Source organism: Scleropages formosus, chromosome 3, assembly GCF_900964775.1.
Source record: "Scleropages formosus chromosome 3, fSclFor1.1, whole genome shotgun sequence".
Classification (NCBI taxonomy): Eukaryota; Metazoa; Chordata; class Actinopteri; order Osteoglossiformes; family Osteoglossidae; genus Scleropages; species Scleropages formosus.
In genome coordinates, this window is record NC_041808.1 from 12280372 (window position 1) to 12424550 (window position 144179).

Consider the following 144179-nt stretch of genomic DNA (forward strand, 5'->3'; position numbering starts at 1 on the left):
TGTGCAAATATCTACAGGTACAAGCCCCAAGGCTGTGAACTGCCTGCTTCACTTCACCTGTAATTCTTTCTGAACGTCAGTTTTTATCATACACTTATATATTAATTTAGCTGACACTTTTCTCTGAAGCAGCTTACAATGTTCAGACATTCTAGCCAGTCCCTACATTTGTACAGCTGGGTAATTGTTCCAGTACAAATTTTAGGGTCACTACCTTGCTCAAAGGTTCTACAATTGAAGGTGGAATTTGAACCTGCAACCTTTTGGTCCAAAGGTGCCAACTCTAACCACTATGCTACCAGCTGCCCTGTTTCATATACATATGACAACTAGTATAGGACAGCCACAAAGTGAGTAAACCTGCTACAGATATTTAATGATCAAATTGTCATATAGTTACAAGAGTAATGCAGTGACGTATCGGCAATACCTGCACTGTGAATGTCAAAGCCCATATACATCCCTAACCCATTAGCAACTTCAGTTTTGAGGTTTGTATTAGGTCTGCAAGGTTTTATTTTTCCCCTGTTGATGAAAAGGTTCTAGATGTATTTTAAACCTTTTCCCTTCCCCACATTTTAGCAAAGCAGTGAAATCATTAGAATGATGGAGAGACCATCGTACAACGCAGCAGCTGGTGTACCTGAGATTAAGGATTACTTAAAAAGACTTCAAGGTAAATGACTAATCTCAATTTTCACTGCTTTGTGTGCCTAAATGTCTAGGTGAAAGATTCACAAAAATCCGAAAGATTCACAAAAGTGTACAGGTCTGAAAATGCCCTGTAAAAATGTTGGAGAGTCAAGTAACTGTACAAGATGAAAAGTGATCAAACTGCAGTCTGACTTCTAATGTTGGACTCCCATCTTATATCAAACAAAAAATACTTAATACCTGTTAGAGTATCATTACTTCGTGATTTAATTTGTTGCACTCAGCCTGATCCCTTTTCGATAGGAAGGGAAGCTAAAGGAAAAAATCTATTGCAGTTCTTGCGCAGGACTTGTCCATTGTTAAATGTATTGAACTTGTTGGAGAACAGTAAAACATTGGTATTTCTCCCCAATTTTAGACTTCGTCTTGCCATTGCAGACTGCTATAGAGCAAGAGAAGTTGGCAAAGATCTCATTAAGAAAGAAAAGCACCTGAGACAAAGTACTTGTCTGGTTTCAGTTTGATAAATGTGACATTTGTCCCCTTTGTATTTCATTATAAACATTTCTGATTTTTTTTTCCATTGTACATATCTGCATATCTAAATGTACTAAAAGACATTCTAGCCAGTCACTACATAGCAAAACTGAAAGCACAGAATATAGCAGACCTTTGTAAATGTTATAATAAAGTAATAAAGTTTTTGTAAATATAAAATGTACTACATTGGCTTTTTTGCAGTAATTTGTCGAACCAAACTGATTAAATGTTTTAACCGTTAAATGCTGTGGGAGTCTTTATTTAAATAAGGTCAGACTTGTAAGTCTCCATCTGTTTTTGCACTCATTCGAGAGTTCTGTCGTAACGTGACGTCAGCACGGACAGCTGGGACTGCATGTGCGTCTGCGCGCATGAAACCTGCTCGCTCGCTTGCCCACCCACCCACCAACTTTGCCTTCTGTGTGGGGTCTTATGCCCTGCGGAGCTGCCTGCGCCCAAACGCTCTCCTAAACACGGGGCCAACCGCTGTATACACGTAGGCTGCGCGTGAAGGAGCTGACACATGACGAATCAAAGCCCTAATAAACAGCTCGCACACGCTGTTCTCTTCACCCCCCACCAAAGGATAAAAATAAACAGATTCCGCCAGCAACTGGGTGGCCCCTATATCTCGGTGTGAGGCCTCGCAGCACAACGGTTTCCTATGAGAGCAGCCCAGGCCCCAGTCACAGTGGGTGGTATGCCCTTGAGCGGAGCAGCACCCCTCCCCCCTGCCAGCCGCCGCCGATTCTCAGAGTGGAGCCCACAGCTACCCTCCCTTGCCAACAACCCCTCTTCTCCGCTTCTTCCCGCCACCGTGTCAATAACTACCTGGAGTCGCATCTGGCTGCTGCTTGTCCCTAAGACGCGTAGAATTATATCGGAAACTTCTAGTGCGATGAGGAGTAAAGGCCTCGAGTGCTCACAACCCCGTTGTATACAGAATATTGAGCAATGATGGCAGAGCACACTTCAGTGTTACCGAAGGACGTTTTTACGGGGCAGGAGACGCTAAAGAGAGTTTTCCCGCCAAAACGCTTACGTTGAATGTAGAGCTTTGTTCGTGTCATTTCCCACCATTGCTCGAAATCCTACAGAATTTCCCATCGAGACTCGTCCGTTGTACGTAACATTCTGAGAAATGATGGGAGAGCACAGTTAAAGTTTACAGCATAACGTCTTTATTTATCGGGACGGACGCTTTTTGGCGGGGAATACTCCCTAAACTGAAGAAAGATTTCCCGCCAAAATGCGTCCTTCCCGAAAAATAGAGACGTCTTTCGCTAAACTTTGTGTGCTCTCATTATTGCTCGGAAATCTTTAAGAGCCCATTTACTGCTCATTTGAACAAGTGTGTGCGCTTCCACTGAGTTTTACTCGAGTTAAACTCGCTATGAGGGAATATGGGCTCCTGGATGGAGTCGCGGTAAATCCAGAGTATTGCCAGAAAATCCCACACTGTCAATGGAGAAATCAAATGTGTCAATTTAAGCTTCGAAAGAGCGTAACACAAGATAACATTTCAGGGCAGTACAAAACACGGTAGAGTCAAAAAGTATCTGTAATATTTGTTTGAAAAAAGTTATTAAACATTGTTGCGGACACTTTGATATACCCTGGGATGTAAGTGCTTTAACAGAATGCGTCGTGTGGGTCACACTTTCTGAACATGGTTTCACTAAATCTTCGCCCCCCTGTCAAGACTTACCGCAGCATTAGAATAAAAACCTGCATTTAATTTCTGCGTGAATTTAAAACAACGTGATGTACTTTGAAAGTTCGACTCTTGCCACTTGTAGCGTTTGAAATGTGTCTTTTATTCCCTTTCCCCCATTAAGTGTTTGTGGAAACTTAAGCAACTGCAAGAACAGAAGTCAATAAAAAGTCGCATTTTCGGGGCTTCATTATTTTATATCTGTTTACAAGGAGGAAGGGAGGGAACTTCAAATGCAGAATAATTTGTTTTCCTGACTTCGAGCGGCTTCGACAGGGTCCCTTTGCTTAGCACAGTGTACATGTCATCCTATAATTTAATTTAGATCAGGGTTTCTTAACCGTTTTTATAGCATGGAGCCCTTCTCATAATTAATTTTTAAATGCATAAAAATAGAATACATGGGATTGCAGTGGTATTGAATTAAACTTAAGCCATCGAAAATATTCACATTTGAAGGAAATGCTGCATTTCAATTACAGCTTGATGAAGATGGTTTCTCCCATTTTCAAGCTGACCGACCCCAGGTGAAGAACCCTGACTTGGATGGTCCCCTGGAGCGCAGTTTTTACCACGTTTTCCCCAAAAAGGTGAGGAAATAATGCGGACAGGAGATGCTGAGCCTCAGGTTTCAGTAGTGACCGACACAAACACACTCTCCATTCCCGTTCTCCTCCGAACCCTTTATATCTCGTGGATTCGCACGCGGGAAAACTAGAGGGAAGGAGGAGCGCACTCCGCGTTTCACGCGCGTCGTCGGTGTTGTCTCTGTATCTGTTGGCCACGGCGCTGTTTTACTCTTGTTTTACTCTGCTCCCAGGGTTCCAGCTGTCCGCGTGAATATTTTCTCAGCGTACAGAAAATTGGCAGCGGCCGCGGTTCAGCTCCCATCACCTCCCGTAGACTAAATAAACGGACAAGCCACCCAGCGAGCTGATTGGGAGAGTGGCGCGAGAGCCGCTCTTCTTTCTTTTTTTCTTTCTTTTTTCTTTCTTCTTTCCCCACTTCTCAAGTCTTCTGTCAGCAACCCCGCCCCCAACACAGATGCTAACCAACCTGCTTCTCTTTCCATCATGAGCGCCCCGGACCGCAGCACCAAAGCCCGAAGAGTGTCACGGGTTCGAGCGCTACAAATCCCGCCCTCCACGCCAAATTATGCGTCACATGTTTTCGATGAGCTCTGTGAAAGAGCGGCAAGTGGTCTGAAATACAGTATTTAATAACTGCCCCACAAGCGCAGTCTTGTTCCCAGCTGTGATACGTCATAATTACGATGACGAGAAAATGCGAAGTTTCTCTCCTATGTGCTCTGTAGCCTTTGTCTGTGAAACAGGCTTCAGGGTCGTCTTAAATATCTTCTTTGTGTCCGAAATAACTTAATTTGCGCGGGAAAGAGCTGCAGCGAATTTCTTCGCTTTTGCGGTTGTTCGGGTTGGATTCCGCCGCTAGAGGGCAGTGTAACTGCACAGCACTTACACCTATTGCAGGTTTGCGTACCATCATTTACTGATTTCTCCGCATCGTTTCAGGAGTTCAAGTTCAAAGGCCGCAGCTCTAACCTCCGCTCTGCCTGTATTGATACGAACAGCTTATCCCACAAGAGAGCAAACCACAGAACCACAGGTAGCCTACTGTGTGACACATTTTATATATATGTGCAGTATATAGAAATATGTATATATGCAATGTGTGTATATATGTAAGTAGAAATATATACAGTTTTTTTCTGTGTTTTGCACTTCAGATGTCAAATTACTCAATATCCTGTGATGGACTGGCATCCTGTCCAGGGTGTACTCCTCTTAGCCTTGTGCCCAGTGATTCCAGGATAGGCTCTGGACCACCACGACCCTGACAAAGATAAGGGGTTAATGGAAGTAAGTGAGTGAGTGAGTGAGTGAGTGTGTGAATTACTCCATTTTTACATTTTCCCTGAAACGTGACACTAACGCCAATTCGAGGTGGGTGAAGACAGGTGCCCCCGCCATGTGCATGAATAGTAATTGTGGGATAAATTTCCCTGGCAGTGTGTTTTATGTCCGATTCAGTGCTCGTTCAGCAGAGGAGCTCCAGGCCGCGTGTTTTCCCTCGGTGTACGAGCAGGAGTAGAAGGCGCCCCGGAGCTGCGCGGCACGCCTGGCCCTTGCCGCCCCGCGTTTCCCGTTCCAGCTCTTTGAGAGCAGGAGCCTGAATTTTCACAGCTGCCTGCTGTTTTTTTTCCTGGGCTCCCGCAGCAGCGCACGTTCCCAGGGTGGCAAGTCAACACAAGCGCGACCGCGGCGGCTAGCTGGGGGAGAGCAGGCACAGCCATGCAAACCGAGACCCGTCGCCTCAGAGGTTTCGAAACGCTGAGCAAACATTCATACACGGTTTGCGTTCGTTTTGTTTCGGTCGCACGGGGACGGGATTCGTCCCACCGGAGCTCCGCGTGTGTTACCGCTCTTACTCGGCGGTCCTGTTCACCCTGAGGACGACGGTCCGTACTGACACAATTTAGTGTCCTCACTCCGTTGCTGGCTGCCGACCTGCCCGGCCCCGGCGCAGGGCTCCGGCATGAGGTACATTTCAGTCCTTCACTTCTTCAGGGTCAAGGATTCTTGGGGGCAATTATCGTATCCCCTCCAATAATTTTCCTCCTTGCCCTTGTCTGTAATTATTTCACAGATTTTTTTTCTCTCTGTACAACACGATCCTCCTTTCATGCTTTTCCAGTAAATACCACACTGTTGTTTTTCTCTTATAATGACATTTAATTGAACCCACATCCCAGAAGGGCCCAGGGTCTAGCATGTGGTGCCCTTTCTGTAACCACGGCCCCGTCCCGGCGGAGCGGCTCCCCAAACTGCGCGTGGTCTTGCAGCGCGTGCACTTTTTTCCCGCCAGGTTTCTTGGAGGACGTCCTCTCGTGACCAGGTGCTGTCCTGTCCGGTAGCCCTGTATTGTACACGTTACGTTATAATACAACTACATACAGTTGGTTATTGTGATATTCGCTGACAACTTGCGACTGAATTTGGGATTATTGCCTTTCTGCACCTGAACAATTTGAGGTTCGGAAAGTGTGCTTGGGGGAAGATCATTTTAAAAATAGGCAGAAATCCATCTTTTCTCTTAGCGCACACACCACCTTCTGCTGAGCGCTAATCTTTATGCGTGTTTAAATTCTTTCGGAAGGTGATCGGATTAATTATGATGCGTAGTTACATCGACGGTGATTAGTGATGTTGCGCAATTTAAAATGATCTGTAATAAAAATGTGCGCATGTCCTTTTGTTCGTTAAATGGAAATGAGAAGTATTTCGCTGACCGGTTTTCCATTTTAGAAAACGTTCCGCAAGACCCCCGTTTGTCGCAAAACTGATTGCGAACTTCATTCAGACTGCTTGTGGTCGGTATAAAAAGAGAATATTTGAACCTGCATTTTTCACACCATGGTCAGGCTGTTTGTTTAACATAAGTGAAAGAAGTTTTCATTTAATATCCACATTGTCACTCTGTAGTTTATACCCCCCCCCCCACACACACACATACACACACACACACACACGTCATAAATTCAGCATATTTTAGATGTTTCAACGATAGCTGTCATGCTTAAGAAGATCTCGGTCCGATCTGACTTCTGTAATGTTCGTGGAGAATTGCACATCTTGATTCTGCTCCCACACGTGTAGCACACCATAGTACCGTACCGCTGGGCTCTGTCACTAGTCAGCACCATGGCCCGAAACATGGACTTGTTCCCGGGGAGAGGCCCGGTCGGCCCTGATAGATTGAAGCGATGAAAGTCGATTCATTTGGGTCCCCCGGCCCTGCCTCTGCCGGGTCAGACCCTTCACGCTGCCATATAATTGTTAACATCTCCGCGCCTGTGTGAGGTCGCGGAGCAGGGGGTTCGAGCGAGCGAGCGAGTGAGTGTGCGAACAGTTAGAAGCAATTAGACTTTCCGATCAAGTTTGTTGACAATTAAAAATTAAAGTGGACAGAATGGCTGTGTGTGTGAGCGACAGAGAAACTGTGTGTGCACACACTTGTGTCTCCTTTGGTTACCTTTCCAGTGGAAGCACAATGTAGTATATGCTGGTAAAACAGCACCTACCACCTTGTTATATATAAAGTAATGTAATATAATATATTAAGCGTGTCACCATCACCACCGTCGATTTGCACCTAATGCTGCTGGTAAACCCCTCATTTGCATATGCATAAAATCACGTGTATGTGTCAGTGCATCTATGTATATCAGTAATAATAATGCGTAATCTGTGCTCCAGTAAAGGATGGTGCGGAATGTAAAATTAGCTGCCGCTGCCGCGTTCCCGTCTGAGCAGAGAATGCCTCCGGAGGTTTCGGCTGAGCAGGATGTCATTCGTTTCTACATGTGGTTCCTGGCCGTGGGGAACCTTCCTCCCTCCGACTGCCGGCGCTCGGCCTCCTACGGCCTCCACGGCTCCACCTAGCGAGCAGAAGCTCTTCTTGCACGTACGAGCGAGGGAAAGAGGCTGAAAGCGCGAGGCAGAGATCGGACTCGGAGCCGCCCGAATGCGAGCGGTTGTGAGATTAAATACCTAATACCCTCTTGATTGCTTCTCGATAAGAGGCGTTTACACACGATCCGTCGGCCGAGCCCTCGAGGGTGTTCCCCTCTCTATTTTTGGACGGAGCAAAAAGCAGGAGGATGCAGGAGAGCATATGGTGCCGCTTTCAGCGCCATTCACGATGTCCTGCTCGCCACATGAGATGGGCCTGCCAGTCTTCAGCAGGCCTTCATTACCGTTTACTGCCAGTCGCATGCGTTTAATTATAGCGTGCCGTGCTTTTTCCTTCCACGTTTCTGCACAATGCGCCGCACCTTACGAGCGTGCTCCGCGGCGACTTCCAAACGGGGCCTGTTTCGCGCAAAAAAGGTGCGGTATGTAATTTGCGGAGGGCAGCCGGCGGGATCCGCGTCCCCGTACGGAGCCCCGTACGATGCGCCCCCGATGTGGCTGGCATTCAAACTGTTATTGTTTTAACCAAACAAACCGCTTCTAAACACTGGGTTTGCATTACGAGCTCATATTTAGACCCTTCTGTAAACATCGCAGGCCAGAATGAATCAATTAAAAGGGCATTAAGTTGGTTCCTGTTTATTTAAAACATGTTTACACTGCGCCCAGCCTGCCTGAAAAATCCATATTGTTCCTCTAGCTCAGAATGAGCTTATAAATTCTGAACACATTTGTTAGTTTGAAGTGTATTTTATAAATATTGACTTCCAGTCCCCGCGATGGAGCAAGGTCGGAGCATTGATTAAAACGACTCGCTGCTCTATGTAACTGTCTGCATGGATATATAGCGATATATACAATGTCTTACGTGTCACAAAGCATTACCATGTGCAGTCCTGTAATATACGTTTAGCTCAGCGGACGACTAAATAAACTTTCTGAGCAGCCCCCCCCAGGAAATGTTGTTCTCTAAATACGAAGTTGATTATTCAAAACAAGGAAGCCACCTGCAGTAACAGCCGTGAAATATGAACTTTCGAAAGCATCGTTTTCAGTTAGGACAGATTATATACTGAATTATTAGCGTGGGGGGGTGCGGTGGCGCAGTGGGTTGGACCACAGTCCTGCTCTCCGGTGGGTCTGGGGTTCGAATCCCGCTTGGCGTGCCTTGCGGCGGACTGGCGTCCCGTCCTGGGTGTGTCCCCTTCCCCCTCCCACCTTACGCCCTGTGTTACCGGGTAGGCTCCGGTTCCCCGTGACCCCGTATGGGACAAGCGGTTCTGAAAATGTGTGTGTATGTGATTAGCGTGGTGAGAAAGCACCCCTTTTTCTAGAGGTTCGGCATAGATATTTTTTTTACAAAAATGTGTAGCTTGTAATTAATAATGTCTGAACAGCTCTCATTACCAGGGAAGTCTTGACATGTAAAATTGTATTCGTAAGGTTTTGCCAGTATTATGTATACAAGATGCTGCAGAAGAACATATTTACATCTGGACTTACAAAAAAGATGGGATACTTTTATCGTGGGGCGTAAAAAGGTTTCGATAATTACAGTAGAATGATTGAATGGGGAACAATGCTTATTTTGTATGTCTTCACATGAATGCAATAAGTACAGTACTACGTGCTGTTGGACACGTTATGTGTACCTTTACTCATAATTGCAACAAGAATAATCTTAATTTATTTAAATTAGTGTGGCACCTGGGGAGACTATTCATAATACTTCATTATACTTTTCATCCAGAAGCCTGCTTTGATACTGAATTAATTATCACTCATTTTGGTATGTGATTGCACGCCTCATAAGTGCCCTGGATCCACTTAACTCGAAATAAATTCTTTATCACAAGCCTTGGCCTGACACCTCTAGTGTCTTTTGAGCAAAGCCATAGTCAACTGAGGACAAGAGCCGCTACAGGTAATTTCCACCTTTAATAGGTTGTTTAGCAACTTGGTTGAGAGCAGAAAAGTTAGACAAAGATACCGAACAATATTTTGCGCTACTCAGCAAGTATCAGAATAGTCAGCTTAATCGCATTTGTTTCATTTACATGTATTAATTTAGCTGACGCTTTTCTCCAAAGCAACTTACAGTTTCATGACAATGTTCTCTACTGTTCTCTTCTGTTCTCTACTGTTTACTCATTCTTAACTTGGTTTAAAATCACTTGGTCCAAGGCAATTTAAAGTATTTGAGTCCTTTATGCAGCAGGGTATTCTTATTCTGTCGGTTCAGTGTAAGTACCTTATTCAAGGCTAGTGCAGCAAGAGTGGGCTTCAAACCCCAAACCTTCAGGTTAGAGATCCCTCTACTTAACTGTTAAACTTCCTACTATGGTATCGGGGGATTTTTCTACTTTGAGAATTTTTTTAAAGCGAGTCAACAAGATTATTGGACCGAATTTTAATTGCACTGTGGCCAGAAGTCACTGCAGGGTGGAACCGGTGCTTCAGTCCTCTGGGTGCGAGAACCAGCATTTTCGAGCTCTGCCTATGATGTCCTCAAAAGATGCCGGTCGCCTTGCAGATGCGACACGTCCAAACTCTCCGCTCTGCATCTGGTTTGCCGTCCAGATAAATGTGTTAATGATTAAATTGTATTCGGGACTGGGGAAGGGAAACGGTCGGTGGCAGATGCCTCCCTCCCGTTTTCATCGTTATTTTCACTGTATTTCCTTTCTTGTTTTTCCTGGAGAGACTTGAATGAACCACATTACATAAAGGTAATTACGGTCGACAAGGCCCTTCTCCCCTGCTTTCCTAAAACATACAGTCTGATTCACACGGTATCCGAACTATGAGAGGAAGGTGGTTTTTTTGCAGTGATGTTACCTTAATGTACTTTAAATGTACTCTATTATTTTCTCATACAAGATTTGGTTGTCAGTCCTATGCTCCAGTGAGACAATAATTACTTTAATGGGACATACAGCTATTATTTTCTACACTACTACCCGATTGTTTTATACATACAGCCATTATTTTAATGTGGCATATAATCCAGGGTCCATTTGGAGAAGTCTGGCAGCATCATGTATAAGGTTACAATTCCCTCCAGTTTGGTCATTTTAAAAATGCGACAAGTGTTGTTCATCGGCAACTGTTCATATGTGCCGAGGCGACCTTTTTTTGTTTCTGCATATGTTCATTCCAGCAGGTCCCCTGTAAGTGAGAGACAATGTAACGCGTTGCCATTTGTTCGTGGCGCCAAAAAAGGCACATATTTTTTTTCAAGCGCGAACACTTACTAATCAGCTCTATTGAATTCTCGCCACAATAGCCGCCCGTCCGCCGGCCACCCAAGTTGATGGCACAGAGGATCATGTGTTGGCTCCATTGTGACCCCCCCCCCCCCCGACCCACACCCACATCCACATCCACACCCACGCCCCTGCCTTTCCCTCGCACCCATCCTTTAAAAAGAGTTGCTCTGCCTTGACGTATACCACCTAGATGAGCTGTCTGCTGTTCCACATGTCAGCTGTTATCTCACCCACACATCGCTCGCAATTTAAGAAGGGGATAAGGTCTTTCAGTGAGGGCCAGCTGCTGTCTTTCGTCCCATACACACATACACACACACATGCATGCACGCACACACACGTTGCCTCGCTTCTCTCTCTTCATGCCCCCCCCCGTCACTCTTTCCTCTTTCAAGAACCTCACCCCCTAATCGGTTGATAAAGTTCTCTGTTGATAAAGTTTACAGAAACGGACAGGATAAGGGGGCGGGCAGACGTGGAGGCGGGGTTAAGGCCTGCCGAATAGACCCCCCATTTTGCTCGACAAAGTGGCATTCTGATCTTTGGCACCATCGCTCAGAGCGCTGCCAAAAACAGACATGAATAAGGCACAGCCCTATCGCTTCCTCCATCAGATTCGTTTCCGTGGATGCACATGTCATAGAGCGCCAAAGGAAGGGGTGCCAAGTTTACTTTTTTTTTTTTTTTTTTTGTGCATGCTTTCCAGCGGAAACTGATAAACCTGTCTTGTAGACCTCCAGTGAAGTCCAGTATATATGCAGTTACGTATTTATGTTGTTTTTCATGGTTATGGTCATTTATGACTCAATAATGGCGCACGAATGTGTCCCCTCGTAATGGAAAGTTTAAATTCAGCAATGCCATCCGTGTTGATTGCTGGTAGTGGGTGTTTTCATCCTCGTTTATAATAGAGAAAAGTGTCCAGCTGGTCATCAGGTGGCCTCCTGAGGCCTTATGATTATCTTTTTCAATCCTTCAGACAACCCCCTTAAATGTGTCCCCAAATTATTTGTCTCCATTTCTGGTATCAGCAAAGTAAGAATGTGACAGCAGGTGGCGTCGTGGTTAAAGCTTTTGCCTTGTAATCAAAGAACTCGGGTTTAAATCCCACATCCTGGTATAGAACCCTTAACTGAGGTACCCTGAATTGGTCCAGTGGAAAAAAAAATTGAAATTATGAAAAATAACCTTCCACTGCTCTCAAGATGGGTAAATAATGGTAAGTAAATTTGTATATAACCATAACACTGTATGCTACTTTGGCAAGAAGTGTCACTGAAATGAATAACTAATGTACGTAAGGCATATTATGAAACCTTAGCTATGCTTTGACATATTTTAGACATTTGCTATGCAGCAGTATTTCTGCTCAGAGTTCTACTTTTTATATTTTTTTGTCTTTTAACTGAAGATGTTATATTTGTCTTAATGTAGGTGGTCTCATCCTGGGCTACATGGATTGCAGGGGTCCTGGAAGCTGTCTGAATAAATAAAAGTTAAAAAAAATAAAATAAAAATGTTGCTGCGCTGTTACTGTCTGTGACATAATCCTAGGTGAAAGTGATCAATTTTACTGGAAGTGCAATATTTTTCTTCAAATTTTTAAGAGAAATTTTCTATAAAATGCTCAAGACTTTTAAAGGGGTTCACGGCATAGAAAAACTCACAGACATCTGGTGTAAGGTGTCTCTGGGTCAGCACAGTTAGTAGCGCTGCTGTCTCACAGCGCCTGGGTGGTGCGAGAAGGTGTGGGTTTGATCCCCATTCAGCCTGTGTGGGATACCGCTGTGTGCTCTGGTTTCCTCCCACACTCCAAAGACTGTTCAGGTTCCCCCACAGTGTGTGAGTGACAGAGAGAGTGTGTTGCACTGATGTATGGATGAGTGACCCAGTGTAAGTAGTGTATCTAGCAGTGTAAGTCACCACGGTGGATAAGGTGTGTGGGCTGATAACACTACATAGGGTTCATTGGAAGTCGCTTTGGAGAAAAGTGTCTGCTAAATGATGTAATGTATCTATATTGCAAGGGTGAAATAAAAATTGAGAAACAAAACACTAGTCACTGTATTTCCACATCTTGTTGTTGTGTTGCAGCAATGACACTGAAATAACAATACGGTGATAATAGTAGTAGTCCTAATCCGACGAGAATTTCCGCACGAGAAACCTGAGATTTGTGTCATGCATCGGCGCTGAGCAAAGTTGAGAGGTGAGTGATCTTCTCACCCACCTGCCCGCCCCCCCCCCCCCACCAACCCTCATCGCGACCCCACGCTCGCACCGCCGCGTTGTTTTGTGGGGGTACGCCGCTGACTTCAAAAGGTCTGGCCGTATCAGATTCAGACAGATCCAAGGTAACCGACACCTGAGATGCTGCTCTTGGAAGCGCTGGAATTTACAGTGCAACTTTTATCTTTCTAGGTGGGCCCGGCCACAGAGGAGCGGCGGCCCGCGAGTCATAACAACGCGGCAGGAAGCGCGGGGGCTTGTCCCTGTGCTTCCCTGTGTGCGTCTCGCCAGTGCTCTCGCTCTCCCTCTGGGCTCCCTGGCCAGCCTTTTTTTTTTTTTTTCCCCACACCAAACACATACAACTGGGCTGCAAAGCGGTGGAGCAGGATCCTCTGCTGTGCTGGGTTTCGGGAGCGTTCCATCCGAGGGCAGTCAGGGCAAAGGGCCATGTGTAGCCGCAGCTTCGTGAGTCACCAGCAGGTGGTGTAGCGGTTGGGGATATTGGTTCGTTATCTGGTGGTTATTGATTTGACGACCACTCGTTCCACTGCTGTTGTGCCCCACGAGCAAGGTACTTCCTCTGCATTACCCCAGTAAAAATGTCCAGTTGTATAATTGGGTAGTCATTCACTTTGGATAAAGGAGTTAGTTGAATGACAACTTAATAATAATAATAATCAAATCTTGGCAAAGTTGAGGTTTCCTATGACGATGTAAATATTTTGATTACGTATTTACATTTTTACAGATGAATGTTGGATAATTTGTTAAAGGGATTTATGATGAGATCAGCGTGCGCTGCAGACGTTGGAGGAAAAGGGCGACAGAGTCAAGTTCATTTTTTTTTCTCAATTTATTTTGTTAGTTCAATTCCTATAAATGGTGAAGGAAAGTGATGGTCACACAAGGCTTTTCTTGAACAGAGCTGGCTGAAGTCACAGTGTTTCAGACTGACAGGAGAAAAAAAAATATCAAACGAATGCAGGAAGAGGGAAAGGCAAAGGCCATTAATCCACGTGAATGGTTTCAGCCATACCTCTCCTCCATATTCCAAGCGTAGTTTAATCATTTTTTCTCAGAAAAAAGGGTGCCAACTCCAACAGCAACAACTGAAACAATCCCATGCCAATAACCCCCCCCCCCAAACCTTTTTAAAAAAAAAAAATCAGCAACAAATAGATATAATTAGATATAATATATATTTACTCTTTAAAAATAAAACTTCAGTCTGGTGGCTACATCTGTACAAACTACAAAAATAAAAATTTTATATAAATAATTTATATGGCATGACAAACATTTGAAATAAAACTACAAACCCCAATGCAGAATTCCCCCCTCCCCGAAAAAAGTACCCCCACCTTTTCCTTCCTGCTAACAGTTACACACTGTTGTTATGTCACGGATGTAGGTTGCTTTCTTGTATCGTTTCTATAATTTACAGTAGCTACATCATTACTCTTCGCACCTAGCATGGCATACATAAGGAACAGAAGCTGCCATTTAAATCAAATAAAGGTTCCCTGCATTTAAACTGGCAGTGATGTGACCAATACTGTATGATGTCTCTCTCTCTCGCTCTCTCTCTCTCTCAATCTCTCTCTCCAGGCTTCAATACAAGAGAAGCAGAACACAAAGAAATACTGGCTTGCACAAGAAGAGCATACGCTCAGCGGGCAGAGGGTAAACAGAAAGCGACCTCGGAGACGTCCCAAGTCCTTGCACTAGCTTGTCCACAATTGCACAGGGATGCAGAAATGGTTTTCGCAACCCCAAAGCAGCCGACAAAAATTGTTGTCTTCAAAAATGAAAACCTCCCTTTATGTTTTAATTCCCTTTGAACGCAAAACCGGTTAAACACTGCACCGATCACTGACAACCCGCCTCCCCCCCCCACCCCAGGCGTGGGTGACCACCTATGACTTCACCTAACGTGCAGTTCTGACAAACTTAATGGCAAAAAAAAAAAAAAAAAAAAAAAAAAATCTCATCTCATCGCTTCTTCAAGTAATACAAAATGCAGGCAGATACTGAACAGGAAGAGCCTGACAAACAGAATGGACTGCGACGATGAGCAGAGGCCCTACGGATCCCTCGCGACCGAGCCGTAGGAAAAGAACCTCCGCGAACAGGTCGGACGAGTGGTGTTACGCGGCTCCAAGGTGAACAAAATAAAAACGAATAACAAAACATAAAACATAAAAGGAGATGGCGTGCGATCCAAGACACCGTGGCGAGACGAGATGAAGTCCAGGCGAAGGTGAGACGAAAACCATTGAGGACGGGTCGTTTCGTTTCGGGCCGAGGTCCCGGCGTCTGCGAGTTTAGGGTAAGGCGACGTCTTTGAATCCATAGAGGCGCCTCCTACTGGCTGCAGTGTCGTAGTATCAGTCTAGTTCAAGGTTATATCTTAATTCATGGCGGGGGGAGGAGGGTACTGCATATTTTCAAGGCAAATAATTTCAGTTTTTTTTTCTTTTCCCCAAAACAGTAGCAGCGAAAACACAAACACTGACCTTTCTTCAATAAACTATTATCATTACACCAATCCTTTTTTCTTACTGTTCCTTTTTTACATATAGCACATCTTTTAATCTTTACAAGGGAGGCGTCCTCCGAGACCTTATACATTATTTGACCTTTACATAACATGATACACAAGTTATACAGTACACTTTTAAATAGCTCTTCCCTCTTATTTAGTATTAAAATATATATTTATACATTTATATATTCTTAGAACAAAAAACTTTTTTAATATTTTTAAAATAAATCCTCTCGTCTGCGTGAGGTCTATTTACAGTTCGTAAAGAAAGGGTCAGGGGTTAAAAAGTCCAGGAGGGCAGCCGGAGATGGGTTCCAGACGAGACTGTCCACGGCTCCCCGGCTGCTGCGTTCCGTGGGCCACCTTCAACACAACAAGCACAGGAGAAGTCGGTCAGAACCGCCGAAAGCCGAGAACGTGTTTACACTGGCCAGTTAAGAGCTGACAAGTTGAGGTAGTGCGGAGCTGCTGAGATATTATCAATGTTTTAAAGTATTTACACCCCCCCGCCCAGCACCGAGTCAACCGCTGCTCATTCAGTGCTATTTTGCTTGGACTGCACGCTGGCGAATGGTCAGTATAGAGAATTTATCTTGCACTGCTAGGTATTACACTGATTTCATTAAGTACTGAAAGGACCCCGTGCTTTCCGAATCGCAGGCCGCAACCCCGTCAGCGCTACGTCTTGACAAAACCGTAAACGAGGCCAAGGCTGTGAAAGAAGTCCGTCTCACCTAGTGCCTGTTTGTAGCTTCATGCTGGTTCTTTGCTTCATATTCCAAGTCTTGGAGCTGCAAGGTGTCGCCCAGGGAGGGTTCGGTAGCTTTCTGACACGCCTGCGCCATTTCCCGCGTGCCCTCGAAGCAGTCCGATTCGCCGTCTTCGAACCCCTCGTGCATATACCCGCTGTAAGCCCCCGGCAAGCTCGGGTGGACGGCAACCGTCACGGAGGCGGTGGCAGTAACCATAGTGACAGCGTTGCTGGGCGGCCGCACCCCTCCTGCCTTGTAGATGGGCACTGTAGTCCGGTTAGGATGCGGCCTACCGCTATGCTGAGGCCGAGGGCCACAGCCTTTAGTCCTGCCTGGGCCCTGGGGTCTGTCGCTGGGCAAATGTTGCCTCCTGGCTCCCTGGTCCTTCACGCAGTCCTCTTTGCTGTCCTGTCTGGCGATCTGGGAGCTGACCGAGGTGACGGTGGACTGGACCGGCCCGTTGAGGTGCTCCTTCCAGGTGTTAGAATCCAGGCTTTCGCTGTACGGTTTTACCACCTACAAAGAACGAATGAAAATGCTTTAAGAGACTGAGAACATCTAAAGATATTTACTTTCCTCATATAATCACTCTTCTTGAAATAGTTACTCATTTACTCATTTGCTTGATGCTTTTCTCTAGAGCGACTTACAATGATTCACACATTTATGCAGCAGTGTATTCTTACTCTGTCGACTGAAGGTTAGTACCTTGATCAAGCGTATTACAGTAGGAGGTGGGATTCAATCCCAGGTCCTTCAAGTGCACGATGACCACCGTAACCCCTGCACCACCTGCTGCCCCCATTAACTGGGGACTACAGTTGTGAAGTACTTGTGCAACGCAAACAGTTTGGTGTTGTTCACGCAAAATGATCAAACAAATGGCCATGATGGCGTGTGGAGGATGGTATACCGTGAGCTTGGGGAAGCTGGGGTTCTTGCTGGCCTCCAGCAGGATGTGGGATGTCGGGGCGAGGGTCGGGGGGGAGATGTAGGCCCCGCGGCTGCAGTACTTGTACTCGTCATCCTGCATGCCCGAGGTGCTTGTGCTGGTCTCGGAGTAGTATTCGGAGTCCGAGGGCTCGGAGAAGGCGTGGTGCGGTGGGGCCGCCGGGGGCCGTCCAGCGTAGTAGCCATGGTGGCTCACCGGGGGTGGCGGACCCTCCGACGACAGCGTGGGCAGGTGGCTGCGGTTGTCTGCTGATGCGACCTCGGCCGGCGGGCCCATGAGGGACAGTAGCACGGGCAGTAGCACCAGGCCATTCAAGATCCCCAGGATGGTTAAGATGGTGAGCACGGCAAAGAAATACCTGGGAAGAACAACAGGAGCAGTCGGTTAAGAGGTGCGGTGGACCACCACGCGGGCGTCTCCTTTGACCCTAAGAAACATAAAGAGCAGACCGTGGTCATCGCTCCGTCTCTCGCTCCCGCCCAGCCTCTCCTCCCCTCCCTGCCCTGCCATTTCCTCTCCTTGTGTCCTCTGCACTGGCAGTCTGACAAGCTGGAGAAATTCCTGAGCTCCAGCTCTGCCGCGCTTGGCCTCCCCCGGGGAGCCCTCATCTATCACCGCAGGGCCGCCACTTCCTGAAAATATGTGTTTACATTAGCGAGCAGATCCTACACGGCAGAAACGCCGGGCCCCTCCCCTGTCTACAGCTCCAAAAAAGAATCCACCTTCCGTCTCCCGGCCTGGCTAATGTAATGTTCCCCTCAACAGCTTAATATCCCGGCTGAGCTGGATCCTGTTTCAGTGTGCGTCGCCTGAGAGCCGCTTTGTTTACGCTGGGCTAGCGAGGGCTTCTTTCTGCCCGCGTTCTCAAGGAGAAGGGCTTAAGGCCCGCTTTGGGCTTCGGCTCTGATCCTGCCGAGTGCCGACACTTTAGCCCCGCACCCCGAGCGTGGAAGGAAGAGGTGCGCGTGCGTCGGGGAGCAAACGCCGCTGCGTGCTCATCCCTCCGATTCAGCCCGCGCCGTCTCCCGTAGCGCCGCGGCCCGGGAAAGGCCCGGCCAAGCGGTGCATTACGGCGAGGTGTCTCTCAGAAATAATCCCTTTTTTCTTAAGAGTGCTGGCATATTTAAAGCGTGTGACAGGAATTCAGGCAAAGGTTTTATCTGACATTTCAGTTACCAGTGCTGCGGTATGTAGTATTTTGTATTCCGTGTTATAATGCGGCCATGTTTTTAAGTGTTCCACTTTATTTAATTCAAGAAAACGGGTAGCCAACCCCTGACCTGAGCGGAGCAGCGCAGGGTGGGAGAGTACACTTTAGCACAACACACCTTTTTTCCTGCTCAAACAAAAACAGAATGGTCTGGCGAAGGCTCCGGTTTCCCTCCACGCGCATGTGAGCAGCGTTAAAAAACAAACCCAAAAATCGTACAGTTGCAGCTCATTTTCTTTCATGACTCTTTCCTTTGTCACACTGGTAGTTTTCTTCCCCAGACTAATAATCTTTCAGTTCCTGAATGACACTCGACCCCGCGCTCACGGGTGTTAACAGCTCGCTCTCAAGCTGCAGGGGATGTGACCCTAGTCTGTACTGTTCGAAGCAACAAAGGGGCTGCGGACAGTAAGCTGCTATATAATTTTTTGCTAATACCCCTGAGTCACCCCCCCGCCCCCCTTCTTGTCTTCCAACTGGGGCACTTAGACGATGGACACGATCGTGGGTATTTAAGTCTCCGTGGACAACGGCTTTCTCCGCTAACAGAGAAAGGTCAAGGAAACGTGTCTCCTCAGTCCACAAGGGAGCGGTGGATAGGAAGGTGTCCTTGCTGCCGTTTGTGCCATTCTTCAAACACGTAATGCATCATTTGCGGAAGGTATGCTTTGTGCATTCCTCAAGATGTCCGTTTTTGGATTTCGCCAACTGTAACAAGCCAGTTCGGCTCTTCGCCTTACGATGAAAAGCTGAGCGGAACTTTTTGTCTGTGCTGTGCTACAGAGCGGGACTTCACTGAGCGCGCACACACATACACACACACAGCGGACTGGGATCGGACCACTGCTGTCACAAGACAAAGTGCCTGTGAGAGCTAGTGCGGCCTCTTCTCGAAACAAGAAGATGAAACATAGCACCCAAGACTTCCAGTGGCGGGTCAGACAGCGAGAGTAAAAAAAAAAAAAAAAACCCAACAACAGGGAATTTGGAAAAACGGGGACAGGGAGGTGAGCGTGTCGCTCCCGTGAAGTTCTCGACGCTCCGTTTCCTCGAAAGAGCCCTTTTTGTCACACGCCGCATGGACGAGGATGCCAGGGGCTGCATATTGTACACATCTGCTTGTAACATTTCCCCCTGCCGACGTAATGGAAACTGCCGTCTGTCTCCTCGCACAATGAGGCTATCTGTTTACTCGAGAAAAGCTGGGTATTTACCCATCCCGCGCTAATGAGAAGCGAATAATGAGGAAGTAGTTAAATTAAATAAAAATAAGCACACATGGGGGCAATAACACAAAATAAGAGGTGCAAGCAGCGCCCGTCCAGGTTGGGCTCTGCAGCGGATGCTGTATTCCCATGCAGTTCCCATCACCTCTCTGGTGTAACAAGACGTGACCCTGAGTTTACCATTTTTCCCTCGAAGCACCGTTTTATTCTAATCCTCATCCTGCTCCCATTTTTTGAGTAGCTCTGTCATTCAGCCCAAACTTCAGCCCCCTCTGTCGTGCCGCGGTATAAATTTAAGCCGAGAGCCAAGATAAGCAGGAGGAGTAGAGCCTGGATTTCCCTGCAAGGAGGAGGAGGGGGGGCGGGTAGGACGTAACACAATTGAGGTACAAGGTCTAGAGCCGTTGAGTAACAGCTCTCCCGTTCCCTCCTTCCCTCCTTCCCTCCCTCCTTCTCGCAGTCTCTCTCACTCGCAAAGACCGCGGCAATTCCGGCACGCGGTCCTTTCATGTGACCGTTTCCCACTCGCGGTCTTGCAATGCCACCCTGGAAGTCTGTCACATCAGAGCAGTCTAATTTTCAGCAAAGAAAAAAAAAAAAAAAAATCCCCGAAGTCGTTCCAAAGCGCGCCGCAACCACAATAGCTGAGGCCTGCAGCCATGAGGCTCACACACAGCCCTTTTCTACTGAGCATTTCATGAAACGAAGGGCATAAAGCAATAGCAAAAACAGATTAAAAAAAAAAAAAAAACAACACCTCTGGCTTCCAGCTTTTTACTTCCCTTTTATTAAGATAGAGGGACCCTTATTTTCAAAATTCGGCGTTTGTTAAAAAAAAAAAAAAAAAAAAAGGACGAAAAAGTCACTTGTTTATTTTACTAAGTCAACATTCCAAAAGTGGAGAGTGATTTATTTAACGAGAGAGAGAGGGAAAAAAGTCCAAACTGTCCGTTAGCCCTGGCTGGATTAGACCTCCAGAGAAGACAGAGTGTTAGGAATTCTGTTGTTTATATAAACTGTAATCTTTTCCATTTGGAATGGGGGGTTGGAATGGGGTGGGGGGGTTGATCTCGTTTTGGAGTGGGGGGCTCCCGAGCTTGTTCAGCTGTTTATTCAATGTGCCACAGCGAGGAGATGTTTACAGCAACGTATTTATGCTTCTCCCTCTGCTAGGGGGACTGTTTCCCTCCATCCAAACAGGACCTCCCAGCGTGAACGCACTGGCACAAGGCCACCTTTTCAGCCCCCCCACCCCACCCCACCCCACACACCCACCCACCCTTCCATGGCCCTCCAGTCTCTAAGCGGCGTTCCTTCACCAGCCTCCCTCGCCTAAATGCCCTTTCCGCAAAAAAAAAAGAAGAAAAAGAATTCAGAGGCAGTCATTCTACTCCTTTTTCTTTGTCTCTTCCTCTCCGGCTGCAGAAATGAACTTATCATTCCACCATCTAACTTGACTCATTCATTCAAAGACGGCTTCACAGATCTGCCAAGAAGCCACCCTCACTGTATTTGTTTTTTCAAGGCAGCTCTCTCTAAAGCCAGCTTTTTTTTTTTTTTTTTTTTTTTAACGTGACAGGCTCATTTTAGGCTGCACTCAAGGTTGCGGTCAGGTCCGGGCTTAGCGAGAGTTTGTCCGAAACACACTGTGCTTGGCTTTTTTTTCCCTCCCTCTTTCCAAGAAAGCAAAAAACTGCTAAAATAATGTTGCTGGCTAGGATGAGAAGACTGCTGAGGGGGTGCAGCTCACCCCTCTGATCCACAGGTTCTGGGCTATGCACGGTCAAACAGTGACAGATCTATTTTTTCACAGAGGTGGAGCCTCTCTGTGTGCGAGTACGTGTTTATGTGTGTCGCTGTCCAGTGGGTAGAGCATTTGTATGTTTACGAGCAGCTGTTACGCACCCCTAATGTTCTTCCCATTTGTGATGCATTAAGTGTGTGTATCGGGAAGGACTGACAGGGACAGGTGGCGTGGGCACATTCCCACCTGAAAACACTACCCCCATTTTCCCGGATTCTTATCCTCCCAGTTTAAACCAGCAACTGCCACAACGCCACAGTTTCCGCATATCCGGCGCATGCTTACGATACATGTAAACACACGCGCGCGCGCACAGCGCCAGGGAGGTTACTGTCCTGAGACCTCACCTCATTATGAAGTCAAACTCGGAGCCAGCCAGCATGAGCACGCCCAGCAGTGTGGAGATGGCGCCATCCATGACTGGGGCAAACATGTGCTCCAGAGCTACCGCCGACCGCCGATTCCTGCTTCCGATGGCCGTTAGGAAGCCCTGTGGGGTGTTGAAGGGGCCGCCGTTTAGTGATGCAAAAACCCACAGACCATCCCAAGACAACGTCTTCAAATTATCATTAGATCAATTGCAAAAAAGAGGATCACATGGATGATATTCCCCAGGAGGAAGAGTTAATAGGCTGATGATTCATATTTTCATCTCACCAGCGCCACATGGACGGTGAACTCCACACCAATTCCCACCGAGGCGATGAGGATGACCACGGGGATGGCGCTCAGCTTAACGCCGATCAAGCCCATGATCCCAAACAGCTCCACTGTCATCATGGCCAAGATGAAAACCTGAGGAACACGAGACACAGCTCAGGCACACAGTCCTCAGGATGTACACGCATTCACATCAATGGGGTCACTGCTTTGTCCATTTTATCAGCATTTGACTGAGACAAAGTAACGTATTTCCTTCTCTACTTGCTATTTCTCATTCGTGTACTTTACTTAAAATACATCTCTTGACTCTTCATCAGCCACTTTCATCCACTGCGACTCGCAATACATGCCTTACAATTTTATACTTTTGACAGTTCGAGAAATTTGGATGACTGAGGTAATAAGCACCCTTGGGAAGAGTACAGTAGTTCCATTTGGGAAATTTGACCCCGTCACCCTTCGGTCATAAACTGAGCCCTTTAAACTCTGAACCGCGTAAAGGAGCTCTGTCTATGAATAGTTTGTGTTAAAATGTATGTGTGTGAGATGTGAACGGAGCAACAGAGAAAGAGAGGGGTAGGCACATCTTCTCAAAGAGTGACTGGAGAAGGAGATCGTGAAGCTGAAAGACATACTTTGGACAGGCTTTTTACTGGCCTTCCACAGACCCTTTATTTCTGCCTCTCCAGGCCTATTTACATGGAAATGGCCTTAGCTCTGATGGAAATGGTGTCGGGCCAATACAAAAATCTCACACAAACACACTCGCACGCATACATACTCACACGCACGCACACACACAGCCACACAAAAACACACAGGGGCTGTGGCCAAACTTTCAGGATGCCACTGTCATCTGCGCGGCATCAAGTTACATCCTGTGCCCCCCAGGGCCTCGCCCCACTCCCTTGTGACTTTCAGGCCTGAGGGAAATGACTGACGGTGTCAAACAAAAGACATTATGAGCTCTCCTTGCTCCCCTGCAATCTGTTGACGTTCCCCCTGACGTTTCTTTCTACACTAACGTACTTAAAGGAAACCCTTCTCCATTTGCTTCTGCAAAACAGAGCGGTACTTATACAATCCCAAGGCACCGCAGGCCTTTGATGTCTCCAGGGGTCCCAATTCGGTCACGCTTAAATTGGAAATGTTAAAACCCATTTTATTGCGGCCACATATAGACTACGAAACTACCGGGGACACGGCTTAGAATGACAAAGTGACAATGCGCATTTAGACTGGAACGGATCTGTCTCCATTTGCAGAAGGTGCTTTTTTGCCGTCTTACTCAGAATCGCGTCTTTGGAGGCGAATAACCAGATTGGCGGTTTTTCGAGACTTTCTCATCTGCGTCTGGGAGTCACCCTAAGTTCCACAGTGACACCCCCCCCCCAACACCCCTCCATCCCCTAACGTAAGCCCTGCCCCCACCACTTGGACCCTCCCGTGACTGGGCACAGTCCCCACCAGTCTGTGTGAAACGTTTCCCAGCCGCTAGGCTTACAAGGTGCCGCCCTCCTCCTGCAACTCCCCCACCGCCACCACCCCTGATGGATGGGTTTGGCAGGCCAAGGTCGCAACTGGGCAGATCCGTCCTGTCCCCAATTTTTGACAAAGGAAGGCAGAGGTAAAGCCTCCGGGAAAGCTTTGCCGCTCCTTTGCATTTCCTTTTCTAAACCCCGGCAGCCTGGATTAAAATGACAAAGGAGTTGGGGTGTGTGGGGGGGGGCAAGCAGCGCCCTCTGACCAACCCGTTGCAGCCCTCCCCAGAGAGAGGGCCTCCGTGGTTGGGTTATTGAGCTGTGTTGGGTGGGGAGGGGAGCGGATGCTTACAATGCATGCGTGCGGGTGTGTGAGTGTGGGTGGTGGGGGAATGGAGGGGGTGGTACTCACAATGATGCCGGCGGTCCAGGGGTTGAGCAGGATGACCGCGCACACCAAGAAGGTGCAGGCCAGCACCACACTGACAGCCAGTAGAAACCAATGCCGCAGTCCGATGTACTGCTCCCAGAATAGGAAAGGGTAGCCGCTGGGGTAATTCAGGATGCCCTTGCGAGAGAACTCTTCGCAGATGGCGCGGACACTCTCGATGGCCTCGATGAAGTCTGACGTCTGGCGCAGGCCATTCAGGTAGAAAGGGAACTGGGCAAATTCCAGGGGCTCAGCAGCAGGGACTGCAAGAAGGGTGCCAAGTGAAAACAGTCAAAGGACAGTCTTGTGCAACACATCTGAATATTGCTTTATTGAGGACAACATGGACGAGGTTGAAACTATTCAATCATATGTCAGCTAATCACTTAGGAGCCCAGTGTGAGACTGGCTACTCACTGCGCAGATTCTCTCCTGTTGCATCGTATTTGTCATGGATCCACTCATGGGGGTGTGGGTAGAAGTTAGCCTGCGAGGCGGCGTAGCCCAGAGGATCGTTGCTCACCCACACCGTCAGATAGATGTAGAAGACTTCGGGGTTGATCAGTCCCTCCTCATCCATGAGGCGCCTGGTGGTCAGCTGAGCAGGAGGAGAGTGGATGTTGATTAGAGAAGATGGAATGGTGCTGAATATTACTATCACGCCAGCTGAAGGAGTTACGTACAAAGCCGAAAGAACATGGACCCACAGAAGCAGTCAAAAAGGTGAGTACACTTGTTGGATACTGGTTTTTCCGGGAGGCATTTGGTCAACAAATTTAATCAGGAAATGTGATGCCACGTCTTCACAGCTCTTCTGCAGCAGTTCACAAACATGTGGGAACACTTTTGGGTTGTTTTGCTTTAACTCTTTTGCCCAGTTCATCCCGTAAGAACAGCCCAGATTGAACAAGTGTACTTAAACTTTTGACTGGTACAGTATGTATTTTGTGACATTTATGGAATAGATGGGCACTCGTTCTGAAAGAAATCTGTACAGTTCAGCATCAAGAAATTGTCTTTCGTTTTGTAGAACTGACAAATATTGTAATAGTACATTCTATACGATTTGTTTTTGGCAACACTGAACACTTTCAGCCAACATGTGGAATGGTGTTTCCTCACTTTGAAGGTAAAGATCCCGCACCTGGTTGTAGTCAAAGGGATCCTTTTTAGCTCCTGTTTGGATGAGGAGCTTGTAGGCTAGCACACCGTCTTCAGTGCCATTGCGGTAGCTGTCCCAGGTGATCCGGCCGGCCGCCCAGTCAGCATCAAATGCAGCTTGAAGTCCTGGGAAAATCATAATTCCACATTAGCCCTCCACGGAGAACTCATACAGGGATTCTGCAGAGTGAAGCTTCTGAGAGTGTAGAACGATCCGGTAACCCTTCAGAGGCTAGCGAAGCAGCATTTTGTGTGAAAGCTGGAACAGTTTCAAGTTAACTTCAAACCAACTGTCCAACTGCAAAGCAAAAAGGCACAGACACAAACACGCACACACAGACATATTCACATGCCATCTTGGAGCTTGTTACTGAACATGCGTGTGGGCTGAAGAAACAAGCCAGCAAAGCTTTTCTTCTTCTCCAAATTACAAAGTCTAGCAGCAGCTGAAAAACAGCTTCCACTGCCATTCCATAATTACAGGGATCCCTTGGAGAACAAAATGAAATCAAAGTGGGCTGTGTGGGGGCTTTGTAAGTCATGCCATTTGCCCCATCAGTTGAAAAATTCCCCTGGCCTTTTCTCCAGGTTTCAGTCCTAGCTCTAAACTCACCCTTCCTCCTTCTCCAATAGCACATTTCACTTTTTTCTGCTCATTACCTGAGGGTAGAGGCCAAGAGGTAATAGAGACAACCTGTAGGCCACCTTAATCAACCTCTCCAGGCCTGGGTAGCCATAACCAGAGCGAACTTTCACCAGCACCTCTCCCCCTCACCCATGTTGAGGTTACTGTGAACAATCAGCATGACTGCTCATAGGCAGATAACCAAAAACACAGCTCAGAAAGTAACTGGCCCATGTCCACAAATGATGGAAATCAGACCCTTTTCGATCTAAAAATAAAGTAGCCCATATTTTTCCAACTGATTTTCAATTTTGTGGTTGGGACCTGCAAGGTATTTGTATATATTTTAATAGCAAATGAAATTGTCTTTCACAAGCAGTGTGAAATTGGAGATGATGGCCAGTATTAACAGACCCAATCTGAAATGAAACAAACTCCAAAAAAGACACCTCACCTCTTAGCCAGTCTTGGAAGTAGTGCAGCCACATCCGAGGCAGTTGCTGATCGTCGTTCCGGACCACGTACTTAATAGAGTTGAAGGCATTGTGTAGCTGCAGTAGCTGGCGCTGGGAGCGGGCATAGTCAAACCCACCCATGGTGACCAGGTACATGTTGTAGAAGGAAAAATACTCAAACTGTGCAGAAATGAAGTCATACTCCTTGGTGTCACGAGGCACGATGTCCGTCAGGTATAGGCCGTCATGGACCATAGTGGTGCCATAGAGGCTCAGCCCCAGCAGGGCCACGAAAAGGACGACTACCACAGCCTTTGCTTCAGGTTTGAGCAGCAGCGGAGCATACTTGTCACGGGCAAAGTCCGATAGGCTCCACCGGAAAAAGGGAAGCGGTACACATTCGCGGCCCTCTTTGGGCTCGTCCACCTGGGCCAGGAGGTCCCGTGTGGAACTTGAGGGTGTGAACAGCTGGGAGTCATAAGCCTCATGGGAGGCGGTGGCAGGGGGAGTAGCCGGGGCCACCAGCACGGCTGGTGGGCTTGTAGAGATCTGGGAGGTGGGTGGCAGGATGGTGACAATGTGCTGGCCAGCCGCATCACATTGGGTGAAGGCCTGCACTGTGGTTGTGATTTGGGTACTGGTGGTGATGGTGGGACCACCATAGGAAGGTGATGGAGGTGCGTAGCTTTGGTTGTCGTTGGCGTCAGAGAACTCCTGCGGTTGGATCTGGATCACTCGTGACGAGCAGGGGCTGTCAACAGAATAAGAAACTCAGTGTCCATCCATCACCTTAAATACTCCTCGTTCAATGGATGTAAGAGGTACGCTGCATGAGACTCTGGCAAACAAAACAAAACACGCTTATGTATTTGCTCTGGGTGTTCAGTTTTCACACAAATAAAGCAGGGTGAAGAACAAAATCCACTGAGAATCTTGCACCAATTAAACAGTAGCAGTTTTTGTAGCGTTTAAATTCATTGCCTTAAAATCACTGAACCTGGATTTGAATCCCCACTCCTGCTGTAGTACTTTGAATTACTCCAGTAAAAATGACTCAGCTCCACAAATAAGTAAATAATTGCAAGTAGAGCTTTGTGTATAAAGATAATGTCATAAGTTGCCTTGGACAAAAGCATCAGCTAAAAGAATAAAGAATAATATAATAATAGTAATTGATAATACTGCAGTTTGGGTTGCCCTTACCTGTAGAAACAGCACAATATGTCCAGCCTCTTGTCTTGGCGCCGGTGGAGGTCTAAGCTCAGGATGGCAGGAAAGATAAGCAGCACCATGGCAAAGTTGAACACCACAACGATGGCAGCCTGGCAGAGAAGGAGGAAAACACTGTGAGGGTGAAGCTCAAACCATGAAGGCTGGTCCTCCCTGCCTGTGAGAAGTTTATGCTGGCATCTGATCTACACCCCTCCCAGCACTCAGCTGCAGAATGAACTTGACAATGAACAGACCGACATTCATTTTTCTGTACTGTTTCAGTGCTTCGGGTAGAATCCCAGAAAGGCAAACCGTGGTCCAAAATCACCAGAACCCCCCATCCGCAAACAATCAACAGAAACAGTCAGGAGAAAAGGGACGAGCCTGTGCAAGACCGACAAACTGCCTGCCATCCCCTCTGGCAGACATTGTTCTGTGTCATCAGACAAGAGACCACCCAAGCACTGGGGCAAGGAGATCAGAGAGCTATGAAGTATTGCATGGTTATTTCTTCCCCTTCCTACCTGAGTCCTGGCTGCGGAACCCTCTTCCCAGCAATGGGAAGAGGCAGCAAAAATTAAAAAAGGGAGAGAAGAACTAGGCCATGCTTCGGATTAGCAGTCCTTGCCAAAGAGTCCTGCTGACCCCTCCCGACCCCTCCCTACACCTCCTGCCCACCAGAATGGCCAGGCGAGGCTCCAGTACCTGAAGTGAGAACGCACGCAGGGCGGGGATCGGCACAAGCGCAGCCATGAAAAAGGCGACCATGTTGTTCATGGAGGTGAGGGCCACACTGGTGCCGGTGCGCCTTAGGCAGTCACCCGTCCTCTCCTGCAAACAGAGAAGCACCAATGTGCCCATCTTCAGCATAATGAGGCCAGCACCTTGCAGCAGAATGTTTCAAGCGGGTTGTCAGGAATTTTGGACGTGTGATACAGCGGTTATGGAACGAAACCCCGTCCATGTGGAAAGTACGCAGCTGTGTGAGAGAACTTCCAGGTGTAATTACAGACACAAAAGCTAACAAAGCCAAAGCACATAAATAATGTCGTTTACCGTTATAATATGAATCGACAAGAATATCTGTCAAGCCTCTTGGGTTATGTGTAATAATCTATGAGGCCCACTGGGTTATCTGCCTAAGGCTTTGTGCAACATGGGGTGAGATTGAGGTTACTCGCCTTGAAAGGGATGTTGGAGCCAGTTTCTGTGAAGGAGTGGGCCAGCAGGAACATGTCGTCCACCCCGATCCCCAAGGCAAGGAAAGGAAGCACCTGAAAGAGGAACCGGCGTGACAGGAAAGGAAAGTTAGCGTGGTGGCCATCGGAAGACAAGGGGGAAGCATGGAGTAGGAGTAGACGGTCACAGGTGTACCTGAGTGGTGGCTGCGTTGAAAGAGATGCCTAGCAGTGAACACAAGCCCAGGCCAGCAGCCACAGAAAGCGCCACCAGCAGGACGCCTGCCAGGCCCACGGCCCCCTGGGACTTGGCACAATCCCACCGCAGCATGGTTACACAGGCATATGCCAACTGCGCAGAGGAGAAGACGGGGGTTAAAGGCAAAAATAAGACTGAGCAGTAAATTATCATGAAGCCAACTACATAGCTGGACTGAACAGGATTGCGAACAGGGTCTTGTTCCGTGTTCCTCACCATGAGAAGGTATCCGCCCGCTACTCTGATGACGCTGACGTCTGAGAATGACTTCATGATGTCGTTGAGGCTTGTGGTGGAAAAGGCATGGATGCTCTGCGAGGAGTTTGGAGGAACGCTCTTGTGGACCGCCTGAGAGCAAAACAACGGGACACCTCATGAAACCGGGATTCTTCTGAAATAATGGATGTGCCTGTGTCTCTGGAGAGCTCTTAACCTGTTGCTCCTCTCCGTGTTTTACACTAGTCAGAATTGGACATGCAGATCTTAATAGAAAATCACACAGTCAGGATGTTCTTCGGCTGGGCACGTTCTCTCGCGTTTTGTGTATATATTTTTGGCACGTCACACACAAACAAGGTAGCCTGAGCCCCCATGAAGCCTGACAACTGAAAAATAATGACCACAGATGCCAAAGGTTAAAGGGCAGGGGGATCAAATGAGATCACATGGTCTCTCGGGCCACTCCATCAGCACTGTGAATGGCCAACAACCTTAGGGGAATGAAACACCCTCCACTATGTTATTCCAGCACTCCCCTCCCCCACCCAGTTGGTGAGGGGGCATTGCTGGAGGCACAGCGCAAACCCCCACCCACCCACAGTCAGCAGGCCGGGTGTCAGCTATCACAAAAACAGCTTGTTCCTATAACTGGGGGTCTGTCAGTGGCCTCCTTGGTGGACTCCGTTTACAAGGCAGCTGAGGATTGAAGGAATTCAGGCAGACGCTCGATCGGCGGCCTCCCGCAACAGGGCCGCTCGGCGTGCTCCGAGCCAGCCGGGTGTAGCAAGCTTGTGACGGGCAGCAAGGCGACATTATGATCTGGGGACTACGACTCATACCTCCACCAACGCTCTCTGCCACGACTCCAGGATGGCGGTGGCCTTTTCCTCATTCCAGTTGATGTCATGGATCTCGTAGTCGTCTTTAAAGTGCTGGTACAGCTGCTTCGGGCTCATGAGGAGGTACATGGTCTGCAGAGCCTCGGCACTGTATGGGGGACAACAGCCGCTCAGCACATGCCACACCGACATCTCCCTCCCTCTCGTGTGCCGCGTGGTTGCAGAACTGCACTGTTCCATAAACCCACACAAGCCAGATACAAGAACGCGTCCTGATCTAAGGCACAGGAAATATGCAGAAATTCAACTGGTTCATTCGGTCTTAATGCGTCAGGCAAAATTAAACGTTTTATCTCAGAGTCACGCAGCTATCGGCGCAGTGCACACACGCGCACGTGCACCCACACACATGCACACAAGCATGGGTCTGAGGGTTAAAGCAGGTGTTCCAGTCGCAGTATGTGTCAACAGATGGCTCATTTGGAGTTTGGCAGTCCGCAGGGGAAAAGGAAAAAACGTGAATGAGATTATAATAAATCATATCGCAAAGTAATGTTTGTGGCTTTTCATGGCCTGTTGTAAAGGATTGTATCACTTCCACTGAGATTTGCCAGGGTCAACATCTGGGCAAAGTCCCAACTTTGTCACTCTATTCCTTTTTCGTGGTGGTTTTAAATGAAACGAAGAATCCAAAATACTTAGGAAAGCCTAGAGATTAGGTTACATTGCCATATTTTTCTAGAGGTGTCTTTCAGGCATCCAAATTACAATTTATTTCAGATTGTGCCATTCCTATGCACACTGTGTTTAAACCCTTCTTTGTAATTTTTTCATTCAGAAGGAGAAGATACTTTTCCTTTCACTCGCCTTCCAAATCAAAACAAGCTGGTTTACGAGTTTGTGTGACTGTTCATTGTGCTTAATTGGCCAATGCGGAAGTCAGAGGTGTACGCTGATCCCACCGTATCTTAGGAATTCCTTGGATGTATGAGGTCATTAAGAGTCAGAGGAAGCCTTTTTTGCCCCAGCTTACATGCACTGAATCTCCCACCCTCTCTCACCTCAGTAATGCATCCTGGGAGTTCTTAACCCTCCCACCCAAGATCAGCTCCTCTTGCCAGTGCATGAACTTCTTAGAGAAACCGTGGCAGCCCCCCTTCAGCTCTTGGGCGATGTTGGGACTCTGGGGAGAACAGAATGCAGCCTGTGATTAATGTCATAATTGCGAACGGTGAAGGAGAGAATGGATGGAGATGTTTGACGGTTTAGTCACCTCAAGCAGGTCTTTGTTAGGCGCACTCTGAGGGCACTCTGGGTCATTCGGGTCCAGACAGGGCCGGTTCATGTAAGCGTGGCCCACCTGGGCCTTCTCAAGCATCTCGCGGAAACCCTCCAGTGAGGCAAACTGGCTCAGCTCCTCCATCAGGGTCAGCGGGTCCAGGTTCATCCACTGGATATCCGGCATCCCTCTGCAGACACGGCATGACAGCAAAGCTTTACTCAACGGCCTGCAGGATCCCCGGACTACCAGGTTTTACCCATCAACACCCCAGCCACATGCAGATCAAGCTTTGCAAACAATTCCTTAAGTGTGCCCCCTCCCTCACCTCCCAGCATGGCCACCCCCCCCCCAACCACAAGCACACAGGCTTGTTTCGGTGCCCTAGCTCGACACTCTCGCAAGTGTAAGTGCAGAAGTAAAGTACCGTTTATTATCCTGTTACACGGGGCTACAAAGCAGGAGGAGCCCCATCAGCCGGCCCGCTCGCTCCCATTTCTTCACCTCTATGCATGGAGTCATAACAATTACCTCTGCCTCTCAAACATCTTGATAGGGCTCCGCTGGATCAGGGGGTACGTGTTTGCGGCCAGAGTGACGCCCACAACTGAGCCCCATGGACTTTACAGCCTTATTCATAGCGCTGACATCCAGCAGACTTCTCTTCAGCCATGCTTATATCTCATCCGATCCAGCCCGATTTTGTCAGTACGTGTAAGCTCCTCCCATGCTCACGGCCCATGCCGAAGGCTGCTTTCTTTACACAATACACACAGTTTACAGTGCCACAAAAAGCAATGTACTATTCCCTTCCTCCTACAGTGTCACAGTGCCAGAGATGTTCCACTGATGCAAAGATCCTGAGAACAATGAGGTTTAGCTGGAGCCTTACACGGTGCACAAGGAGCTTTACAAGGATGCCTCAAAATGATACCTACGGAACGTCAAGGGCTGCATAACTGAGCTCTGACACTTAATCTGGAAAAGCAAAACTGGCATTCTGCTGCAGGGCAGCAGGTGGTGTGGTGATTAGAGCTGTTGTCCGCCCTTCCAATGAAAGGTCTAGACTCCAAATCCCCACCACTGCTGTACTACTATTGAAGAAGGCACTCTTCCTGAATCGGTACAGTAAAAATTACCCAGCTGTATACATGGGAGAATCATTGTAAAGTTGCTTAGTGTACAAACTGTAAATTTCCTTGGATCAAGGTGTTACCTAAATAAACAATTGTAACTGTAAAAACATACTGGATTAGTTTTTTTAATTAGCCATTTTTAGATTTTTATTTTTCAACTGAGGATGCCTTCGGACCTTTACCGAGTTCGATCGTTTCTTTTTTATGGTATGCTCTCCCTTCCTCCTCTCCCTCCCGTCTGGGTACTTACAGCTGTCAGTTAGAGCTGTACTGTGGGGACGTTAAACCGTATATCTTCCTGGCTGCGATTCTTTTGAAGTTTCTTCACACAATAAAAATGTACATTGTTCCTTCCCACAATATTTTTTACATTATCTCCTGCCTTTTCATTCTCTCTCCGTATTATTTTTATGGCCTTTAGGCTTTTCAGGTCTCCTTGTGTGTGCACGGAGCCCAACAGCTAAGCATGACTTGCGGCGCAGTGCAAACCCTGCCCCCAGCCCCCCACCCCCCACCCCTCAAACAGGACAAGATGTTTGACCTCCCCTTGCCCCCAGGGCCCGCTGCAGGGGTGGGAAGATAAGAATGGGACGAGGTGTTGCATCCCAGCAGGTCCCCACACACAGCCAACCTCCAGCCCAGATGGTTCCGCTGCGACCGCTAACACGCCGCAGCGACGGCGCTCCTTCCCAGCCCGACTTTGCGTCGCTGTTCCGGCAGCTCTGCCTGCGTCGCAGCGCATTGTTCTGCCATTTCCCACCGCGACGTCTCATCGCGTGCGCCGATTGGCGGCAACAACGGGCAGAAAATTCACGCGTGTGTATGTAAAAAGGGGCCACTTTGGCACCGGGAGGTAGCTTAAAAAAGGTCTGAGAGACAGAGGGGGGAAAAAAGAAACATAGAGAAAGCGTCCCTACTCTGGGCAGAATCTCACTCCAATAATTCATGAAGAGTGGCTTCAAATAAAGCTGCGTCTCTCTCTTTCCCACATACCAAGCGCCTTTGCTCCTGCTAGCAAAGAGAGGCTCCTTTATCTGCTATTTTTTGCTTGAGTGAGCCAGCCTAGGCCCTTTTGTTTTTCCATAGATTGCTGCTCTTTGTTCTCCGAAGTTTTTCTCTCTCTCGCTCTCCCTCTCTCTCTCTCTTTCTCTGTTTCTCCCTCTCTCTTTCTCGCTCTCTTTTCCTCTTTTTTTTGCATTTAAAAACACAAAACTGGGCTGAACTGAAGCGGAAGTGAGAGGGGACATTAGCTTCAGTGGCCGTCCCTCAGCTCTCTTTGGGGCTACAGAAAAGAAGGGGGACGAGTAAGTAACAACACGGGCGTTGAAAAGGGTATGCGGAAGCGTCCTCCGAAGAACCGACTGCGCGGCACAAAGTCACGTAAAGCGCGTTACATCCAGGCTCCTTCGAATGATCTAAGCAAACATTTTGCCAAAGATGTTTCTACATCAAAGAGCTGATTGTGTCTGCGTGGGAAGCATTTGAGTGTGACGAGGAACATTTATGTAATGATATTTACTCTGGCCAGTACCTTGAAGGATGGGGTATGCTTGGTGTTGCTGGCAACTTGCATAACCAGCTCTAAATTTCTTGTGTTCTCTATAGGCCTGGAGACTTGAATAATGCCCATTTTATTTGTTGGGCAACTTAAAGCTCAGAGCTGTGGCTATTACCATGAGAATGCGCTGGTGTTGCTCAGTGCTGACAAAGCTGCGAACCCCCCCAGCACCACCACCACCACCCCGCGGGCCCCCTCACTGATGGACACTCACTCGTAAACTGAAAGAATGCTTGCCATTGTCTGAACCAAATAACCCCCCCCCCCCCCTCCCTTACTCACCCACCAGTAGCCACTGCTTCCCTCCCTCTCTTAGTCTCTTCTCTATTAGGGCCTTCCCTTGACTGGGACCCACGGCTGCAGGATGGGATGGTGATATGCGTGTGCGTTTGAGTGACTGTGTGCGTCGACATGTAGGGGGTTGCATTAAGCCTACAAAGCTCCTTCATTGGCCTGCTGACAGATACAAGGTCAGCTGCAGCCGAGGAAAGCCCCATTCTGTGTCAAAAATACTAACGTATCAACAAGCAAAAACTGTGCCTCAAAATGTCACACTACTGGAAATAAGACCGTGTGTTACAGAAGCGGACCGCACGAGGAGGCCAAACAAGGCCCTTAACTATCAGGGCACCCTTCCTACCCAGTGTTAAATCCTGTAAATTTACAGCTGAAAGGTACAGCCCATTCCAGGTATGGATGGGCAGACAAGAGGACTAGAAACCCAAAATGGGTTTGGATGTCTAACAGTTGAAGCAGCATCGAAAGCATGCTCTGCATTTGCAATTTTAGAACAAAATAGCATCTGTACACCATTGGAAATGGACATGAATTTCCAGTTGTCCTGCTGCTGGGGCATTTTGCGGTACATGTCCCTCAGACCCTGGGGCAAAGCACGCCTGAGACCGCTGTGCCAGACAACTGGGAAGCTTACGGTAAGTAGGCGGAGCCTCCTTGAAGCTTTGCACCCTCCCAGAAGCAGTCTAGTGGTGTCACAATCATGCATGGGAAAAGCTTGTCAATCATCTGGGGAAAAAAAGGAGAGATGATTGGGTTCAGGTTTCACCTTTAAGTAACAAAGCTTCAATTTAAAAAAGGAGCATAGTGTAGTAAAAAAGATTAGTCATTCCTATGCGATTAAGAGCAGGGTGAGAATCTAGCGCCGTCTTGAGGTGCAGTGCTTCGGTGGCTGCTGGCAAGCAGCAACCTGCAGGCGCCCAACAAGTCCCTAGGAGACCGCCGTCCACTCAGCCTGAGGCTGACGCACACCCTCGCCAGTGGAACAAAGCCAATTATGTTCCATCGGAAGGGAATTCCTACTCAAAGTGAGCAGATGACATAACCCACACTGAGCCTGGGCTCAGCCAGCTCTTGGGATGAACACCTTTTCATTCTGTAAAATTCATCGGGCAGGGCTATGCGCAAATGCAAAGTAATAATAAACACACTCACCCTTTCAATCATAACATTCTCGATGATTGGAACTCCTGATTTATAACATATTTTGTTAAGATCCCACGACCTGAAAGTAAGAACAAGAAAAGCATTCATTTCTTTCACTGCCATACACCTGTCACGTGAAAGTGAGCTGTCACTTAACACGGGCAAACTCAATGTTACACAGGGCAGGTTGCTTACTTTCCATAGAGCGACACCTGGACCTTGCTGGCAGCCAGAGCAGCCTCCAGGTGCTGTAGCAAGGCCTCTTGGGAAAGGATGTTAGTGCCTTTCTCCTTGGAAGTCTGGATGAGCATCTGCGAGGTGAAAACAGCCTCTTCCCCTTGCTTCTCCTTGGTGTACCGCAGCTCGCGACTTACTCGGCTACCAGCTGCGGACAAAAGACAGAGAGGGCCATATGTTTAATTCTTTGGAAGAGCAGCACCCAAGCCACAAAATGTGACCTTCAGTTGAGATACAAAAAAAAAAAATTAACAAAAGCTTTTCAATCTGGACAGGCTAACTGTTGTGTTAATAGCTTAGCACTTAGCAGTCTAGTTTAGCCCCTTAGTGCCAAGTTATTGCTAATGCTATTTTCAGTGCTAACTGGAGGTCCAATTCTCCAAAGACTAGCAGAGTGTCTCTGTCATTGCCCAGTGTTTCCTGCATGCTGGCATCCCTTCCCAGAACGGGGTGGGCCCTTACTAGGGTAAGAGGAGTTAGTCAATGAACAAGCCTTTCCACCTGATTGTCATTTAGCAGTGGTTTCGAATTCCCAAACAGTCCTGATGGAAGCAGCAGTTAGAAATACCCCTGGCACGGACATTGTTTGAATTTACAGCTTAGCATTTAGGCTTTGCTGGATTACGGCAATCAGGGCACTAATTACAAACAAGGTTGAGTCCTACAAAGCTGCAGCTAGGTAATTTCTAATTTCGGTCCTCGCCAGTTCACATTCTTTCCCTCGTCCTCCACCGACTCTCAAACTTCCTACATAGCTGTGCAGCACAGACCGCAGCGCCTGGCTGCCGTCCAGGGAGCCGGAGACCCACAGCGGAGAGCGAGAGATTCAGCGCGGTCCAGCCAGCTGGATCATTACAAGATCTACACCCATGCGCAGCTGGGCTCTGGTGCGCCCACTCGCGAACACGCGCGTACCAAGTTGCCTGCGGGGAGGCCTTCTCTTCTTGCATACGCACATACCCTACGCCAGCCCTGCCAACTCGGGGTTTTGAAGGCACTTCAGATAGAAAAAAAAAAAAAAAAGTCTGGCCAAGGGGAATTAGTCAAAGCTACTCATTGGCTTCCTCCTGCGAAACAGATGTGTCTTGTATGGGAAGCTCTCTGCCGACCATGGGGAGCCACATCCCTTCAGTCCTGTCCCGAGGACCCCGGGGTCATGGATGGGCACCCAGCATCACTTACTTACTCTCTAACTCATAACTTGGGGGAGGAAGCTCTCAACGGAGGCAACCTCCCCGTTCTCGGCTTCCTCCGCGAAGGGGATGGGGAGGCTGTGCGGCCGGCCAACAATAGCTGCAGACTTTTAAACCTCTTCCTCCGAACTGAGCTGTCTTAAAAAAGGAACAAGCAGAGAGGGTGCGAGGGGAGCGGTGCTGGTTCGGGTTGGGGGGAGCTTGCGTGGCGTTGATGTGGTATACAGGGTCTGGCATAAAAGGCATCAAAGCACTGAGAGGAAGCCCGCTAGAGCCCAGGCCCCTAATTACTGAGAGACGTGGCCTGGAGAATGAGAGCAGGGGTACCCGCGGACACCCCCCCCCCGCCCCCAACTCCACCGACACCGCCTGGCACCAGAACACATGTGCCCCCCTCTCCCCCTCGCCCGAACTGACTAAACTGCAGGGGACCGGGCTCGGGCTCTCCGCAGAGCTCTGGGGGACACGCCACACAGACGCACCGCGTGACAACGCTGAAACCGCAACGCGAAGCGCTCTCGAAAGCAGGATCCCAGTTCCGGAAAAACAATATCATATATGTACAGCTGAAGGTTTGAGTAAAGCCTATAACTTTCACGTCCTGCGAAGAAATTCAGAACATGTGGGTGTAAACGCCGTAACTTCTCACCCCTCACCCCAATTCCCACACAAAGCATAGAATACATGTACACATATGATCTGATGTGTGCGCACGCTGGCAGATAAAATAAATACATCCAGGCGTATCGTACACTACTTCTCTTCCACTTTAAGCATTGTGTCCGTATTTAATGCATTTGGGCATCTGCAGGAACTGAGCCTCAATCTCTGGGCCTGTAATTACAGGGCTCCTGAAGTAAATTATAGCTATTTGTGTCTCGTTCCGCCCATCTGGACCACCCAGACAGGGCCCCGGCTGGGCCCCGCCACTCAGTCACAGCTCAGCCACTCACCAGATGGGAGCTCAGAGGCCCGCGCCCTCCGTGGTCACACCCCTCTCGCGTTTAAAGACACAGGCACCCAAAAATGCCGGACGAAATTGCTCAATTACTGAAAACACAGCTCCGCAAACGAATAAAGAGGCAAACTATATATTCCTCGCTTCATTCGACTTGTGAACAGAACGTGTTTTTTTTTTTCCGGCGTATTAATAGGTGGAATTCCTCGTGTCGCGTGTTAAATTGCAGAATAAGTACTAGTAAAAAGACCTGTTCCCCGCCCTCATCCTTACCTTAGACCCTTCGTTATCTTGAAAAAAAACGCAGTATTAGAACACCTCACTAGTCCGCGATTGATCTATCGTACAGAGGACGCTACGGAAAGCAAGAGAGCGTGAGGCCTCGATTCACACCATTGTTCCGGGCAATCATCTGGGCAGCTGCTGCTGTAAGGCCCTCTCTTCGGCAAAGGGCCCCCTCCCACCGTGCCCCTTTGACCTCTTCCACAACCGTAGTGATGACATCACCAGCTCAGGCTAATTAACCATGATGTAGGTCCAGTCCACATTCCTGGCAGTACAGGGGTAAAGTGAATGGAAGTTTTTAAAGTGGTGCAGAGATGTGCGCTGCATGCAGGGATGCACACGAGAAACACGTGTTTACTTTTACTTTCCCCACGGAAGTCACGTGAACATTAAATCCTTAAGTTGCTGAACGTCCGAGCTGTGCGGGACTAGGCCGGCTTGGGAGACAATAGTAACGGGTTTCAGAAGGAGGGGACACCCAGGGACTCCCACCCAGCGACAGGCAGGCTTTCCTGGCCAGATCGAGGGAGCTGGTGCTCTGGGCAGTATGGAAAGTGACATGTAATTAACCATGGAGACAGAGCCCCCCGCTTCCCGGTGTCAGCCCACCGCTGAACCCTGTCAGCCCCAATCTTTCTCATATCCACCCTACTGCCCCCACGCCCCTCTGCCTATAAAGGTTATCCATACCCCTCAGGACCCCTTGCGTTGTGTAACTGGCAAAGCAGACCACCTGTTCGGCTCTACCTCTCCACTTCCTGAAGCCATATCGCTGTATATTTTTCAAAAGGTTCATTTTTGAGACCAACGGAATCCAGTTAGAGAACAAATGAATCTTTAGTGTATATGATTAAGGGAAGCTTCCCAGCTGTATTACTGTGGGGTGTGAAATTCTTTGGGGTACAATTCATTATCATTTTAAGCAGTCCCAAAATAGAGACTGCATACATACTGTAATACATATACCCTACAGTCTCGGTGCTTCCCTCGCCGAGCACAAAATTCATTACGACTATTTGTGCTTCTTTGGCAGAATCCTATGAAATTAGTCCAGCATTTGCAACTAATTACAATCTGCTCCAAGCCGATTTCCCCTATACCGTTTCTAATCAATTCCAACCAACGGTCAATTTAATTTCAAGAAGTATTAGAGAAAAGCAGCCTAAATCGGTCCCAGGTTCGCTCTGTGATGCTGATCAAAGCGAACCAGTCGACGCACCCATTGCCATGCAGCTCTGCGCCAGTGTTCATCGGGCAGGTTAGACACAACCATTAAAGGCACCTACCAGTACACACCTAACTATCTTAACAAAGCAAGGGAGCTGGAGTTGTCAAGATCATGGATCACGGATAATCTTTCCCATTCTCTACTTAAAGCACACTTTGAGATCATATGTAGAGGTAAAAAAAAAATTTTAAAGGTCATATTTATGTCTGAAGTCAGCGTTCACCACTGGGCTGGGGTAGAGTCCACTGACCTGGGACACCTTCAAAATGCTGTGGGCCAGATTAGCTGGATTAGGAGGTCTGTGAAAGGACCCATGCTGCTTTGGAGGAAGTCACACTAGCACAAGTAGTGAAAGACATTTCTGATACCTGATCTAGAGATCCACAGGGAGACATACATGCACATATGAACATTTAATGACCAAAAAATCTCCAGTTGTGTTAGAGGTCTTTTCAGGCCCACATCGTCTTCCTTCTACCTCCCTGTGTCACGCTTTAAGGAAATGAGACTTTGCTTTGTAACACTTGTGAGAATTTGGAAAAAAGGGAGGGGGAGAGTTGGCTTTTGTACAGCAAAGTGTTTTAGAAATAAATCTTTATCTCCGCTTCTATTTGCACCCCCCCCCCCCCCCAATCTCTGCCAGCCAACACCCGCACTTCCCTTCCCTAAAAAAAAAAAAAAAAAAAAAATCCTCAATTTCAACAGCAGATGGGAACGGCACCTCGACAGACCATAGAAAGAGCTTTGACTCTGAGGAATGAATACAATCCTTTGTCATTTTCCCCTTTAAGATGTTTCCCAACAAACAGAAAAAAATGAAGAGAAACATTCACAACAACAACAACAAAAAAACCAAAGAGCCCAGTCTTTCCTTGCAAAGGAAACTTTGCAAAAGATGGGGACGGTGGTGAGGAGGGTGGTCTTGCCTCCACTAGAGAACAACAGCGTGCGGGTGTGTGCGTGCCTGAGTGTGTGTGTGTGTGTGTGTGTGTGTGTGTGTGTGTGTGTGTGTGTGTGTGAGAGAGAGAGAGAGAGAGAGAGCACCTAAATCAGAGAGAAGGGCAGAGGGAGACGGAGACAGCAATGAAAGAAAAAGGCTCAATTACTGTTGTGGGTCGAGGCGGGTGATGGTCACTTAAGAGAAAAATAACAAGTTTTATGAAACTGGAGGTCTACAATCAGAAGATGTAAGGTAAAAAATAAACTTAAAATAAGATTCAGCCAGGATCTATTCAGACCTGAAACCTCTGTCAGCGCTGACATAAATTTCCACTGGTGTTGGCATTTAGGCACATCCTATTTCCATATGTATAGCCTTGCCTGTACTAATTATGCTAATCATCCCCACTGTTGGCTGCTGTGAAAAATGGTCACATTAGGCACTCCACTGGCCGCTAATGCAGCTTAATGTGTGGTTGAAACATACATTCATCCTGTCCTGAAAGGCAAAATTTTTCCACATTGCTGGTTTCATTCAGGCCAGAAATGAATTTATTGAGCCCAAGGACCGTTTTTTCCCCCTGAGTACCAAGAAAATGTTTTTCTTCCTTCTTATTTTCTAGAAGGGGCAAATGGTGTAGAGATGAAAGCAGGCGAGAAAAAAAAATCTTCCCAAAAGGTGACTGGTGTTACTTTATTTGACACAAACCAAAGAGAACTATCTTTCTTCGCAGGAAATAAAAACTGTCAAAATCAGTGAAATCCGGAGCTACGCAGGAGGCGTGGGCAAAGCTCTCGGACCGAGCAGCAGCACCTCGATTGTGGGAAGCACCGGTGTCCTTTTTTGACAATGGGTCAATATCTAATCAACAAGACTAGAAAAGAGAGTGCACATGTCCCTCTGTCATGATCGCATTGAGCGTGAAGAACGAAACCGAATAAATCTAAGTAAAACGGAGGTCTAGAACCCAAGCTCAGCACCCACACGCATGCATTTCCCATGGTTTAATCCAGTGCCTGGCTACTACTGCTTGCCCCTGTGATTCTCAAAGGGTTAATTCACATACAACAAGACCACTTGGAAGAGTGAGAAAAAACCAAAGCCCAGCAATTTGTAAATCGAACCACCTCACATTTGGGCAACATGAAAAAAAAACTGTTAATTTAGAATGTATTATTTTTCCCCCCATTAGGCTTATATGCCTGCCTTTCTGTTGTTATGGGGGCTGGGGGCACTGAGCAGGGTGGAAAGGATGGGGGGGTTTGAAATAAACATTTTCAACTGACCCGGGTCTTGTTTGTTCTTTCTACTGGTGAGGTCTGAAGCTCACAGCGGTTAGTTTATTTATGTAGCCAGAGCCCTATGCCATACCATTCACCTCCGATAATGCCTCATAGAGTGTTCTTTCTCTTGTACCAGGCCCCAACCTGGAAGAGTGTGTATTTTCTAATGAATTATTGCATTTACCTCACTTTTTTTGTTTAGATAAGTGCTCCAGATGCAGAGGTATCTGCTGGCCTCCCTGCGAAAGCCAGGTTTGTTGCAGTTGCCTTGGAAGGTGCCTACAGTTCCCCCAGATGGGCCGGCCCATTCATGCTGTGTGTGTATAAGTGTGAAAGGAGAGAGGCCCACATCTCGCTTTCTTCTACGACACAGTCTCATTATAAGACACACAGAGGCCTACTACCAGGATACCACAGCTCACTTTTTTGCCATATTTACACAGCTTGTTCGTGTGTACATTTCAGCCCCGAGTTCACCTCACGCAACCAAACAAAATAAGCCAGCGAGGGAAAGAAAAAATATACTTCTAAAGTAAGCACAGAGCAACACATAAGCATTCAGATTTTCTGTTCTGGTAGTGCATTATCCAGACAGAATTTTGCAGAACGATTACAGCAGCATTTTTTTTTTTTTTTTTTCGTTTGAGGCAACCTAATAGCACATCCATAGCACAGTCATTGAGACATGAACTTGAAAGGCAACATTTCAGCGTAGGCGTGCAAGGAAACTCCATCCAAAGGTTGAAGAAATGTTTCACTCCTCACGTCCTCATACTTTCTCAAGCCTGCGACTCTTCAAATTCTCCCGGTCCAACAGCCCCGAGAGACGGATCGAGTCCGAAGCTGCGTCTTTCTGTCCTCTTTCGATTGAAACGTTGTCAACAGGACACAGACTCTTTTCCACCTCCTTTTCTCGGACAGAGGTGTAAAGAAAATTCTCATGTGGGATCTTAATCGTCCCGAAGCAAGATGACAGCTAGCCTGCTGTTATGGTTTGAAGCTTCCAGGAAATGTTTGCCAGTCTCAATAAAAATGTCAACAGTTCTTCTCACTTCATTTGATGTCCTTTCTTCTTAAACTATGGTGCCAACACAGTAGGCTGCAGGTATTTAACATTCCCCAGCAAAGGCTCTAGGCCCCCTCAAAGCTTTATTGATACCTTAGCTGATTTCCACACACTTTTCCCAAGGGTTCTCCATGAGCTCTATATGACTTCATCAGTGTTAGTAGGAAAGGTAAGACACACATCCAAGATTCGGTGACTACTTTGGGTGATTTTAACATCCAAATGTGGATGTGCAGACCTTGCAATTTCTTCCTGGAAGCCCCCCCCCCCCCCAAACCCCAACACTTCTCTTTATTATTCCCTTTTCTTCCTCTAGACAATACACCCAGAGTCCCATTCTCTCCAGCCTCTGCCCATTCATTCCTATAGCCTGCCACTTCTTACTCCTTATCCTTGATTTTAACCCTTGTTTGTGATAATGTTTCACCATAACCTTCTCTGCGCTAGCGTATGCTACCACCTTAATGTTCACATCAAGAGTTTAAAAACAGGATCTCCTACAAACAATAAAAGGCCCATATAAAAGGTGGAATTTGCTACACCAAGCTGTGTTCAATTAGACAAGATATGTTGAGTCCACAGTATTGGCTGCAAAGAGCAGTCGACCCAACCTACAGCACAGAGGCCAGGAGCGGGCTTGCGTGAGGACAGGGGGCTGTTTACAGCCCATACGACCAACCCCCTAGGGCCAAAGAGGGAGCTGAACGATGGGCCGAGGGTGTGACGGGGAGGTCAGAACTCAAAGGAGTCCACCAGGGTGGCCAAGTGAAGAAGCCAGCATATTCAAGTGTACCATCCTGCCTTTAACACCTGGCAGCAGAGAGGTAAAGAGGAACCATCAAGCACATCATGGTGGTACAGTGGTGTGGCCACTCGCTGGCTGGTCTTGGCTGTGGTGATGACTACTGAGTGTGTGTCTTCTGTGTTGGTTTGCCAGAGTTTATAAGCCTCTAGAACAAACAGCTGGACAAATGTCACCAGCAGCGCTTTCAGTTCCTGCCACTTCAGAGAAATGGCACCACAACTCAGCAGCAGGCGAGACAGAAAAATGTGGGCAATGAGAAGAGGGAGAAAAACAGCAACGAAATAAAAAAAGGAGCCTGACACCTCCAACATGTTGAGAAACACAAACCAAAGGACATTTGGGTCTGGTTAGACTTTGTGTGGTCTGACAGTGTTACAATGCAGCCAGATCGTGTCTAATACTTTAATTGGCTCAACTAAATCTATCTATGCGTAATCGCCGCCCAGTATTTCTCCACAATAAACTAAATTAAAGCATTCGGAAAAGGGTGCCCGCCGACCTTAAATCGTAAAGGAACAAACGGGACGTCTACAGCCGAACGTCACGGTCAGCTAGGTTAAAAACAGGAGGCACTGTGAATTTCTGCACCGGGACCCAGCAGAGAATATTACCGATTTGTTTATTTATGACTTGAACCGACTCTCATGTGACCGCAGAATAGTGGAGCTCAGTCCCAGTTTTACGTTTTAAAACCCTGGCAGGGAATCTTGACCACTTTTCAAATATTTCTAACACCTTCCAGTAAGCACATCTCCCTCAGAAACACAGCACATTCCCAAAATCCATAATAACTTGCTGTACAAAACTTCAAAGGAGCCGCCGGTTCAGGAGAACCTGAAAAGTGTGCATATTTGACCTGTCCCTACACACCTGCAGAAGTAACGGCGGTCAAAGTTCCAGTCTGCTCTTGCTGGAATATATCTCTCCACTGTGGTGTGTGTGAGAGAGAACCAACCTCTTCTTGTTACCAAACCACTTACTCTCCATTCAGTTGTGAGCAGCTTTGTCAATGGGCTATTGGGGGAAACAAGGCAGGCAGAAACTTTAGACACACACACACACACACACACACACACACACACACACACACACACACACACACACACACACACACACACACTTGGCTTCTTAAAGGCACAGTGTGCCTTTTTTGGCATTTGTGTAATTCCACCTCCAGTTTCCACAGCAAAACCGCTGATTTAAAACAACATGCAGCCCGTGTGGTCACACACAAAAAACCAGTTCTTGGAAGTGCAGGACCACCAGTCTTGGAGAAGAAACAGAAAATGTGTATACATTCTTATTTTTTAGCCTTTGTAAAGTGAAAGGAGATAAAACAGAATCCAGTTTTAACTGAGTCCCCCAGCAGCAAAGTAATGTTTCACTATTAATATGATGAAGACGCTCTTTCTTAAAATACACTTTTTCCTTGAAATTTAGGGACAAAAATGGAAATTGGCAAAATGCACTGACTTAGTCAAGCAACAGATCTCTTTGAACACATCCGTTTCGAATTCCTTTACAAACGAAATAACACCCAAAAATGAAGTAGGTAAAACTTTCTAAAAAATTTGGCTCTTCATGTTACAACTGCCTTGACTTAGTGTGAGAAACAGGTGGGTAAACTTCTGTGGTATTCACTTCTTTTTGTTGTTGTTGTTGTTAAGAAAGAGGGTGCCTTTATTGTTGAATGGAATCCAAGAATAGTTAAGGACCACACAGGGAGCCCTGGGGGTGTGTGTGTGTATGTGTGTGTGTGTGTGTGTGTGTGTGAGGGGGGGGTGGAGGGTCAGAGCCTCAAAGATGGCTAACGATTCACACAGCCCATCTGCTCCTGGGATCAGGAGCATGGCGAAAGCCTGGGGGGGCTTAGGAGGAATTCCGCAGTGTGAAAACCAAATAAAAACCCGGGTGCTCCGAATGTTCGCAGATAAGGGGAAGCACGCAGAAAGGATGTCAAAAAAAAAGAAGGGGGGGAAAAAAAGAACGGAGTGTGGAGCCACCACAAACAATACAGGCTGACGGAGAGAACAAGAGAAGGCATGCATGCGCAAGAGGAAAGAACGCAGCTTGCGTGCGACAAAGATAGGGAATGCCGGAGCCGCCGCCGTAGGGCGGAGCTGGCCACTGCGTTAATGCCTGAAACCAAACAGCCACGCTCCACAATGGAGTCCACATACTACTCTGATGGTCACTGGTAGGTCTTGTGACTATGGGGACTCATTTATTGCCGCTTCGGTGTTGACTGTCAGTGCATTGCCGAATGGTAACTGGACAACTCTGGGCATAAAGACGACCAAAGGAATCTAAAGGATAAGTCAGGTTTGCATGGCCACCGTTCTTTAACCACCCCTTGGTTTTGACAGCTTAGATGTGCACTGGTTTGGGTGACAAATACATTGCAACTTGTTGTAAAGACTTCGCAGGACTCACCTTCCACCCACAGCTGCTCGATGTCGGTCTCGATGGCTGCCACCCGCAGTCCGACCGACAAGGCTCCGAACACCAGGAGCCCAATGAAGAGGACCTTCCCACAGTGCCGCTGGATCTGACAGCCCAGGGAGAACAGCAGAGCCTGGAATCGGGCCCGAATCCACAAGGGAGCCCTGTGGCCCACAGCTTTCCCCTGTGACACACGTGGACAGCAGAAGAGAACGGAGAACACACACACACGTGCCCCAGTGTTAGTACATGCATAGATATACCCTCTCAAATCACACTGAAGGTGAACACAGAAGCCCCACGAGTCAAGTGCCTTTGCCCTCTCGGAAGCCCTTACCTACTGTTTTATGTTCAAAATACTGTATAACTACAGTTGCAGACTTTGTCCAAAGTGACACAGAGCCACTTGGAAAAAGAGTCATCTGTCACTCCCAGACATGACTTCTGTCACTGTGTCAGTACGTTGGACAGCAACTCAGCACATCTGCGTGTGACCATTAGCTTTATTAAATCCAATCGGACACACGTCACTACCGCCTGCAGTCTATGAGTGCTGTCAATATTTACAGAAAGAAGTGCGAGATTCAGAAACACAAGCTGACCACTTTGTGACAGTAACAACATGCTAATGTCATTCAAGTGGCAGCAGACTGTAGTTTGCATGACATGGGACATTCCTTATGAAAAAGTTAGGAGAACTAACTAGAATCATTGCAAAAGTCATTTTTCCTAGAGAATTCTCTTACTTTAACAGAGCAGAGGAAACAACGTTTTTAAAACTACTGTGAATTTTAACCTGAACCCCTTTGCACCAGAACACCTTCGGCTAAATTTGGAGTGATTCAAAAAAATGTGAAAAACTCCAGATATTTTAGGGTTACGCTATTAAATGAAGTGCCTCTGAGAATCTGCTGCTTTGATGATCTCCCTTCCTTGCCTTCATAATGTCACAGCATCACTCACATAGTGAGGACAGGAAGTCTTAAGTTACCAAATGTGTTCTCTCCAAGAGTTCACCACCAATCATTTTATTACTGCTACAAGTGATCCGTTGGCCTTTTCTCATTTAATCTTTTTCTGTGGTATGTTCTCCCGAGATGCATCTGTCAGCACCTCATACCGATTGGCTTTTCCGCTCTCTGAATGCACCGCTGAAGATACACCTTCCCAAAAGATGATGAATGTAAAAGAACCTAAATGACCCATATGAGCGAAATAAACTTTCCCAGGCAACTGGGTTAAGCTCTGTACCTGTTTCTCTTCCTCACACACCACCAGATCCAGGCGTTAGTCAAGTTCTACTAATAACGGAGAACTCACAGCATTCACCAAAGTTCTTTTTGATACAAGCGAGCTTTAGTTTGGGCTTCAAAATCTAACCATGCCACCACCTTTAGCGTACAACAGAAATGAACCGTCATATTTTCAGAAATCACATGTACTCAGTAAGCCAATTAAACGTCCAGTCATTACTTTTCAATCAGTTTCTCTTCACTCTTTTCCAGTTTCGGTGAATGGAAACGGAGCCTAATTCCCACTATTGAGAAGCTATTAAAATTGAGCAATGCATTAAACATCAAGAGCAATTATTCAACAATTGCACAAACTGTCACAACAGCACTTCATAAGTCACATACTGTCAGAATCTCGCAGCTGATTTTCTACAGAAGCGCCATTAAATGGACTGCAAGCGGGAGGTGCGGAACCAATTTCCACCTGCAGCACTTTTCTAGGGTGGTCTACAGTTTGATATCTGTTTATATTATTGCATACTTTTCTCATCTGAGTTACATATAACATGAACTAGTGAGCAATATATGGTTATGTTAAAGGCATTAAAACACTAAGAAAACTGTGTCTGGATCAACTGACAGAACAATTACATGATGTGTTTTATGACAGCCGAGCATAGTTTTGATTTCACACATTGGTTTTGATATTTCTCCAACCCTCAGTTTGTCAGAGAAAACTTAAATCAGTGCATTCTGCAGAATGACCTACCACAGCTTTTAAAAAAAACTAAAAAAAAGAAAAAAGTTCACTGGAAAATTTCATTCCCTTATTATGAAAATTGACCATACAAACACGCGCAGCTAAAACGGATGTTTGCAAAGATCAACATAAATTCTTTTCTCAAATCAACTTGTAAAATGAATGGAGATGCAGAGAGTCGGTCCTAAATGTCCCGAGTTCTCCAGTCCACCTCTACCGTAGTAAAAGTTTATAAACACGTGGTGGAGAAACATCTCGCATCTGCCGCGATGTAACATTGTAACGGAGTGGATGGAAATGTTGACTTTTTACTCTTGACATTTAATTCCCTTCTAGTACGTCTCTTAATGTTATAAAATAACTTTTGAATAAATACGTAACTTAAGTTAAGGGATAGACATGGAATGCGTGTATATAATGTCTGAGATAAACGTGGAAAAAAAAAAAAATATATATATATAGAGAGAGAAAAAGAGATTATACACAGCCAGGCAGGTATTCACCTTCGAAATGTGTTTCAGTGCGAAAGCGGCGTGACAGTAACCGGGTCTCCGGGGCAAATCCGAGGTGGCAGCCGGTGGAGAGAGGGTATAACCCGGGGGTAAATCTCCAAAAGCGTGGGCCCCCGGGACTCTGAGATCCGAGGCCATGGTCCGGAGGAGGAGGAGGAGGATGGGAGGAAGGGCAGGAGGAGGCGGCGAGCAGCGGTATGAAGAAGAAGAAGAAGCAGGAGGAGGAGGATATCAAGAAGAAGAAGAAGAAGAAGAAGCAGGAGGACTCGGACCTCCTCAATCCAAGGACAAGCAGGGCAGCGAGGGCATCCACGGGGCACAAGGATCGGACCGCGCACTCTACTCTTTCCTTGAGCCAAAGTCTCGCAGCTCCATCCCAACATCATGCGCCCAAATCCGTGCGGATCCCTCAGTCTTCATTCGCCAACAGCAGCCGGCAGCAGCGGCGACGGCAGCCCACCCCCCGGCGACACGCGCGCACCACCACACGACGCGTTCTCGGCGCGAGCAGAAGGTGCCGAGCAGCTCCCAGATAGTCCCGGATCGAGCCTCCCTAATGCGCTCCCGAGCCCGGCGCAGGAACCTTTGGAGAAGGGAGCCCCTCCGCAGAGCCCTCAAAAAGGGTGGCTCGGATGGGGAGCAGCGCGCCGCCCCTCATTGGCCGGAGGAAGAGGCAAATTACTCCGCAAACAGCGCCTATTATTAGCTGCTAAGCAACAGCTCGCCGAGGTGGGGAGAGAGAGAGAGAGAGACAGAGAGAGAGCGAGAGAGACGGAGGGAGGGACGGAGGGGGGTAGAGGGAGACCACCCAGGCAGTGCCTCAAATCATCGGGTGGGGGAGGGGGTGGCTGGGTGCGTGTGTGTGTGTGTGTGTGTGTGTGTGTGTGTGTGTGTGTGTGTGTGTGTTTGTGAGGGGGGGGGGCGTCACAGAGAGGAGCTCTTTGAATAAACGGAGCGCAGAGCGCGCTGAGAAGGAGCCCATCGCCGACACGCTGGGGAAACGGGGGAGTGCGGGGAGGGGGGTGTCTCCCACTTGATTTAGAAATAAAACCCCACAGCAGCACAGAGTGCAGGAAAAGGGAAGAAAAAGTTGTGGCGCATGACAGTGTTTAACCCGCATGAGGAAAAGAGAGGAAACGCGTCGAATCGCTGTAATAAAACGAGCGTGTTTCCTTCTCTTCTGTGTGTCCATGGGGAGAAATCTGTTGAACGGAGCAATAACAGTTCAATAAGGAGGCACCGGAGTGTCCTGTCCCACCTATCCTGTACTATTAAATGTTCATGGTTCGAGTGTGTCCTCTGGGGACCGGACAGTCTGCGAGTGAAGGGCAGTTTCAGTGCGAACTGCGCCCGTTTACTGCTCCAGGAACCCAGGAAATGTGCAGGAACGAGGGTAAAGGAGGGGAAACTGGGAGAAATGGGGGAGAAATTGGGACAAAGTTAGGCGAAATAGATAGAAATGAAGGTAAAGGAGGAAACGTGGAGAAATGAGGATAAAGGTGGAACTGTAAGTTGTGGAGACTGAAGGTCAAAGGAGAAAATGGGAAGAACTGTGTAGAAATAAGGGTGGACTGGGGAAAGGTTCATAAATGAGGGTCGGAGAGTGTGGAGAAATGAGGGCAAAAGTGGGAAATGTGGAGAAATTGGGACAAAGGAGGCAAAATGCTGAGAAATGTAAAGAAATGAGAGTGGTGGTGAGGGGTGTTAAGAAATTAAGATAAAGGAGAAAAAAATTGGGGGAAAGGAAGGTAAAGGAGGGAATGTGTGCAAATGAGGGTTAAGGGGGAAAAATGAGTAGAAATAAGGGTAAAAAATGGAAATGATTAAAAATGAAGATAGAAGAGGAAAATGAGGAGCGATGAGGGTAACGGAGGAGAAACGGGGATAAGTGAGGATAAAAGAGGAAAGAAATTGTGCAAGATGAGGGGAAATGAGGACACACGAGGAGAAATGAGAAGTGGCCCAACAAGCTCATTGAGAGCCAGTGTTGTGATGAAGGACGGATTAAGGAGAGTTTGATACACTGTCCCCCTTTGATGGGATTATTTACACTTACAATCACTGGGAACACAGGGCTGCGTCCACAGGGACTCGGCCGCAGACTGCGTCCACTTGTGTGGTATACACACGCACCGCGGCAGACCACACCACACAGACACATAGCCTTGCAGCGACACACACACGCACACGCATACACACACACACATACCACACACATAGACACGTACGTGCTGACAGTAGAAGTAACAAGGTGGAAGATGGGGGTCCCAAGAAATCTGCAAACAAGCCTGATGTGTTCGTAATATTTGTGAATAACACCGCCACCACATTACTTTTGCTAATATTTTTGGCTCCTCCAATACTTGGCATAGACACACATGGCAAACACCAAAAATGAGATGGAATAGCTCTGGTACAACTGCCAGCTATTCACCTGCTTGTGTTCTATTTCTAGGTCAATGCAATATGTAGTGAAGAACAATATTTCACAAACATTCTCAAAATTCACTGGGAATATTTTCGCAGAGGAACGTATTTCTAATAATCATCTACTTTACATTCACACACGCCGCACATCTCAACAGCGCCAAAGTCGGATGGGGCAGACATCACGTATGACACACGTGTCCTCCATTGGTGGGTGGTGGCCCACATCTCATTTAACTATCGACACATCTGCACTTCACACCTTTTTTGGTGTTTGAGGTGCACATAGATTATGTTAGTTGCATGGATGTGTGCGTCAGTGGTGTAACAACTTGTTAGGTATTGAAGGAGCAAAAAAAGATGGGCGATGAATGGTCCGCAGGGGAGTTACGCTCAAATACTGGGGTCGGCACAACAGGTTTGCTTGAATAGATGGGGCGACCAACCCTTGTTTGCCTATGGTGTCTAAATAACACTAGTAGGTTAGCTGGTAGTGTGGTCGTTGGAGCTGCTGCCTTTAGACCCAAAGGTGGTAGGTTTGAATCCCCCCACTAGCTGTAGTACTCTTGCGCAAGGTACTTACCTTGAATTGCTCCGGTAAAATTACCCAGTTATATAAATGGGTAAGTAATTGTGAGCTGCTTTGGAGAAAAGTGTGAGGTAAATGTAAATACCACCTATTTAAAAAAAAAAAAAAAGAAAAAATGCTAAACTGCTTCTTAACCAGGTGTAACCTCTATTGTTCTATTCGGCAAAGTCAATAATTACGATTTTTGACCATTTCGCATAGGGCATGCTGCTGGTACAATCAGCGCCTGAAAAAGTCTCAGCAAATAACAATTTGAATCAACAACACTATTCAGCATAAGCGAAGCAAAAGTGTTCTTGTACACTCGAGCTGTAATATTCCACACAGAGCATGCGTGTTTGGGCTGGCAGAACCACCCCACCCTGCCGGAGAAATCTCAATTTGTTTAATTCTAGGAGGAAAAAGGCAGCTGGAAATTGGAGTTAATGTGGAATGTGAAGAATTGCCCTGTGTGGTAAAAGAGGGGCCCCTTTAAGCCTAACAAACTGAGGGAGGTCCGGGCCAAGGTCTAGAGGCCTCGGATAAATAAAACAAGGGAGATGACCATGCGCTGTCCAGAAATCTGCCATTACAAGGGCTCCAAACATAAACTGCGTGGCCCTGGCCCCGATTTTGTATGTGCAAAAAGCAAAGCGTGGAACTGCGCTTGCAATCACCCATCTCACCGCAGCTGAAGTGCGCTCCTGGCGACTGCAGATTTATTTATCGTAGCCTGAAAAACACGACCGGCCGAGGGAGGGGGGGGGGCAAAACAGACTACGTTCAGAAAAAAAAGAGACTCGCACAACGTTAATACAAACTTAGCCTTTCTTTGATTTCTCTTCGCAAATACACTGCAAGAGTGGGTTACGTAAGACAAAGTCGCTGCAGATGTGATTTGATTGTTTTTATCTGGCAAGTTAAATACAGATGTCTGTTTTTTCTTAATTTGTTCGTACTTAGACGCCAGCACGTCCCCCAACCCCCACATTTTTTCAGTCTCTATTTTTACAAAATAGATGGAGCTGTTTGAAAGCTGTGATGTGTCTCTAATGATAACGTACACCTACCACCGAAGGCAGAATTCGCACTGAGTTGTACGAGGTCGGTATCATTAAGGTAGAACAGTCGCTCACTGGAAATTATTGTGGAAAAGTGCAAGGCCCCGAACGCTTTGTAAGTAATCTCGAGATTTTGTATGCGGTAGAATGAAAAGACAGTTTGGTTAGAGAGCCCCTCTTAAAATATACGGCAAAGCCTGTATGGAACGAGGACATTTACTCTGAAACGTCATACCTGACGGCGGATCGGACACGGATGAAACTACATTTACGCGATATGTTACATTTCCTCTTGCAGCAGACGCTTTTCTCCAAAGCGACGTCCAACAAACGCTGTGCATTAGCCGCATATGTCAAGAAACGGACACGACTCGGACCGTCCGTTTAAGCAAATGTTAATATTTAAATGAGTAGCAAGGCACAACAAGCTAAGAAAATATGCGGGAAAGGTGCGAAGCGGTGAAATAAAGTGTCTTGCATTTGAATGGGCATTGCTTTTCATTTTAATGATCTATTATTGATTTAGAGACTGGCCAAAATTTTTACACATAGAAAAACATAACTTGTGTCATGTCGTGTGCTGGTTGGCGGACAGTATAATGTAGCGGAAATAATTGGCCATGGCTAAAGCGAGCAACTGCTCGGGAATACAGAAGAAGTCAAAGCTGCATTCGGAGGGACTCGGGGGGGGCTCTGCCGAGACCCCCAGAAAGGACATGAGTAGAGTCTCCCCTCGGAGTAACAGTAGGGTTTGTTCCCTGAATGTTTACAAAGCTTAAAATATTCTTAACCCCCAAAGTGCTTTGTAACACAATAGCATGTGTACATGTACGCATTGTAAAGGTTCGACAGCGCTTTAAGGAAGGGGCCCGCCACCCACCACCAGAAATAAGATTAATTATGATAATGTATTTCTCCCCTCCTTTGTCACAGTAATGAATGGCTCCCTTAAAGACTTTTTCAGGCTTCATTGTTTGTTACTCTTCAACAAAGGTATTGTAAGGCCTCAGCTAGCAGGTGGCATGACAGAACCAGACCTGGCAGACCACAAGAAACCTGCATACATATTTATGTATGTATATGTCTATTATGTCACATCCCTGCCAGCAGGATTCTAACTTTTATTAAAAAATTAATTTTGCCTGCTGAAAAGAAGGATGAGAGGGATAAGAAAGGTTTTACAGCAAGCAAGAGACGTATGTGAGAAAAATGTGTTGAAAACTGCTTGAGGGAAACTGCCGTCCCGTCAAAAACATGGCAAACAAATCCTCATGTCTTCAGTAAGACCTAGTTAGTCATTTTTATTAATATTCAACGCCTCTCTGTGTGTGTACGTACATAACAGGGACGATCATAATTCTGCTTAACTGAAATCAATTTGAAAAGCAGATGCTTGTTAAAACATCTGTATGGACAGATGTACTCACCAGCGAGAGAAGTAGTCCCAAAGATTTATTTATTTATTGTGTACAAAGCATTTTGCTTGCATAATATGAAGGCACTTTTTAATTGTTCACTGCTTTTTGTAAAATTGTGCAAAGACACAAAATTCCGGACCCAGCGTTCACACTTTATGGTATAAAATAAAGATTTCATTCAGAGTAAATGCTTACTATAGACAGCAGATGAAAGAATGAATAAAACCCAGAGGACTGTTCCTTTAGCGTATAAATCTAAACAGAATGAGGAGGACGGGACCCTATATTCTATATAAATGGCGACCATGAAGATGAAGGTGAAAAACATTATCAGATTCGTCAGAATCATTATAAATACGGTTCATTTCCGATACCCAAATCTGCATAGGCTGGCATGTGCTGTGCAAAAAGACATACTGTATACCATATATTTTTCAAACACTCCTGATTTAAAAGCTTTGTTTCTGAATTTTAAGCCTTATTTTTTTAATTCATGTAATCCCAGTTACAAGACATTAACTGAAAAGAGCGCACTAAATGACCGTGATATTAAATCATGTGGATTTCAAAGAGAAGTTCTTCTTGTTGACACATGTGCCTAAAACTACAGTTATCTGTTACCATTTAATTTTTTTTCCGTCTGTGTAATTAAAACTGCATTTCTGAGAGCACATAAGAGAGTCGCTTTTTCTTAAAAGGCAAAAGCCATGCCTTTGGACTACATGTGCATGTGTATATATAGGTGTACATATATATGTGTGTGTGTGTGTGTGTGTGTGTGTGTGTGTGTATGTATGCTGCTGTTGCCTTTGCAGTAGAGGATGACACAATGTACTTAGTTCAAAGTGAAGGAACCCTGGGAAGTCCATGCCATGTGCTTCGTGTCTTCTGGAAGTTCTTATCCCACATGCTGCCCCCTGACTCTGTACAGCTTTTGTTGGGATGCAGTTAGCAAATCCACATTCTGCGGAGATGCTCGAATAGTTTTTGGCCGAAAAGTGCGCGGTATGTACGTGTTTGGATGGGGGTGGCAGCAATCAAGTGAGTTTGTTTGTGAGTCACGAAGGTGGGGTTTGGAGAGAGAGGGAGGAGATGGGGGGAGCTGGCTGGGGGGGGGTGGGGGGGGGGGCGGGCGGGGGGTGGTGCAGCACCTTAAAAGCCAGTGAGAAAAAGAGGAAATTAGTTTGCGCCGCGAGAACACAGAAGACAAATTGAGGAAGTGTTCTGTTAATGTGCAGGGGTCAGCAGCCAACGTGCCCGTTCTTCACCACTTGGGTGGCCCACCATGTCTTTGGCCCTCCATGTTGAGCCCACAGCAGCCCCCGCCAACCTCCCAGCCCCCATCCCCCACAGAGCGAGAGGACAACCACTTCTTGTGCTCCTCTCCCTAAAACCTCCTTTCCTGCACGTCATCTGGTTGTCCGCATGTGGGCCGGGCAGATAAGCCAAAACCTGTTTTATTGCTGGTCCGAGGGGTGTTTGGGGAGCCTCCAGGAACGTGTTTGTAACGCCGTCTTCGTGATTTATGTCTCCCCGGGCTTCCAAAGCACCCCTGCTCTTACACCGCTCACAGGAACTGCCAGTGACACCCTGCTGGGATTGCCTTATCATCTTCATCGCAGCACAGATATTTACATCACTGCAATCTGCTTGACATTAAGTGAACAACAAACAAGGACAAGTCAGAAGCCTGCCGAGTTGTAGTTCAACATCTATTCATCTGTGGATGTAATGCACTCTTTGTACTGTTCTCTGAGATGTACGTTGCTTTGGAGAAAAGCTTCTGCTAAATGAATAAATGTAAATGTAGATGTAGATGATTTGTTTTAGTGACGGGAACTTTTTATCTAAATATTACAAGCCATGGACTTATCACGATCAGCTGGGAAAAGACCAATACAAGCTGTCTATTTATTGGAATGTCACTGGAATTGATGAAGGGGTCGTGGTTGGAGAAGGTCTACAGTAAGCTTACACTGTAAGAGTAAGCTGCAGATAGTCAGGGCCCAGAAATGATGTTCGGAAGGACATCTGTCACAGCTGGGCAAGGAGGGCTAGCAATTCGAGACTTTAGCACAATGTCTTGGCTTCAACACCACCGCTCAGGCAGGCAGACCTTTGAAACACCACTTTCACCTTGTCCTGCAACGGAGTACAAGGGACACAGCAGTGGTGAGGCCCGAGGGATGCGGTGCAGTTCGCAGCTCATCTCATTTCCTAAGAACTTCAGCTCCAGTTAAGAGTTTTGTTTAGAGGGATGAGCTAAAACTTGAGGACACATTCCCTACCTACCCACTTAATCTCCATCTGAAGTACAGGCATGAGTCATTGCCTTCTAATATCCTACTGTTTGTATCAATTACTGTGCATAATTCGTAAGTATAAGCCATTTAGACTGCAAAGAGGAAAATAACTGATGGGACATAGCACACAATTACATTCCGGATTTGAACGCCTCTGGTACCATCTATTTCCACAGCTTCATACAAAATAGCACACTAGGGACTTGTTAAATTTGATAATAGTGGTAGTCAGATGTTTAGGGAGAGTCTCTCCTGCTTCTGTAGTCACAGAGGTAATTTTTTTAAACATGCGACAGCCGATTTGATTTTATCAACTTCTGAAATGAAAAAGAAGAATCTTGTTAGTTTTGGGTTGTGATTTATATATTCTTTGTAAACAGAGAGTTGTTGGAAATCCACAAACAAAACGAACAGGACATGTCCCTTATGTCACCTGCATACTTGAGCTATAAAAGCACACTACTTTTCAGATCATACACTTGAACATCTTGAGAAAGCCATGTTCTGAAGATAAGTTTTAATTATTATTTTATGAGAGCTAAGACTGGAGTAATAACTCCCACAGAGAGCAAAGAGGTTAAATAAACCAAAATGAGGGACTTGATTAAATTTCTGTGGATTAAAAAAGAAAGCAAAAGAAAGAAGAAAGGCATGTTGGCAAATTATTTCAAGATGTCACTAATGACAAAAACAAAAGAGAAAGAAAGGGGAAAAATGACACTAGAGTTCTCCGGTTTGACATTAAAACAATGTACGGCAGGCACTGTAAATCAAACAATTATGTGGGTAGAGAATCTTCCTAAGATGGGCTCTTTCGTGACTATGGAACTTCAGACCTGTAATTTAAGAGTTGCGCTGGTGTAGGAATGCCATAAATCTTCAACCGGGGGAAAAAAAAAAAAAAAAACCCGGAGCGATGCCTTTCCAGCATTCTGTGAAAGAGGGAGGGGAGAGTTCCTCGTGAAGATCTTGCTGGGTGGTCCAACCCTTCGTTTTTTTGTGTACATAAAGAACAAATAAAATTAACCCCATTGTGGCCACCCGATTCTCACTGCAAAGGCAACTTGCCTAGAGTGACGGGTGGTGGTCACGCAGGAGGGTGCAGGGAGGTAGCGGATCCCAGCAAACCAAGGGACTTCAGAGTCAAATGTAAATTCATGAATTTTTAACAATGCCAACATTTACTTTACAAAGAAAGAAAGAAAAAAAAAAAAAACAAATCTGAGATAAATAAATCTTTTTATTTTGGACACAATATAAAAAAAGAGACCGATGATGAGCTGTGACCACGGTGGCCAGTTCCATGCGACCGTTGGTCACTTCCGGATTGGTCAGCTGTCTCTACGTGTCTCTAGATCTCCATCAGCTGGTCAGTTCCAACAATGACCTCATTGGTTCTTTCAGCTGGAAGGGGGGAAATATGAACACTGAGTTAAGTATTGGCAAATGTCAGTACAGATAATTAAATTTATAAATGCATGATCCACTGACTATTCTTATTCACCCACAAGCTGGTGAGTCTCATGGGCCTGATATTTGAAGTACTGAGCTCTTGAATTTCAGAGACACTGCCCTATGTACTAAGGAGGACCAGTCAAGTTAGTACAACTCTTGAACTACCTAACAGCATGGATCCCATTTCCTCAAAACACACACAACACACAACACACACACACACTTTCTGAACCGCTTGTCCCATACGGGGTCGCGGGGAACCGGAGCCTAACCCGGCAACTCAGGGCGTAAGGCCGGAGGGGAGGGGACACACCCAGGACGGGATGCCAGTCTGTCGCAAGGCACCCCAAGTGGGACTTGAACCCCAGACCCACCGGAGAGCAGGACCCGGTCCAACCCACTGCGCCACCGCGCCTCCCCTATTTCCTCAAAACCCAGTATTTTAAAAAAATAAATGCATATATAGGCCACCTTGTTTCAACAAAACCAAAACAGGTAACAGATCGATTCATTTTAAGAAAAATAAATAAATAAATAAAAATATGAACATATTTTCCCTAACAAATAAAATCTGCCTTCCACTCAAGTTACAAAATGAAAACTGTCAGTTAAATCGTTATTTACTGAAAAAGTTGAGCTGCTAGATAACCCAAGGTGTGGCTAGATGGTCATACCCAAGGGTTCATTTAGAAAATACTCCCCAGTGCGGTGAACTTCCCTGTGCGATTACTCATGCTGAACTGTGCTTTTTTCCAGCTGGATCATGATTTTTCCCACTGTTCTACATTTAGCACAATCCCGCTAAGAACGCTTCATGTATTCCCACATCGTTAACCAGCTTTCAGTAAGGAGGAGTTATAAGTTTTGAAAAATAATGAGATGCATCTGGTCTTGATGTGGACCACAAACAAAAGAGTTGCCGCTGAGGAAGAAAATGTCATCGTTTACTAATGTCTGCGGTCAATTAATTGATATTAAAAGCTAGTCATGTTTATTTCTCTTTCAACCTTAAAAGCACACTCAGTCAACAAAGAAAGGGATTAATAAGTACAGTACAGCTACAGTGTCCACAAAAAGAACACATAAATGTGGGTGGGTTGTTGAGACACATACATGCACCATATACAATGTGTTGTAGTAGAAGGGGATTCGAAGGAAGGATGGTGTTTTCCATTTTTGTGACAGAAGCGGAGCATGGAGTTGCAGCTTTGCGAGAGCTCCATCTCCCTGCTTACGGGACGCTTAAGGCTCATGAAGCTGCAACACCTTGTGCATGACCACCATCGCCATCACGACCACCAGGGTGGTCCTGGGCAGATGTTCCAACCCAGCTGCCTTGCTGGGAGGCATAATGTCTTTAGCAGTGGCTGCAGCCTGGCGTTTGCATGACCGGGGACATGGCCCAGCAGGTGATGCGAGAGGCAAAGACAGGGTTCTAGGACAGATAACTTGGTCCACCTACTGCATGCTACCAACTCTGAATGGCCTGCAGCATGGTCTGTCGAAACAAAGACGAAAGAGGGCATGGGAAATGGATTTCCCAGCATCTATTGCCACAGATACTAGCCTCAAGTTCCCGGTTTCATCCTGAGGGGAGATGTATTAAGGGTTATAAAATTCCATACAAATCGTAGTCCAATTCATCAAAAGCACTTGGGTTACATCATAATGCTTTCCTCATATCCAGCCAGAAGTTTATAAATGAACTCAAGTGACTTTACCAAGTCATCAGCACAGAAGACAGCAGCTTGGTTAAAGAAATGCAATTACAGTGAAACTCTACTCACAAAACTGTAAACATTTAAGTATAACTATTTAAACAGCTATGATACATAAAGGTCAGCGGTCAGCCTAGCAATGGAGCAAAAAAAAAAAAAGAAAAAAAAAAGCTAAAAACAAAGTGTAACATTTTTACTGTCTTATACAGTACAGGTCTTAACCACTTCCACAGTGCTGGGTCAAATGCAATATGTAATCTGCGTTTGAATACACTACTAAAGAAATCAGTAAGAGAAGGTAAAAGATCAATGTTTTCTCTCTAACTAAATGAATAAAATAATGACATAAAGAACAATATTGTGAGCGCAGAAGATACGTAAGCAGAGTTTGAACCTGCTGTGCAAAACCTGCTTACCTATAATTGTAAATGATTTATTATGTAAGAAATGGCACGCTGCAGACTGCTTAATGTTCATTGTCTTGGGAAATTCGGTGAGAGCAGGAAGCTACTTGCTGAAACAACCCACTTTGGGTGTCAAGCTTTGGCAGCACTTCCAAAATATGCCCTGAAAATTCTTCAATTAGACTGTAATTATGGCCAAACTCCCTACATACACTGGCTTCTGTTATCATCACTTGCTGCAGATTAAGCACTCAATCCACCGTCAGCTCTGTGCCCAAAAAAAACAAAGTTCAAAACATTTAACATATTCGGTGATCGTTTCAGAAGCCCGAGGAAGCTCTTCGTATTCCCTAAGCAATTCAAAGAATCGTAAGTATAAAGTGTTTCTGCGATACATTAAATACAATCATTCCTCTTCCCACATATCAGGAGTGATAAAGATACTTCATTTGCATAGTTAACAATGGTGGTTTGTCTTTGAAGGAAGGGCTCTGGGATGAATCTCGCCAATTTGGGGTTTACTGAGGATCGCTCGACAGACCGCCGGGCACTGAGACCACATCTTTCCGAGACAGCCAATCTGGGAGCCAGGGGTGGTTGTGGGGCTGTGGGGCTCTGGGGGGGTGAAGGGGGCTGGGCAGCATTGCAGTTTAGGCATGGGGGGCCTGTGGTGTAGCAACACCCTGTTGTTCAGTCAATTAGGCTGAACTGCCCCTGGACAGCTTAAGGGAGCCTCTGGCTGTGCTGCTGATGGAGAGGTTAGAGACCAGAGACCACCCGGAATTCAACAGCCTCACCACACACACACACACACACACACACACACACACATACACACACATACACACACACCTCTACCCCCTGACAGAAACAGGAAGGACAAAACAGTGCGGTGGGTTTATATGGGCTCCATTATATAGACTGGATTCATTTTTAATACGCTGCTAACGCTGAATGTAACAAAAGCACTGGGGGTCCGGTCCACGGGTCATTATAGTAAATATCTGCCACCCTGCCCTTTTCTTTATAGGAAGGCCAAAGAAGCCTTGCTCTTTTTGAAGTAAACTGAACACTGGGATTAATGTTCCTCCCATGTAGAGTTTCGAAAGGGCAATTGAGAACAAGGGTATCCTAACCTTATTAGGATATCCTACAGTTAACAAAATGTTATATTACAGCGATACTGTCAATATTTAGCAGGAATTTGACAAGGGACTCCTTTCATGGCATACCTTTAACAAGGGCTTTCGATAAGTTGTCTGTTTTAAAAGGATGCATAAATTAAAGCCGGATCAGTGAAGGGCAGAGGTACAATTTCCTCAGTAGTTCTGGGGGCCAGCTTTGCTCAAGGACACAGCTGCTTCTCCCAGAACTCGAAACGGAAACCTTCAGGCTAGAAATCTGTTCTTGTCCGCTACACTAAACGGTGTGTGGCTTTGACAAGGTGTCACAAACATGCAAGCGTACACACATAGAGACAGACACACACACACAATTTCCTGCTGCTGTGATTAAGGTGTGTTTAATGTGCATAAGCACACTGGAAGAGGTGCTCACCTTCCGCCTCGACACGCTGGCTGTTTCCCACCAAGCAGTATTTGATATCAGCGCCACGGCAGATTGTCGCATGGCTGCAGATCACACTGCCTTGGATGTTGCACCTGTTGAAGGCAATATGTAGTAAATGTCTATTCTGTTACTGTGGTGATATGGTGCCTTGTGTGTTATTTTTAATTGATACTGAAGTGCTGCCTTTTTTCAAAGCAATGTACAATGCTAGATACAGTACAAGTCAATTACTAGTATTTACTCATCAACACACAGCAATTTAACACACACACACACACACACACACACACACACACACACACACACACACACACACACACACACACCAGTGCGACAAACGTGTGTTTGGACTGCGTGAGGAAACCAGAGCATCCAGGGCAAACCCATTCAAACATGAGCAGTACATGCAAACGCTACACAAACTGAGCAGAATTAGAAAGTATATTCAAAGTCACAGCCCAGGCACCTGTGCTACCTGCTGCATCACTGTGCCCCAAGTTTCACAGTCACAAAACACAGTTACAAAACATGTGCAGCTTTTTCTTTGTGCTGCTTTATAGTATTTTTTCAGCGATACTTCCCAAGGATTAGTTGGGCTATTCTGTTTCTGTATCTGTTAGCTATATATAACCTTATTAATTGAGGTTATACAGATTTCAATACAATATTATGGTTACCATATTACAATACGACAATAGCACTTATTCACAATATTATAGTTACTAATATTGTAAGTCACTTTGGACAAAAGTGTTAAATACAGAGTAAAAATATTATAAACAATAATGTTTTCAAGTTGCCCAAGTTCTACAAGCGAACCAAGTATTTCAACGTATTTTTTAAAACTTCCCTACCTTAATGAATGTATGTTAAAAATGGAGTGTATACAGGTAAAAGAATGCTGAAATGGAGGATACAGGAAACAACAGCACCAGTAAAAGGTGCTCTTTTCTTCTTCCAGTTGGTCATGGGGTTCTTTAGACACAACCTATGCGTCACTCAGGCCACGCCCCACTCTTCTGAAGGGCAGTGGTCTGCACAGGGTGAGCCAGAGCCCCCAGTATTACCATCCCAGAGCGCAGCACAGGTGCGGATCTGCACAGTCAGCCTTGTGGGTTTTCGGCATCTATGTCCCAAGTTTCCACCCTCTACCAGCAGTACTGCCTGTTTCCCTGCTGCAGTAAAAGCACTGCTGTGGGGGCTACTGCTCACAAGCTGTACCAGGTTCACAAAGAGCATCAAGGGACACAAGAAAAAAACAAAAGAAGGGCAAACAGCAGTGTGTTCCGTCACTCAGCAAAGCTATGCCCTTTCAATATATCTTTGGCATTTATTGAAAATCTGCTACAAACATCAGGTACAATCAACAAAGATGTTAATGCATTTCCGAGTCTGACCAAAAGTCACTGTACTGGTAGAAAATTAAGAAAGTTTCAAATTATGTTAACTTCTGATAGGATAATAACTGCGGTCACTTCAGATGCAAACATGGCTGTTTGGGAAGACAAGCCTCTTGGGACTAAGACTGAAGTGAACTGGACTGAAGTGATCCAATATAAATGCAGAGGACTGTTGGGAGGTTTAGGGGGCTGAATGTCAGGGAGTGGTTAACCCCTCCATCCCCCAGTGTGTGCCCATCTATCCAGGTGGGTCTGCCCAACAGGTCCACTGCTGCAATGGTTGGACAAGCGAAACAGACCTGGCACTGTCGGGGAGACATCTCCCAGCTTCGCTGACGTCTGCCGTCCCGCGGCCGCAAACACAGGCAGGTTTGTACTGGCAGAAGCAAAGGACTGGTAGGGTGCAGGAAGAAGCTGTGTGTGTGTGTGTGTGTGTGTGTGTGGTGATCTGGGTAGGGGGTGGGGGGCCTGGTGGCGGCAGCGATGGGAGTTTTAAAGAGACCACCAAAGAAGGCTCCCCGAAATACCACTAATTACTGACACTGTGCTCCTCCTCGCTGCGACCCCCCCACCCCCCCCGCTTTGTAAACAAGCACTCCTACATGCAAACAAAGGGCTCAGAAATGCAAGTGCTTTCGTTAACATGCCAGGGATTTGCTAATCCCCCTCGCGTTTCTTATGTAGCAAAAGAATTGCTGTTCCTTTCTCCCCTTCCCTTTCATTGGGCCCTTTATGCACGCGCTAACTCGGACATCGCCTTGTCTCTCCACCGCGATTCATTGCGGAGACCGTGTTAAACCGCAGCCCGTAAAGATAAAGTTCCTCCCTGTGGATTTCAGATGTCTAGATGTAAAACAACGGTTTATCTCTTTTCTTGGCTTTCCCGTACGTCACTTGGATGGCAATGTGTTGCGTAACCAGCGCTCTTGCCATTGAAGCATTCATTAAGTACATTCATTAACTACACGCAGTTAACACCCTTCAGTGTTTTAAACCAGATTCTTCTAAAGGCCTTTCAAATGTACTGATTGGATACGTAAAGCTGTAAAACCTCAACCTTTAATAAAACAAGGATTTGCAGAAGAAGGAGAGATACTTTCAGACTTGCCGAAGCCTGTACTTTCTTTTGTTTCTTTATGTCAAATCATAAGAAAAATTTTTTACAGCATGAAAGATCCCTTTTTTTTCCCAGAAATCCCAACATGCTATGCTGCACCAATCCATTTATATTCATCGCTTATCTGTTTGTACATTGCATTGTGACCCTGTTCTGGTTGACCGGACTCTAAAAGACATTGTTAATGTGTGACCCAGCACCACCACCCTCAATCTCCCTTATGACAAACACACACTATAGACACACACAGCCACGCAACAGTAGAGGTAAAGCCACTGACAGTCTGTCAAAGTCCTGCAGAACTTTACTAGAATCTGAGCAAATTGCATAAATCTGAAAGCTCTTATATAACAGATGCAAAACGGGACAATAAAAAAAAAAAAAAAAACTGTCACAAGTTGAAAGCACTGATGAAAAAACATATGTAAACCACAAGAAGAAAATATGTTGAGTTAAACCTAAGATTCAATTTGCAAAACAAAGTATAATGCGGTCAAACTGTTCTACACAAAACATTTTCCGTTTCCAAAATTTTAACTTGTTTCTCTTTAAACTGTTCAATATTCATAATTAAGTGCGATGCAGCTCTAACTAAGCATTAACCAAGAGTTTATGAAACAAAATTAATAAAGTGAAAGATTTTTTTGAGGAAAAAAAGTGTGCTAATAAGACATTTTCCCTTATTTGTTTACGTCTCTGACAAGTCAGTACTGCAGGTAAATATTTATTTTAAAAAAATTTATTGAGCTGATTACTTTGGAATCACAGAGTGCAGCTGAAGTCATATCTGTTGTATCTGAACTTGTCGACAGCACTACAGCTCCCCTGTGGCTCCTGTAACTCGGCTTGTGCGCAATCCCCTGACTCTCAGCCAGTTTATACAAACTTGGAGGAGGTAAAGAGCTTTCTGAGGTATAACAACCGTAGGAAACTGTCAGTCTCACTTTCTCTTCCGTCGCCAACTGCATGCTTGGACAGTCTAGATATTCACGTTCTCCCTTTATTCAAAATTGGAACCTCCTGCCTTAGTGTATCGTAATTCCTGATGAACCATTACAACCTCTTCTCTAAGAAGTGTGGTTCTGTTCTTAACTAAAAACAACTTGCAAGGACTCTGAGACGAGGGCAAACAAGAAAAAAAAAAATTTCTCAGAGCATCAACACCCAGGGGATTGACACAAGACCTCCTGGAGTGATTCTAATCATCCACCAGGGGGAGCCACCTCAGATGTGAACTTTGCGTTTCGTGTGTATCTGTGTCCATGTAAATGTTAGCATGTGCACATCTTGGGTTGCCTGTGTGTCAGGTAAAAGACAGATACTGGGAGCTATGGGTTTTGTAGCTATCCCAGAAGGTAGACCTGAAGAATTCCTTTCCATTGCCTTGAAATACTGCAAGGAGGGGTGGAGACACTGGGGCTGTGGACAACATGGTGTGTCACCCTAACTTTGCATCTAAGCATAGTGGGGTATTAGGCAACATGATGGATTCAAGGAAAAAATATTCTGGTGTCTCATTTGTTTTTCCTATTTAAGCAAGTGTAGAAGTTGCTGCGGGAACAAAAACTTAAGACCAAAATGTGGCATTATTTTGTCACAGTGGGAAGGAGACAAATGGCCTTTAAAAGGCTCTGAGAAACCAACAGTAGACCAAACTCACCCTTCTTCAATGGTGACCCCGTTCATTATGATTGAGTTGGTTATTTTAGCCTTCTCCTTGATGGTCGTCGATGCCCCGATGGTTGAGCGCTTGACTGATGCCTTTTCCGCAATCTGACAGTAGGTTCCGATGATGCTGTCAGAACCCACCTAATGCATCAAAATCACTTGTAACTGGAAAGTGTTGAGCCCTTATCTGCTTTTAAAACCGCAACACTAATAAACACCTCAAGAAAGTACAAGAAAGGCAGTCCACCTGGCTGGCTATAGTAGAATTCACCCATACAAATAAATCAATGAAGATTTAAAATGCATTCGGCAAAACAAAAAATCCAACTTTACTGTCAGTAAAGCAAGTTAGCCTTATGTTATACTTAGTACTAATTATTAACCATGACTGAAACCCTAACCTGCATACTCAATGGGCCATGAAGACTGGGCAAGACTAATGTAACATGATGGTCAGCTGAACTTAACTACAGTTAACTCACCACACTTCGCTCAGAGATGACAGCTGACGGATGGATTGCAGGCTCTTCGAACAGTTTACTAGCCTGGAAACATACGAGGAGGACACAAACTTTATTTAGCAAAAATAAAAAATCATTTAATTGAATAAGCCAAAAATGACTTAATGTGTAATGGGTTATGGATCAACTGAAATTAAATGTGAGATACCGGGTTAATGTCATAGCACTTATAACTACACACCTTTACATATAGAAAGAACAAAACTAATTATGCCCTAAACTAGTATTAAAGAGGTGCCAAAGATCTATCAAAAGATAAATACATTTAATTTCAATATCAACATACCACTAATAAACTAATAAATACAAATAATACTAAGTCATGTGAATTTCAAAGCTGATGTCCTTGCTCACTTGGACTCCGCTGTGCTTCAGTTTTGCCAATGTAAAAGCATGGCTTTTACTGTAAAATATTTACAAGGTATCTCAGGATAACTACTACTCTCTGGGTTCAAGTGTGGGCCGTACGACCCCCTCATTCGCTGACTCCAGCTCTCACCAGGCGATTGGCCTCAATGTAGGCTGCTAGTGTGTTCACACGGTAACACATGCCCTCCTCCATGATGTGCACATAGCAGCGCAGCTTGCCACCATGGTAGGCCCCGCACATGTCCCCGCGATGGTCGTTCCAGCAGGAGCGATTCAGGGCAAGTTCCAGAAGGTCATCATCTGCTGAGGCAATGTGGTTCTCTATTGCCGATGGAGTCAATAAGGGGGAAGAAAACAGTCAATTACAGCTCTCATATTCTGAACTTCACTGAATCTGAAACACTGTTAAACTGTGCTCTTTAAACTGTAAAATCTGATGAGTAACCAGGCTGGCTGTGTTGAGTAGGACTAGTTCACCAGCCCTCAAAATCTATGGGTTTGAAAACTCTTGAGCCCTGCTTCCTGACCACTCCTCAAAATGTGCTGCTGGATAATCACTGAACACTGATTTCTGTGCAGGAAATGCAACAGGGACATTAATAGGTTTTCAATAAAGCTGTCGAATCTCTGAAGCCTTGATGCCCCTGAAGGCCTTCGGCCTCGGAAGGCTGGGATCTAGGAGGCGTTACCATTCTGAAATTCCCACTGCCCCCCCCTTGCAACAGTGCAGAGGAGATCTATCACGTAATCTTTCAGCAGCGAAGATAGAGTCCATGCTGTAAGGCTTACTGACAGATCTGTTTTTTCTTCCCAGTAACTGCTGAACACCACAGACACCAAAAATTAATGTTTATATTCAGCGTAATGGTATGTGTAACGTATACGTGTAATGTATCAGCCTCTCGTTTCAATACAAATAAATACAAATAAAATCCTATTAAAAACAATGGGACAACGACAATGACATTTAAAAATGCGCAAACGCTGTTCTAAAAAAATTAAAAATTGAAAATATAGGCCAATATTTTATGCTCACTTTCTACGGTGTAGAGAGGTGTTGATTTGACTTGCAGCATTTAAATTTGAAAAAAAAAAAAACATTTTTTCGACCTTTGCATTACTAATTTTTAAAAAATGATTAATTGCACAACTTACTGATCAAATTCCTCAATGTAATTATTTAGTTACTAATTTGAATAAATGCAAACTGTCAAACTGCAGTTTAAAGGGGTTAAGACGAATCTGAGTACATGCGATTAAGACCATGCGCCCAAAGATGGATGGCAACCCTGAGGGAATATGAACAAATATGAATATGCTGTACAAATATTTTTTCCATTGATGTCTTAATCATGAGATTATCAAAGGCTGTGTGAAATTTACCAGAGTTTGTGTTTGCGTCCTTTTTCTTCATGTTCTGATTGGGCTCCTCCTTGTTCTTCTGCAGGCTGCTGAATTTGGAGAACTGTTTGCGGACCAAACAAGGAACCAACTCACCTCGGATGGAGGAGATGGACCTGGGGCAGGGCGGAAGTGGAATACAGGGCACTGTTATTTAAATATCACTATACTAATGCACATATTTTTGAGGGAATAAACTATATTTGGAAATTCAATTTAAAAAAAGCCATTATAGAAAAAAATAAAAAACACAATTTATACACATTACAAGAATTAACTGATGCTGACAATGACATTTTTTTTTTTTTTTTTTTTTTTAAAAAAAAAAGCCTTTTTAGATCTTTATTGAAAGAACTACTCAATGAACTAAAACTAACTAATCAAAACACTCAACAAAGGCCAAAATGAATATTTGTTTTAACCAGAGGAAAAAAAAAGGAAAGTGAATACGCTACACAGGGACTGAGGAAATGGAAAGGAGATGGACAGTAAGAAGTAGACAAATGCTCCCTGTCTAGGATGCTAATATCCATGTAGAATTTTACAAGCCTGTTCCATTCTTCAGAGGATGCGGATTAAGGGGGGGGGGGGGGGTGATCTGTGATTTCATTCTATCGTATATACCAGTTCATGGGTCTCTAACAGTTTAAAAAGGATCAGGGCAAATCATGTTTTCAAACTTTCATGTAAGCCTCTGGGCAATTTTATTTTCCTTTCCGCTCTCTTCCAACGTGCTCTCTCTCTATCTCTCTCCTCTCCCTCTCTTTTTTATTTTCTTTTAAGGGAGATTAGAATTTCCATCTGAATACGACGAAAGAAACAACAGTTACTCTGTTCATTTTTCTCCTTGAGCGCTCCGCTGCAAACCGGCTTCAAGAGGGACAGAGAGAGAGAGAGGCGAAAGAGAGAATGTAAAAGAAAAAAAAAGGGGGGGTTTAAAAAAGTCAACCCACTTTGAAGAGAGAAAGGAGCAGAGGGGAGAGAAGGGAAGGGGGGAATTGAGGCTTTCTGGGTTCCCCTTGTCTGGGGGGGGGAGGGGGGGGGGGCAGATTAGGCAAAATGATATTTATATCAGTACGACTGAATTAAAATGTCAGAGTGCTGGGAAGCTCCAGGAACAAACGGCTCTGGTGTGTATTTATGTAAACCTAGCAAAAAATTCCTATTTCGAGAAAAAAAAGGAGGGGGGTGGTGGCTGAATGAGCCTTAATGCGCTCCTGAGTTAATGCCACCTGCGCTTACTTTCAACACCACTTAAAGGAGCTGTTGGGATTTCCCACAATGTGAGTTTAACAAGCATAAAGAAACTGAGGACGGGGAAGAGGGGGTGCAGTATGGGTAGCCCGGGGGGGTGAGAAGCACATTTTCGGGTGGGGAGCTGAGGAGAGCAGCGGAGCAATTACAAGGCTCTGCTTCGCATTCAACATCAGTGCCAACTACGGAACTGGTACTGGCACATGCCACATGATCTCTTGTTAAGATGTGTTTCTCTCTTCTGGCCTTGTGCGTCTGTGTTTCTGTACCATTTTACTACTGGTATAACATGTGTAGAGTATTTCGTATAGATTTCATATTGCTGTCTGAAAAGAATGCATTTTTATTCCCTTACCTTGTTTACCTTGTGGCTACAAACTAAATAACGTGGGGGGGGGACTGAAAAGAAGACTCGTCACCTCTTATTTCATATGAGAGGTTTCAATAAGGAGCAGGATTTCTCCATGTTTCAGTAATATGAGGTGCATGAGGTGAAAAAAACACAAGCTGCGTCCCCAGCAGGCAGGAAGTATGGTGTTAAACACACACTGGTGACTGTAAAGTCGCTGTGAGGGCTTACAGGCCAATAAACTGCAGAGGTAGCACATTATAAAGCACGTTTACACCACAAAGGCCTCAAAGCACTGCAGTCAGGATGTTCTCATATTAACATATTTTCAGTAAAACATTATTTTAATTAAATTAGCTATTTATCAAAGACCACAATTACAAAAATACAACACAACTATTATAATCATCATCTATCCATCAATAGATCTATTGTCAATAACTGCTTGTCAGGTGCAGGACTGTGGTGGCCTGGGGCCCATCCTGTAAGCACAGGGGATAAGGCAGGGTACAGTCTGGATAGTACATCGGTTTATTACAGGGCATGCTGTCATTATTATTATATGCTTAGATGATTTTTTTTCCTCAATGCAACATACCCTATATACCTATTTATACAGCTAGATACATAAATTCAAGCTAAGCATCTTACTCACAGGTACCACAGCATGTCCTCTCCTGGGATTTGAACAAGCAATCTTTGGATTACAATTTATTTTCCTTAACGCCTAAGCCAACTTTGCCCTGTAATACCAAAGCAGAAGGTGCAAAGAAAGGAGGAAAAAACTTTATGACAAGGTCAGCTCTTGGGGGAATGACACAAAAATCACAAGGGGTTGTAAAAACTCCTTACTTATTTTCTGCTAAGAAGTCAATCACGGATCTCTTCAGGCAATAAAGGTGGGCGTCGACAAGGCCAGTTTTGATGTGCATTCTGGGATGTCTGTTGGGAGAGGAAAAAGAGACGACAAAACGGATCAGCTCCATAGTTGAAAGCACAAAGTGAGCTAGCTGCCGAAAGCCATGGGCAAGTCATTACGACGCAACATAAAGCATGTCTGCACATACAGGCACACACACACACACGAACATAAAAACACAACAAAGGCACTCTAAAGTACAAAACCAGGCGAGTCAATTTACATTATCAAAACTACACACTCCTTTTATATTTTCTCTTTAAATCCAACGTACTCTAATTAAATCACCAAGCATGCCTTACATTATTTGAGGTCTTTAATTAGATTTTTGCTGTATACCTCCTTAACTGATCCCTTCAAAGTGTTTTATGAGAACATCTGTCATGAAAGAGGACAGAGGCATCATAAAAACGATGGGATGTGGCGCGTATCTGCCTATTGTCTGCCACCAACCTCTTTTTTAGGACTCATTTCCGTATGGCAGCCACTATGGCAATGGTGGCCTGGCTACCCCAGATGGCAACACTACTGGAGCCCCCCCACCAGTTTACAGGCTGTGATTGAGGGGAGACCCTCTGGCCTTGTCCTGCAAGCTCAATGCCATTGCAATTGTTGCATAGGGGTAAGAAATCATTCCTGGGAGAAAAGACCTTCCCGAACCTCAAGGCATGCCAAAGACAGTATACAGCCATTCTGTGAGCTTCAAAGTTGCAATGTATGTAGAAAGCCTGGAACAAAATTCTTTCAGCTAATTTCTTTTTCTTTCCCTATTCCTGTCATTTAAGTTAATTCACAATTTGTTTTTCAGCAGAGGATTTGCAAAAAAAAAAAAAAAAATTTTTTAAAAAGTCTGTGGAAGCAAAATCTAACTAAATGGCTAAAGAAGAATCCTAACAAAAATATACAGAGCATGTCTTGCATAAGGCCGACCGGGAGATGGAGAGCTCTCTTGTAGCCATGAAGGACAGAAAGTGTGTAGGCTTTTGTAGACCAGCCAGTAAAAATCCTGAACTAGGATTTAAAAACACGGATTGGGAAATTTCACTCGCGGTCATCAATTTGCAAAGACCATTCCAGGATGTTAAGTTCAGGATACAAAGCTCAGAAAAACCTGAGGTTATCAGGTTGACAAATCTTCAAAGAAATAGCACTTATGTGCTGAAAAAAGTGACTTTCAATTCTCAAGACATTTTTTCCTACATGTAAGGATTGACTTATTCAAACAGAGTAACATGAATAGTTACCCGTCAAAAGTCTGAGTACCCTTGCTGGCAGTTAATTGTATCACAAGGCGTATCACATTTGATTAACAAGACTGACCAGAGAATGGGCCACCTTGTCTTCCCAGTTCTTCTGCAGCAGTTCCCAGAGATTTAGGACACTCTTCTATACACTTTGTCCCATAAGTACTGAGAACTCGCTTTTTTCAACTGGTAATGTGTTTCAAAAACATTCACATGTGTTCTTAACTTTATCATTAGAGTTACGGAAGACCTATCAGGTCTCCATTACCATAGAGATAAAAGAACTTTCCTCACACTATAGCCGAATCCTTTCTGCCCTTCAATTTAGACCAGTTAACAAAAATGAAACCGATTTACAGAAATAAGAGCTCAACCAAGTGCATACTTTCTGCTTACATTCTGCTACTGGCAGAATGCAAATATGAAATTAAATGTAAATATACAAGCTCATAGAACACTGACACATCTAACTCATTAATAATTGATAAGACGACTGAATCCTTTGGTGGAGAGCAAACAACTGCTCTTGGATGCCTTCAATTTTTTTTTTTTTTTTTTTTTAAATTCTTCCCCTGCATTCACCTTGGGAGATTTGGTTTCTTGTCCTCCAATGCATACTGGATGTTTCCACATTCACCTTTTAATTAGTATAATTCTGATTGCCTCCAAGTGTACTTATGCCCTTTATTAACATTAATTTGCTCATGTTATGTGCTGCAACACTATGAAGCAACTACAATGGAAAGGGCAATTTAATCTTATAAACAGAAACTAAAATGGAAAGTGAACAGAAGTTTCCTTGGCTCAAGCCTGGAGGCAGAGACCTCCCAGCGTAAAGCCCTGTACTCTGTTGCCCTAGCCTGTCAGGCTATTGGGACTTCAGGGGTGGTGGATTAGGGCGTTTGCAGGGTCGTCATGACGCCCAATTTTCACTCCATAAAGCCTGGTCCTGGATCATGTAATCTTGCTGTGGGGCAGATATCAGCTTGGCCACCCCCAGGAGGTGAACCCTGTTCAGTCTGCACTACATTAATCTCACTTCCATCCCACGTGCCCTCTTGCAGGTCTCCCCCATTCACCTGTCGGGATGGGGCGTTGAGGGAGGGAGGTGTGTCGGACATCCTGCAGTCATACAAAAAGCTGGGTTATCCCTTTTCTCCCCAAACCATGTCGGTCTTCACTGATTAACCCCACATGGTCCACACATGCACAAGCAGGCCTAATGCCAAATCCCCTTTCTGCGTCCTCTCGCTTTCACCATGTTGGTCTGATCCTCGCTACTAGGTCATAGACTAATATATTATAAAAAAAACCTTTTATCTGCAGCAGATATGCCATCTTTTTGCACTGCAGAGTACTTAAGGACTGTGCATTAACAAGTTTTCCTCCCACCTCAGAATGCATCTACATAATCCTATGAGTTATTATCTAGTCCAGTTAGATTTACTCAAAAAGGTATAGAGAACCTACTGGAGCAATGATCTCCAGGCCCAGAGCTGAGGAACACTGCATGTAGGGCCTGGCGTAGTATGTAAGTTTAAAAAAGGCAGCATATTCTGCATTTTTCGAGGTGACGTTTATGAAGCGAAACCGCAAGAAAACCACCGCACCTTCTGTGCTGCCACTTCTTGCTCGTTCAGTGAGAAATGGGATTTTAAAGACAAAAAACAAGGCAGGGCTCTTTGCCCACGATACATTTCAGAACCAGATGCTAACTCATATAAATCAGAGAGCAAAGGGAAGAGGTAGTCTGAGGGGGAGAGAAAGAAAAATAAACAAGAAGAAGTAAATTATGACAACTACGGGCAAGTTCTACACCCATTCAGCGGTCCAGAGGGTCTGAAGCTGTGGATTCAGAAAGCCTCAGTGAGGACTACACGTGGTACTGCCAAAAGGGGGTTTCTCTTTGTCTTGGGCCAAATCCTGCAAGCAGTCAGTCTTTATAAGCCAGCAAGTATCACAGGGAATGACAAGATCCTGAAGCCTGAAGGTTGCAAACTCAGATTCCACAAGGGACTTCACTGCAGAATTTTTTAGCAAGGTACTTCACCTGCACTGCTTTCATTATATAGTTGAATAAAATGGGTAATAAGTCAATAACAGCTTTGGATGAAAGCTTCTGCTATGCTACAGAAAAATAATAAAATAATAGTAATAATTTTGACAAGTCCAGTGTGTGTGATTTGTGTTTCATGTGTGACTTAACCAGAGACCCCTCTGCTACCAGAATCCTCTATGCCTCTATCCCCACATGCCCTCAGACCCACACATTCTGTAGGTAAAAGCTGATAGAAGATGGTAGAAACACGGGCACAGCATAGATTTATGAGGCTCTCTGGGCCTGACTTCATCGTTTGGCACCCAGTGGCCGGATGGGCGACTGGGCATCGGAGGCCCAGCCTGGAGCGATGGGGGCTGTTTGTGGAGTAAGGTGCTCTGAGAAATGGGACATGTGGAGTCACACCCATCCCACAGCTGTACTGGGTACACTATATAGTAAAAACACACATACAAGATATATGAGGTGCCGGGCACTTAAAAAGCGAAATCCCATCATACAAATATGGACACAAAAACTGTTTACAGCTGTAACCAGCAAAAAAGATAATTAATTCCACATTGCAGTACTACTATCCAAAGTAAGTGTAGTAAAGACATTAAAAAAACCGTCCTTCTCTGTTGACCAACTCTCCATTTAGCTTTGTTTGAGCACCAGCCGAGTTAAAGGAAAAACCAGAGCCGCATGTTGGGTGACTCATTACTACTAATGAGTAACTACTAAAAGCCCCGCTCACTCTCCCTGAAACTTCATGCTGAGCATCCCAGCACCGTGAGGCCATGGACAGAACTCCTCTCGAAGGGGACGGCGCTGGCGGCAGTTAGTTGGGAATGTATCGAGTGATTCAGCCAGAACACTCGAAGAATGGCTATGCAGCCTGCTTCCTCTTTTACTGAGCTTCTGCTACTTCCTCTACTTTTTTCAAAGGTGAACATGACCATTCACTACTCACTAACTAAAACAAGGTTAATATGTAGGGTTTAGCAGATGTCGCAGTTGTTAAGGGGAAGGGTTAATGTAAATGTGGGTGGTTCAATTCCAAGAAAGGGTTCTCAGAGCAGTACGAGTGAGCAAGGTACTTGACCTTAGTGGCATGAAAAAATAAATAGATAAAATATTAAAGTGCAAAAAAAACCACTTTTAGACCTTTTTTAATACAAAACATAATTTAAGAAGATATAAAAACATATATGGTGTCAGTAAGGGTCCTGATTTTCAAAACTTCCAACTTGAACGACTACAACTGGATGAAAGCTATAAGCCTGTTTCCTGCACGCAGGTGAGAATAATGCCAAGCAGAGTGGGACAGAAATGCAGAGAAGGTTGCTGGAGAGCTGACCCCTATGTGTGAACAGGCTGTGCTTTCATCCCAAGCATGAAGTGGTGTACATCAGGAGCAATGAGGAAGAATTAAAGAATAAGGCTCTGTGGCAGACATAAATTAGAGCGGGAAATCTAGCAACATCGCATGAGAGCGGGATCTGCAGGAGCCTTAAAGCTGTGAAATCAATTAAATAGGCCGACTAATACCACATGTGGGACATGTCATCGCAAACAGGGCTCCGTTTACAATTGTGACTGAGGGCTGCAAGCATGGGTGGTGGTCAGCCCTGGAAAGGTCTGTTGTTTCGGAAAGAGCCAGCCAGTAGCCCAGCCCAACCCAATCTAGCCACCTGATTTAAAAAATAAAAAATAAAAAACTCCACGTCTTTCTGGAATCAGACAGAACAAGACTGAATCTGACTGGGGTCTGTGGGACACCCCTGAGAACCAGACTAAACTAGAAAAACACCACTGAAACACCCTATAATTTAAAAAAAAACTAAAAAGTTTTTTTTTCTTTCTTAAATGTAACATACCATGTGTTCAGAGAAATTAAAATAACCAACCTAAATGGATAATTTGTTAATGAAAAAAAATGAATTAAGAATTCACAATTTAAAGACAGCGCGAAGCATCAGAAGTGAAATATCTGTCAAATCACAGCTATGCTAATGACGCACTGGGGCAAATATTTCGGGAACTTGATCATATCATAGTATTTTAGCAAGACTAATAATATACAGAGGACACACTTTAATGTTTAAACTAAACACTAGCAGGCAGTAGCAAAGGAATTCCAACCAGGGTGCTTGTCCAGTAAACACACCACGAGACAGAGCACTCGGAGGTGTGCGAGTGCGCTGCATTTATCTTGCTGACTGGAATATGGGATGGTGCCTGCTTTGCCACAAAAGGCTAACACTGCACATGTCAACCTGTCTGTGCAAACAGACGCTGAGACAAGTCAACATGCGGAGAAATGGTAGGCAAACGGGGCCGGTTGTTTGAAATCTTTTCAGGCGGCTTCCCTCCATCTTTAAAGTACATGGTGGCTGTAAAGCGGAGAAGGGGTCGAGGAGACAGACTATAGATAAATCCATACTTTCAGACATCTGTGAGAATTTAGAGCAATGGCCAACAGCTCCTTCAAACTGTCCTTTCAGAGCTGTAACACAAGTGGGGGGGGTTAAAATCATACACTACTCTTTTACCTAATGTGTGCCAAGTTCTTCCACACATTTTCAGGTACATATTTCTGCATAAGACACTATTAGCTATGCAGATCTTTCACCAAGATGTTGCAGTGGGTAACGTGCACTGCTTGTACTATGGTCAGCTTCTGCCGTTTCTACTATAAGTATTGTAACGTGTGTGAGAACGGGCTCTACGTTTAGCATTTAGTCTCTGCAAAATACACAGTATGCAACATGAGAACACTAGTTTCATGTTCAAGGATAGGACAGGACAGGATAGGATAATAGTTTATTAAGCCCCTCAGGGAAATTCACACACAGCAGCTCAACATGACAACAGGCATGACACAGCAAGAAAGTGCACTTATACTAACAAACAAACAAACAAACTAACTAAACTAATTAATTAACCAACCAACATAAGGGTGCATGTGATGTTCATCTCTCTATATGGGATATATATCTCGGGTTATGGACATTCGAGTGGTCTATATGAGACATCTGTGTTTTGATCATTACTGTATAGTTGTAAGTGTATGCACGTGTGTGGTCAAGCGCAGTTATATGCGGCTGCGTGAGGTGGGAATACGTGTGTTCTCTCTGCCTGCCCCCCTGGGCACGGTGCTCAAGGCTGGCAAAGGCCCTCTCTTTAAGGGAGGGATTTACAGCAGCTCAGTCTCCCCACGGTATTTACGAGCTCTCCATTTCCCAGCTCCTGGGGCCCAAGACTATCTGCAGTGCTGACAGCTACAGCAGCCCCCAGCTGAGCAGAGACAATGTCTCGGGTACAGCTCTGCACCTTTCCACTGCTGTAGATGATGACAGCTTAGTAGGTAACTGACACTTTTATCAAAAGTGACAATGAATTATACGAATACATTAAGCTTCAGAAAATCAACCATAACTATTAATGAACTTTACTGCAGTAAGGGGCAGCCGGGTCCATCCTCGGACTTAAACCACAAATCCTCAGGTTACGTGTGTACCTTATTTGCTGAAATCTTTTGACAAATAAATTACAGGTGGTCCCCGATTTACGATGGTTCGACTTAGGATGTTTTCGACTTTTATGATGGTTAGCTGGTGATAGAGATTCAGTAGAAACTGTAATTCAAATTTTGAATTTTGATTTTTTTTTTCCCTGAGCAAGCAATATGCAGTGTGATACTCTCTCCCGATGTTGGACAGTGGTAGTGATCTGTATCTCCCAGTCTGTCACGCAGAGGTGTGTATTAAATACATTTTTGACTTGATATTTTTGACTTCTGATGGTTTCATGGAATGTAACCCGATCATAAATCAGGGACCACCACTACGTTTTTCCCCCATTACCTACACAGACAGACAGACAGCCAGCCAGCCACACTGGCTGAAGCCGCTTGTCCCAAGTGGGGTCGCGGCGAGCTGGAGCCTAACCTGGCAACATGGGGCGCAAGGCTGGAGGTGGAGGGGACACACCCAAGACGGGACATCAGTTCGTCACAAGGCACCCCAAGCGGGACTCAAACCCTAGGCCCACCAGAGAGCAGGACTCGGCCAAGCCCGCTGCGCCACCGCGCCCCCCCGTTACCTAGATTAAGTCTAAAAATTACACATTTCCATCCAATGCCATTCTTATAAATAATGTAGATATGTTAGAAACACTTGTTATTTGAGTAACATGAAAGAAATATCAAAATCAGTATTTAATTTTGGCCTTGGTAGGTTCCATTAATTATGCACATAAGGAGAATATACAACATATAAGAGAAAACACCTAACTTAGCCCTCTTTAATTCTACAAATAACTCAAAATTCTTTGAGCAAGGGGCAGAAGAGTACAAGGTTTGTATGTAGCTTGGCATTTAATGATTTATTTATTTAGCTGTTTACTTCTGTATCTGCTGAGATGCCAAAACAAAGTTGTCAAAATATTTGAGTGAAAACCACAGTCCATTTTTTCGTGTCTTGTTGCCCATAAATGCTCCTAATATACAGTTTACTAGACTAATTGGGCTAATTATGTAATTAGGAAAAGAGTCTGGAACCAGATAGCACAGAATGCTGGACACCTTGAGGAACACTCTGAACCTAAAGCACTGACTGTGCTCTGATGGCCAGCTTAGGAAACCTTAGCCGAGACCTGACCACAGGTCCAAAAGCAGTTATGGGGGGGAGAAACTACGAGTGGCTAGTGCTAACCACCGTAAAGGCCCGACTTCAAAACTCTGAAATAACAAAGTCATCTGGATGTGAACAAAAAAAAAAAAAAAACTGAATCCCACACTGTTGTGGACCGAGCTGGAGGGGGGCTTGGACCGAGGACGACAGCCAAAGCAGGAGCGCATTCCTCTGGAGCTGGAGTTAACTGGCAGGTCTTGTGACAGGTCGGGTGGGGAGTGATGTGTTTTTATTAGCGATCCCACACAAACGCTGGGTCAGAGCTGTGTTGTTCCCTCCGGGACGGCCCCACCCTCGCATTTGCAGCCGACATGCTGCCAAACCGCGTAGCCCGATAAGCCGGCAACTCCTTACTGCTAATGAGAAAAATTGCCATTCGAATGTGAATTATGTTCTTCTCAGTTTCCCTTCTGTGAAACCTCTTTAAAGTGCATTTCAATGCATATACCTCATCTTGTCTGCCCAGTTTGCCTTAACACTCAACAGCAGAACTGTAATATTTCAGACGGGATAAAATACTACAGTATCTGAACTTCATGGATTTCATGACCCAGTAACCTCCTGATCTGGATCATGCAAGTACGACTTAAGACACTCAATCAAACACATTCAATAAAGACATACACCCAGGTATGAAAACTATGGTTAGCATTTAGACCAAACTTCCATTTTTAATGGTGCAACTAATTGCATGTTTCACTTTTTTAGGGGGAAGAGGAAAAAAAAAAAAAAAAAAATAGCACAAACTTCTACAACATACTCTTTGATCCAGGCATACTGAATTAACTGTGACTTTTTCATAATTTGAAAAAAGTATTTTTAAAAATATCAAAATATTACATAAGAAACATTTAAAGAAATCAATCAGCATAGTTTTGGCAAAAGAACTTTACACATTACTTAATTCTTTGATTCTGAAAATAAATACTAATAATTTCATTTAAATTTTAAAAAATATATTTGGTACAATGATGACAATTTCAGACATCATTACAGAATCCATTACACAAACTGTGAAACTGAAGGGGAGAAAAAGACACCAGAAACAGCATAGGTGAAGTCTGAAAAAGGCCTTGTTATGATTTAGAATTTCAAGTTGATTCATTTTTAGACAAGCACTGACTAACACCTGCAGTGCCAACCAAATGTGTCCAACCCACCTGCGCATGATCGATTTCCTGATGACAAGGTCTTCGTCCAGGTCTGCCTCATTGGCCATGAAGAGAAGCCTTTTTCCTGAATCATCCACACCCACAAAGTCCCTCTGCTCCCCTGTGATGACACATGATATAGACAGCTTATCGACAGCTCATCAACAGCTTGCCACAGCTGTTTATTATCCTCCTTCAAGCCAAACGACAGACACCTAGAGGGTGCCAAGTACCACTCCACAGCTATTACCTCTGACAGAACATCACAGACAAAAGATATTAATAACAGCTGTCACAGAAAAATACACATATAATTTCAGTCATAACAGGGAGCAGTAACTTGACTGTACTCTGTACAACAAAACCAGTTTATGTTGCAGAAATAATCACATAACGCACAGGCAAAATGTAATGCACTACAGTAGGGTATGACAACTCGTCTACTTATTCCGTGTTATCTGCTTGCATATGTGTAAATATTATGTAGCTGAAGTATTCGACTCATGCATACAGCTGGGCATTTTCATTGGAGCTGCTCAGGGGAAGTAAAATAAGCACTTGGAAATATCTGAAGGATAAGTACTATGCTACCTATCGCCCCAAGGTACTTTATAAGACTAAATATATGAAAACTGCTATGTGCTCATACCTGCTTTCTTCTTGCCCTTCTGACCAGGGACAGTCTCAGTGAACTCGTGTGCTTTGCTCATCAGCATGGAGAGGGTGGCATTGTGCACTCGGAAAAGGTCCACTACCTCGTGCAGGGCAGCGTCCGTGATGAGGTCGCAGCTAACCACCAGCACGTCCGTCTGCAACAGAGGGATATGGTCTTTCCTAAACACGTCTTGTGGCTTTTGAATAGTTCCATTCGTCAACACCCTGAGAAAGTCTGGCCTTTCAGGGTTAAAAACTAATCCGTTTTTCCTATGAGGGTAGGGTGAGGTGAAATGATTCAAGACAACAACCTGATAATGGGTTCACAAAATTTCTGAAATTTTCTGGCTTGCATGGATTATCTATGATAACACATTTATTAAGAATAAACTATTTTAGCTAACTGTTCTTGCTACCTTGACTGTTGTTCATATTTCCTGAACTGATTATTCAGACTTACCTTAGCAATTTGCAGTTTTTTCATAAGTTAATCACTGCAGTGCAGATGGGCCATTCTGTGTGCATCAGAACACCCAGACCTTTCTCAAAGCTGTCAGTTCTACCACTCTGTATATAGAACCATGCAGTCATAGCAAGGATGGTCCATAAAATGTTCATAGCGCATGAGAAATTTAACAGCACCTTTCTGACTTTAGTCACAACAAAGGTGTGCTCTCATAATAAACAGTGGTCCAAGACCAACAGCGAGTGTTAAAGACAAGTCAAGGGTGCACAGAGAATATGGCGATAAATTGTGCACGATTTTGCCATTGTTTCTGACTGAGATGTCTGGTAACCATCTGCTCTGCCCATCTTGGACCCGTGAATAAATAAACGGGGGTGGAGGGGAGGGAGAACGCATGGCGTGACGTTCCCGCTGGGGACGTGGGCCCCTCAACCCGCTCACATGGCCAACAGATAACATGACCCCTTCTTTCCTCAAAGGGAGGGGGGGGCAGTCCTTCCCCCTCCATTCACTGCTGAACTCTGTATTCCTTCCACACAACACATTTTCAGCCAGCACTGAAGATGTCTTTTTTTTTTTTTTGAGAAAAGTCAATCTTGAACATGTGATGGATGATCAGGCCGAGCCTCTAATTCCTGGACTGTAACAATTGTAGAACAAAAGGCAGATTCTGTGACAAAAAAGCCAGAGAGACTCCAACATGATTTTTCATCCTTTCATCTTCCTCTAAAAATGTCAGTCATAGCATGTGCAGCATGCAAATACATACAGTACTAATGTTAAAATAAACTCAAAATGTAGGTGAAAATGTGGTGAATATCACAAATAAGCGATGGTATCGCAGTTTGTCACAGTGGGTACAGTTTACATTATTTATTTAGCAGACACCTTTCTCCAAAACAACTTCCAATGAACTCCATGTAGTGTTATCAGCCCACAGACCTTATTCATCAAGGTGACTCACACTGCTAGATATCCTACTTACAAAGGGTTACTCATCCATACATCAGTGGAACACACTCTCTCTGTCACTCACACACTATAGTCACTAGTTTGCGTGTGGCAAGCAGCTGAACTTGTTGCTCTGCTGGTGTCAGAAAGACGTTGTCCTGACCCTGGCGTGGTCTTTGTCAAGCAGGTCAGCCCACCCATAAACAGCTCTTCCTGGTCACCCCAGGCCTTGCTCCCAGCCAGGTGGGACCACCTCCAAAGTCGAACGACAGATCCCATCTCACATGCTGACAGGAAGGCAGGCTCTACTGCCCAGACAAACAAACAAACTGTTCCTTGCCCCCCCTGGGATAACTAGGGCTGTTCTACACCAGCTGTGTAGTGACAGTCTTACCTCCTTGTTTACTGTCACTGAAGTAAACGTATCACACACGTTGTCAGATAACTATACAAGCACCTTCGCAACTCCAGTTTACAAATTTTACTTGTTCATGATGGTCTCTCTCTAGATAAGCATTTCCTTTTAAAAGAAGTTTTATACAATAATTAAATCGTTACAAAAACCTTTTGTTTTCTCTCTTCCATGACTCACAACTAGTTAATATTCTGCTTACACACTTACTGTTCGCTTGTACAACTCAAAGGCAGTTTTGCCACAAAAATAACAATCCATCCATTCACCAACTATCAATAACTACTTGTCTCATGTATCCTGGAAACATAGAGTGTGAAGGATACACCTTAGAAGTAATGACAATGCATTGTAGGGCAATCACTAATAATTATGAAATCCTTTAGAAATTATTTTTCGTAATTTAACTTTGGAACTTAGCTGCATTTTGATTCTGCCCATTAAGGAACTCATTATCTACCGAATATATATTCAGTCAACAAATATTATGCCAGAAATTCATAAAAAAAAAAAAAAAAAAAAAAAAAAAAAAAAAAAGTGAGTATAGCAGCAGCACGTGTTAATTAAAGACTGAAAATAAAAAACAACCTGTAGAAACAGCAGTTTGTTGGAGATGAAGTTAACAAATCAGACAAGATCACATGTGGGCAGCCTGCCTTCCCAAGGCACGGAGGTGGGGCTGGCAAGCGGGAAGTTGGTGGTGATGCCTCATGAGGGAGCGTGGAGTAAGGAAGATTCTCCATGACCTCCCGCACGCCCGCAAAGGAAGCTTCCTGGATGGGTCCCTTGTGTCCCCCTTGCACCGAAAATCTTACCCTGTCCCATAAACGTAACAAACGACCTGGTGAGTTGCAGTACGGCAATGAAAAATGAAAGAGGGGACGGCTGTATTATAACAATATCTTCCTGCGGAGACAACATTCTCACCATCATTTATCTGAGGTGATTTGTGCCAACAGGAAGTCTGCGGCAAAACCTGTTCTGATCTTGCCCCCTTCTGAAATAACAACACTTAAATTTAAGGAAAGCAGAGGACTGAAGAATCTCCTGTGCTGTAAGTCATGAAAACTAAGTCTGTTGGACCAGAAAGACTCTCCTAAATCTTTGTATAAACACTTTATTTTATAATAATTTCATACATTTAACCAGAATAAAACTAAACATTTTATTTCACCCTGTAATTCAACTTTCAAGTTCACTGCCCAATCTCTCTTAAAATAATACAAGTTATTTACACTTCAAAACAAGCAAAATGGATTTACTAAATAAAACCGAATTCCTTCCATTAAAAAATATTTGACATTCAATGTTGTAAACATTAACATCACAATAAATGGTAAGGTACTGAACTGACACATAGGATGACCTGATTAAAATCAATGATGGAATACTTATGAACAGAGAATCTTCCATGCTGAAATAATCACACATAGGGACAAAAGAAATCAGTATGTCTACCATAAAAATACACACACACACACACACATTTTCAGAACCGCTTGTCCCATACGGGGTCACGGGGAACCGGAGCCTACCCGGTAACACAGGGCGTACGGCCGGAGGGGGAGGGGACACACCCAGGACGGGACGCCAGTCCATCGCAAGGCACCCCAAGTGGGACTCGAACCCCAGACCCACCAGAGAGCAGGACTGCGGTCCAACCCACTGCGCCACCGCACCCCCGGTCACCATAAAAATAAGAGTAATAATTATTACAATCATTGTTAAAATGAATAGTGTCTGCCACACACCAAAAGATTTTTTTTTCCCCCCTTATAAAATGACACCCTATTAACACTTGACCCAAGGTTTAACCAATAGAAAAATATACATTTTCTTCTTATTGGAGTAAAATATAAAGTGACCAGCTGAACTATAAAAACTCAACAAAAGAGTAAGACACCATAGCAGTTTTTCCTCTACTTTTTTCATTTCAGGAGTTAAAAATTAGCAAATTTTCCATTATTACAAAAGCTTGATGAATCTGGTCCCAGGTCTTAATTTACCTTCTTATAAAGCCTGCTCCCAATAACAGGACAAAAATTCTTTGCCTAGCCACATTCTGAATGAGTTCCGAGTGCCAACAAGGGGAGGACCTAATGTGTCGTAACACCCCCAGGGGAGCCAGACCCCACACCACACCTCTAAATACCCCAATAGGCTTGCTTGTGCACAGCCTGTCTGGGGCCACCTCCAGTGACCCACTCGGTGGGCAGTGATGCTCTCCTCCTCCTCCTCCTCCTGACATCATGTGTTTGCACACTAGAGCGGAGGGTAGGGAGGTGGGGTGGGGTTTTCAGCAGGTGAAATGAGGCGCTACACTCAGCCTGGGCCAAGAATGCACGGATCAGTGCTCACCCAGCAGCACACAGGATCTGCTACATCAATAGCCCCACTGACCTCAGTGTTTCCAGCCTCTGTCCAGGTGAATCCTGGGGTGCTGCTAGTCTATGGACCCATTCAGACCCCCCCTTCCCCCTCTGCCAGAGCCTGCCACAAACAGAGGCACTCTGTTATGAGTCTCCTTGGCCAGTGACGCTTGTTTTTGGGGGAACACCATGTCCCCTCTCCCTTCACTCCAAAACTTTATTAGTCATCAATACAACCTAACATAAACTCTGGAGAAGAGTGCGTCAAAGGAATTAAACCTCTCCCTGTGTAAAGCATCTCTGTTTGTCAAGTTCATGCAGTCTGAATTTTATGCGAGTGTACTACAGCTCTGTACTAGTTTCATCTGTACCAAACATTTCCCCTGAATGGAACAAATGTGAGAACGAAATCTATCATCTTAGGCAACAAAAATTGCACCTTGCAACCTTGTGAACACCTTTTTGCTTCTCATAAAGCTATATATACATAATAATAATTGACATGGGATGATTTTAAGTGTCCTAAAGAAAAGATCACATGTGAATAAACATACTGCTCGCGGGTGTACTTCTAAGACAAAGACTTCTCAGTCCATCTGAACGGAGACAGCTGAAGAGGATGCTGGGTAAAACTGTGCTGATGGCCTCACCTTAATCTTCTGTTGGATGTGCCGCAGGGCGTCGGCAGTCCCCATGTCTGCATCCTCCTGCACACACACAATGTCTGGCTTCAGCTTGGTCTCTGTCAACAGCAGTTTCTGGACCTCCTTCTGGGCCTCCTTCGTTGTGATGACGATGACCTCTTCAAAGGGTGGGGGTTGACAATAAGGAACGAAACATAGGATTTACATAAAACACTGCAAATTTTACCTGCAGCACAGTTTCATGAACTTTACTCCACAAGACAAACAAAAACCTACCTGTTTATAAAAATACTCACCACTCATTTAAAGTATACTACGTATCACCTATTTCATAAGTACAATTTAATTTCAAAGGAGTAATTCATATCTGTAACGTGTTAAAATATACACCTTAACTAATACATAGAATCCTAAAAATAGCTGCTTTAACTAATTACGGGACAGTGGGTAGCGTAGTGGTTAAAGCCTCTGCCTTTGGACCCAAAGGTTGTGGATTTGGTACCCACCTCCAGCTGTAGTACCCTTGAGCAAGGTACTTACCCTAAATTGCTCCAGTAAAATTACCCAGCTATATAAATGGGTAAATATTTGTAAGCAGCTTAACATTACAAGTCCCTTTGAAGAAAAGTGTTAGCTAAATGAAAGAATGCAAATGAACTCCTTAATATAAACAGCTGAAAAGCACATATTGTATATATTTTAAAGAGTTACACACAATATGTACCTGATCACTGAAACATGCAGCTGTTTGCCAGATTAATGGCTGATACTACATTTGACAGTATATTTTGTGTAATAAAATGCTTTCAATAGTTCCTTTGTGCAGTCTTATTTAAACACCTCTTTTAAAACCAGAGGCGTAAAACAAAAGGATTTTTTTTGCCAAATGGGGAGACTTGAGATTCTGCCTAAATGCATAAACATTTCTGGCAACACTGAAGGCTTGGTTCTGCTTAGACGTGTAAAAAAAAAATCTAATTGCATAAGTCTTTCAGTCAGCTGCAAAGGAGAGACATGGAGAATGCCAACATTCAGGCACATGTCAATGCCTGTGAGGAGAGGAACCTTGATAAAGACACTGCTGTAGGATGCGCGTCAAACACGACCTTTGACACCTGAGATCACAAGGTGATGAGGTTCTGGCCCTTGTATCTTCATTTCAACAGCAGTTTGGCAACCTGATTCAGCCTGTCATGCTCAGCTCAAAATAAAAGTGAAAATATGTTTTTTTTTTTTTTAATGAAGAAGAACATGACTCATTATTATTATTGATTTTATGGTACAATTTGATATGGGCTCTGTACATGTGTGTCAAAACTAACAATAAAATCACTTATGTCAAATATCAGTTTCAGAAGTAACACTTTCAGTGTAATGTAGTACAGTCCAGGTTTTATATCAACTTGTCCACATTTTTTCATTACTTGTTAGAACACATTAACTCCTATTTAATTGATTTGTTCAAACACCCAATTCAGACAGACATCTTGTGCTGTCTCTGCATTGCCTAAATCAGCTCTAAAGAGCTGAGCACAGCCAATACACTAAAACTGCCCAGATGGTGCTACATGCCAGATGTGCTCCGGCCTCCAGAGGGTAAATGGCACTGACTAAGCACACACTCCAATAACATTAATCCCTGTGTGCCATAAACTTGCTGATTTAGTAGCAACACAGAACCCGTCTGATCAACACCTAGTCTCCTGATACTCAGAGCTCCTTTAAAGTGGCCCAGTGGTATCTCACTTTCAGGTGATTTACACTTCTCTACTCTCACAGCTTTGTTGCTGTTTCAAATGACAACAGCTACCCACAAGCTCAAAGACAGGTTCTCGACAAAATAAAAACTAAATACGTTAACAACTGATGGTATTAGATAAATTCAAACTCTGGCAGCTAAAATTGGAACTGTTTTCAAGTTCACTAATCTCTGTTTATGCAGATGCTGTACAGAAATAGAAATACCTTTTCACGTTAACACATATGCAAAAAGACATTTATTCAAAAGTGCAACACACCACTAAACGGCAAATATGTTTCTGCAACAAATGTACAAAGCAAAAATACTATAATTTAATACTTACAACACTTAAAAATTGCTTTAATAGATAACTAATAATACTTAATAGAAATAATATATTAGCAACATAAGCAACAGGTAATATATTGTTTAGGGCCCTTTCCTCTTTCTATATCCAGTGTAGCTGAATCTATTATGCTTATGGTGCTATATCCCATAAAGTTTATATGGTGAACAAACTAATTTTTGATACATTCCATGACAATTCCCCCAGTCCCCTCCTTAGATTCTACTGCATATCAAATCAAACTGAAGCAAGCACACACAAGGCCTCTCTGACCTACAGTACCAGCGAAAAAAAACTGAGTAAACATGGGGAAAATCAGTTTTTGTTCAAGAGGCATTCTATTAGGTTCAATGATGAAATGAGCTTTCATGTCTTCCTGGCTCTTCTGCAGCACTTCCCAGAGAGGTAGGTTACTTGCGGGTTGCTTCGCTTTCACTCTTCTGTCCAGTTTATGCCATGCAAGTGTTGCCAGGTTTTCTGACTGGTGGTGTGATTGAGTTTAATGTTGAAAATGTACCATATGGCTGCGCGTTCATTATTGATTTAAAAGAGAAAAAGCAATCAGGAAGATTCCGCTGAAAAACACTTTGCAAAACTGGCGTTTTGAGACAGATTTTTACCTTCAAAGCCCACTCTCTCCAGCAGGCTGAGTGGGTACCAGATGAGGGGTTTGTTCCCAATAGGCAGCAAAGGCTTAGGGATGCTGTAAGTGAGGTCCATCATACGGGAGCCGCCGCCGGCTGCCATCACCACCGCTTGCAGCTCCATCCCTGGCTGCGGTCCTCAGTTTTGTCTCTAGATAAGGTAAAATGTGACATGACAGAAAGTAACTCTAAGCTCTCCTGCAAAAAGGCTCCTTTCAACTTCAAGTGACCCCTACCTGCAGATCGGACCCCCCCCCCCCCCCAACCCACGCCACGCGGGACCTGCCCCAGTGCCTTTTGTCAAAACAAAGCTGTGAATCCCACACAAGAACAGAAGAAATAACTGTTTTTTGATCACATCTGTAAGCAGCTAGCTAGATTAGTACAGAAAAACACAGAAGCAGCAATAATTATTTATCCACACGAAGTTGCCTGACAGTGTTGCTCAGTCAACAGCAGTAAAAAGACAATTTGACACAAAAATAGACAAAAGTCAGCCACGTGTCAATAAAAATATAATTATATATAATTGGTATTATTTTCGATTCACTTCGACACTTGCAAACATGACTGACGCAATCGGCGATGCCGCCGGCGTACAGTACAGTCTGGAAGCTAATGGCCACCTCATACGTCACGTGCTAGTCTAAACAGCGCTTCATGGCAGAAAAATAGGAAATTGTGTACATTTACCACACATTTATCAAGACAGCACTTTTAAAACATTTTTACGCGACTTACCGCAACGGAATTTAGAGAACAACCCAGCAACTAACGGGTAACAGCACTGAGCACCAAAGCAGGCTAGACACACAGTCACGACTGCTGTGCTCAGTGTGCTTTAACGCTTTTTATGCTCAGCACTTTAACCGAGAATTATCACAACCGTAAAGACGCGAAAACAATACAATTCCTAATGATTGGGAACTCATACATGAAAGTTTATATAAAAACAACGGAACTAAACGACACTAGGTCCGTCGCGTAATAGTCCTCTTAAGGAAACAAAAGCTCCTCGTTTTAGTTCCTACCTGGCTTTTGAGGCGATTATGTACAACTTGAAGAATAAACGCTTTATTTGAAATGCATAAATTGTATTTACACATCGAATGCACTGTCAGTTACAACGATTAGTACCGGAAAGGATTTAAAATTTATAAAATACCAACAAAAAAACACTCTTTTACACTCAGAGTATAGTTTTGTTAACAGCAACATATCAACTGACTGCCATACTGCTTCTTGGAGGGTAAATGGTAACAGATACATTTTCAAACACAGTAAGTTGTGAGTATGAAAAAATGAAACAAATAGAAGTTGACAACTTGACATTTTTTTCTGTCAATTAAAAAATGAAAATATCTGATTTCCCCTGTTTTTTCTTCAGCTGAGCTCATTCTCGAACCCTGAAAGGGGATCCTCAGGATTCACATCAGTAATTTCCAGGCCCCCGACCAGAGTGCATAACAAGCCACCCACCTCCTCGGTGGAAAGACACGACTCAAACCCCAATTCGCAGGCCTACGATGTAACAGCAAATTGAACTCTGGGAATGTGGCTCGACTTTGTTTTATCTGGAAAGGAGATGAGCTTCGTTGGTAGCCGCCTGGAGAGGAAACCTTGGAAAAACAGGGCAGGCTGGAGCAATCTGCTATAAAAAAAGGAGAAGAAAACACAAAGGGAAATAGGGGAAAAGTACTGAAAAAGGATGGCCAGCATGTGTATGACTAAAAAAAAAAATGTTGGCTATAGTTGTCCACATATTTACATTAATAATGTGTTTACCCAAGGCGCTTTCCTAAAAACAAACCTTCAAAACCCTCGGTTCACTCAGACATCCCCCTCTTTTCAAGTGAAGTTGTGTTTTCTGTGAAGAAGACCAGCGTTTAGGACCACCTAGACAGTACTGACTTGAGAACACAAACAAAATACAGCAAGTGAAAGAAACCGTTTCATCAAATTCTTACTGTCACAAACATTGCCGGAATGAACTGCTCGATGTATGTCAGAGGGAATATTTAAATAATATTCAGCTGAAGGATAAATGGGTAAACATCAACTGTATTTACATTTTAAACCTGCCTTAACATAACTATGTTTCTTTAATCTGGGGAAGTTTTAAGTATTTGACATGCGAAAGAATTTGGAATGTAAGGTTTATTTCTGCTTTGATGTCTGTATTTATTAACAAAATATACTGTTAAAAGATAGTGTCTTTAAACCTTGTTTTAGCTGCACCAGATGGTGCTTGGGGAAATCCAGTTCTTTTGGAAAAATTTGTAGAATATCCATCCATCCTATTTCAATAACCGCCTCTCTTGAGCGGGGTCATGGTGATCCAGAGCCTATCCCAACAGCACTTTGGATAAGGCTCGGTGAGGTACACCCTGGATGGAATGCTAGTCCATCACAGGGTCATTTCTGGAATATGCCAAATATATTTGAAACAAGTTTCTTCTGAATTTAATAAATTTCAGATAAGAGAAGAATCAGTATTTTAAGAAAAACTTAATTGTATCAGCTGTATTTTTCATTAGTTGAGTTTTTAAGATGTTGTTTTCTCTTAACCATTTAAGGATGAAACCCAATATATTTTTTTCTCTTTTTTACTGCTATAGTATTGTTTTATACAGTGAAATTCATACAAAATAATATTTAGGAACCTCTTCCTGCTTGTTTCTTCAGCACCTGAAATTACCAGCAAAATTATTTATTATACAGGCAATTTTCTTAATGAAGTGAGGGTTGCAGGTTACCAGGTAATTACAGAACACATTACTTAGGACAAAATGTTTAGTGCTGTGTAATCTACATTTAACAGCTTTAAAATGGACACAATATAACGTTTATTGACCTTTTTTAATTTAACAGTGTGTGCTGTTGTGAGGGCAACAGAGGCTCTGACATCCAACTGTTGCAGCCATGACTACACCCAGTAACTGCTGGGAGCAACATGTTTCCGGTGTTTTCTGAGAACTGGACTTTGAGCCAGTCAAATAATGTCAAGTCCCATGTATGAAACAGGGCTGGTAAGGCTAGTGGGACAATTCTATTCAGAGAGAAAGAACACATGCCTTCCTACTTCAATAGATGTTTCTGGTTGTGATGTCTAAGTTTTTCCCACTTTCACTGGACTTGTAGGTGGCATCAACCTGGATATAAAGTGGGTTCTGGCTGAAATCAGGGCTATCATAAAAGTCAAGTCATGTCACTGGCGCTCTTTCAGCAATTACTCCTTGTGCTATTACGGACTTTAACAAGCTATGAGTAAAACATTCCGTGGAACAGACCCAAACAATATAGGTAAACATACTGTTTAATGATGGAGGGGGATGTACAGTAAGTTGCGCTCAGTCGAGCGATGCAGTTGATATGGTGTGAGAGAATGAAGTGCAGAGCTGATCTAATGCACATGCGAGATGCCCTAGACCTCTTCATTTTTTTCAAAGTTTCTCTCACTTTACCACAACTGGACTGTGATGTTTTTAAAAAGGTTTGTAACTTTTAACCATGGTAATTTGATACATACTTTAGCAAGGGGAACCATAAAATAGAAGCACAATGCCTTGTGTAAGGTACAAGTTTTATTGTTCCAGCTATGGTGGAGAACAGTGTGAGTATGGGAGGCAGGAGGTCTTTCAGCAGACAATGTAATGTTCGGATTAAACTAGTTAAACTTTTCCACAATGACAAGACAAGATTAATCCACAAGAACAGAGACGCGTTTTTACTTCGGAAATGGCGAGAAACCTGGAAATATCATTTGCTCTTTCTCCCTCAACGGGGGGACAAAAATCTGTGTGGTGTGTAACAATTAAACCTATTGAAATACAGGTGCAAGACTTCATATCCCATTGCAAATCCACTGAGCCCTGGATTGAAACACACCAGGGCGGATGGCTTGGCATTCAAAGTGGAGTATGTAAAGCAGCAGCAGGCTGTCTGGAGGATAATGGAGCCCTGAACACCGCAGTGAAAGCAGAGGGAGATACAGGCAGCTCTGCTCCATGAGGCTACAGACTTAAAGCTGGGCCTCGATTTTCTCTGATTTCCTATTCCTGGCCGCCGCAGCCTCTTGTAAATCATTCTCAATTCCCTTAAACAAGCCAGTTGGATTAGGTTGGCTTAGATCATAAACATGCCCCGGCCAGACCACCCAGTGAGCAGGCCTGGGCTCCGGTCGCTGCACGCCCCCCCCGCACACACAACCTAACCACCGCCCCTGCCCCCACCCCCCCTGGGCTGCAGCACGACTGGAGCACAACGTGCTCCGTGTGGTTTGTGTTTGCTGCACTTCCAGGGCGCTGCGGCCGAGGGGCCCCAGCTGGCCGGACAGTCTCGTCTGCTGTGGAAAGAAAAACACCTTTGGTTTACGGTCATCTGCCCGGCAGGCCGCTCAAGAGGTAAATGCAGCCATTGTGCCCACTCAGCGTTTCACCAAACAACATCTCCGGCACAAAAGGATATGCAAGCAGTCAAACGCTGCTCGTGATACTACATTTCCACCAAAGTTATTTAAAAAGGCCCGCCTAGCTGAGGTCCTTTTTAACTAAACTGCTACTTGCAGAATTACAGGCTAGAAGGTATGTTCCATGTGTGGACTGGTGGTAGTTCACAGTGCAATGTGAAGAACCTAAACACGTTCAGCTTTTGGGGGCAGTAAAAGCCATTTTTTCCCATATCTGATATTTTGCAGTCTCAAACCTTCAATGTGGAGTGAGGCTCATAACCGATCTGTAAGTCTGAGAATCCCCACTCCTGCCTTAATTGCTATGAGTAAAGTACTTGCCTTGAATTACCCCACAAAAAAACATAACCCAGCTGCATGAATGTGTAAATTACACGTAATAGTTTGATATAAGTTAATCATAAGAAGTGAATTACCGGAAAGAAGAGGTGCTGCCAATGATTTGTGCATTGGGGCTCTTTTCACATGAAAAATGAAAGTTGATTGACAATGAGTCACTTGAGGACAACAACAACAACAACAAAAAAACTATTTAAAGCTAAATCAAAACTGTTTCTTTTTTCTTACAAACACAAGCTCAGTATTTACTGCCTTACATGACCTATACTTACATGTTCCAACAAGATGCAGAAGAGAGTTACTGAAAGCGACTTTTTCTGGCTACATCTCCATGCAACTGTTCTTGCAGTTGACCCATTTCAAAATGCCAGAAAATAGTGTCCAGGAGACACCCATTCTGTTGAAAAAAAAAAAAAAAGCGCAGTAGCTTGGAAGCCAAAAGTACTTTACACTTTTTTTGTGAATGGAAAAATCTAGTCTTATAAAACGGTAGACTGGCCAAATTACTTTCTACTTTATATGGGCGTAAACTTGGTTCCACAGCTCCCAGTATACACATATGTCAAATTGTAATGTAATTAAATCAGTAATTAATGTCCTTATGACTATTTACAAAGAACTTTACACATTCAGTGCTGACTCTCAATGTTACAATTACAAACATGGTGAAAAAAATTGTACTGTATCCTCAATAGGCTCCTTCCTGCTTTTACTGTGTTATGAGCTAAAATACCATTCCTCCTCATTAGAGAGTCCTAATTAACAATTGAATCTTGTAACAACATTGTTTTAGAGACTTTTCTCACTGATACAAATCCAGAATTTCTGGTTTTACCTGGGAAAGTTTACAGTTCCAGTGATAAAGGAATCTAGGTTCTCATATTGCCTACAAGCTAATAAAACTTATAGTGGTCTTGGTATGTGAATGCTGACTAGATCTCTTCAGAATAATAATAACTCTAGGATCATGCTATAAAATCATAGCCTAGTTTACCAAAATGCAAGCTATAAAACAGTTATCACTGTTCCTACAAAAGAAATTAAAATGAATTTGTCATTGCAAATGTTTTTACTGCTGGTAATGTAGTGGTTAGAGCTACAGCCTTTGGACCCAAAGGTTGCAGGTGTGAATCTTACCTCTAGCTGTAGGATCCTGGAGCAAGGTACTTATGCTCAATTGGTCCACTAAAATTACCCAGCTGTACAAATAGGTAAATTATTGTAAGTATCTTACAGTAACACTATAAGTTGCTGTGGAGGAAAGTGTCAGATAAATGGAGTATTAAGCTTCCACAATATCAGTTATATCAACTCCACAATGTTCTGCTTACTCATAGCTATTATGACTTAACTGCATCCAAACCAAGAAATGCAGTCCTTTGTTGAATATATTTGTAACTTTTTTCTTTTTATAATTGTTGACTCCTCTTATAATTCATACAGCCTCCTTTATTCATAATTTTACCATGTTTACTGCTGTATCTACCCTTTGTTTTGTTTCACTTAAGAAAGAGTGATCCAACTTCTTGATAACTTTTGGAATGAAAAAGAGCCTGAATTATTGTTTGAAGTGGGAAATAGAGCCAATGTATGATTGTTCTAGAGCTGAAGAACTGATTTGTTTGACATTTGCTCCATATTCAATCAATTAAGACCACAGAAACTACAACTAAAAAGTAATTATCCTTTTCTCCTCACATTTTCTCTTCATGACTTTTTGATCTTAACCATAAGTCGAAGAATAAATATATTTTTAATTTGAAGAAAAAATGTGAAGCATGTTTTAAACTTTTTTTTTTTTTTTTTAAATTTACATCAGCAGGTTGAGAAGGAGGTACACATTTGCTCCTCGGAGATGGCAGGTGATTCAGCACCTCCTGCAGGACATCATAGTGGCCGTGGGTGGGGGAGGGGCTTGGTGACACTTAGCAGACCTTTGGTGGTAAATCAGAAGACATGGGTCTGTGTTTGGCCTGGCCAGCTCCTTGTCGACATGCTGGCAAGAGGAGGTGTGAGCTGGAACCCATTCATCCATCTGCTGCTTGAAATTAGACCTGAGGGCTAAGGGGCCACATGTCAGAATAAACCACTACATTCTTTGCTGCAAGTTTGTGTAAATCATACATGTGTTCATCTACTTGGAGGGTAAATAGCTGACCATGTTTCGAAAAAAAGATAAAGATATTTAAGAGATTAATATATTAGAATAACATGGACACGGTGTTGCAACAGTTTTGCCCAGTGCCCTCTTTGTGGTCTGTCTGTGGTTCGAGTTCTGCTTGGGGTGCCTTGCGGTGGACTGGCGTCCCGTCCAGAGTGCGTCCCCTCTCCTTTCGGCCTTACGCCCTGTGTTGCCAGGTAGGTGCTGGCTTACCGTGACCCCGCTCGGCACAAGTGGTTGTTGCAATTGGTTGGTTTATATTAGAATGTCATACAGTTAATTCAGTGCATACCAAAAATTAGCAGACATCTTTTTGAACTGACTGGGGATAAATAGCAATGATCAGCTTTATCATCTGCGGGATCAAAGATGGGATCCAACCTCTGCCACCACTCGAGATTTTGCAGTGTGACAATTTGTAAAGCTTGACCGTCACCCCTTATAAACGTTGACTTGTCGAGCACAAATACCAACACGTGCAACCAGCGCATGGGAGTGACGTATGATGAGCGGCAGTGATGTGACCCAGACGACGGACGGGCGATGGTGGCCATAGATGCCCAGATGGGAGCCACTGGGAAGGCTTGCATGCTATGCCAGGTGAGAGCTTATGCTGGATGGATACGGAGGCTGGTGATGATGGTGGTGGGGGCGACTCTTTTACGTGTTGTCTGGCTCTGCTCATATTTCTACCAGTTAATGATTCCCATAACTCCGGGGGTGGCAGGGCTCCAGGCTGCTTGTGGTCGGACCAGCTTGGGATAATAAAGCGCAGGGGAGGGTGAATGGCCCTGAGGTAGGGCCTGAATTTAGAAGCACTAATCTGCTCAAACAGGGCTCAGGGAAAGCGGAAAATGGGAGTTACACTGCGGTCACACAATGGCCAAGTTGTTTTAGTAACTAATTCTATTTTCACCATTGTTTCCCTGTTCTCACACATGCTGCAGTGCGTTTTGCTCCACGGAAGTCAACTTAAGCTTTTAATAATGTCCCAGTAGTATCATTCCACCGGTGGCTGCATAAAGTGCAATCAGGCACACACATTCCACACCGCAGACTGCCAAATGTTATACCGTGCAATTTTCTGCGTTTTCAAAATGTACTGTACAGGGAACATGCCAGGCACTCAAACATAGGTTCATCTCCACCAAGGCTGTTCACTTCGGCAGGCAATTCTGTTGAAAAAGACATTTGTTACATGATTTATCATGCATTACACAATTTTTACTGGAAATATTGGTCTAAAGCTAATTAAAAACTCCAAAAATTCCAGGGCACTTTAAAATCTCGTTTGAATTATGCTCCACCTCATTTGTGCATATGTATTCCAAATGTTGCTGTGCTGGACAGCACTAATTATAATGTATTAATCCTTCTTAATAGCAATAATAAACAGAGCAAAGAGTGGTTAGAAATGCTTCCTTCTGCTCAAAAGACCCAGGTTGGAATCCCACCTCCTGGTGCAGTACCCTTGAGCAAGTAACAAACCCTGGTAAAAATTTGTCACCTGTATAAATGGATGAATAATTATAAATAGCCTAATATTGTAAGATGCTTTGGAGAGGTTTCAGCTAAATGAACAAAGGTAGATTAAATGCTGTAATAACGGACATCACACCTGAGCAATGTTCACATACTTGAGGGACACATTGATCATTTCACTTGATTACTATTCCAGGAATCAGAACTACTGTCATTACATTTGGGGCAAACTTTCAATAATGTAGGTAGGGGGCAGCTGACTGACCGAATGATGAGACATAGCCTCTGTGTTGTTCAATGTTCAATGCATTCCTGGCTCCATGTGGTGGATTTGCCCGAGGCATGATGGGTCTTGGGGTGAAGACAGGCAGCAGGCTCACCTCTGCCAGGCTGTCTCTGTGGCTCCAGGTGGTCCCTGCCCGGTTGAGATCTGGCCCACCAGGAGCCAAGGAAGGCAGGCCACAGGCACGTGGGCAGCAGGCTCTACCCCCCGGGGGCCTGGCCTCAGATCTCTGCGGGCGATTCCCCCCGTCTCTGTCTGCTGGGCCTTGTGCTTGGGAGGTCTCCTGACCACGCTTCGCTCTGCACTGGGCAGCCACTGCCTACCCCCACCAACTCCAACCAACGACGCTCCTGGGCAACCCACTTGCTCCTCCCTGGGAGGTACTGCGCCATAATAATGGGGTGGAATCCACAAGCAGTCCTTCCGACAGTCAGCAGTCTCCCAGTAATAGGAAATTATAAGAGCTTCTGTACCCAACCTGGCTTTTCAGCTCAGTGGAATTCCTCTTATGAGACTCTAAATTTGAAAAGTAACTTTTAAATGTCTTTTTATCTAGGTTTGCATAATTTTCAAGATGACATGTTTCAATGTGCAACATCAGGCTCTAAAGTTGCGCATGGGTGTTTCATGTTTTAACAGTACCATTATTTAATTTACATTTACACCTACATTTACATTTATTCATTTAGAAGATCCTTATCTCCAAGGTGATGTACATCTCAGAGAACAATGGAAAGAGCAAATTACATCAACAAAAGGAGAGATTTGGATGCAGAAAAGTGATTCCAGAATACAGTCAATTTGTCACATTGTACCATATGAATCAGTGGACATCACACAAATAGCTACATAAAGGTTTACCCATTATTCAACAAATAGTTAAAAAAAAAAAAACAGTGCCGTGAAAAAAGTATTTGCCCCCTTCCTGATTTTTTTTTTTGCGTGTTTGTCACAGTTAAATGATTGAGGTCATCAAACAAATTTTAATATTACACAAAGATAACCCGAGTAAATACAAAATGCAGTTTTTAAATGATGATTTCATTTATTAAGGGAAAAAAAGCTGTTCAAACCTACCTGGCCCCATGTGAAAAAGTAATTGCCCCCTAAACCTAATAACTGGTTATGCCACCCTTGGAGGCAACAACTGCAATCAAGCGTTTGCGATAACTGTCAATGAGTCTTTCACATCGCTATGGAGGAATTTTTGCTCACTCTTCTTTGCAAAATTGTTTTAATACAGCCACATTGGAGGGTTTTTGAGCATGAACGGCCTGTTTAAGGTCATGCCACAGCATCTCAATCGGATTTAAGTCTCGACTTTGACTAGGCCACTCCAAAACCTTAATTTTGTTTTTTCTGAGCCATTCAGAGGTGGACTTGCTGGTGTGTTTTGGATCATTGTCTTGCTGCATAACCCAAGTGCGCTTGAGCTTGAGGTCACGAACTGATGGCGGGATATTCTCCTTCAGGATTTTCTGGTAGAGCGCAGAATTCATGGTTCCATCAATTATGACAAGTTGTCCAGGTCCTGAAGCTGCAAAACAGCCCCAGACCATCACACTACCACCACCATGTTTGACTGTTGGTATAATGTTCTTTTTATGAAATGCTGTGTTAGTTTTACGCCAGATGTAACGGGACACACACCTTCCAAAAAGTTCAACTTTTGTCTCATCAGTCCACAGAATATTTGCCCAAAAGTCTTGGGGATAATCAAGATGTTTTTTGGCAAATGTGAGACGAGCCTTTGTGTTCTTTTTTGGTCAGCAGTGGCTTTTGCCTTGGAACTCTCCCATGGATGCCATTTTTGCCCAGTCTCTTTCTTATTGTTGAATCATGAACATTGAGCTTAACTGAGGCAAGTGAGGCCTGCAGTTCTTTAGATGTTGTTCTGGGTTCTTTTATGAGCTCCTGGATGAGTCGTCGTTGCGCTCTTGGAGTAATTTTGGTAGGACGGCCACTCCTGGGACGGTTCACCACTGTTCCAAGTTTTCTCCGTTTGTGGATAATGGTTCTCACCATGGTTCGCTGGAGTCCCAAAGCCTTAGAAATGGCTTTGTAACCCTTTCCAGACTGAGACATGTCAATTACTTTGTTTCTCATCTGTTGTTGAATTTCTTTAGATCACGGCATGATATGTTGCTTTTTGAGCTGTGCTTCACTTTGTCAGACAGGTTCTGTTTAAGTGATTTCTTGATTCAACAGGTCTGGCAGTAGGCCTGGGTGTGGCAAGTGAAATTTAATTCAGCTTTCCAGAAAATGTGGTTAATCACAGTTCATTCATAATTTAACAGGGGGGGGGCGTGAAATTACTTTTTCACATGGGGCCAGGTAGGTTTGGACAGCTTTTTTCCCTTAATAAATTAAATCATCATTCAAAAACTACATTTTGTATTTACTCAGGTTATCTTTGTGTAATATTAAAATTTGTTTGATGATCTCAATCATTTAACTGTGACAAATATGCAAAAAAAATAAAAAAAACAGGGAGGGGGCAAATACTTTTTCACGGCACTGTATGTCAGCTGGTAAACGGAGAAGGGATTTGGTGTTGTTGCCTGCTTCTACTTCCGGGCTTTTCCAGCTGTCTTAAAGCAACCTGCTCATTACAGACACACACACACAAATTGTAAGGTTCAGTTTTGATTGGGAAATGTAAAAATGCTAAAACAGCGACCTGAACAAGTATTCCCCTTATGACTCAGCAAGCAGCGCAAGTACAACGAGAGGCTCGGATGTATGAAGCTCTGGACAGATGCCACTGCACTGTGACAAGTGTTTTAAAAATTCACTCCGTTTTACCCATCAGTCTCCATAGCTCTGCCATGTCAGCCACAAAAACTGCTCCGCTTTAAAAAATAAGAATAATATATTTTGTAAATGAAAAATTTCCAGAAATTCAATATGTCTGAATGTTGAAATATGGTTCTGGTCAAAAGTCTAAGAACTCCTAGTAACTTGAGCAGTATGAACATGGGACACACAGGACAGAAGAGTGAAAGCAGAGCATCACACAAGTGTCCTACATCTCTGGGAACTGCTGCGGAAGAGCTGGGGTGACATTTCCTGGCTCATTTCCTGGGCAAATTTGTTAACTGAAAAACATCTTTTGCAGCAAGTTTACTCACGCTGTTGACTGGTGCTGTATAAAGATGCTCAGGATCATCAAAGACATTACGCTTTATCAAGCATGTCGCACATTGCCCGGGCACACTTTTTACTCTGTTCTGTTTTCAGATGATTGGATCCTCCTGTGGAAACGCGAAGGGTCGAGGGCTTGCACATCCCAGCGCCACTACCCGCTGCTGCAGAAGAGATCCGGGACCGTAAACACCATTGTCCGGAGTCACAATGAGTGCCAGCTGGGACATCTCAATCATCAGCTAGTTGTTGCAGATTGCCTCGTGCGTCTTTTCTAGCATAAAATCGCATCGCTTTGCCCGCATAATAGGGACTTCAAAACTGTTGTGCGTGTTCAAAATGAGGGCTGTTCGCATTGTGAGCAGGATTTTAAATGTGTTTTTAATGGCTATTGTTATGAGTTATCATAATTATTCCTTTTATTTGCCCGGTTGGAGATATTTTTGTGAGTTAGTTTTTGTTCATTAGTCCTGGGTCCATGTGGTTACTGGGAAGATATGTGAATTAAAAAAAAAGTAACAAAATTAAACTGTGACAAATTTTTCTTAAACTTTTTTAAAAATTTATTTTATTATTATTTTATATATGACTATAATAATATTTATACATTATGTGTTTTATATTCATTTTTTTTATAAACATGCTTACAACATAGTAAAATTATCTTGCTAATAAATTTTGCTAATTTACAATTTAACTTTAAAAAAGTTATTCTTGTAGCATGGATGCTTTGAAACAGTGCTCTTTACAAAACAAAACAAAGAAATTTGTTTGATTTGCATAAAGGTGGGTGGCATCCAGGTCTCTGAGTTTGTTCTCAGCTGTGATCATTTATTTTCCAACTGAATGTGTCCATTAAGCCATGTGACATACCATGTTTTTGTATTTATTCAGATGATGCTTGTCTCCCATGTTAACCTAATTACGATTATTTAAGAATTTATACAAATTGGTAATTTATGTCCTGGCCTAAACAAACTTACAAAATTCAAACATGACAGTTTGGAGACTGAGCCAAAATCAAGAGCTCAAAGATAAATATGATGATCTATAACACTATGTTAAGAAATATCCCAAAATATCTGCACTTGCAGCTGCTGTCAGATGCAGCAGAGTGCCATCTTTCAAATGACAATTTAAAGTTCTGTCTTGTCTGGTATTGAGGGACTCAGTGGCCTTGTCCTTCAGCTTTTATTCTATGGCTCTTTTGCAGACACCCCCACCCTCACACCCGCATCTTCCACACCCCCAGGCTGCTTTCTGTGCCTCGCTGCTCCCACTTCCTCCCCACCCCAGGATGCTCTTCCAAGGCTTTTTGGTGTGGGTTTGTGGGTGGGGGGGGGGTGTCAACCCAGCTCCTATAGTGCAAAAGCCCCTGAAAGCATGGTATTGTTAGGGCCTGGGTGCGAAGCTGTCAATCAAAATGACAGGCAAAGTGATGGTGTACTCATCCTGTCCCTCCCTACAGATGACCCATTCTGCTGCCAAAATCCAGGCCCCAAGTGAGGATGTCCTGGTCCTCTGTTTCAGAAAGCACATTTTATTTAGACAAAACTACCTACTTCAACAAAGATCCTGACTGAGATGGGATGAAACAGTTTACCAGCATGTTTTTACATTTATTTATTTAGATTACATTATTCTCCAAAGCAGCTTACAATGTTAATGTACTCACAATGATTTTACTATGTCAAATGAGGGCAAATTCCTTGATCCAAAGTATGGCTCCAGGAGCATAGATTCAAAGCTGGGTGGTTCAAATGCAAGGTGGCGGTCCCCTGCTGAAATTTTTCACCCTACCTTACAAGCACATCATCTGTAACTATGAATCTCTGTCTGCCTTAAACATGTTACGTCTAAAATATGGATCGATGGTTTTTTAAGATTTTTTATTTTTTCTTGGTGGCATCTAGCCGAGCCACACCATCGGCTTCCACAAGATCTGTCCAGTACAGGACTGGTTCTGAGCTATTCTCAGCAGCTGCTGAATCATCGCCATGGAGTGCAAAGCACAATTGGTTTATTAGTTTGCTAATCCATTACCCTTGTTCAGATTTATTGCTTTAGCTGATACTTCTCTCCTAACGAACTTACAATTATTTACCCATTTACACAGCTGAGGAATCTTATTAGAGCAACTGAGGGTAAGTACCTTGCTCAAGGGTACTACAGCTGGAGGTGGGAATGAAACCTACAGCCTTTGGGTCCAAAGACAGCAGCTCTAACCACTACAGTTCCAGCTGTCGCAGATAGTTATCATATATCCCGTTCACAAAATCTGGGCTTCGACTGGAAAGAGCTCCAAGGTACAACAGCATTGGACACTCGGCTGTTTTGCGTACCTCCCGCTGCCTGCAACCATAGATGAGCGGCTTCGGCATCAGAGCTGACAAAGTGGTTCAGGTGTGCTCCTCAGCAAGGCCAAATGTGGGTGTGGGATGGCACAGGGCGGAGAACGTCAGGAGCGACTTCCAGACAGGAGGTTTCTTTAACCGTTAACGGAACAACCTCATTTCTCACCAGTTGGGTCAAGTTAAAAGCAACACAAGAGATGTGATAATACTGCTCTTTTTCAATAGCCTGATTCAAAAGTATGGGACAAACACCATTGTTGTAATATTGTTCAAATTAGCAGAATCAGAGGTTTTAATATCAGGCCACAGGGAACCTTCATAAACAGTTTTTTGTTTCATTTCAGATTATTATTATTATTCATCCATCCATTGCCAATAACCGCTTGTCCTGAGCGGGATCGCGACAAGCCGGAGCCTTACCTGGCAACACAGGGGGGAAGGCCGAAAGGGAGGGGCCACACACCCAGGGCAGGATGCCAGTCCATCACAAGGCACCCCAAGTGCTTGAACCCCAGACCTGCCACACAGGAGGCCCCAGCTGAATCTGCCATGCCACCACACTACCACTACTATTATTATTATTATTTTTGTTGTTGTTGTAATTTTGTAGATGGTCTGAAGAGTTTTTTATATGAAGTTTGAAAACAGATCTAGTCTATTATGATTTATATTAAAAACATATTTCAGGTATATATTTTATTAATTTTATGACAGCTTCCATGTGATGTTTTCAAACTGCCACCATGTGGTAGCTGCCACGCATCAGCTTTCAAAGGTACTTTTGTTTCACACTGTGGTCCAGATTTCCCATGTTCTACTCCTTTTTTTTTCTGGAACTCTTCTGCGGCATCTCTAGTAAGTCTCTGGGTAATTTGGCCTGCAGCTGTAGTTCAGCAGAACCCCCCCCCCCCACCTCCCTGCCATCCCCCTGGAGCATGGTTGGAAGTCTCGTGGGTTTGGCCAAGCTCCGTGTGAGGTCCACCCACTAAGGGGCAAGCAGCCCGCTGGCAGGACAAACACGGGTGGGGAGCGCATCGTATACACATCCTCACTCAGATCACACAATCTGCTTTCATTAAGACACATAATGGGGCCCCCAAGCCTGCTCTAAGTCAGTCCCACGTCAAACTGGGTCATCTCCCAGATCTAATGTCTCGGGGGCTTGCCGTCTGACTCAGGATGTCTATTAAAAGAAGGAGCAATATTCTTCAGATTAATCATCAGGAGCAGAATTGCCTTTTCCCTAACTTTGCATTTTGTCTGTTTACACGTAAAATTACACATGGGTGAAATCACAGATGTTCTCACAGTGTAGATGCATCCTTTTCATTGATCCAACCCAAATACGCTCCTTGAATCAGTTAGAGCAGGGATGAGAGCATTATGACTCAATGTCTACTGTGTTCACAAGTGAAAAAAACGATTTAAGAGTAAAAGATCGCGATTTTGTTCTACACGTGGGCAGCAGGTGGTGAAGTGATTAGAGCCACCACCTTGACTCTAAGAACCCAAGTTCGAATCCCACCTCTTGCTGTAGTTCTTGAGCAAGGTGTTGACCCTGAATTGGTATAAATGACTCAGCTGTATAAATAGATAAAACATTGTAACTGGTATCCTATCACATAACTGTAAGTCTCAGCCTAAATTGCTTTGGATAAAAATGTGAGCTAAATGAATAAACTAACAACTGATATCTACGATCTCTTTTTGAGGTCTTCCCTATATGAGTGAAATAGTAAAGAAAACTCCGTTCATTTCCATAGGTCACACCTCTGTGAGCACACACACTCACAGAGTGTGATTAAAACTATGAAATGGGAGATTCGTCATCATCTTCCCTCATGGCTGCTTCTCTCATTGTTTATTGTCAGGTGTATGCAAAGTACAGCCATGATACAAGTATTTGCTCAGAAACCATTTATTTTCTGTTAGTGTAAATGTTTATGGCATTCCATGCATTTTTTGGAGGCCTGCAATCACTAGTGGCCCCGGGTTCTGCCGCGCGGGACTGCGAGCGTGTGTGTGGTCCTGTGAGGGGCCTGGCGAGGGGCCATGCGCCGTAAAGGTGGGTGGCGGGACGAGGCAGGAAGAGGAAACAGCTGAAGACATCTCCTCGCAGGCCTGGGAGCAGCAATGAGAGAGCGTGCACTTTTAGTGAAGGTGGGTGGCGGGATGGACAGGAAGAGGAAGCAGATGAAGACATCCCCCCGTAGACCTGGGATCAGTGGTGAGACCGCGCGTCTGCGGCTAACAGCTGGAGCTTCTTGGATCTTATTTGCCCCCCCCCCCAATGACTACCCAAGAGCAGATTGGCTCCGCACATCAACCGTCCCTCAAACGAACTGACTGCGCCAATGAATCGAGAAAGGAAACCAGTTGGGTTAATTTTACACACACACACACACACACACACACATGCACACACACACACAATGGCTGAAGCCGCTGCTCCCAAGAGGGGTCACGGTGAGCTGGAGCCTAACCAGGCAACACAGGGCATAAGGCTCGAGGGCGTGGGGACACACCCAGAATGGGACACTAGTCTGTCACACAAGGCACCCCAAGCAGGACTCGAACCCCAGACCTACCAGAGAGCAGGACCCGTCCAGACCTGCTGTTTAATTTTAACCAGTTAAAAATGTAAGAAATTATTTTCTTAATAAGGGACACATATTTAAAAGAAAGACTGGTTGAGTACCAGAAATAAAGAGCAAAAGGGAAAATATGCCATTTACTGTCGATTTTAGCTTGGTTTGTGTTTGTAGGGGATACAAGGAGGAAAGATGAAAGACGCAGAGAAAAGTCTGCGCAAATTATTATTATCCAAAAAATATAGCCAACGGGTGCTGAACTGAGGTCACAAGGATGGAAGCAATAATATACAGTTCTACACCCCGACCACAGTCATGGGGCCTAGTGAGAAGACAGTTTACTTTAACCTGACCCTTAGGAAAGTCAGGTTGTCCATATTTTATTAAATGTTCCAAACAGCCAGTTACCCAGCTGAAATGGAATAACCACTACTTTCTCTAAAAAAGTCCAAAGCTACTGCTACCATATAATGAAGAGCCTTAAGTAGTTATTTGGGGTTAAACAGAAAGTCTCACTTTGATTCTGTGTCTCACTTTAAACTATCCCTGACTTTATTTTTTTACATTAAAGAAATGTGGGATATTACTTTCTGTGCAACCCTTGCATACCTGGTTAATACCAAATTACATAGTGCATTTCAGTTTTTAAATCCTGTACGGTATTTAATTTTACAAGCTCAGCTTTTCCTTTTTCTGCAGCTAAAAAGATGTTCGCTTCTCAGAGTGTATTCCTTGTTTTCATTCATAACTAGTGTCCACCTCTGTTTAATTATGTCTCCATTGGATTTTGCCCATCGTCGAGAGTCCTTCCTTCACCCAGACGCCTCGCTGATCCAGTGACCTCGTCAATCACACACACACACACACACACACGCAATGATTTGAAATTTATTCAAGCTGTGGATAGAAGCTTGGGCCTCAGAGTGTTGCTTATAAATGGAAATTGAGTACAACAGGACCCTGCAAAGGGAACGGGTCAATGCTCATTCCAGCTCCATCTCTACATGCCTTTCCTTTTGTCATCGCCAGACAGGTAGTTCCCACAGCAACACTGGGAATTCTTCTGACAAAGTCTGCCAGGAGGGGGTTAACAAAGGGCGAGGTAGGGGGTGTGTGCATGGGGGGGGGTTGACACGGGAATGAGAATTCCTGCTCACGGTTGCAGCTTCCGGTGGCTCTGGGAAATCGGTTAAACTGGAGCCATCCTGTGAATCCCAGAGCGGAGATAAATCATCCTTAACTAGCCCCCTCACGCACCATACCGAGCCGAGCCAAAATGGACCAGCCATGTGTTTGGTTTATCTTTTTTTCCTTTTCTACATGCAGTGGGATCTATCTGCTCCCAGATTGAGAGTGATTGCACCACCACCCCCCGCACAGCTTCCCAGCACCAACTCCCACAAAACTCTTTCACAGAAGACACAGCTAGTCTTTTTTTCTTTAAAAAAAAAAAAAAAAAAAAAAAAAAAGTCTATCAGAGTACAAGATCCAGCCTGGACCCACCTTTCCATCTTTGGTACCATGACCCTCCTCCAGATGTGCTCTTCTGCAGTTCAAAGAGAAGGTGTGCTCCGCACAACAAGGATGAAGAGCACCTCAACACTGGCGAAGACACATGTAGTAACCTTCGTGAGGAACTGCTCTTCGCAAAAATTCTCACAGACTCTTAAAAAAAGAAAACATTCGGGGTAACAACAAAAAATTTATGGCCCCTTGACAATGTTCCCCCGAAACGTCGGCCTACATCCTTGATTTACTATGTATCTTTTTCCATGTATGTATAGAAGGAAAATATTTAAGCAAATTAAAAAATAAGAAAATGAAAACAGGACTCCAGACCTCTTCTCAAATTGCGCATGTAGAACCCTGTTATATTTATTTCATTTTGATGACAAGGACTGTAATGATTTTGGCCCGCCTCTATTAAAAACAGAGCTGAAAGTCAGGCGCCCCTTGCCAGGTTTGATGGGAGAAATAGAAGAATTAGTGAGGAACAGCAAACAAAACATGGGTAAAAGTCATGTGATGTGGCGCCATCTATTGAAGCACCATCAGCTTGTGAAAAAGTGGCCCCATCAGCCTCAGCAGTGAACACTCGACAGTACTGGCACTTTTATTAACATTCCTCCGTATTCACCTGAAACTTCTGTCCAAAGCAACTTACAACGTTAAGGAAACCACTTTACTGCGATTTACCCATTTTCACAGCTGCGCATTCTTATCATGCAGGTTCAAAGTAAATACAGCGAATGGATGTCTTACAGCAATGGAAATTTGAACCGGGAATCTTCAGCATGCAAAGTAACATCCCTAAAAGGGCACAGCCCACTGTTCAAATACAACACAAAGGTGAGAGAACTAAGGGAGACTTGCGAGAGCATGAGATTACACACACGGTCTGAAGCCGCTTATCCTAAGTGGGGTCGCGGCAAACCGGAGCCTAACCCGGCAACGCAGGGCTGGAGGGGGAGGGGACACACCCAGGAAGGGGCACCGGTCCGTCACAAGGCACCCCAAGCAGGAATTGAACCCCAGACCCTTCCAAACCCGCTGCGCCACCGCACCCCGCCACGTATGATTACACAACTGCTAAAATGTAACAGTGTAAATTTGTTCATGCGGTACAGTTCAGTGTGGGTACGATACACACAAGTGTATCCCATGGTGGTAGCACTGTTTTGCGGTAAAATGTCTGGAAGTTTTTGTCAGCTGAAAATATACAACAGTTAAAAAAAAAAAAAAAAAAAAAACTTTAAAAGATCGTTCTTACCTGTATATAAATTAACATGACTTTGGTGCTGACTTCAAACTTAATGAAACAATAATAAATTCCTAGGCAATTACTCTCGATTTCGCACTAATCATAACAGGTGTTTCATGCACCTTGACTGGTGTTGGGACCCCAAGGAGACTTGGAGCCCTGCTCCACAGCCACGTCTCTGAAAGATGCAGAGAAACCTTTTTTTTTTGTCTCATATAAATCTTTTGGTTCTTAGTTTTTTCTGATAAACCTTTTTAAAAAAAAACTTACGACCCCTGAATACGATACCCTGGCACGTTACAGAAGTGAATATTTCTTGCCGTTTTTCTGTGGGATTATAAATCATCATTTCTCATTAATATTGAACATGAAATGTCTTCATCGTGTCTTGGAAGTTACTTAGGGACTAATTAGCAGCCTCGGGGAGCGCAAATAGGAAAGCCATTCTAAACAAGACTCGCAGAACTTGCACACTTGTTCAAAACAGGAACGGATCCTTTTCTGCTTCATAAATGATAAATGGAGCAAAATTGCTTCCATTCATTTTAGTCCGTTTCTCTGTGAAAACGTACCAAGTTTTAATTTTACCATTCCACACCGTCATTACAGTAAAAAAAATAGATTTAGTCAGGGAATTCTTAGGAAATTCAAAAGCCCCCGGGGTTGTCATTCATTAATAGTGAGCGATAGATACATGGGCCGAAGCCTGCCTGGCACCGAACGGCAGCTAATTAGCTGCTAATAAGTGAAAATAAACTCTGACCTCTGGATTGGGGGGCACAAAAACCCTAATTACTGACTCAGTACTGCCTAATTATGTCAATAAAAGAAAATAAACCCTTACACAGGACAATAAAGGAACAAAAAATGTGATTCTTACTGACCTGTATAATGAGTAAATGAACAGCTAAACGAAGCATTTTCTGCTACGGGCCTGGAGCTGCTAACAACTCAGAGGTGTCCCATGAGCTGCTCCGCCGCGATGTCTTCGATAACAATCGACCGTTTCATGCGTGATATAAACGTGCTACAATATGGCTTCCAAAGAAATTGTAAAGCCGGTTATTTATTTATTATTCTTTTAAAACTCAAGATTCCCAAACTTGCCGGTTTGATCTGCAGACCACATGAGCCTTTGACTAACTACTGAGCTATTTCAATTACCCTCTGTAATACAGCATGTATTGACTTTGGTTCAAAGTAGCTTGAAATCGGATCAGCGGCTGCTTATTAAGACCACCCTTTCTGGATATCCCTCCTTGGAGCGTAAGGCTCTCGGCTCCCCGCGACTGAAGCGTCACAACGCTTGTACCTGTGTCAGCAGACATCGCCGTACCTTGGAGATGCCGAGAACCCCCGTTCCGGCCGACCGGACGGCCAGGGTGGGCATTCTCCACCGAGCGGGTTAAACTGGCACCGGGCGGCCCGCGGAGCGCACTGGCATGCTAAATAAATCCCCCCTTTCACTGGTGGCACAAAGCCTCTAAGAGCCGGACAAAAGGAGACCACCTTTTAAAACGCTCCTCTGTTGAGCCCCCAGCCATGTTTTAAGTGCCCCTCTTAGCTGAAAGGCATGGTGGGTGCCACCCCCCATCTCCCCCCCCCCCCCATGGGTGCTTCCAGGAGGACCTCTTCTGCGGGTCCTTGGCTGTCAGCCCTCGTCGCCGCATAGAAAAGCCAGGCCGGAGCACTTTTAATGAACAAAGATGGCAGCCATGCCTTTGCTATCACTTTGATTTACTCCAAGGCTGCCCAGGAAGCGTGCTCGGTCTATATTTTTCGAAACAAAAAAGAGTGAGAGAGGGGGACAGGGAGGGAGAGAGAAAGAGAGAGAGACAGGGGGACACAAAGAGTTATCGGTCAATCAACGGGCAGAAATTTCGAAGTGGTAACTGACATGCGTGGACAATTCACGACTCGTTTTCGAACTACCGGAAGAGGTCACGATGAAACAGAGAATACATATTAACTGAAACACATGGAAGTCATGTTACATTGCATAAACGTGACTCGCCGGCGTCAGGATTTCTTCTCTCGTGCTACTTGCAGGTGACGTCAGCTACAGCTGTATTGCTCATCTTCGCGTTTCTCACAGACCTGGACAGTAGAAATGACACATCCGACTTGTTTCATTCGTTTTATTCTGATTTTGCTAACCAAACAGTCTGGCAAACTGTACTTTTTCCAGTTGTGGAAAAAAACAGCATTGTATTATAAGATGAAAACATTCATATGGGTGGGGATAAACCCTGCCTCCGCAAAAATTTTGAAAATTCTGGTGCTCAACAACATTATAACTTTATCAAGATGTTTGCTTTTCACATTTGATTCCGGGTTGGCTATTGTACATATTTTTATGGGTTTCTGGCTACACTGACACATTTATACAAAGGAACTTGCAGTTTTTGGCATTAAAGTACCACTTTATTTTTACAGGCACAATTCAGATTAAGTGCTGAAGGGTTCAACATCAGGTTCCTTTCTGGGATATGTACCAGCCACATTCAGGCCATACTGTTATTCAGCAACTGACAGTCTCAACTGTTGTTTGCATTTATTCATCAAGCTGACACTTTTCATCAGAACAACATTAACCTACCTGTAATGATTCACCCATTTAGACAGCTGGGTGACTTTTACCCCAGCAACTTAGGTAAGTACCTCCTCAAGAGCACTACTGCTGGGACTTGAACCTAGGACCTTTGAGTCCAAAGGCAGCAGCTGTAACCACTGTGCTACCAATTACCCCCAATGGGCCAGCCCTCTTGCACCACACAGTGAAGAGTGAGAAGCAGAGGAAGGGTGTGCGTGCGATCACGACCGTCCACTTCACACTCTCCCTCGCATGCGCACATGAACCAAGCGTGTGCTTCGTCTAGAAAAGCAGGTTCCTTCTAAACTCACACAGCATCTTGATCTTCCACACCGCCCTATTTTCCAACACATGGTATACAGAATACTACCATCCATAAGAGGTCATAAGTCAAAAGTCCAAATGTTCTCAATTCTGCCTCCTGTGTAGCGGAATTAGCCCCCTCTCTCACTCAGAACTGCTGAATCCCTCCCAGCATTCATGTAGTGTTTTTATTACAGATCCACTTCTCTTCCGATCTCTTATCTGCTCCATAAGCTTGTGCCGCATAATCTGCTAAAAGAAATCTCCCTATCAAGTTCATACATAACTAATATGTAATGAATGTTGGCAAAGACAACGGTATTGGACTAATTAACTGTATTCTATGAATCCTGTATCTGCATTTCTGTCTATCTGCCTGTTAGTGAAAGGCACTGTTGTTCTCCCTCAGCTGCACGTTGCTTTAGAGAAAACCTTGGACTAGACGAATAAATGTAGATGTTCTGTTGAGGTACTGTGGTTGACATATTAAGAACAGAAGGGTATATATGGAATGTGAGCTGGCTTTTCCAGAAATCTGTCACATGTACAGTTAGCACTTTTTTGGTGTTTGCAATGCTGAAAAAAACAAGGATTTTTCTAAACTAAACAATGGCGCAGCTGCTGCACACACGACGTTCACGCAACTTCGGCAAGATATTCTATATAAGACAGAGTCTGACAAGCAGGCGCTTCTGCAAAGCGACGCACATCTCATAGAAGATACAATGTGCGCATTACATTAGGAGAAAGAGAGAATTAGATGCAGATGCATGATTCTGAAGTACAGTTAGTTTGTTTCTTTCCAACATATGAACCAATGCACATCACACGAGTGGCTGTATAAAACTTTATTCGAATATCGACGATACCTAATCACATTCCTAACATATATATTTTTAAATATAAACATTTACGTTACATTACAGGAGTAAGTGAATGAAGGTTCATCCATTGTTTAACAGGTATGATCTCAAAGTTATGGTGCATGAACATTTACACGTTACATGTACTTAGGAGATCATGGGGGAAGCGAATCCAGAAGAGGTGAATTTTAAGACGCTTTTTAAATGCGGACAGAGATTCAGCAGTTCTGAGTGACAGGGGGAGGTCGTTCCACCACATTGGAGCCAGAACCGAGAACCTTTGTGCTTTTGAACCTTTTGTGCGTGGGACCACCAGGCGGGCAGATGTGGAGGAGCGCAGCAGTCTGGTTGGGGAGTAGCGATGATCAGGTCTTGTAGATATGCACAGTGTGCATAAAACACATTTATTTATAATAAGCCACACCCCATCTCTCAGACTGATGCCAGTAAAATTGTGACTTTATAGTGTTTAGATTCTTTGGTGAGGGCTTTTCTTTTTATTCGTTTTCTTCCGATTTCCTTTTTCGTTTCATTATTATTGACATAAATTTCTGATGAGGGTAAATTTTTGTTTGTGTAATTAAAGATAAATTAATTTTAGCTGTGAATTCTTCATGGAAGAGAAAATGAATAAATCTCAATATTCCAGCCATTGTTTGCTCCTGCGCCTCCACTTTTCGAACCTGACATACCCTGTTGTTTCACTGTTATAATTGTATTGCTTTGCCAATGCTCTTATCGACAAAAAAACCACACAGCTTTCATGAATTTACCTAAACTAATTTCCAAAGCTGGATTACAGAGTTCTAACAGCTCTCAGAGTGCACTTTACACAACAACCAGCTATAGAGTATGAGGCTGATCCACACACATTTTTGGAAACCTTTAATCCATTTTTCATCATAAATAGTTTTTACTGGGTATTGTTCTAGGGGGGGCATGGTGGTGCAGTGGGTTTGGCTAGGTCTTGCTCTCCGGTGGATCTGGGGTTTGAGTCCTGTTTCGGGTGCCTTGTGCCAGACTGGCGTCCCGTCCTGGGTGTGTCCCCTTCGCCCTGTGTTGCCGGGTTAGGCTCCGGCTCCCCGCGACCCCATATGGGACAAGCGGTTTCAGGTGGTCTATGTGTCTTCTTTTAAAACAGAATTATGCTCTAAGTGGTCATGGGATTTTTCATTTGTTAATGATTTCAGGAAATGCAGCTGATTATATAGATCTTCGTTACTTTGCTGTTTTTCTCCAATACGTGAAGCTCAGACAAGTAGAGAGGAAATGGTCATTTATTATTAAAGCTCTTTATGGATTAAGAAGATATTACATGCAGTATAATAATTGTTATACATTTTATCATCTCCCTGGCAATGCTTCATGGTCCAACCACAGGTTTGCTAAAAGAAAAGAGGTAGAGAAGGAATCCATCCAACCTGTCCAGCTCTCTCATTCAAAGTGCTGGCACAGCTGGTAGTGTAGTGATTATCCTTAAGGTTGCAGGTTTGATTCCCACCTCCAGCTGTTGTACTCTTGAGCAAGGTAAAGTCAGCCAGCTGTATACGTGGGTAATTGTAAGTAACTTCACATTGTCAGTCGCTTTGGAGATAAGTGCCAGCGACACGAAAAAACGTAAAGGACCCACTAAACTGCATATGTAACAATATTCCCCTGTGACAGTGCTCCCGGTGAAAGCAACAGAAAAGTGAATTTAGCCAGCAGGGTTATGGACCTTTAAACCAAAATGCTCACAATGGGATTATTATTCAGTAATAATAATTTGCTCTTGTTCTTTGCCTACTTCATATGACACTACACCTTGGGATTTACCTAAGGATGGCACAACGACCTTTTGACAATATGATATGTTTATAAGAAATCTCAGCTACAAACGTGTGAAAAATGAGACACGTAGAGTCTGTTTCAAATGGATACGTGTGTCATGGTATACATTAAATAACACAGTAATTAACCTGTAATGTGGTCTGGACAAAAGCTTCTGTTAAATACACACACACCTGAAACCACTTGTCCCATACAGGGTCACGGGTAACCAGAGCCTAACCCAGCAACACAGGGTGCAAGGCTGGAGGGGGAGGGGACACACCCAGGAGGGGACGCCAGTCCATTGCAAGGCACCCCAAGCGGGACTCGACCCCAGACCCACCAGAAAGCAGGACCCAGTAAAATCCACTGCGCCACCGACCGTGCCACCGCACCCCCTCCTAAATGCGCACGTTAATTGCAATTTGGCCAACAATAAGCTTAAAGAAAGTTTAAAACGGCACAGTTTCAACTTGCGCTGTTTTCCGTGTCACAGAACAGCAGGAGGGTGAGGTGGTCTCGTCCAGACGGAAAGAGGGGGCTCACATTTTTTTTTTTTCACATCAGCTGCCAGGTCACATGACCTCACCTTCGACCGTCTCTTTCAGTCGGGAAGATGGGCGGATCCCGCCCTCGTCGAGTCCAGCAGCAGGTCCCGGTACAGCATAAAGCTGCCTTTTCACACTGGTTGGTTGTCTGGGTGTCTGACTGCGGATGAACCCCCAGCACCTGCCTGGCCATTTCAGGGCTTCCAATCACACGGTACATAAGGGATGTAAAACAACAGAAAAACTTGAAATGACTGGAAGGGGGAGGGAATAGATCACCCTGCACCCAGTGAAAGGCACACGAATGTGTTCTGCTTCATTCCTCGCGCGGAGCGACGGACTCGTCGCGGGCGCCTGTCTGAATTTTATTCGCTGGCTGAGGTTGACCTTGATGCTGTGGTGCTCATCTATGTGTTTGCTGACCCAAAAAAGAGGGAGTAAATTCGCGGGGAGGCAAAATTAAGAACTTCGGGGATTTAAGTCGCAAGCGCCCTCAGCAGGCCGTGGGGGCTGATCGGAAACGTGAGACGGTGATCGAGCGGAGCACGTTACGCCACGCCGCTGACCGTTCGCAGCACGCGAGGCCTTGAGATGTTGAGGAAAGCGTAGCAGGAGGACCTCACAACGCTGCCGCAGATGAGCGAGGCAGCCAGGAAAACGCTCCTCGTGTTAAGGTTTGACTTCTCACGCACATCTTTCCTCCCTGGAGCCGCCAGTCCCACCCCGGTACCTGCGGTGTGAGCATCATCAATTAGTTAGTGCCACCTTGTGGCGAGGGTGCGACGTGCGTCTCTTCCGCTGATACTTTAACTGAGGAACGGAGTCGGGGTGTGGGGTCAGCGTGCGGTGGGTGACTCTCGAGACCATTTTTGGTCTTCGTCAAGGAGGCTCAGTGTTTGTAGCATGAAGCGCGAAGGCTGATAAGAGCGAGGCCCGAACCGGTCCGCGGCGGCACTGCCGAGCTCCCTTTGGGCTACCTGCCCACATTCCACTTTGGCGTGAAGCAGAACACGAGCTCTTCTCCTCATTCCCCAGCCGATAGCATCGCACCAACACTGTCTGAACAAGCAGCCCCGAAGCATGACGAAGAAGGTGCGCGTCGCTCTTATTTAGGTTGCGAGAAGGTGAGAACGTGGCAGTGGTTGGGTAGGTGATTCTTCTCCCGTCTTGCCTTCTTTCCCAAAGTCCCCTTTCATCTTGCATTTGCAGGTTTCAAGAATTATGTGTGACGTAATGGAATGTTTTACATGACGTTCTTATACCCAACGATCACGGTGTGGGGGGCGGCGCTGCTTTCTCGCCAGTGAGACACGTGCGCAAAGCGGCAGGATGCCGGAAATCTGCTCTTTGCGTTTCCACATGGCCCGGTCACCAGCGTGAGCATTATTGCTATTAAACAAAACATGGCTGCATTTATAGTGCTTTAAGCCTTCTCTAGAACCCAGGACTCCACGTGTGATTTTTAGTAATGGTGTGTAGTGGGAGAGGTCAGGAATTTCTCCGGGAACGTGGGCGAATGGTACTTTTACAGCACAAGCGGCAGCAGGTGGTGCGCACTGTCCTACTAAAGACAAAATGAATAATTTCTATTGCGTGGCTTTCTGGGGGATTGCGGTGGTGCGGTGGGTTTGACTGGGTCTGGCTCTCCGGTGGGTCTGGGGTTCGAGTCCTGCTCGGGGTGCCCTGCAACAGACTGGTGTCCCGTCCTGGGTGTGTCCCCTCCCCCCCCGGCCTTTTGCCCTGTGTTGCCGGGTTAGGCTCCGGCTCCCCGCGACCCTGAACGGGACAAGCGGTTCAGACAATGTGTGTGTGTGTGTGAATGGGTTTTCTTGAGATCCTTCAAACTTAAAAATAATTTCATGTTTTATACAATAATATGTGAAATGGCTGATACTGAAGTTTTCTTCCTCCACCAGCCAATATTCACAGAGTCATTGCTCATCAGAGTCATTTTCACTTGATTCATATTCTTCAATTTGAACACTTTTTTTTTTAAATTGAAATCTTGAGGGGTAATTAGGAGGGTGCGGTGGTGCAGTGGGTTTGACCGGGTCCCGCTCTCTGGCAGGTCTGGGGTTCGAGTCCTGCTTGGGGTGCATTGGGACAGACTGTTGTCCTGTCCTGGGTGTGTCCCCTCCCTCCTTGGCCGTGCGCCCTGGTTGCCGGGTTAGGCTCCGGTTCACCGCAACCCCACTTGGGACAAGCGGTTTCAGACTGTGTGTGTGTGTGTGTGTGTGTGTGTGTGTGTGTGTGTGAACTTGATTAGTAACTGAGGATCTATAAAAAATGTTATTCATGCTGCAGAACGAGAGATGGGGAAATACAGATCGCACAATCTAACAAAAATTTCATTCTGTTGATTTTTTTTTTTTTTGCATTTTCCATTGAGTGTTATTAAATTAAGGATATTTTTGACGTCAGCTCGTGCTATAAGTCGGTTGTCAGAGAAATCGATACAACCAAGAACTTAGAAAAATTTTGTTGCGTCGTGTCATAAGCGACTAAAATAAACGTGGCGATTGCCCCGGCACGCGGAACCCCGCAGTTCAAACGTCACACCGTAATTCGAGCAGGACCTGGTCGTCTCGCTGCGACGCCCCGTTCGCAAGGTAACTTTGGCAGGAACCAGGGCAGCACATGTTGGGATTACTTCAGAGAAGACAATCGTGATCTTCCTTTATTTTTGGCACCTCGCCCCCCACCCCCTTCCAATTCCCCAACTCGCCATTTCTCTCGCTATCCCCTCTGCTCCAACCCCTCCCTCCCTCCTCTACCGCCCCCCACCCCGTGTTACCGAGGCAACCGCTAACAAAGCCATCATTTGACCAATTTCCACAGAAACAGGTGCTGGCACAATGGCATCTTCCTTCCCGGCTGAAAGGGGAGGTTAGCAGAGGTTCATGGGAAGCCGGGCGGACAATCTCGGGGCCTATCCAAGTGTCGTCCACGGGCCAGCACATAAAAGGAGGCTAATTTGTTGTCGCTGTTTTCCCAGGGGGGGTAGTTTCGACTGGCCTCCGCGCCAAGCCCCCTGATATCAATCTCCATCTCCGATAGGTCTGACTCTGATCAGGGTGGTGTCATTTTTTTTCTTCTTCTTCTTTTTTTTTTAACTGATTTGACGCCCCCCTCCCGGACAAAAACAGCCATGTCATGCCTGCGAGATGTTTCAATCTAGAGTTTTCACACTCAGCGCATTGTGTTTGCGAGGGATGTTTTAGGAATCTCTTGTAAGCCTCTGATTTCCGTGCATTCATCCACCCCAAGTTCCCACCCCCACGCACTGCGGATATCGGGCAGGTTTGGGAGGTGTTGGAACGTATTTACCGGCATATTAGGGCTTTGGGGAGAGGATGATACTCAGCCCCTCTGCAAGAACCTCAAAAAAGCTTGTTTGCACCTGAAACCCTTCGCTAGGTGCCAGGTCATCCTGTGGATCATCACACCATATGCACCTCTCCTTCACACCCTCCCCAGTACCACTGTTTTGTTCCAAGCAGCCAACCGCACAGCGGTGTGTAAACCTTCTGGGTTTAAAAAGAGAACACTCGCATGAACTTGGAGACAGAAAACGGCATTCGACTTGATCAATCTTTCATGAGCAAGACATTCCAAACCTATATGAAACTGCATTGTGTCACATCCCACAGAGTCACTGCCCCTCCTGGTCAGAGGCGGCGCCACTCAGTGCCGCTAGCTAACGCTTACCTATCACCTCACAGTCTCGTAGGACATGGAGGTATAAAAGGAACCAGCGGAGCAGAACTAGTCGCGGATTCTTAATCAGCAGTTCTCTTGTGCTTCGTTGGCGATTGGTAGTCTCTAGTTCCCTCAGTTTGTTTCCTAGGTGTGCATGTTCCAGTCCCGAGTGCCCGTCCCGTCAGTTCCTGCCTCTTGTTCTTCAGTCCTGGTCCATCGTTCCTGTCCGGTATTTCGTCACGTCTCAGGGTTGCGGTCAGACTCACAGATTAGCGTTTCACTGTTCACCGTAGTTCCAACACCGTGTGTGTTTCCTGGTCTCGTGTTTCTTGTTTCACTTCCACCGAGTGTCTTACAATACTCACCGTACACGTCTAACCTCACACTGCACGTGAAGTCATTATATATTTCGTCTGTGTTTGGACGTAAGAGCAACGCGCGTCCGTGTCGGACTCCCGTCCGGACGCTACAGAAGAATCCGCCTGCTAATATGACTTCAGCGGAATGGCGTGAGCTGGCGGATCTGACAGAGGCGAACCAAGAACGACTCCTGGTTTGCACAAACGCCGCTAGCCGCCTCACAGATCAGTTGGAGCAGTTGACACGACTCCTCAGTCACGGTGGGCGGGGCGCCGATCCGACCAGTTCGCAAACGCATGATTGGCGGACATGTCTTTTTGATCGTCTTTATGCTTCCTCGGGTCCTCGCGCGGAGCCCACGAGCCCTGTGCAGACCAATGGGATCAGCGCTACTGAGCAGCTGTCCGTTCCCTTCCAGGAGGCTTGGCAAGGTAGCAGAGGTGAGAACCAGAATTACACAGAATACTCAATCCCCAGTCCAGCCTCTCTGTTCCCAGGGCCCTACTCTCCTGAGTCACCCCCTAGCCCAGACAGAAAGACAGAGAGACAGTTCTTCCCCAGCACCAGGAGTTTTCAGGTGCGTTCCTGGTCTCCAGTGGAGAAGACATCCAGCCCCCGATTGTCAAGACCACTCTCTCAGGAGTTCTCGCCGGATTACCGGAGCAACTCCGGGTCCAGCCGGACCCCGACGCCGCCAGGGCAGCAGGTGCCCTACAGCCCTGTGGACAATGAGCCGGCTCAAGCACGCAACCTTGTCAGCTGTGCAGGGCTCGAAGAACAGTGCGTCAGACAGGGAATAATACGACTCAGTAACGGGCGTTTGACAGAGGAGGAAAGGAGGCGCCGTTTTCTGCAACGCTTGTGCTTTTACTGTGGAGCTGCGGATCACGTGCAGGTTTCCTGTCCAGTGCGGCCACCCCGTGAATCCCAACGGACCGACTTACTGGTGAGTGATGTATCTCTCCATACCTCCCTGTTGACATTACCAGTTACAGTATCCTGGGGTTTCCAGCAGCAGCAGACGAAAGCTATGGTAGACAGTGGCGCTGCAGGGAATTTCATGGATCATGATATGGCCGCGTCCTGGGGCTTGCCCCGTGCCCGATGCCCCAAACCCCTGGCTGTTAAAGCTATTGATGGCGCTCCAATCGGGTCGGGGCGTGTAGAGCAGCGCACAGAGCCCGTTACTATGCAGGTAGGGCCACTCCATAAGGAACAGATATGGTTCTATCTGATTAAGTCCCCTGATAACCCCATTATTTTGGGATATCCATGGTTATGCACCCATGACCCTATTATCTCTTGGAGGGAGGGGAAACTGCTGTCTTGGGGACAGCAGTGTCCCGAACACCTGGAGACGTCTTGTAACTCCACATCCATAGAGAGCCCTAATGCAGATCTGCCCCTGCAGCTTCCAAGGGAGTATGCAGATCTAGTGGCGGTGTTTAGCAAACACAAGGCTGCAGAACTGCCCCCTCATAGACCTTGGGATTGTGCTATAGATCTTTTTTCGGGCACTACACCCCCTAGGGGGCGGGTATACCCTCTTTCTCAACCTGAACATCAGGCAATGGAGGCTTATGTAACGGAGGCACTAGAAGCCGGATTCATCCGGCCGTCTACCTCTCCAGCTTCCGCTGGCTTTTTCTTTGTTGAGAAAAAGGACGGGGGTTTGCGCCCCTGTATTGATTATCGGGGGCTAAATGCCATTACTGTGAAGTACCCGCACCCCTTGCCTCTTATCACGTCGGCCCTCGAACAGGTTTCTGGTGCTACCATCTTTACGAAACTGGACCTCAGGAGCGCATATAACCTGATTCGCGTTAGGGAAGGGGATGAGTGGAAGACCGCTTTTAGCACCGCCCTCGGCCATTATGAGTACCTGGTCATGCCTTTTGGCCTGGCGAATGCACCTTCCGTATTCCAGGCTTTTGTTAATGAAGTACTCAGGGAGCTAATTAATCGCTCAGTATTAGTGTATCTAGATGATATCCTGATCTTTTCTCGGTCCCGTGAGGAGCATATTGGACATGTCAGGGAGGTGTTGCAAAAGCTGGCAGCACATAAGCTGTACGTGAAAGGGGAAAAGTGCCAGTTCCATGTGCACTCTGTGGATTTCCTGGGGTACATCCTAACACCCAACGGGGTCACGATGGATCCACAGAAGGTCTCGGCAGTTCTGTCATGGCCCCAGCCAAAGACAGTAAAGGACCTGCAACGGTTCCTAGGTTTTGCGAATTTCTATAGGCGCTTCATAAGGAACTTCAGTTCCGTTGCAGCCCCGTTGACTGCCCTGTTAAAAGGAGCCCCTAGGCGCCTGACCTGGACTCCTGAGGCGAGTCAGGCCTTTGAAGACCTAAAGAAGCGTTTTACTTCTGCCCCAATCCTGAAGCACCCTGATCCCAAACTGCCCTTTATTGTGGAAGTTGATGCTTCTGAGGCCGGGGTAGGGGCAGTGCTCTCACAGCGCCAGGGAAGTCCCCTGAAGCTCTATCCATGTGCGTATTTCTCACACAAGATGTCGCCTACTGAACAGAATTATGATGTAGGAAACAGGGAGCTCTTAGCCATAAAGATGGCCTTGGAAGAGTGGAGACATTGGTTAGAGGGGGCTACGCACCCATTCTTAGTGTTAACTGATCACCGGAACCTGGAGTATCTGCAGAAGGCAAAGAGGCTCAATTCCAGACAGGCGCGGTGGGCCATGTTCTTCACCAGGTTCCGTTTCACGGTGACCTATCGTCCTGGCTCCAAGAACGGCAAGGCCGATGCCCTGTCCCGTTTGTTCGAGGTATCGCCTCAGCTCTCCTCACCAGACACCATCTTGTCCCCGACGCAGTTTGTGGCTCCTATCCGTTGGGCTTTATTGGACGATATCCAAGCAGCCCAACGTCAAGAACCCGGTCCCAACGAGCAGCCCCAAGACAAAGAATACGTCCCGTCCACTGTTCGGTCCGAGCTCCTGCACTGGGCCCATGATGGTCCAAGTACAGGACACCCAGGGGTCAACCGAACCTTGAAGCTTCTCGCTGAACGCTTCTGGTGGCCATCCATGAAACAGGACGTACGAGACTTCGTCCTTGCCTGCACCACATGTGCCCAGGCCAAGGTCCCACGACAGCTGCCAGCAGGGCTTTTAGAGCCACTCCCGATTCCCAACCGTCCATGGTCCCATATAGCGGTGGACTTCCTTACTGATCTTCCGTGTTCTGATGGAAACACCACCATATTGGTCGTCATAGATCGCTTTTCCAAGGCCTGTCGACTGATTCCTCTGAAAGGTCTACCTACAGCCCTGGAGACCGCGGAACTGCTGTTCCAACATGTCTTCCGGCTGTATGGCCTGCCAGAGGATGTCGTCTCGGACAGGGGACCCCAGTTCACTTCAAGGGTCTGGAAGGCCTTCTTTGCCCGCTTAGGAGTCTCAGTCAGCCTCTCCTCTGGTTATCATCCACAGTCTAATGGGCAAGTGGAACGCCTCAACCAGGAGGTTGGACGTTATCTGCGGAGTTACTGTGCTCAGAATCAAGCGGATTGGAGCAGATACCTCCCTTGGGCAGAGTACGCCCAGAACTCCCTGGTCCATTCGTCCACAAACTTAACTCCTTTCCAGTGTGTGCTCGGTTACCAGCCTCCGCTGTTCCCGTGGACGATGGAGACCAGTGGGTTGCCAGCTGTGGACGACTGGTACAAGAGGAGTGAGTCGGTGTGGGAATCCGCACATGTCCGTCTCCAGGAGGTGGTATCCAACCAAAAGGAGAAGGCCGACAAAAGGCGTAGGACTGTATTGTACCAGCCAGGGCAGAGAGTATGGTTGTCCACCCAGGATCTCAAACTGCATTTGCCCTCGAGGAAGCTTGCCCCCCGTTTCATCGGCCCCTTCAAGATCCTGAAGAGGATCAACCCGGTTTCTTACCGTCTTCAGTTGCCCTCGCATTATCGTATCTGTCCCACGTTTCATGTTTCGCGCCTCAAGCCCCATTGTGTTTCCGCCCTGCAGAGCCCAGCAGTCTCTCCACCTCCACCGTTGGATGTGGATGGTTCTCCTGCCTACTCCGTCAGGGCCCTCCTGGACTCCAAACGGAGACGGGGTACGCTGTACTATCTGGTCGACTGGGAGGGCTATGGGCCGGAGGAGCAGTCTTGGGTACCAGCACGGGACATCTTGGACCCAGCTCTTATTGAGGACTTCCATGAGTGTCATCCAGATCGGCCTGCTCCGCGACGGCGGGGGCGACCGCCTACCCGCCGGCGTTCTGCGGCTGGAGCCGCCCCTGGAGGGGGGGGTACTGTCACATCCCACAGAGTCACTGCCCCTCCTGGTCAGAGGCGGCGCCACTCAGTGCCGCTAGCTAACGCTTACCTATCACCTCACAGTCTCGTAGGACATGGAGGTATAAAAGGAACCAGCGGAGCAGAACTAGTCGCGGATTCTTAATCAGCAGTTCTCTTGTGCTTCGTTGGCGATTGGTAGTCTCTAGTTCCCTCAGTTTGTTTCCTAGGTGTGCATGTTCCAGTCCCGAGTGCCCGTCCCGTCAGTTCCTGCCTCTTGTTCTTCAGTCCTGGTCCATCGTTCCTGTCCGGTATTTCGTCACGTCTCAGGGTTGCGGTCAGACTCACAGATTAGCGTTTCACTGTTCACCGTAGTTCCAACACCGTGTGTGTTTCCTGGTCTCGTGTTTCTTGTTTCACTTCCACCGAGTGTCTTACAATACTCACCGTACACGTCTAACCTCACACTGCACGTGAAGTCATTATATATTTCGTCTGTGTTTGGACGTAAGAGCAACGCGCGTCCGTGTCGGACTCCCGTCCGGACGCTACACATTGCACCTGGTGGTATTATTAGAGTCACGATTAAAAGAACAATCTAGAAGGATGTTCGGGATGCTCTTTATTTTCTCTGACACCAATCAATTACAAACCTCTTAAGACCTCGTAGGCAGTTTTTAAGCAAAGCAGACATGCGGAGATTCCAGCCCGATAAAGGCTCCAGTATCTCCGCAAACTCAGTGGTTTTCACATTTTCTATTCATTCTTTGTTCCGCACGCTGCAAATACGTTCATGGATCCTTGAGCTCTTCCAAAAGGATTTTGATTGGAAAATAAATAACGGTGCATCGCCCGAAGTGATGAAAAGCGCTTGTCCAACGAAAGTCATGCATAGCAGAGGAATGTTTGAACAACACGTGTGTGTTCTGGATTCAAAACACTATTCAAGAATATGTTTTTTTGCTGCAGGATTAGAGATGAGTGATTCCATCTGGGACACAAAAGGTATCCTCTGAAGACCCAGGATTTGTCTGGGTCCTTTGTCGGCATTCATACATTGACAGCTTTTTGGACTTAATGGTCTTTCCGGACACTTGTGTCGATGCACGCTTGTCAGATGGTCCCTCGGAGTTCCTTGCCGACGGGATTAGGATCAAAAGACGCTCATCTCCTGGCAGTGCAGGTATACTTAAGGGCCCAAGCTGATGAGTGTTTCCTGTCCCGCGGGTCTTTAGCAATTAACGGCCATGTCTCTTGCTTGGGTGGCATTCTGCGCTATACTTCGGTATACGATGAGCCACCCCGACTTTGAAATTTCCACCTGAGGACATTTTTGTGTCTCGTCACGCGTTTGACGCAATGCGGAAATTCATTCCGGCTTTTGTTTACGCGTCCTTAGCCGTACGTCACTTGCCGAACGCATGGGACGCGGTTCCAGTAATCACCCGCTTGGTTGCAGGGTAAAACAAGGCTCATGTGGAACTAATTTGTAAAGCGGCGGAAACTTGAGGGCTGAGGGGATACCGGCAGGATTAGTCCACACACAGGACCGCAGATCTTTGAAAGGGCACAAATGTTCGAGCAAATTCTGCCTGATTACATCAAGAGCCGCTGCAATCTGATGATCAGCGTTCCGGGTGTAAGAACGAATTTGCGGACCGAAGTTTAACGGAGAATCGGTCTCGTTCAAACCGGCGCGTGACAGCACAGCCTCACGTGCCGTGAAAACTGTGAGCCGAAATCACGATCGACAACTGGAGAGTGCGAAATGAGCCCAGGCGCTGTTAGATATCACATTTTGACTCTGCCTGTAAATTGTGAAATGCAAACGCAGTTCAAGAATATTAATGGTCTGCTCTTGGTAACAACTTCCAGTAAGCGTTTTCATGTCAGATGTTAGAATGCATTTGGTGCCGCCAAGTAGGGGGCTGCTTTGATTTGCAGATGTTACTTCAGGGCAAAATAAAAAGAAAGCGAGCGCTACGATCAGATGCCGAAAGGGCGCGGAAAAATGTTAGCAACATGAAGAAAATAACTCGCGTTTCACCTTCTCGTGCACGTGGAAAATCTACTTAAATTCCCTAAAGGCCGATACTATATTTTTCATCAGTTAATAATTTAATGTTATGAAGTTAAGCAACACGTACTTTTGGTCACATCCATTTTCAAATTTTACAATTGCGTTATTAGCCACCCCATGTGTGGCACTGATTCTGCAGCCACGTGCATGAGGTGAGCAACGCTGCCCCCTCTAGCGGGGGTCTTGGAATTGCTTTTTGAGCGGAGGAGCAGGACGCGAGGGCGAGGAGGTGCCTGGCTTGTCTCCCACCTTCCTTCCATCTGCTTCCGTGTTTCTGCATGGATTATTGAACCCAGATCATTTAAATGCACACGCGATTTTCTACGCACACAATGTAACCATCACTTTTGTTTTTCGCACCGACTCGATAGATGTTTCTGCATTTGTGCACGCGAAATGTTTCACGCATTTTCCTCTTGCCTGTTTACATCAGCGTACACTTACAATGCTCTGCCTAAGATCAAAACCCAAGCACCAGCGTTTAAGGACTAAAGATGGCGGGTCTTTCCGTCCCGCGTGGACCGACGCGTCCGCTGCACCGTTTTGGCAGCTCTCGCGTTTGTTACGCCAATGAAGCCGTTCGAATTCGGGAGGCCTAAGGTTGTGTGTGGCTGCTGCTTCCCAGCTGGGGCCTTCCCTCCTGAGCGAAGAGGACATGTTTGATCTGTTAGGGGCCGCCGTGTTGTTGTTTTTCCACTGATCTTTTCCAAAAGCCCCGCTTCCATAATCCCGTAGGCCACAGGCTACAGTCACTAAAACATTCCACAAAAGGGGGATAATGAGACACCCTCACATGAGGCTTAGGAGCTGGGGGGTGGGAGTGGGGGGGGCGGTCGGCTTGTAAACCATTCTGTAAACATTCCTTTGAGAGGCGGAAGAATACGGCTCTCGTATTCATTCAGACCGAGCTGGAGCTCTGTCAGTCACTGGAGCAGGAGGGAAAGGGGAGAGTGTGTGTGTGTGTGTGTGTGCGTGTGTGCGGTGGGGAGGGGCTGGAACACAAAGGACTGAACACAAACACACACGCTCAGGAATACACAGGAGCACACCCTGAGGACGGGCACAAAAGCGCCCGCATGGGAGAGGCACAGGCACACACACAAGCACTCTCGCACACGCTCAAGTAAGGTGAATGAGACACGCGCAGACACACGCACACACACACACGCGTGCATGGATGAAAACGCAGGGCGACGCACGTGCGCAAACCCTCACATTTCAGCGCAGACAGATTTTGCACGCAAGGATACGTCCCGCAGTCACACACAAACACACTCGCTCAGTGCGCACGCATGCCAACACGTTGACGACTACACACAGTTACGCTGACGCACACCTTTCTTCTCTCCCCTCCCCTCCGCCGGAGTCCCTCAGTCCTCAGACTTTGTCATTAAAATGCAGAGGTCCTGCTTTGTGTGGTTGGAGGCCTTCTCCTCCTTTTCCTCCTCCTCTCAGCAGACAGACAATGGCAGAGCGGTGCTCCGCTCACGGGGGCCCACGGTGTCCGAGTCGAAAGAAAAGAAGGGAAGGTCTACCTAAAATGATGAGGGACTCAGACCTATTTAGGCTTCTATTGCTTTTCCAACATCTTAATCCAGTTTTTTATGGTTTTTAATTTTTCTGATGCTAAAATATGTATTGCTTTTGATTTACTTGGGTTTGCAGGGGGCGCGGTGGCGTGGTGGGTTTGGCCGGATCCTCTGGTGGGTCTGGGGTTCGAGTCCTGCTTGGGGTACCTTGTGATGGACTGGCATCCCGTCCCGGGTGTGTCCCCTCCCTCTCCAGCCTTGCATCCTGTGTTGCCAGGTTAGGCTCCGGTTTGCTGCGACCCTGCTTCGGATAAGCGGTTTCAGACTGTGTGTGTGTGAGACTTGGGTTTTGGTTGTTTGTTGTAAGGTAGTGCAGAAATTCTCTGTCTAAAATTATTTTTATTGGTTACATAAACCGATAAAGTTTGGCACAGTTCTAGTTAAAGTCCATATCCATAGATGAAATTGGCTCGAAGAACTGCGGAGAGCTGTTCTTATAAATGGATTCACTTACATTTTTTTTTGCAGTTTTCTCAGTTTTTAGGGTTCATTGTGTAAAACGAGTGCCGATGTAATGCACTCTTTCTATTTTTCTCTGACATGTTTGTCGCTTTGGAGAAAAGCATCTACTAAATGAATAAATGTAAGTGTTACTGGCCACGTTGTGGCTCAGTGACTTCATCTACATCAGCTGGACAGGACTCCACACAGCAGAGAATGAGACCTGTCACAAAATTCTCAAGGCAACAGTCTGGAAAAACCGAATAATACCAAATAGATTTAATACCATCTTTTGGCATGGGCATAGATTTACACACATATTCATATATATCACAGCATGGCTGTTTTCTGATGCTAGGAGAATTTAAAGTGAGAGAAATTTTCCATCACTTCACTCACTGTAGTCTGTTTACATTTGATTGCTCTGCAGAATGTCTAAAGTTTCAAGGAATATTGCAATTCCTAAATTGTTTTCCATGAAAACCACAACAAAACAGATGAAATACCTTTAATGTCTGACACTGAATTAAAACCCGTGTTGATCGCCCATTCCATCCTTCAAACTGTACCAATGAGAATATTTTAATAGTTACTTTTCTGCCATCTCCTGGTCATATTTGGTACTGCATATAATGCCTGATACGCACTTTGTCGCCATCTTCTGGTCATATGCTGTATTGATTCAACTGAATCAAAATATTGTTTACAGGTCCTTGCTGTCTGTGATGCTGCTCATTGACTATTGCTTCTCAAAGTGCTGCAGATTTACCTCGGTACCAGAACCTGGGCACGGTGGCACAGCCAGTAGCGCTGCTGTCTCACAGCGCCTGGGTGGTGTGAGAGAACATGGGTTCGATCCCTGCTCAGTGTGTGTGGAGTTTGCACGTTCTCCCTGTGTCTGGGTGGGTTTCCTCCGGGTGCTCCGGTTTCCTCCCACAGTCCAAAGACATGCTGTTCAGGTTTCCCCATAGTGTGTGAGTGTCATGGAGTGAGTGTGTTTCACTGATGCATGGATGAGTAACCCCTTGTAAGTAGTGTATCTAGCAATGTAGTCACCTTGGTGAATAAGGTGTGTGGGCTAGTAACACTACATAGTATCCGTTGTAAGTTGCTTTGGACAAAAAGCGTCTGCTAAGTGAATAAATGTAAATGTAAACTTAGTCTTTGAAAACAACAATGCTGACCGCCTCCCTCAGGATGTGCTGGAAGATCACTCTACTTTCCAGTGCAAGCCCTTTTCCAATTCCATATTTGTAGAATTAAAGAAAGAACATGTGTGTAATGAAACAGAAACGGGGTGGATGAATCTAAGCATATTCCTTGCATTCAAATCAAACTGTTTGTTGGCCTCTAATAATAATATTCTGTTGCTTTATCGCTTATGATATTATATGAGGTTGGTGGTTTTTCTTAAGCAGTTCTGTGCAGACTGACCTCTCTTTCTGTGCAGGCAACTGCAGCATCATTGCACTGGTCTCACTCCACACAAGCTCTACCAGGCCGTAAATATAAACCACCACCCTATCCCTTCGGTGGTATGGAGAGCTGCCATCCTTCCTTCTCATCCTGCCAGGCTTCCCTCTCTTTTTCAACTAACGGCATATCCTCGAATACTGGCAGTGGAAGAAAACCACACCCATTGTTGCTTGTCTTGGAAAGCAAAACATCCCATATAGGGTTGGGTGGCCTGACTGCCTCACAGTCCCGGCTCTGTTCTTCCGACATGGTCATTAAGTCAGGGGCGTCGGCAAACCTCAAGAATGAGAAAGCCATCTGAGCCCAAGTGAGAGAGGAGGCAACGCTTACGGGAGTTTCTCCACATCTGACGGATGTGCTGGGAGTGTCTGCGGAGTGCTGTCTGAAGTGTGTGGGGGGGGGGGGGTACTGGCTCTCAGCAATAATATAATTGAGGAGCAATGACTGAAAGGCTGTGGTTTTAAATCCTGTCTGGATAGGCCCTGCTTTTGTAGCCTCATAAGAGACACGCAAGACTCTGTGGTAATCACTTGGGCAAAGAACCAACACAAGCAGAAAGGACAGTACATGTGACATAAACCACTTGAGAGCAAGTTTCTGCTTGTGACTGAATCATACCTAGGCCCATGTCTGTAGAAATGTAATGGACTGGCGTCACTGTGCTTTGATCAGGAGACCAGTAGAAGAGGCATGAAGTTCAAACCCATACCACTGTGGTCCCGACACCAGTTTCCTCTTTACTGTTCTTATTTCTGAGCTTAATGTGATGTGGGGTTTGAACCCACTTGCCTAGTAATTCTCAGGCTGGTGGTTTGTAAATGTTCCTACCAGGCAGAAATACGCAAGCAGGGCAACCAGCACATTTGACTCTGACCCTCATGCGACCGACTGCTCCATCAAAGCATCTGAGTCCATGTGGATCAGAGCCTGCTGTGAAAGGCAGACCTCTCCATCAAAGCACCCTGGGACATCTGGGTGAAGGCCTGCTGTGGTTCTTTTTCTCCACTGCCCAGTGCTAAGAGCGTTCCTTGCAATCACACTCTGATGATGGAGTCCAGGACCAAGCAGACAGATGGCCACCTAGATGAATGAGCACATCTTCAGCAACACCTGGGAAAGCACAAAGAGGCCTTAAGGTATCCACGCACCGTCACTCCGAGATCATCTTCCGACTATCAGACACTACCTGTGATAGCCTATATCAGCAAAGGGTGTTACGCATGTCTGACTTGGGACCTGACTTCACCTCAAAGCAAAACCCGTGCGGCATCCAAGTGCGGCAGCTGGTAGTTATCTGTGAAAACGCTGAGAAACAAGGCCGTCAGATACTCTCCGCGGTTCTCAGCAGCGCCGCTTCAGGGCCAGTTATCCTTGTAAACATTAATTTTCCTTATTCCTTCACACGACCCACAGATGTAGTAGGTGTGAACTACATTGCTTCACCAGCTGACATCCACAGCATGTCTCATGCTTACAAAATGCTGACAAGTAAAATCACAGCACCTCTGTGAGCCCTCTGGAATCTAGAGGTATGTCCCACCGCCTATGTGTGTATTTGTTACATCACACTGTTGTACAGCTGGGCTGTATATTTATCCCTTTATTCAGTGTTGGTGTGATGAGCTCCTATATATAATATATAATATATATTTTTTCAACACACTAATTTTATCTAGATATCAAAATAATACAAAAATAATACAAAGAATACTGTATTATACTGTTTGCCCACATTTTCTGTCTGTTGGTGTAATGCAGATTTGTTTGCTCGGAGTTGTACGTCACTTTGGAGAAAAGTGTCCGCTGAATGACTAAATGTAACTGTAAACATAATACTACACATCTGGGAACAGAAAAGAATTAAACCAATCCAGAGAAAGAGATAATTTAACTACGCGATTTTATCAGGGGGCAGGCTATCAATCTTCAAGCGGTTCTTACAAATTGTAAGATCGATTTTTATTTGAATGTATATAGATAGGGTGGTGGAGGCTGTTGTGTGAGGTAGATGGGTGTTCTTTGCAGAAAAAAAGTTTGAGAAGGAATAATCAGATTTCTGGACAAGAACAGACTGTTTTCAGTCGCTGTATAAATGGAGAAAAAAACTATACAGTATGAAAAAAAAAAACAAGGCCATAAAGTTTCATTGCTTAGACTGAGTGAAAAATTGCTCCCATGTGACATTCAAGGGCTAAACTCTCTGTAACTTGCATTAGACTTTGGGTCCAAGCTATTTATCCTGGCCAACCCCCAGTCTCCCCACCTCAGTAGTCCAATGGAACAAGAGGTCATGTCATTATAAGAGCTGTCACCTCAGCCCCAGGTTCTATTCCCACTTTTTTAGCAAGATGTGTTCACTGTACTGATGCAGTAAAAATTACCCAGCTGTACAAATGGATAGATGATGGTAAGCGGCGTGTGGTAGTTACTTTAGAAAAAAGCATTAGGTAAGGGAATAAAAATGAGAACCTCTGGCAGACTGTTCATGTTCCTTCCTTATACGTTGTTTTGTCCTCCTCTTTTATGCCCCTCTGCAGCATGTAGTCGTTTTTCTAGATAGTTAAGCTGTTATTTCAGACCTTCTTATGGTGTGTGTCTCTGTTCATCTTTGCCTGTGAGGTTTGCGTATTCGCTCGCACGATTTTAACCCCACATCCATCAGGTGACATAACACCTCCTGGTCTTCAGCCATGTGCTGGGAGAGTTGTTAACATAACAGCCTCTGTCTTCTCCTTTTGTATTGGTTCCTTTTTCCAGTTCCAGATTCTTCCTTTTTTAGCAGGCCAGCAGGTTTGTTAACCAGCAAGCTTTGGTTAGGTAGCATTTTTACAGGTAATAAACACCTTCCAGCTGCACCTGCTGACAATGATACACATGATCAATGACAGCCGCTCTCCAGCCTATTAAATCACTGCCACATCGACTGAATTCTGTCCACAGAATCAGATACAGCATCGACACAAATATGGGTCCAATCTATGTGGGAAAGTGGGACCTAGTTATATACAGCTGTAGCATTAATAGTACAGTTTCTTCCATTATCATATGCTTTGTATGTTGCTGTAAGGATCTTCGCTGTTCCTCATTGCCAGAATGTGCACTGAGGAGATTGTGGAAATTTAAAAACGATACCCTAAAATTAAGTTAAAATACAACATTTTCAGAAGCACTAATAAATAACATCCATTGCTGTTTCTGAATGTAAGGAATTTTAACTTTGACTTATATACAGTATATGTAGTATATACTGTACATGTATAATATATAAATAACTTTATGTAAAATGTATACTAGGTTTGTAATAGATGCCACGGAGGGACAAATAAAAGGAGTATTGAAGCATTGCTATAATGTATAAGTATTGCTGTTGCACTACTCACTGTCATTGTCATGGTTTTGTTTGTGCAGTATTTCTATTGTCTCTGTCTTTGTCCATAGTCTGTGGAGAAGCATTCAGGAAGAATTTCATGATGCTTGTACGTGGTACTTGTATCTATGACAATAAACTGAACTTGAACTTGAATTTAGAGCATGGTGTCTGTACTTCTTTTCAGAATGTTACTTCTGTTGATAACCCTGTCTTATTACTGAGGGTGTTCACACATAAATGACCCCCTGAAGAAAAGATGCAAGCAAAGGTGATGACAGCGTAAAGCACGAGAGGACCAGATGTCGGTCAGACGTCGCTGTCCAATCAGACCATCTGGGGCTGTGTTTGACTGGACGCGACACTCAGAGAACAGCCTGACCCTTTTACTTGGTTATTTTTTCCGCAGCACACCTGTCATCTCACGTGAACTTCTTTAACTTGACCCTCTGTGCATTTTAAAATTCATTATCAAAAAGTCCTGGGTTCCACGCAAAAGTCTAAAAGAAAATCGCACATTAACTATTTAGAAAATAAGGCAGATTAAAAAAATGGGAAGAAATGGGTTTTAGTTAATAGCATATATAGTGCTTATGCTGCAATCAGGGTTTTTGGCACCAGGCAACATAAGGCCAGCACCTTATGCTTCTAAATAAATAAAAACAAGTAAAAAGCAAAGAAATAAAGGTACATACATATATATAATACTTACATATGATTTCATGGTTCATGATTTCGTGATTTCATTTCATAACCTGTTCAAATAGGACATTATTATATATGATATATATCAATGCTTTGATAAAAAGGGGAAAAATTTATTTATATATAAGTTATTATCAATATAATTATTTATACCAACGCGTGTGTAATTTGTATGCACACAACACAAAATTATACTTTTACAGCAGGAAACGATGCAACATGATTTTAAAAAAAGCGGAGATTAGATATACTTTTTACTCCGCAGAGAGGAACGAATCCATTTCCTTCTATAGAAAAACGGTGCGATGCTTACACGGCATAAGGCGGCAGATGCTCTTCGCTTTTCCAAGAAACCTGTTCAACTGTTCTTTTGTTCGTAAATAAAACGTTTGTTTGTAATTACCCCTAAAAAACACAGTGCATTTTTGAGCGGCCCTGGGTGCGATTTAGAAGCGATCGCAGTTCGTGAGCAGGATCGCGCGTCACGTTGAAGTGCTGCGCTGTTATTTTGCCGCCAGGGGGCAGCAGTGCTCCGCAAAAACGGTCCTTCGTCAGTGCAGGGCACGGAATGCGCGCGCGAGTCGGTCTCTTTCATTTACGTGATGCTTTTCTCAAAAGCGACTTATAGAATGTTCATCTGTTTACAAGTATTTACGCATTTACACAGCTGGGTAATTTCTATTGGAGCAATTTGGCTTAAGTACCTTCGGAGGGGAGATTTAAACCTACAACCTTTGGGTGTAAAGGCAGCACCTTTGACCACAATGACAATGATTGTTACCAGCTGAGTATTTTACCTTTACGCTTGCACATTTATCAGGAAACATATCTGTATCCTCTGCTATTTTATCGTAAACCTTGTACTTTAATGATAATTAAAAGGTTGGTAGGAGTTTACCGTTATTTTAACCTTACTGTTGAAATTCAGAATATGAAAAGGCCTAAGAGACCTTGCACTGATCTACCAATAAAAGACTCCATTGTTGACATTCAGGGTTATGGAAAAACTATTACGGACCAGAGGCCTAAAACGTGAAAAGACAAGCTTAACGCTTAACGACGTTTCGCTTAACGACTGACCGCATATATGACAGTGGTCCCGTACGATTATAATGGATCTGAAAAACTCTTATCGACTTATTGTGACGTCATAGCGCAACGTGTTACTCACGTTTTCATGGTGCTGCTGGTGTAAACAAATCTATTGCACTGCCAGTTGTATAAAAGTATAGCACATACAATCATGAGCAGTACATAATACTTGATAATGTTAATAAACACCTATGTTACTGGTTTATCTTTGCGTATTTACTGTACTGTATCGTACTCTATCGTTATTTTACAGTGTACTCTTTCTACTTTTAAAAAAGTTTACTGTAAAACAGTATGCTGTGCTACGCCAGCAGTAGTGTCATAAATCTCGTGTTTACCGCATCTCTTGACTGCACTGAGGCAATAGCATCTAGGTGTCTATAAATAGACTCTGTGACTGAGGCTATACCATCTAGGTGTGTATAAGTACACTCTATAATCGAGGCTATACTATCTAGGTGTGTATAGGTACACTCTATGATCGAGGCTCTACCACCTTTGTATGTATAAGTACACTCTATAATCGAGGCTATACCATCTAGGTGTGTATAAGTACACTATGATCGAGGCTATACCATCTTGGTGTGTATAAATACACTCTATGATCAAGGCTATACCATCTAGGTGTGTATAGGTACACTCTATGATCGAGGCTCTACCACCTTGGTATGTATAAGTACACTCTATAATCGAGGCTATACCATCTAGGTGTGTATAAGTACACTATGATCGAGGCTATACTATCTAGGTGTGTATAGGTACACTCTATGATCGAGGCTCTACCACCTTTGTATGTATAAGTACACTCTATAATCGAGGCTATACCATCTAGGTGTGTATAAGTACACTCTATGATCAAGGCTATACCATCTAGGTGTGTATAAGTACACTCTATGATCAAGGCTATACCATCTAGGTGTGTATAAGTACACTCTATAATCGAGGCTATACCATCTAGGTGTGTATAAGTACACTATGATCGAGGCTATACCATCTTGGTGTGTATAAATACACTCTATGATCAAGGCTATACCATCTAGGTGTGTATAGGTACACTCTATGATCGAGGCTCTACCACCTTGGTATATATAAGTACACTCTATGATCAAGGCTATACCATCTAGGTGTGTATAAGTACACTCTATAATCGAGGCTATACCATCTAGGTGTGTATAAGTACACTCTATAATCGAGGCTATACCATCTAGGTGTGTATAGGTACACTCTATGATCTTCACAGAACAACAAAATCGCCAAACAACGCGTTAAGCGACGCATGTCTGCTCAGCTCCAACATGCGGCCTATGCTGAAATATCTAATCCAACATCAGATTTGTCACGAGGGCTTGCTGCAGTAAGGTAGACAGTTTTCTTGCTGCGTTCACATGACTTCCAGTTTCACATGACTTGAACTGTGCAGTTTGTCCCAGAGAGACTTTCTTTCTCAAGTGGCCGGTGCCATGAGGACTATCACAGGAGGGCATCCTGTATGCCTATCGATTGACCCACTCCTGGGTGGATGCTGTGTGGGTCTTGTGTGGTAGTAAGGGGTCTGTAAGGAAGAACCTCTTTGGCCTTTAGGAAATAGGACAGTACCGTGCTGTAATACACACACAAACACACCGGGGACTCCCCAGGGCCTTCATCATGAGATCCCATGGACATTCACCCCTCACACAGTCTCCACAAGGAGAACAGAGGACTTCCCCTGCCTGCTGATGTTTAGCTTGATAATCATATGCTTCCTCACAGGCAATGAGGTTGCTTGGCAAAATGAAAAAATCCTGGTTATTTTCTGATGTCCTAATCTTTTCAGTGGTTCATTTTCTTCTGTCATGGTCTTGGGGAGTCACAAGTTGGTTTTGTGAGAAGAACTGGTGAATTGACATCTTTGTTTGCTGGCTGTTTGGTCACAAGCGAATGAGTCAAGGGAGATTCTCGCTCGTCAATTTCGAACTTTCACCTCCTCAAGGAGAACGTAAACAGCAATTATAACGTAATGAAATGTCCAACGAAAAGAACAAGTCATGCTATGAGTAAACAATGCAGGGGAGTACCGACATATTTTCTTGAACAAATGCCCCTCTTTTAATTTTGATTTCATCTACGACTACTGACTGTACAGTTAGGAAAACCCTAACTTAATGAGTTATTTCTATGAGCAAAATGCTACCTTAATATTTATCACATATCCATATGTTTTAAGTGAATTTTTATTTCCCCAGACACATCTTATTTGAACTAAGTGGGGTGGTTCCTCATGTGAAAGACTCTTGAAAATCCCTCTATGTTAGGGGGCAGGAAGCACTACAGTGCTATGGCTGTTAAAGAATCACTCCATAACTTGAAGAATTGCTTGCGGTGGAAGTGTGATGTGAATAAAACTCAACGGAAAGGAAAATTCAAGCAGATGTCACCTTTTCTCTTTTAATTCTGCTCCTGATACATTTGAGCTCTCTTTAAAGCTGACCTACTGCAGCTCTCAAACTCCACTCCTGTGAAAAAATCACGTTTAATCTCAAAGTTTAATCTCGTTCTGATCAGGAGGCGCTCTCTAAATTAAATTTAAAAGTCTCATTTTAACTCCTCTCGATGGAAACAAAAATAACATTACAGCAAGATGATGAAAACCTTCTTATGACTGCATGGCTGTCTCCGATCCAATTTCTTTTCTTTTTATTTCTCTTTCTATTGCTCCTAAAGGGCTTTTCGGGGACATAACAGACAAGAGAGCACACTCTGATTCATATATGTGAGCTTCTCTTTTTCTCATGAGAGTGAATACTCATAGCGAGCAGCACATTTTCTTCTGGGAGGTGTGTTTACGTCACACTAGAAAGGTCTGGAGGGCACCAGTAGGAAGCACCGTCTCTTTTTGTGAAACCCGATGTGTGGATTCCAGGCAGGTTCTGAGAACAACCTTCTAACAGTGACACGCTATGGCTTAACAAGTCAGCCTGTGTTCCAGGGAAGAATATCAGTTTATTGACAGAGCAGCTAAGTCTTCCCTGCTTGAGCTCTACTATTCGTTCACATTTTAATAATTTTATTCTGATTAATGAACAAACACATAGATAGATAGATAGATAGATAGCAAAATTAGCATAAACAAAAGGCGACCAAACTGTCTACCAAATAAAATTTTAAATAGTACAAATTTAATTATAAAAAAAAAAAAAAAAAAGGTTTCGGGGGGGGGGGGGGTGGTTGCGTTTGACTGGGTCCTGCTCTCTGGTGAGTCTGGGGTTCAAGTCCCGCTTGGGGTGCATCCCGTCCTGGGTGTGTCTCCTCCCCCTCCAGCCCTACGCCCTGTGTTGCCAGGTTAGGCTCTGGTTTGCCCCCCACCTGGGACAAGCGGCTTCAGACAGTGTGTGTGTGTGTGTGTGTGTGTGTGTGTGTGTTCCCTCACCTTTTCCATTACCTGTGACAAAATGGTGACATCATGTCACACTACTTTCTCAGCACAGTCATGCGAAGGAATGTGTGACTCTTTTGTACTGAAGAATAGGACTTGGCGCATATTTGAGATTCTTGCACATTGTCAGCGCTGAACATAAGCATGCCAACACGACTTTTTCATTCAGCCGTCCTCATCTATAATTTGCCTCTATTTGTGGACTTGAACAGGCCACGCAGGGAAATAGTCGCTCTTCCCGTTACCACATGCGGAGAAAAGGCCTCACATGTGGTTATCATTCCTGTGTGGGCCAGCCTTACATGATTCCTCCCTCTGTTATTCACAGGACTGTTGAAAAACTAAAATATCCAAAAATAGTATGTGACACATATATTTTTTGTGGTGGAACAGATGTCGTGAAGACTCAACTATCTCTGACTGACATCATGTCCACCGTCTTCTGTCCTTCCTACTCAAGAGCACGATAGGAGAGGGAGCAAACTAGTCCTCCTTTGAGAACAAACTGAGCAGAGATTTGTCCAGTTGAACCCTAATTGTTAGCAAAACTGTTGCCCCCTCCTCCTTGGTGCAGCACGACTGCTCTGTTTGTAACGGAACTGTAACCGTACGATGGTGTCCCTGCTGGCCTCGAGGGGAAAACCGTCAACTTCTCGTCACCCTGCCCCTTCTGCCCAATGAACCGTCAATCAGCTGACACACCCGGCACCCCCTCTCCACGAGTGGTGGCCTGTCCCATCTCTTTGGGGAAATTCTGCGAGAGCCGAACACAAAGCAGCACTTGTGTTTGAGCGGCCCGAAATATGAGGATATGCTAAACCGATGAAGAGGCCTAAGTAAGATGAAAATATTACGGTATCGCCCGGTCGGTGCTCAATCTACTGTTGTGGAAGCTGTGGTGCTAAGTTTAGATTGTTGATGTTATTAACCTCGAATGAAACTCAAAGCATACAGCTGCTCAAACTCCATACTGGGACAGCAGGCAGCCAGCGCTATGAAAGTCATAACGAAAGAGTTGTGGATGAAGTAAATACCGTGGGGCGTCCCCAAACACTCGCTGTTTGTAATCATTGACAGAAAAAAAACAAGCTGTAATAATGGAATAATTCAGCTAAGTGCTGCATTGAAGCGGACGGCAGTGTGCGCTGCGCACTGGCACTGCCGTGTGTGTTTTGCGTGTGCGTGAATGGCACGTATGACTGAGATTACAATGGCGATACAGCCTCGGTATTGGTGCGAGTGCCAAGAAACTTGATCTGGACCGGGGCCGCCTGGCCGGAAGAGAGCTGCGCGACCTGCATTAGTGCATTAGAGCTGGTCCACTAAGCCAATCATCCATTGAAAAGCCGCAGCCGAACACCCAGCATTCCTCTGTGTGACCACAGGACATGGCAGCATCTGCATTCTCACAGCATAATCCGTGGATAACACAGGCATTTACATCATTACCCTTTCTCTCGAGCGCGTTTGCATTTCTGCTGGTTGGTGAGCGGGTTCAGGCTCAAGACTGAGATGAGACATATAAAATTTCAATGTCTGAGTGGCTTCGAAGGAAGCAATGTACCTGAGGCCACACGGACTGAAAGCCAAAGCTTGTTTTTCCCTATCAAATTGAGGCACTGATGCAAATCTACTAACAAACCTGAATATTTTCTGAAATTTCAATTTTTCATTATTAAATGCCACGTAGTGATGGACTGGTGTCCCGCCCAGGGTGTTCCCCCACTCTGCTCTGCACCTAGTGATTCTAGGATAGCCACTGGACCCCCCATGACCCTGAAAAGCAGTTACTGAAAACAGATGGATTTATGAAAGACATATTTCACAGTGAAATGCCAGAAGATTTATCTGCCTCACTTATAGGGATTTTTTGATGGCAGCCACAAAACTGTTACATGATTGGGTACTATTTAAAGTGCTGTATTTTATAGCTGAAGTTTGCTGCACAATTTTCTTTTTGTCCTCTGTACAAAATGCCTACCAGGGCATTGGAACAGCCTTCTGTTGGAATGGCACGAAAACAATCCAAAGAATGACTGTATGCTGTCGTTCGGGTTTTTACTCACCGGTAGGTCTGTGCGAAACTCCGGCTAAGAAGGAACTTAAAGGTGCAACTCTTCCTCACCTTGAAATGTTGCTCACGAACCTGAGCGACTCCACCTGTCTAAGCATGCTCGTCATTGCTGGAGTTTCACTGGGAAGCTTTGTGACACATTCATCCCGGGAAATATACACACAACCTTCTGAGTGAAACTTAGTGCAGTACTGGCATCCCAGGTCACAATATAATTTGCTTTTAAACACAGTTATTTATTGAGACAATGTACTTAATCTAGTATCTGCTATTGACTTTGCTGAACAAAATACATCCTCAGAGACCTATAAAACCACCAATCCACTTTGGGTCATTTGTGTAGAGCCCGTCAACTGTCGAGCACTGATATGGACTATGTGGCCCTCACATGATGAAGAATAGTCCCTTTTGGAGTTCTCCACGTGCCACCACCATATGCGGTGGGGCCACATTCAAGTGATATGGTCAGCAGTTAGTGTATGGTTTTATCTCCATGTCTTGTAAGGTCTCACTTGCAAATGCCAGAGGGTGATGGTTTGTTAAACCCTGGGGAGTGTAATAGAGTCATCCAAAACACAACAGCAGGCAAATGGAACTCAATAAAACCATTAGTCAGCTGAAAGAAAAGATTTTGAATGAAAGGAACAAGTGCAAGTTTGTAAGGCTGGTTATCAAAGGTGTACCAAACCAAACCAGAAAAGATTAGTAGTATCACATGACTTCTTGTGTTCTGGTGGCTTTTATTTAAGTGCAAAATCTTGCAGTGTTTGAGTATTCAGCAGCCATGCGGAAAGAGCATCCCTGTCCAGGTGCCATCATCACCATAATGCTGCTTCTGTCAGTGCCTCAGTGCAGCTGAGCACTGAAATGATTTTATCTTACTGTACAATTGTACTGTAGATGTGACAACATCCCTGAGGATATTGTGTTTCCTGGATAAACACATGGTGAGCACTTTTGACAAAATCTGCAGACAGAATCCAGTGCATTACACCTTCGCTTTCTCAGTTTTATTTATTGATTTTCATTAGTTTTACATTTACATTTTCATTTATTCACTTAGCAGACGCTTTTCTCCAAAGCGACTTACAATGGGTACTATGTAGTGTTACTAGCCCACACATCTTATATATAGTTTTCACTGTCTCTTCCTGGATCCTCTTCCTGGATCGGGGCCTTGTCATGGCAGAAAGGCTTGTGTGATCTAGGGATTTTCAGAGCTATATCGTCAGGAGCAGTATGCTCCTGGAAGGGCCTCTCAAGGCAAACAGGTCTGGAGTGAAGATCCAGACTAACACGATCCAAAAACCCCCATGAAAAAAGTAGAGAAAACAACGTTTACTCTGCCCAGAATAGGTTCACTGGGATCTACTCCCGGAGCTAGGCCTGGGGGAAGTGTTCCTAGGCCTGGTTGGCTCTGGGGACTCCTGACTCAGTGGATAGGTACTGGCAGGCAAAAAAGGAGGCAGCGGCTGCGGTTGCAGAAGCAAAATCCAGAGCATGGGAGGAATTTGGGGATGCCATGGAAAATGACTTTTGGTTGCCCTCAAAGAGGTTCTGGAGAACCATCCGGCAACTCAGGAAGGGTTGTAGGAGCTTTGCCCAAGCTGTGCTCAGCAAAGGTGGAGAAACTCTGACCTCCAATGAGGATATTGTCGGGTTGGTGGAAGGAGCACTTTGAGGAACCCTTAAACCTGAGAGATATGCCTCCCTTACAGGAGTTAGGGCGAGGGGCTTCTGGGGTATCAGAGTCCATTTCCCTGGCTGAAGTCACCAAGGTAGTTGAAAAGTTCCACAGTGGCAAAGCACCGGAGGTGGATGAGATTTTCCCGGAACTGCTTAAGGCCCTGGAGTTGTGGGGCTGTCATGGTTGACACGCTTCTGCAATGTTGCTTGAACCTTGGGGATAGTGTCTTTGGATTAGCAAACTGGGGTGCTGGTTCCTATCTTCAAGAAAGGGGACCAGAGAATGTGTGCCAACTATCAGGGTATCACACCTCTCAACCTTTCTTCTCACTTCTCAACCTGCCAGAGTGCTGGAAAGGAGGCTCCAGCTGATAGTTAAACCTTGGATTGAAGAGGAACAATGCAGATTCTGTCCTGGCCATGGAACAATGGACCAGCTTTTTACCCTCTCATAGGTAATTGAGGGTGCATGGGAGTTCGCTAATCTAGTCTACATGTGCTTTGTGTACTTGGAGAAGGCTTACGACCAGGTTCCCTGAGAAATTCTCTGGGAGGTGCAGGGTGCCGGGGCCACTACTGCAGGCCATTCAGTCTCTGTACATACATAGCGAGGGCTGTGTCCGCATACTCGACATTAAGTCAAGCTCGTTTGGTGTGAGTGTTGGACTCCGCCAAGCTTGTGCTTTGTGTCCACTCCTGTTTCTGGTTTTCATGGACAGAATATCAAGGCGCAGCCAAGGTCAGGAGGGTATTCTGTATGGGGGCCGGAAGGTGATGTCTTTGCTTTTTACGGATGATATCGTCCTTTTGGCGCCGTCACACGGACGCCTCCAGCATTCATTGGAACGGTTTACAGCCGAGTGTGAAGCGGTTGGTATTAGAATCAGCACCTCTAAGTCTGTGTCCATGGTTCTGTCATGGAAAAGGATGGCATGCCCCGTTCAAGTAAAGGGAGGAAATCTGCCCCAAATGGGGGAGTTTAAGTATCTTGGGGTCTTGTTCACGAGTGAGGAGAGAAGGGAGCGTGAGATTGGCTGCAGACTGGGAGAAGCGGCAGCAGTAATGCGGTCGCCGTACCGGACTGTAGTGGTGAAGGGGGAGCTATTTATCAGTTGGTCTACTTCCCTACCCTCACCTATGGTCATGAACTCTAGGTAACGACTGAAAGAATTAGATCATGGATATAAGCTGCTGAAATGATTTTTCTCCACAGGGTAGTGGGACTCGCTCTCCGCGACAAGATGACGAGTTCGGCCATCTGGGAAGAACTCAGAATAGAGATGCTACTCCTCCACAATGAGAGGAGCCAGTTGAGGTGGTTCGGGTATCTGGTAAGGATTCCCCCTGGGTGCCTCCCTTTTGGGGGTATACCAGGCACGGCCAACTGGGACGAAACCCCGAGGTCGGCCCAAGACCCACTGGAGAGATTATATCTACCAGTTGCGTAGGACCGGCTGGGGATCCCCCAGGTTGAGCTGGAGGAAGTTGCGGGGGACAGGGACGTCTGGGCTGCTGTGCTCTCCCTACTGCCACCGTGACCCTAGTAGGACAAGTGGGTAAGAAAATAGATGGATAGTTTTCACTGTCATTATAGAAGACATGTATTAGATGAGCAAAAAACACACAGTGCCAGTTTAGCTTAAGTAAACATAGTTAAAAACAAATGCATTTCTATTTTTTTTAATTAATTGCACTGAGTAATTGTACAGCATTGCATGGCATACTGCAGCAAAACTTGCAAAATACATTTTCCTTGCAGAGCAAAATTAATTCAGTTTACATAACATGTTTATAACCTCTAGGTACTACCCAGAGACATCTTTACTGAGCTTAGGAAAACTCCTCTTGTTGCCACTGAGTTCAGATGAAGTAACTTACTTTTGTTTTCTGGTCATATCTAGGCCATGATATTGAGAGGGCAACCTCGTTTCACATTAACTCTGTTTTATGTACAAGCATTTGAATTCAGATAATGTACAGAGGTGTACTTTCACATGCATGGCTTACAAGGCGAAAAAAAAAAAAAACACCCTTAGCTCAGAGGAACACATAATGATCTGAAAGAGAAGTGAAAACACATTAACTCAGAGTATAGGGGACTTATAGCTTTCATAGTTTCAAAATTCTGGAGACTTTAATTTACTTTGAACACAAACACCCACACGGATATACGTGAGCTATGACACCAATGGAAAAAATGACCACAGAATAGTATTTACCATCTCAAGCATGTTTATATGACACTTCAGACGCTGTAGTGTCTAGCGTCGGCATAGTGAGCCCAGAAATCAACAGGAAGCTGGCCTCAAGTTCCCTTGTATCACACATCTTGAAGGGCAAAAACACTCTCAAGTAGAGTGTGTTTAGGGGAGCTGTTGACATTAAAACATACCAGCGGTGACATAAAAGCAAGGGCAGCCTGGTATTGTGTCACAGATGAGTCAAAAGCAGGCCACAACATACGCACTACATGATATGAGTAAACATAGATCACGCACAACAATTGTACAGCGGACAACGTAAATGAACCGCCCCCACCCCCCAAAACCAACAAGTTAAACGATGTCAGAGCGCCTATTAATAGAGGTGACATTTTTCATCTGAAGCCTTACATTGTTCAGTTTGCAAATATTTCTAACTGAGAAGTTTCCCACATATCGTTATCTCTGTCATAAAACCAAATTCGGCCTTTTATCACGCACAGCACTAAAGTAGACGCTCGTCGAAACCCCACAACAGTAAACTGTCATGTATTTACGAGCTCTTTTTATCCTGAAACCACTTTCGCAGATAAGGGTGCTAAATGTCCTGTAAAAACCAAAGAGCTACGGACACTCGTCTCGAGATTGCGATGAGATACAGGTGCACGGAGAGCCCTGCGTGGAACGGAAGTGTGACATGCAAGAAGTTCAAACGATGTACCGATCGACGTCGACAACAACAATGCAACCGCATTCTTTCCTGCTCTATCCGAGGCTTAAAAAACACCATTTTTTAGGCCGATTGTGGGTCAGCCTGCAGGAAAGCAATGAGTCAGGAGTGCAGTTTCATTCTCAGTCCAAGTTTCACGATGGAATTGAGCTTGTTTAGTCAATCATTCAACAGCTTGACAAACAGAGGTGACTTCGTGTTCCCGTCGATCCAGCTCCCTCTCTTCAGCAACAGGGTACAAGCTGCGGGAAACGGGCTGTGCGCTCCAGCTGCTGTTTACCGAGACTGAGGTGGGGGGAAAAACATGTTATTGTCCTGTACGCTTGGGTTAATATGTCAGACGATGGGTGTAGCGAGAGAGCCCAGATCCCCATTTTTCACTTCCTCTTATTTCATCAGTGTGGCCCATGGGCTGCCTGTTCTGCAGTGGCCGTACCATAGACAGCTGCAGCGAGAACAGATGAATCAGCGGGGATCGGCTGTTTGGGTGCGCTCCAACGTCGTCCAACCCCCCCCCCCCACCCGCTGTGCGCAACATGGGCTGGATGCGAGGCGCTGGGGCACTATGGGGCGCTCTGGGATGCCGAGTGCGCTCTCTGTCCTCTCGTCTACCTTAGGCCGCAATCTTACGCTTGCGGTACCTGTTTGGACGTCACACGACGCTTTTAGATTTTTTTTTTTTTTACCTTTAGTGATTTACCTTTTCAGCTTGAATGGCGGCAAACATTTTCAGTCACTGAACTGGGAAGAGTCAGTGTCTTTTCATAATGGAAGCAGACTTTCTTCGTTACGCTGAACACTTATCATTTTACAGAATGAATTATGGTTAGATTGCTTTTAATGAACCTCAGAGGAAAAAATGTAGAGAGTGGTAGAAAATAGCTGGAGTGTTGACATCTTGTTGACATTCCCTCTTCTTTTATGCTGTCATTCGAAAACAAAATCAGTAGACGACCTTTGACTTGCCTTGAAAGTGGACTTCCTGTTCATGGAACACAGTGCTGCTGGTGTCCTGTAACACTGTCTCTGCCAAGTGCTCAAGCCCCTTCCTAGGGCGTGGACCCACTCATAGAGGTACGGACCAGTTGCACAGACACGGCTTTGACTGTGGGCTGTGTCCAAAGTTCTGGGTCTGGGCTCACATTCTAAGTCTTCTGATGTGAAAGCAGTTCATGATCTCTGCCAGATTATCAGACTGAAAGCAACAGGGTCAAGAACACTGCTTATTAGCACTCGTCAACCCTTTGATGACTGACAGGGTACATGACCTTTCGTTACAACTTCTGTATTAGATACAGGCAGCAATTTTTGCCACTCGAGCAAAAATAATGTGACAATTTACGTTTGTAAGAATAATAACAAAGGTTTGCCTCTTGGAATGGGGAGTGGTGGTGCAGTGGGTTGGACCGGGTCCTGCTTTCTGGTGGGTCTAGGGTTCGAGTCCCGCTTGGGGTGCCTTGTGACGGACTGGTGTCCGTCCTGGGTGTGTCCCCTCCCCCTCCGGCCTTTTGCCCTGTGTTGCCGGGTTAGGCTCCCCGCGACCCCGTACGGGACAAGCAGTTTCAGATGGTGTGTGTGTGTGTGTGTGTGTGTGTCTGGCTCTTGGAATCAAAAAGCCTAGGATTTTTCAATTCAACAAATTGAGAATAACAAGGATTTGCTTAATGAAAAGCAACTGATAAATGCTGGAACAAAAGCCCAAATAGCCCGTTGATTACAGAACCAGGGGTAGGAGCAGCTGTGATACATAAATC

General features: G+C 45.1%; 3 protein-coding genes across 3 annotated transcripts in view; 1 reads left to right on the forward strand and 2 right to left on the reverse strand.

The window, feature by feature from the left end:
- Positions 1–1432, forward strand: part of kif2c (kinesin family member 2C) — a 10666-nt gene extending 9234 nt beyond the window's left edge. The window contains exons 19-21 of the mRNA XM_018753309.1: positions 1–17; positions 583–676; positions 1073–1432. The exon at positions 1–17 is cut by the window's left edge and continues 64 nt beyond it. Of these exons, the coding sequence (XP_018608825.1) occupies positions 1–17; positions 583–676; positions 1073–1149 (188 nt within the window). The 3' untranslated portion in view covers positions 1150–1432. The remainder of the gene's footprint in view (positions 18–582; positions 677–1072) is intronic.
- Positions 1433–15719: 14287 nt separating this feature from the next.
- Positions 15720–48436, reverse strand: ptch2 (patched 2). The gene is made up of 22 exons (XM_018753185.2): positions 48253–48436; positions 45749–45941; positions 35516–35705; positions 35330–35399; positions 34812–34903; positions 31181–31376; positions 30969–31090; positions 29908–30055; positions 29066–29197; positions 28787–28942; positions 28594–28686; positions 28118–28243; positions 27404–27522; positions 26200–26951; positions 25104–25246; positions 24377–24557; positions 23942–24222; positions 22043–22180; positions 21733–21875; positions 17107–17503; positions 16176–16709; positions 15720–15804 (listed from the first exon to the last, which is right to left on the reverse strand). The coding sequence occupies exons 1-21, from the start codon at positions 48397–48399 to the stop codon at positions 16176–16178; spliced, it is 4353 nt and encodes a 1450-aa protein (XP_018608701.1). The 5' UTR covers positions 48400–48436; the 3' UTR covers positions 15720–15804.
- A 7957-nt stretch (positions 48437–56393) lies between these two features.
- eif2b3 (eukaryotic translation initiation factor 2B, subunit 3 gamma) lies at positions 56394–88513 on the reverse strand. Its single transcript, XM_018753125.2, has 12 exons — positions 88281–88513; positions 87516–87690; positions 84815–84966; positions 79962–80121; positions 79322–79433; positions 70116–70205; positions 67643–67776; positions 66390–66580; positions 65852–65914; positions 65362–65510; positions 61173–61276; positions 56394–57442 (listed from the first exon to the last, which is right to left on the reverse strand). The coding sequence occupies exons 2-12, from the start codon at positions 87661–87663 to the stop codon at positions 57390–57392; spliced, it is 1356 nt and encodes a 451-aa protein (XP_018608641.1). The 5' UTR covers positions 87664–87690; positions 88281–88513; the 3' UTR covers positions 56394–57389.
- Positions 88514–144179: the final 55666 nt, after the last annotated feature.

Coding starts and splice junctions, on each gene's coding strand:
- ptch2 (XM_018753185.2), bottom strand. CDS start 48,399: ATGGCCTCGGATCTCAGAGTCCCGGGGGCCCACGCTTTTGGAGATTTA. Junction 35,400..35,515: donor CAGGTGTCGCTCTATGGAAA/GTAAGCAACCTG, acceptor TCTTACTTTCAG/GTCGTGGGATCTTAACAAAA. Junction 31,377..34,811: donor GGAGGCTCCGCCTACTTACC/GTAAGCTTCCCA, acceptor CCGTGTCTGCAG/AGGGATGCCGGATATCCAGT.
- eif2b3 (XM_018753125.2), bottom strand. CDS start 87,663: ATGGAGCTGCAAGCGGTGGTGATGGCAGCCGGCGGCGGCTCCCGTATG. Junction 67,777..70,115: donor GACTTCTTAGCAGAAAATAA/GTAAGGAGTTTT, acceptor GCCCTGCCCCAG/GTCCATCTCCTCCATCCGAG. Junction 65,511..65,851: donor TCATCTCTGAGCGAAGTGTG/GTGAGTTAACTG, acceptor TTGATGCATTAG/GTGGGTTCTGACAGCATCAT.